Genomic DNA, 121896 nt, shown 5'->3' with positions numbered 1-121896 from the left:
TAGCTTAGCAGAATTGCGAACGAAAGATTAGCAGAACTGCGAATAAAAAATTCCTTGCAGTTTCTGAGTAGCTCCAGACCTACTTCTAGATTGCGATCACCTCAGTCCGTTTAGTTCCTGGTTTGACGTCACAAACACGCCCTGCGTTCGGCCAGCCACTCCCCCGTTTCTCCAGCCACTCCTGCGTTTTTACCTGGCACGCCTGCGTTTTTTAGCACACTCCCTGAAAACGGCCAGTTTCCACCCAGAAACACCCACTTCCTGTCAATCACACTACGATCACTCGAGCGATGAAAAACGTTGCACGAGCTTGTGCAAATATCTAAAGTTTTGTGTTAAATCAGTGAACGCATGCGCGCTGCGTACCATGTGCATGCGCATTTTCCACCTAATCGCTCCGTTGCGAAAAATGGCAATGAGCGAACAACTCGGAATGACCACCTATATGTGTATGAAGTGAACTTTGTGTAGAAAAATATCCCGACTGGAAAAGGTCCGGTCTTGAGAGGCAACGTTTGGGTTTTATTCCAATTTTGGTTTGTGGTCTGGTAGGAGCAAAAGTGTGGTTCGGGAATAAGATCAGGCAGCAGCCCTGGCGCAAGTTATAAACAGACTTTTTATTGTTCTGGAGACAGATGACTGCCTACATCGTACTGACAAATTATAGATTTAAGAACACCCAAGCAATGTCATTTTTTTAATGAAGAGAAAACGGCAAAAATGGTACAGTAAAAAAAAATCTAGACTTTTATAACTGCTTTCCCAATGTTCTCTCCATTAAGCATCCCCATGAATCCAGCTGGCATGTTCTCAAAACCATTAGTGATGTGTTCATGATATTTCAGCTTGCCCTGGAAAACAAGAGTAATGTGTAACTTTTGTTATAATAACACATTAAGGGGCCTAATGATTAATAATTAAGGCACTGCAGTGATTACAAACAAACCGCATAGTGACGGACATTTTCATTTTTAATAAACATATCCCAGCTATGTACTAAGAGTAACTCGCATGGTTAGTGATAGCCTCTGTCCCTTTGAGTTACTTCCCTGGCATTTTGGAAGAGTCTTTCACATTTGTTTGCATGCACATAGTGTCAGATTCAGTGTCACATGTGACACTGTGCGCATGCAGACCCTGTGACACTGTGCGCATGCAGACCCTGCGACCAGGCCCGGCGCATCCCACTCAGCAAAGGGATGCAGTGCAGGTAGGCGCCAGACAGGAGAGGCGCTTCTCCCTGCTCTGCATCCCTGACCCCCTGCTGCTGCCGGCCGCGCCTGTAACACTTTATGTCAGGCAGCAGCGCTGGCAGCTGCGCTGAAAGAGGACCAAACTTCAGCAGGCTCCGCCCGGCCAGTCTTGCTATGCTTCATATTGCTGCGGCCGCTCGCCCTCCCACCCCCCTCTCTCGCGTGGCCGCTGGAAAGACTCCTTACAAAAGGGAACATGGGGGCAGCAGCCTCGGTAACATACAGTATATTAAATGTAAAAAGGAGTGCTGAATGTAGCACTAATACCTGTGAAAATAAAATGAGATTAGTAGAACAATTTTAGCAGAACTTAAGTGCTGCTAAAATTGCAGATTTGTGAGTCCATGAGTGATCAGTTTTATTATGGCTTCTGTATATTTGCCGGTGGTCAGTACCGCATTCAGGTAGTGGTGCAGAGAAAAGTCAGTCAGCGCAATGCAGATGACGTAATGGATTTCCGGATCTGGTCTCTGGCACTTATCCATTACGGGAATCCATTACGTCATCTGCATTGCACCGATGGGCGAGAGAGCAGAAAGACACCAACGGTAACCAGCCGGACGGAGAAGCACCGAGAGAGACATCATACAGGTAGGCAGCAGTAGGGAAAGTTATACCCCTTTTACACCGCCAGCTAGTAACACGGGTTATTGCACATGAACGCGCATAACCCGTGTTGCTGGCTGGTGTAAAAGGGTCGAGTCGGAATAGTCCGGGTCGAGTGACCCGGTATTCCAACTCGGGAAGTTTGCGGGGTTGAACACGTGTTCAACCCGGCAAACTGTTCAGTGTAAACGGGAGCCGGATCGCGCGACCCGGCTTCCCGTTTACACTCTATGTGCGGATGGCACTTGGAGGTTATGTGATTTCCAAGTGCCGCCCCCGTCACTTCACCAACCCAGCAATATGCCGGGCTAGTGAGTCCGGTGTAAAAGGGGGCCGACTCGGGTCGCAGCCGGGTAGCTCCCGTGTCAGGGCTCCCGGCTGCAACCCGCTTTCTTGGTGTAAAAGCGGTATCAGATAGCTTTCCTCTGCACCTCTACCTGAATACAGTACTGACCACAGGCAAATATTCGGAACCCATAATAAAACGGATCACTCATGGACTCACAAAGCTGCACTTAAAAGTACTCTAGCCATTGTTCTACTAATCTTATTTTATTTTCACAGGTATTAGTGCTATTTACATATTCAGTACTCCTTTTTACATTTAATATAACTTTATTCTGTGTCAGCCATTGTCACCCCCCCGTGTTCTGTCCCAATCCTTGTCACCACCCCTGTGTTCTGTCACTATGTCACCCCACTGTGTTCTGTCCCAGCCATTGTCACCCTGCTGTGTTCTGTCCCAGTCATGTCACCCCCTCTCTATTCTGTGTCAGCCATTGTCACACCCCCCTGTGTTCTGTCCCAGTCACTATGTCACCCCCCCCATGTTCTGACCCAGCCATTGTCACCTCGCAGTGTTCTATCCCATTCACTATGTCACCCCCCTTGTGTTCTATTCCAGTCATTGTCACCACACCTGTGTTTTGTCCCAGTCACTGTCACCACCACCCCCTGTGTTCCGTCAGTGTCACAGCCCCCCCCCCCGTATTCTATCCCAGCCATTGTCACCCCCCGTGTTCCGTCCCAGCCATTGTCACCCATTCTGTGTTCTATCACTGTCACCCCCGTGTTCTGTCCCTGCCATTGTCACCGCACATATTATGTCCCAGCTATTGTCACCCACCTTATTCTGTCCCAGAAATTGTAATCCCCCATGTTCTGTCCCAGCCATTGCCACCCCTCCTCTGTGTTCTGTCACTGTGTCACCCTCCCCTGTGTTCTGTCTCACTCATTGTGTCACCCTCCCCCCTTGTTCTGTTCCAGTCATTGTGTCCTCACCCCTGTGTTCTGTCTCAGTCACTGTATAACACCCTGTCACTGTGTCACCCCATGTGTGTTCTGTCCCAGTCACTGTGTCACACACACAACCTTTTTGTTTTGTCCCAGTCACTGGGTCACCTACCCCAGCCATCTTGAAGCTTGTGCACCAGCAGCTCATCAGGAATGGCTGCAGTGGCTCACAACCGGCGCCAGATGTGGCATAATGTGTAAAGGGCATTACTGTGTGTGACAATGTATAAAGGGCATTCCAAAATGTGTAAGGGGCATTACTGTGTGTGGCATAATGTGTAAGAGGCATTACTGTCTGTGACATAAGGTGTAAGGGGTATTACTGTGTGGTATAATGTGTTCAAAGGGGCATTACTGTGTGGCATAATGTGTATAAGGGATGCTACTATGGCATCATTTGAATTGGTGGTACTATTGTGTGGCCACACACCTTCCTTGTGAGACCACACTCCTATTTGCGATGCTGTCCCTTTGTGAAGTATGGGAGGGAGGGCACAAATTTATAGTTTGCAGGAGGGCGCCGAACACCCAAGCACCGGCCCTGCCTGTGACACTGTGCGCATGCAGACCCTGTGACACTGTGCGCATGCAGACCCTGTGACACTGTGCGCATGCAGACCCTGTGACACTGTGCGCATGTTCCCAGAATCAGAGCTGGCACTTGATGGAGGCAGCAGCAGCAGAGCAATTCAAAGTGCTCAATCCCGCTATCATGCCACCATAGGCTTAAAGTGGTTTACATCATCTGAAGATGGCGTAAACTAATGGGGCTAAACTCTGAAAGCATTGCTTTTTGGAGTTTGGTACATAGGGGTCAGATAGTAGTCCCCATTGAAAATAATGGGGACTGATCTGCAGCGCCAGTTAGCCTTCTGCAGGACATTTTTGTGAAATTTCATGCACAAGGCTATTAGAATAAAAATGTGTCCGCATACATCTTGCCTCAATACACCATGTAGCATGAGATGCCTGGCGTGCGTGAGCGGCCAGGTAGCGTGAGAATATTTTAGTGTCGGGCATCTTTTTTGCTTCTTTGGCGAAACATGCAGTTTTTTGTTGTTTGTTTTTAGAAAAAATAAAACTAAGCTTGATAAATAGGCCTCTAAAAGTGCACATTTTATAAATCATTTTGTGATTAAATTACCTATACTGCTACTAAGCGGACCAGGGCCATCTTAACAGCATTGTAGACCCTGGGCAATGCACTGAGGCCTCTACACACCTATTCATGGGAATAATTAAAAAAAAAAAAAAAAAAAATTATATATATATATATATATATATATATATATATATATATATATATATATATATATATATATATATATATATATATATCTATATCTATATCTATATCATAACCAACCCCTCCTTACAGTCCCACGCCAGTTCCACCAATCAGCATGCTGACAGCCATTCACTGGTTGCAGGCTGAGAGGACGGTAGAGAATGTTGCTTAGCTGCTCTGATTGTGTGAAATTCTCAGAGTGTCCGGGTAGCATTCTCTGCCTGCCAAGCTGCTCCGGAGGTAACAGCCCGTCCCTGCTGGAAGTCCCTTAGAATTGTGGAGCTCTGGGCAGCTGCCAAGTGTGCCCATACATTAAAATGGCACTAAAATTAAGTCAATCTCTTCCTTTTCATATTTGCAAAAAATAAAATGTAATTTAATATATTTAACCATTACAGAACCATCAAATTATATCTGCCATATCTGAATCCAGTATGTTCTAACAAGACATATCAAATTCTATCAAATATGGCTCTGCAGCAAAGCCATCTGGTTCTAGCAATGCGCTGGAGAGCCATTCATTCTGGTAACCCAATGGGAAAAGTGACTGAAACACAATTACCTACGTATGCAAATATCACCATCGATCTCTGTTTCCCACCATCTTAAATCCTGCAGCAAGACTGGTCTAGATCTAGATCTCTTGCTGCTCCGCATCTGACCACTGTGTAAATCCCTAAACTGGCTCCTCGTGTCCCCTAGAATTCAGTAAAAATTGCTCACCCTTATGTTCATACTTCTCAAACCTCATCTCATTATGCTTTCCCTCATAGAGATACCTCTGATCTGCGCCTGGTAGTCACTGCTCTCTGTCCTGCATAGAAGACTTCTCACGTGGCACTACTCACCAATAAAATTCACTACCAAATCACACTCGAAAATCCATCTCATTATTCTAACTTATACTGTACTTCCACCTACGCTACTCACAACTATCCCAGTCTCCACCCTGTGCAACACTTGTTCCAGCTGGATCAGCTCCCAAATAGACTATACTGTTAGCAATCTCATAAGCAGAGTCAGAGTAAAGGTGTGTACACACGGTGAGATTTGGGCTAACCCCGATTCTCACTATGTGATAGGGACTAGGTCAGTATCGCAAGCATATAATGACTGTACTTGCGATACTGACTATGTGCGATTTTGGATAAGTGTCAATCTTTTACACGAGATAGTCAAAATTGACTTGCCTGTACAGCCTATCTAGGCTTGCGATACCGACCTCGCGGGACCGCACATAGGTATCGCATCGGGATCGCAAGGTGACTTTCACCTTGCGATCTGCACTAACTTTCCTTACAATTTTGACTACATAGTCAAAATCATAAGGAAAAATCTTACCGTGTGTACACACCTTAACACCAATAATTACAAGGAAAAAACTTTGCAGAAAGTAATAGCTTAAGGTTTTCAACAAATTGTTAATAAGAGAAATGTTAGTTCTTTTTGTTTAAAGACAGAAAAGTAATTTACTATGGCATGTCTAGCCCTAGATTAATGTTACATCAGATTATTAGTAAATATCTTCTAATGTGCATTTAATGCAGTTATAATGACACCATCAACATATAGATTGCAGTTACCTCTGAAACCCACTGCAGGAGTTGCTTCTGTCCCTCCCGAAATTTCTCTTGCCAGCGAGTTACAAGGAACCCTTCCATGCGGAGTTGTTTAAAAACAACATATGTTTGAATATAGGGTCCTATCAGGGAAATATAAAGAAAATTAGATATCAGTATATAACAGTAATGATCACTGCAGCTGTACAATGCAGCATAACAACTGTGTATCCTACTGCATATCAACACAAAAACAATTATCATTCCTGTAGCTGCACCAAGCTATGAAGGGATCTACAGAGAATATATGTCATTTATACTAGTCCCTGCCAAGGAGCAAGAAGCTTACAGTCTACAGGCTTGATTAAGAGATTGATGCAGTTCACATCGCTGCTGCGTCTTTGGATGCAGAAACGTGAAACTATGCTAATGCAGGATGAGGCGTCTGATGGAAAAAGATGCCTCCTGCCAGCATTGCAGATCTGAGTGCTGTGTCCCAAGACGCAGCACCGGACCATCTGCGAGGCCACCCGAGTAATCCTAAAATTACTCAGAATGGCCCTCTGTGTTGGAAGACTCCGACCCTGACCTAGGCACTTCCCAAAAATGGGGGAGACATCCCTGTTTTTGGGAATGCTTCCCAGCACTGCATACTCCCAGCCCCCAAACAGCAATATGAAGCTCCCTGGGCACTTCATATGACAATGTAGGACCTGTTCGACACATGCCCCACCATCGGAGATGTACGCAATCTATCGGGTTTACGTACTTCTCCGAATTAGGCCCTAAACTCACCAACATACAAAAAGACAGAGACAGTTAGACCAGCGCTCAAATGTATATAATAGAAATACTTATTCCAAAAATGGAAACATGTCAGTGATGTTGTGTCCTTGTCTCCTTTTCTCAGTCAAATAGCATGAAAATCGGAAAAGAGAAAAATGTGCATAGTATAATACAGTTTTAATATAAAGCACATACAACATAATAAAAAATGTTAACACACTCAATAAAATGATCCAGCTGATACAATAATTTAAAAATAACGCGCTGGGACCAGAGTCCAAGCAGGAAGTTTATAAACATCGCCAGGAGGACATGGACATACTTATTCTTGGAGGCTTACCCAGAGAAAGACCCCGTGAGGGTTGGAACGCGCGGGTGCTACAACGGGGGAACCAGAGGACCACTGGAGTGGACGCATACAGCAAGCCTGGAGCTGCAGCCCGGGAACTTAATACCTATGCTTGTAAGAACTTGCCAGTTCTTTTCATCTGACTGGTAATTATTTACTCTGCAAGTCTGTCAAGGATACACCAGTACTTGACTATATTGTGAATGCTGTTGCCATATATGGAGTATGGTTTATGCCTAGTTGAGAAGTTTTGAGTAGTTCTCATACAATATTGGTACAGTACTTGCATATTTTCTACCCAGCCTTTACTATAGGCGCTTTTGGTGCAACATTCTGTGAATTTGAAATTATTGTATCAGCTGGATCATTTTATTGTGAGTGTTAACATTTTTTATTATATTGTACAGTATGTGCTTTATATTAAAACAGTATTAAACTACAGGTATGCACATTTTTCTCTTTTCCGATTTTCATCTATTTGACTGAGAAAAGGAGACAAGGACACAACGTCACTGACATGTTTCCATTTTTGGAATAAGTATTTCTATTATATACATTTGAGCGCTGGTGTAACTGTCTCTCTGTCTTTTTGCATTACTCATTGGTGGAGGGTAGGAAAAACCTCTTCTAGAGTTAATGGGGCAAAGGTATTAACCTGGAGAAGGCATAGGGAAGTGATAAACCAGTGATATGTGCAAGGTGATAAAGGCACCAGCCAATCAGATCCTAACTGTTAATTTACATATTGGAGCTGATTGGCTGGTGTGTTTATCACCTTGCACATATCACTGGTTTATCACTTCCTTATGCCTTCTCCAGGTTAATACATCTGCCCCATAGTATCATCAGCTGCTGCTGCGCACAGTTGCTCAGGTGTCTTTTATTTGTATCACCAACATACTAGCACAATAGGGTTAATTTGTCAGATGCCAAGTTATCAGCCTGTATGGAGAAATCCAGAGCACACAGAGGGAGAACATACAAACTACATATTGATATGCCATGACTAGAAAATGAACTCATGGCCTCAGTGCTGTGAGGTACAGATGCTAACAATTAGACCACAATGCACAATACCATAGGCGCGTGACACCCGATATATAGGAGAAGTTTGTCAACACCTATATGCACCATATACGTTTGTTTTACTGATCTCTACTACCAAATGCCATAAGGGTATCGCACTACTGTATTCCCTTCTTTTGGTCATTTTATGTCCATGAACATTGGTTTCTTGGAACACAAAAGACATCTTTGCAAGGGAAGTAATTTCATTTTATTCCTGCACATAACCACCCTTCCTGTAGCACCAAGTGCATTTTTATAGTGAAAACTCTGGAGTAAAAAGTCTATGGCAGGTGAGGCAGTACCTGTCCTGCCTGCCTTTTCCACACATCTCTGATCAAAACTCACCAAATTTCCAGCAGTGTATACTGCTGCACCTGTGTATAATGCCCAGATGCACCCTTTGGCTCATATATAGTGTGTAAATCTGGCTCTGGTACTTGGCAGTGCTTTCTCAACCATTTACCTCACCGCACGTCCCTGTATTACATGTATCATTTTATAGAAAAATTACCTGATGGAATCACTGCATCATTATACAGGGAGATGGCACCGCACACAGAAATTCTTCCAAAGGTCTTCATTTGTGGAATAGCAGCATCAGCAAACTTCCCACCCACCTGCAGAGCAGAGTATGCTGATTAACCCATCATCTGCATTCTTTGTACTCACAAATAACCATTAGAATACAAAAATATTTCAGGTTCTGGTGGTGTATAAGGGACAACCAGTTGACCACCCATACATTGGTTGCGGAGACCGCCAACACTGAAGTTCCAGAGGGGTCGGGCAAATGCCCATCCAGCTGTGATGCGTGGACAGACATATTGAGCAGTCAGTTGGTGGTAAATGTGTGTAGCTCATCTAATAGACTGCTCGGTCAGTGTGATGGAGGAACTGCAGACAAATAGGCTAGGTGTGTACCCAGCCTTAGTCAATATGGGATTGGTTATTTGAATTCCAAGATGTGTGCGCTATTTGTATCATTTTATGAATTAAACCAGTGTGTGGCATAACTAGAAATGTACAGTAATTACATTTTTACTTCAGATTTACACAGCTTCAACTTACATTCTCAAAATAACAGTCATAGCCTTCTGGAGACGCTTTCTTCAGGGCTTCTTCTAAACAGTCCACTGTCTTGTAGTTAAATGCTTCATCGAACCCAATTTCTTTCAAATATGTGACTTTTTCATCTGAGCCAGCAGATCCAACTACTTTGCAGCCCTGATGAGAAAGAGTATGTTATGTTAATATTAAAAATAATAGGATTTTGGTTACCTACCGGTAAATCCTTTTCTTGTAGTCCGTAGAGGATGCTGGGGTCCACATTAGTACCATGGGGTATAGATGGGTCCACCAGGAGCCATTGGCACTTTAAGAGTTTGAGAGTGTGGGCTGGCTCAACCCTCTATGCCCCTCCTAACAGACTCAGTTTAGAAACAGTGCCCGAGGAGACTGACATCGTCGAGAGAAGGATTATTCACAGATAGTGGAGAGATTCATACCAGCTCACACATACCAGGCACGTCAAGCCAACGTAAATTGAACACTCAGCAATCGCTGAAACATTACTTACCAAGTAACAATGCAGTACTCAACTAAAACAAAGTTGTACTGAACCAAACATTTGCATGGAAAACTAAGTGATGGGCGGGAGCCTAGCATCCTCTACGGACTATGAGAAAAGGATTTACTGGTAGGTAACCAAAATCCTATTTTCTCTTACGTCCTAGAGGATGCTGGGGTCCACATTAGTACCATGGGGATGTACCAAAGCTCCCAGGATGGGAGGGAGAGCGCGGAGGTTCCTGCAGAACTGATGGCCTGAACTTCAGATCAGAGGCCAAAGAATCGAACTTGTAAAACTTCGCAAACGTGTTCGACCCAGACCAAGTTGCAGCTCGGCAAAGTTGCACTGCCGAGACACCCCGGGCAGTCGCCCAGGAAGACCCCACCTTATGAGTACAGTGGGCCTTAACATATTTTGGACACGGCAGTCCAGCCGTACAATAAGCGTGCTGGATAGTGAACCTAATCCAGCGAGAAATAGTCTGCTTAGAAGCAGGACACCCAATTTTCTTGGGATCATACAGGACAAACAGAGAGTCCGACTTTCTGTGACGAGAAGTTCTCTTCACATATATCTTCAGAGCCCTTACAACATCCAAGGACTTTGATTTAATTGAGGAGTCAGTAGCCACTGGCACCACAATAGGTTGGTTGATATGAAACGCCGACACAACCTTCGGAAGAAACTGCTGACGTGTCCGGAGCTCAGCTCTATCTTTGTGGAAAATCAAGTAAGGCCTCTTACAGGATAAAGCCCCCAACTCGGACATGCGTCTAGCAGAAGCCAAGGCCAACAACGTGACCGCCTTCCATGTAATAAATTTGACCTGAACCTCCTGTAGATGCTCAAACCAATCCGACTGGAGGAACTGCAACACCATGTTAAGGTCCCAAGGCGCCGTAGGCGATACAAAGGGAGGTTGGATGTGCAGAACTCCCTTCAAAAAAGTCTGAACCTCAGGGAGGGAAGCCAATTGTTTCTGGAAAAAAATGGACAGGGCCGAAATCTGGACTGTCACAGATCCTAACCTCAGGCCCATATCCACACCTGCTTGCAGGAAGAGGAGAAAACGTCAGAGTTGAAACTCCACCATAGGAAACGTCGTGGATTCATACCAAGAGTCATATTTATTCCAAATACGATGGTAATGTTTAGACGTTACCTCTTTCCTAGCCTGTATCAGGGTAGGAATGACCTTCTTTGGAATGCCCTTCCGAGCAAGTATCAGGTGCTCAACTTCCATGCCGTCAAACGTGGCCGTGGTAAGTCTTGATAGGTAAATGGCCCTTGCTGCAGCAGGTCCTTCCGAAGAGGAAGAGGCATCGGATCCTCTTGCAGTAGATTTAGAAGGTCCATGTACCAAGCCCTTCTCAGCCAGTCTGGAGCAATGAGGATCGCTTGAACCCTTGTTCTCCTTATGAGCTTTAGGATTCTTGGGATGAGTGGGAGTGGTGGAAACACATATACTGACTGGAACACCCATGGAGACACCAGGGTGTCCACTGCTTGTGGGTCCCTCGACCTGGAACAATAACGCCGAAGCTTCTTGTTGAGACGAGAGGCCATCATGTCTATTTGGGGTAATCCCCAAAGGTCTGTTATTTCCTTGAACACCTCCGGATGGAGACCCCACTCCCCTGGATGGAGATAGTGTCTGCTGAGGAAGTCTGCTTCCTAGTTGTCTACTCCCGGAATGAATAGTAAACAAATATTTCCAGTTTTGGTGCGCAAGAAGACCTTATATTGCAACAAGTTATGTATATCAGAGTAACGCAACCAAGTTACTCAGAAACAGTAGGTAGAGGAGAAAGTAGATATACACACTCCAGCACTAAAGAAAGTACCACATTCACAATTGTGCTCAAAAGACTCTATACAAAACACTTTTCACCAGTGTGGAGAATAAGTAAAATAATAGTACTTAACGTTAAGGGAATAATCTACAAACGAGCAGATTGTTCTTGGTCCATAAATTTCCACAATTTATCATGTAAAAGACAAGAAATATATAATAGTGCAGACTGTTTAAAGCAAGAATAAAGTATTTATTCAAGAGATCCACTTACAAACACAAAGTTTGGATTGAGCTTGATATTATTTCCGTAGTGGCAAATGCAGCATATAACGGGTGCATCAATTCCAGACGTGCAATGGATTTTTCATGTAGACTCCATGATAGGTAAATGGTACCATAAAAAAGAAATATAGATAGTGCAAGTATGTAAAAACAGACAAAGCTTTAATACAGATATGCACTTACAAACATTAGACAAAATACTGCATGGTAGGTCCCCCACTGGCAGAACAGCATAGGTAGGCTTCTGATGTTCGAGGAGTTTTCAGCGCTTACTTTTCAGCGTGGCTTCAGGAGGGACACCCTGCTTGGCTGGAGATCGTGGGTCTGTTGCAGCACTTACATTCCGGAAGTAAGCGCTGAAAACTCCTCGAACATCAGGAGCCTACCTATGCTGTTCTGCCAGTGGGGGACCTACCATGCTGTATTTTGTCTAATGTTTTTAAGTGCATATCTGTATTAAAGCTTTGTCTGTTTTTACATACTTGCACTATCTATATTTCTTTTTTATGGTACCATTTACCTATCATGGAGTCTACATGAAAAATCCATTGCACGTCTGGAATTGATGCACCCGTTATATGCTGCATTTGCCACTACGGAAATAATATCAAGCTCAATCCAAACTTTGTGTTTGTAAGTGGATCTCTTGAATAAATACTTTATTCTTGCTTTAAACAGTCTGCACTATTATATATTTCTTGTCTTTTACATGATAAATTGTGGAAATTTATGGACCAAGAACAATCTGCTCGTTTGTAGATTATTCCCTTAACGTTAAGTACTATTATTTTACTTATTCTCCACACTGGTGAAAAGTGTTTTGTATAGAGTCTTTTGAGCACAATTGTGAATGTGGTACTTTCTTTAGTGCTGGAGTGTGTATATCTACTTTCTCCTCTACTCCCGGAATGAAGATGGCTGACAGCGCCAACGCGTGTTTTTCTGTCCAGAGGAGTATTCTTGACATTGCCGCTCTGCTCTTCGTTCCGCCCTGTCTGTTTATGTAAGCCACTGTTACATTGTCCGACTGCACATGAATGGCCCGATTTCTTAGAAGAGGGCCGCCTGAAGAAGCCCATTGTAGACGGCTCTTAGTTCCAGGATGTTGATGGGCAGGCCGGCTTCCAGGCGTGACTACCGTCCTTGGAAGGTTACTCCTTGAGTGACTGCTCCCAAGCCCGAAGGCTCGCATCCGTGGTTAGAAGGACCCAGTCCTGAATTCCGAACCTGCGGCCCTCCAGAAGGTGAGGCAATTGGAGCCACAAGAGGAGTGAAATCCTGGCCTTTGGCGACAGACGAATTCTCTGGTACATGTGGAGATGAGATCCCGACCACTTGTCCAGAAGATCCAGTTGGAAGGTCCGAGCGTGGAACCTCCTGTACTGGAGAGCCTCGTAAGAGGCCACCATCTTTCCCAACAGGCGAATGCACTGATGAACCGACACCCGGGCTGGCTTCAGGACATCCCGGACCATAGTTTGTATCAACGACGCCTTTTCCTGCGGAAGAAACACCTTCTGCACTTGTGTGTCCAGGATCATTCCCAAAAAGGAAAACCTCTGGGTTGGTTCCAAATGTGACTTTGGAAGGTTCAGAAGCCAACCATGACTCTTGAGTAGGCGGGTTGTGAGAACAATGGACTGCAGCAGCTTCTCCTTGGACGATGCCTTTACCAGCAGATCGTCCAGATATGGAATGATGTTCACACCCTGTTTGCGGAGGAGAACCATCATTTCTGCCATCACCTTGGTAAACACCCTTGGTGCTGTGGAGAGGCCGAATGGCAGGGCCTGGAACTGGAAATGAAAGTCCAGCAATGCGAAAGTGAGATAAGCCTGATGCGGCAGCCAGATCGGAATGTGAAGGTACGCATCCTTGATATCCAGTGATACCAGGAATTCCCCCTCTTCCAGACCTGATATCACCGCCCTGAGAGACTATATCTTGAACTTGAACTTCTTTAGAAAGGGGTTCAATGATTTTAGGTTCAGAATGGGCCTGACCGAACTATCCGGTTTCGGTACCACGAAAAGGTTTGAATAATAACCTTTGTTCTGCATGTGAGGTGGTACTGGCACAATGACCTGTGCCTCCACCAGTTTTTGGACAGCGTCTTGTAGTACAGTGCTGTCTGCCAACAGAGTTGGTAAGCCTGATTTGAAAAACCGATGAGGAGGGAGACTTTGAAATTCCAGCCTGTATCCCTGGGATACAATATCTATCACCCAGGGATCCAGGCCGGACGATACCCAGACGTGACCGAAGTGTCCGAGTCTCGCTCACACTGGCCCCACCTCCAGACCGCGCGATCCACCGTCATGCGGAGGACTTTTGTGTACCTGAAGCAGGCTTTTGTTCCTGGGAACCTGCAGCGGCAGGTTTCTTGGACTTAAACTCGACCTCCCTTAAAGAAGGTAGTAGACGTTCTGGCCTTTCTAGGCTTAATAGGCCGAAAGGACTGCGTTGCCGATGAAGAGAAGGATTTCTTCGGAGCAGGTGCCGCTGAGGGAAGAAACGGAGACTTACCCGCTGTAGCTGTGGATATCCACGTGTCTAAAGCTTCCCCAAAGAGAGCCTGACCTGTATAGGGTAGGGACTCCACACTTTTTCTGGATTCCGCGTCGGCCGACCACTGGCGCAGCCACAGTCCCCAACGAGCTGAAACAGACATGCAAGATATTCCCGCAGCCATGGAACCCAGGTCTTTCATGGATTCTACCATAAAACCTGCTGAATCATGTATGTTGCGTAAATATAATGCAACGTCATCCCTATCCATCGTATCCAAATCCTCAAGCAAGATAGCCGACCATTTTACTATTGCCTTTGCAATCCATGCAGCAGCAATAGTGGGACGTAATATGACACCTGAAGCAGTGTACATGGATTTAAGCGTGTTATCAATTTTTCTATCAGCCGGCTCCTTTAATGTGGTAGATCCCGGAACAGGCACAGTCTGGACACAGATGCATCAACAATCGGCGGGCTTTCCCATTTTTTCCTATCCTCCTCAGGGAAAGGAAACGCCACCTGGACTCTCTTAGGGACATGGAATTTTTTCTCAGGGTTTACCCATGCTTTTTCTAATATAGCATTCAATTCCTTTGATGCAGGGAAGGTTAGCGAGGCTTTTTTATTCTCAGTGAAAAAAACCTCCTCAACCTGCTCAGGTGTGGTATCATTAACATTCAACACATCCCTGATAGCCTCTATCAACAATTGCACCCCCTTTGCGAGAGATGCGGAGCCCCACAACACATCCCCATCACAGTCTGCGGTGTCAGAATCGGTATCAGTGTCGCCTTGTGTGACATGCACAAGCGCACGCTTATGGGGGTATATAGCGGAGCATCCTGAGGTACCAGAAACCGGCCATACTGCCATAGAACTCTGTAATACCTGGGTTGCAGATTCATTACTTGCAACCCTGCCAGAAATCTGAGAAATCCAAGATTTGATAGAGGAAAACCACTCAGGCTCCCTTGCTGGTATCTGTGCTAAACCAGTGCTATCCTGATTACATGGAATGGGATCATCCTGGGAGGACAAATCCTCTGCAGCATATGACACAGTGTCTTTGGACATAGCTAAAGGAGACCACCAAACACTACACACACACACACACACACACACACACACACACACGTGAGGGCAGACAGAGTTCCCCCCCAAGAATGGCAAGAGAGACACAGAGATTGGAGCCAACCCACACACAGCGCTTTTAGCAAAGGGAGACCCCTTGTCAGCGCTGACTGTGTACCTTAATAGGATACACAGTCGTATTACAGCCTCCCATCCCTTCTACAACCCCCTGGTACCGTATACAGATAGCTGGAGTTGCTGTGGAGGGACCTGTTCTTCCTCTCAGCGCTGTGCAGGCAGGAAAATGGCGCTGAAACGCTGCTGGGTCCGCTCTAGGAGAAGCTCCGCCCCCTTAGTGGCGCTGTCTTCCCGCCCTTCATGGATTATACTGGCCTGAGGATTTAGTGCTGGCTGAGATCCGAGGACCCCGACAGGCTTCTGGACCAGTGTGGGGGGTAAGCGCTGGCCCAGGGCGCCCTTCATAGCGCCGCACCATGTGCCACTGAGCCTTCTCCCTCCCCTTTGCTGCCATATTCACACCGGCCCCCCGCTTGCTAGGGGGCGTCAGTGTCTCAGCACATCTTCAGCTCTGTAAGGGGTTGGCGGCATGCTGCTGGAGCGAGCGGTCCCCTGTGGCGTAGAACTATCAGACCCCTCTGAAGCTCAGTGTCCAGTCATTGGAGACAGTGGCTCAGACCCCGTAGGGCGGACACTGATCCTCCCCTTAGTCCCTCGCTGCAGGGAGGCTGTTGCCAGCAGCCTCCCTGTAAAATAAAAAACTCTAAGTTAAACTTTTCTAGAAAAGCTCTGTAGAGCTCCCCTAGCTGTGACCGGCTCCTCCGGGCACATTTTCTAAACTGAGTCTGGTAGGAGGGGCACAGAGGGAGGAGCCAGCCCACACTCTCAAATTCTTAAAGTGCCAATGGCTCCTGGTGGACCCGTCTATACCCCATGGTACTAATGTGGACCCAAGCATCCTCTAGGATGCAAGAGAAAATACAATTCTCTTACAAGTAACTATGGAAAGAGGAAAGCATGAAAACACATTTATTGAGAAGAGAAAGCTGCATTCATTATAATGCTGACAAAAACCATCAGGGACTCCCTGCAGAATCAACGCCACATGCTAAACACATCTGTACCTTAACTTTCACTCTCAGCTGGCCACACAGAGAAGGGCTCCCTGTTGAGATGGGGCGTTTAAACCACATTTGCTGACTTTTGGCGCTCCCTTCTGATATGTGTGAAGCTGAGGGTGATGGAGACTTAATGGTGCATATGACCTTGCCCATCACAATGTTGCAGAACGGTAGTGGGCACAGCATTTCTCTCTGTGTCCTGCCTTAATGGACATTCTCATGCCCTCATAAGTCAGAGAGATCTCCTAGACAGGAGTTTTGGCAAGTATGGAGGGAGCTGTGCCACAGAGATAGGAAAAGTGCAACAGACTATTAACTTTAGTATGTTTAACACTCCTTTAAGATATTGGGTTTGGCTTTTTTTAATTATATTGTTCATATCTACAAATGTCTTAGTTGAACTGCATCTAAAAATAAATATTATATCTGGAGTTAGATAAATAAAAAAAAAAATATATGTTTTCCACCCTTAACAAGATATTTAAGGTTTTGAGACTATTAAGTACTTTACGCTGCAAAATAAAAATAGATTTTATATTTTTTTTAATTTGTAATGGATCACTAAGTTTACGTACTTTGATCTTTGCGATTTGTCCAACCACTGATCCAACTGCTCCAGCTGCGCCGTTGACAAGAACCACTTCTCCTTCTTTAGGATTGCAGATTTCCAATAAGCCAAAGTATGCCGTTAAACTGATGATTAAAATAACAAAGTCATACACGTGCAGTCAGTTATTTCTAATTATATTTTCTCCTCTAAACTTGTCTAAAGAAGAAAGTAAACTAATTCATAATATAGGTTGAGTCTCATATATACGAAATACTTGGGACCAGAAGCATTTCAGATTTTACTGGTTTTTTAAATAAAAGGCAGATCTGTTACTTGTAGCACCACCATGGTCCGTGTCGGGGTGGAGAAGAGTCCCGGAGAGCTCAACTGGAACACAGGAGGCAATCTGTGGTGCGGGGTCATCGCTGGGATGGATCCGGAGGCCGTTGGGAGCCGCTGATGGTAGGTGGCAGCTTGGCCGGAGGAGCGCAGGCAACGACAGCAGTAGAGGGATCTGGGAACAGACCTAGGCTAGTATCCTGTTCGCTGCAGAAATTTACTGCAACTACTGTAATTACCACCGACCAGGCTATCCAATTAGCTCGGAAGCTAACACTTAGCGCAGATTGTTTGCTTCGTCTGCCTCAGGCTGGCAAAACCAAAATACCCAATAAGCATAATTTTAAAAAAAGTTGTAAAAAAATTGTCAGAACCCCACCCCCGTTTCTCGAGGAAAATTGGATATCCCCCATAGTGGCGAGTAGGGTCTGCTGGGAAGCCGCGTTGCTCCCAGTGAGGAGTCAGGCGGCTTTGTGGAGATGATCCGGTGAGAAAAAGAGCAGGCAAGAATGGCACCCACATAGCAGAACTAGAGAAGGGGGGTCCCAAAAGTTAGATATTGGTGACAAAGTCGGAGCTACAGGTAAGCCACACCTCTCACGTTATGAAAATTAGAGGACGTCACTGACATAGCTCACAAAGAACCTACGATTTTTGGAATATTTCAGTTTTCGGACTATCAACTATGGGAGTCTCAACCTGTAATGTTAACTTAAGAGGGTGTGAATTATTATTATTTTTTTTTTTTTTTAATGCTGGCCACCCACAGGAAGAAAAAACAAGCAAAAATTGTGTCCTTTGATCCCAAGCACTGATTAGCATGATGCATTGGACTGGACCATATATTGATCTGTTATCACAGTAAGTAGGGTACCGCACACACACAGCAGACAGTAGCCATCTACAGTACTTGGTGCAATGGGTTTGATTGGATCATTTTGGAGGCACACTTAGTATTTACAGACATTGTTTGGTCAGTAATCTATATCTGTGCATATGTCTGTTGCTTCCAATGTTATTTTATATGGGCAAAATGGCTGGCTGTGGTACCCTAATCAACATAAAAAGACTGCAGTAAAATGCAAATAAGCAAGTTCATTATAATATTTTCCTCTAGCTCCAGATTCTTCTAGCGAATGCGACTTACCCAGGCATGCCAACAGCTCCAAGTGCCAGAGATTTGGGAAGAGATTCAGGCCAGCTGGAAGGTATTGCCTGTAGTACTTGACCATCTGATATGAAGTGTGTTGTCCAGCCAGAATTTGCAATATAATATCCTCCCACAGGGAATGCAGCATTTTTGCTTTCTATTACCCTATGGAAGACAAAGACATTTCTAAGTTCAAAATATATTAAAGAAGGCACACAAAATAAACAATACATGTGGACAGCTAGAATCTGACCCTAGAAGAATGCTAGCCGTATTAACAAGGCCCAACAAAGTACTAACTAGGGAGGCCATTCCCAGGGATTGCGAGATATACCTGCCCCGTTGCTTTTTCAATGCCGGACAGCATTGAGCGTCCTCAGGAGGCTCAGATGCTGCCCGGCTCCCTCAGGCTCCCCCTTCCCCCAGCAGTGCATACTGCGCAGCGTGACATGTCAGAGGTAGCGCTGCGCAGTCTGACGCCACAAATTATGCAGGGGAACAGCTGGGTAGGGGTAGCAGAGGCACAAGCAACAGAAGGGGGCAGGGGTGTCTTCAGAGAGAAGGAGGCCCGTGTGCAGTCTCCTTCTAGGCCGCTTCCTCTCTAGCCAGCAGCGCTCTTGACTTTGGGCACTAGGGCCACTAGCCTAGGGGTGGCACTTGGATGCTTGTGATGGTACAGTTAGTCCAAAGAGTACCAGTAACTGCAAAATATTTCCACTGTACTGTACCATATGCCATCTTGAATGGAGTGTAAATGGGTAGGACATGCACATACTGCCCCTGTAAGCTGTCATACTTAGTATATATACACATTTTTATACATAATTAAAATGATATAGTTAGTGGCTTTTTTATTCTATTAAATTGGCTATCAAATGAGGGCTTTTATGCAATCCATACAAATATTAAAATTAGGTAGGTGGGGGGCGGCTGCTACTGTTATACCTATGGGCATCCTCACCCCTAAATCTGCCCCAGGTCACTAGGGAACCATAGTGCTGTCCCACAATCTTGTGCACATGCGCAGGTCTTCAGGAAAATGGCACAATTCTCCTAGTGACTGTCCTACTGCGGATGCGGGAAACACCAGGAAAATGGCTGCCACGCCATTTTCTCAGTGATTTCAGCAATACAGGTCTCAGGAGGGTAAGTATTCAAATAAAAAATGGGTGCCTGTGTGTGCACTGCAGACACTGCACCCATTATAAATACGTCAGTGGAGGGTAGGCAGAATACAGATAAGGATTGGGATAAATATGGCCTAATTCAGACCTGATCTCTCATCTGCGAATTTGCAGAGGTTTGCGATCAGATAGTCGCCACCCAGACAGAGTGCGTATGCCTTATGGAAATCTTTGCAAACACCGGTCAGCTGCAAATCCGTTCGCAACTCACCATCGGGAAAAAAAAATCGCGCAGCACAAGACCTACTCCTACAGTGCGATAGAATCAGGCTGATCGGGGCCGGAGCGGACGTCACGCACCTTCCCTGAAAACGCTTGGGCACGCCTGCGTTTTTCCTGACATTCAGAAAACTCCCATTTGCCACCCTTAAATGCCTGCTTCCTGTCAATCAACTTGTGTACGCCTAGCAATCAAAAGAAAAAAAGTTGCTGGATTTTTTCGCAGTTTGGCCTCGCCCATGCGCACTACGATCCATATGCATGCGCAGTCTATTGACATTCGGCCGCCTCGCAAATTCGACCAACAGCGATCAGGTCTGAATTAGGACCATAGTTTCTGGTATGTAATACTAAAATAAGGAGGGTAAGGGTTTTATGATTTAATGGGGTTAATTAGGATGAAAGCTTTTTAGGAGACTGAAGTATGCAATTAGGGGTGTAATGTACAGAAATGTAAGTATTTGCTGATGTGGAGGTTAAGTTATAATGGCGGTTATGAAGGTAGTTATTGTAAAAAAGGCTATTAACTAGGGTAGTTACTATAAATCTGATGTAGTCAATAACTGTGATGCTCTCTGTATTAGATAGAGGTCACCGATTCAACATTATATGACAATCATATAGGTAGAGGGTGGTTACTGTCTATTAGGAGGGGCATTGAGCTTAGTCTTTACTAGTGATGTGCACCGGACATTTTTCGGGTTTTGTGTTTTGGTTTTGGATTCGGTTCCGCGGCATGTGTTTTGGATTCGGACGCGTTTTGGCAAAACCTCCCTGAAAATTTTTGGTCGGATTCGGGTGTGTTTTGGATTCGGGTGTTTTTTTACAAAACCCCCTCAAAAACAGCTTAAATCATAGAATTTGGGGGTCATTTTGATCCCATAGTATTATTAACCTCAATGACCATAATTTCCACTCATTTCCAGTCTATTCTGAACACCTCACACCTCACAATATTATTTTTAGTCCTAAAATTTGCACCGAGGTCGCTGGATGACTAAGCTAAGCGACCCAAGTGGCCGACACAAACACCTGGCCCATCTAGGAGTGGCACTGCAGTTTTCTAGCGAGAGGATGAGTGCTTCCATCCTCATGTGAAGCTGAACCACTAGCCATGAACATAGGCCAGGGCCTCAGCCGTTCCTTGCCACTCCGTGTCGTAAATGGCATATTGGCAAGTTTACGCTTCTCCTCAGACACTTTTAATTTTGATTTTTGGGTCATTTTACTGAACTTTTGTTTTTTGGACTTTACATGCTCTCTACTATGACATTAAGCATCGGCCTTGGCAGACGACGTTGATGGCATTTCATCGTCTCGGCCATGACTAGTGGCAGCAGCTTCAGCATGAGGTGGAAGTGGATCTTGATCTTTCCCTATTTTACCCTCCACATTTTTGTTTCCATTTTTTAATGTGTGGAATTATATGCTAGTATCAATAGCAATGGCCTACTACTATATATACTGCGCACAACTGAAATGCACCACAGGTATGGATGGATAGTATACTTGATGACACAGAGGTAGGTAGAGCAGTGGCCTACTGTACCGTACTGCTATATATTATATACTGGTGGTCAGCAAACTGTGCAAAACTGAAATGCACCACAGGTATGGATGGATAGTATACTTGACGACACAGAGGTAGGTAGAGCAGTGGCCTTCTGTACCGTACTCCTATATATTATATACTGGTGGTCAGCAAAATTATGCACTGTACTCCTACTATATACTACAATGCAGCACAGATATGGAGCGTTTTTCAGGCAGAGAACGTATAATACTGGTGGTCACTGGTCAGCAAAACTCTGCACTGTACTCCTCCTATATAATACTGCTGGTCCCCAGTCCCCACAATAAAGCAGTGTGAGCACAGATATATGCAGCAGACTGAGCACAGATATGGAGCGTTTTTCAGACAGACAACGTATAAAACTGGTGGTCACTGGTCAGCAAAACTCTGCACTGTACTCCTCCTATATAATATACTGCTGGTCCCCAGTACCCACAATAAAGAAGTGTGAGCACAGATATATGCAGCACACTGAGCACAGATATGGAGCGTTTTTCAGGCAGACAACGTATAATACTGGTGGTCACTAGTCAGCAAAACTCTGCACTGTACTCCTCCTATATAATATACTGGTGGTCCCCAGTACCCACAATAAAGCAGTGTGAGCACAGATATATGCAGCACACTGAGCACAGATATGGAGCGTTTTTCAGGCAGACAACGTATAATACTGGTGGTCACTGGTCAGCAAAACTCTGCACTGTACTCCTCCTATATAATATACTGGTGGTCCCCAGTACCCACAATAAAGCAGTGTGAGCAGATATATGCAGCACACTGAGCACAGATATGGAGCGTTTTTCAGGCAGAGAACGTATAATACTGGTGGTCACTGGTCAGCAAAACTCTGCACTGTACTCCTCCTATAATACTGCTGGTCCCCAGAATAAAGATGTGCAGCCCCCTGAAACAAAGTGAGAGGATGCCAGCCACGTCCTCTCACTATCATTTCCAATGCACGAGTGAAAAATGGCGGCGACGCGCGGCTCCTTATATAGAATCCGAATCTCGCGAGAATCCGACAGCGGGATGATGACGTTCGGGCGCGCTCGGGTTAACCGAGCCATACGGGAGAATCCGAGTATGCCTCGGACCCGTGTAAAATGGGTGAAGTTCGGGGGGGTTCGGTTTCCAAGGAACCGAACCCGCTCATCTCTAGTCTTTACCCCCTAGAAAGCCTAGCGTCACTCCTGAATGTATAGACTGTATACATGTTTTACTCATTTAACGTCACCTCTATACATAGTACTACAGGTGTGGCTGTAATCTAGAAAAGGGGCAGGTAACCTATAGCACTTCAGCTGTTGTGGAACTACATTTCCCAGCTTTTCCTGACAGTTTTGCTATTAGGTCTTGCTAAAATGGTGCCTGAGCTTCCTGGGATGTGTATCTATACAGCAGGTGAGGATACCTTGTAAAGTTAATGTAGCCATGCAATTTGAAGGTCTCTCAGGAGAGCACAGTACAGTATGGGGGTCATTCCGAGTTTATCGCTCGCTAGCTACTATTAGCAGCCGTGCAAACGCATAGTCGCCGCCCACAGGGGAGTGTATTTTCTCTTTGCAAGTGTGCGAACGCCTGTGCAGCCCAGCGGGTACAAACATTTTTTGTAGAACAAGACCAGCCCTGTAGTTACTTATTCTGTGCGATGATTGCAGCGATGAAGGTCCCGGAATTGATGTCAGACACCCACCCTGCAAACACCTGGACACGCCTGTGTTTTTCCAAACACTCCCAGAAAACAGTCAGTTGACACCCATGAACTCCCACTTCCTGTCAATCTCCTTGCGATCGGCTGTGCGAATGGAATAGTCACTAAAAGCCGTGCAAAACAACGATGCTCTTTGTACCCGTACGCCACGCGTGTGCATTGCGCCCCATACGCATGCGTACTTTTGCCATTTTTTTAAATGATCGCTACGCAGCGAACATCGGCAGCTAGCGATCAACTCGGAATGACCCCCTATGTCAGAGAGCAGAGTATACTAAGATACAGGAGGTGCAATCTTAAGGTTTACAATGTAGGCAACAGGTCACACATATCAGACACCAATGACTCAGCAAATTCTTAAACTCAATTTAACCCCGTCACACATGGAGTGATTTTGCCCCTTTATGTACAGTAGTTTTAAAAGTTTCTTTGTTTTGTTTACGACTGCATATGCGCCTATCATTTGCAGAAGCCCAAAGTGGGCACAAATACAAGGCAGCAATACTTGTAAGCTGCTTGCAATTAGCTGATTGCGAATGCACTCCTCACGCTGATATATAACATAGTATCTGAGGTTGAAAAAAGACAATTGTCCATCGAGTTCAACCTATTTGTGGTCTCCTATGCATGATGATTTGACTAAAATTTCTGACTGATGCTGCTGTCAGCCGTTGCATTTTATCCCTATTTATAGTAACTATAATGCATGACTATGCACCATACCCCTGGATATCCTTATCCATTAGGAATTTATCTAACCCATTCTTAAAGGTGTTGACAGATTCCGCCATTACAACTCCCTCGGGCAGGGAATTCCAAACACGTATTGTCCTTACCGTGAAAAAGCCTTTACGCCGTATTGTGCGGAATCTCCTCTCCTCTAACCTGAGCGAGTGTCCACGAGTCCTCTGTGTTGATCTAACCAAAAACAGGTCCCGCGCAAGCTCTGTGTATTGTCCCCTTATATATTTGTAGATGTTGATCATATCCCCTCTTAGTCTCCGCTTTTCCAATGTAAACATGCCTAGTCTTTCAAGCCTTTCCTTGTATTCCATCGTCTCCATGCCCTTAATTAGTTTGGTCGCCCTCCTCTGTACCTTTTCAAGCTCCAGGATATCCTTTTTGTAGTACGGTGCCCAGAATTGGTCAAGCAACAAAGCACCTATAGTATTGTATTTTGTGTGCTATTGTTTTTTGGTACACAAATTGTATATGAAGTTTTAGAGAAATTGTCTAAAGGTGCATACACACGGTGTGGTGTATTCTTGCGATTTTGACTATATATTGATTATATAGTCAAAATTGTAAGAAAAGTTAGCACATATCGCACTGTGTGTACACAGCTTGCGATACCGATGCGCGGCCCCACGGGATCTGTATCACAAGAAAAAACAGACTGTGCAGGCAAGTTGACTATATAGTACAAAGTAAGCCATAGTCAAAATCGCTCAGTGTGTACAGTCATTATCGGTGCTCTAGGGCAGTTCAAGGGAAATCACATAGTCAAAATCGGGCATAGACAATTGCTCACCATGTGTATGCACCTTAAGTTTTAGTGAAGCCTAATAGTGAATATGAGATTTTCAAGCAAATCAAATTGTTAGACGTATGGGTGTAAGTGTAAGGGACAGAGGGCTAGTGCATGCCTGCTACTGGTGCCGGCCTGTACACCATGCAGTAGTTGTAAATTTGTGTAGCCAGCAACTCCACACTAGCCCCGTATATACTAAGGGTAGGTTTTTTTTCTTCATTTTACCATTGAAGCTGAAATATTTTAGGCTCTGTGAGACATGCTAGCAGCCTGTTCCACTAGCTGTACATATGAAGGGTACATGCTAACGGGTGTGGTTCATAGAGTCGACCACACTTAAGTCGACAGTGTCTAGGTCGACCACTATTGGTCGACAGTGTCTAAGTCAACACCTAACATGTAGACACAAGCAAGGTCGACATGACAAAAGGTCGACATGAGTTAAAAAAATTGGTGTCGTTTTCTTCGTAGAGTGACCGGGAACCCCAATTAGTGCACAGTGTCCCCTTCGGGCAAGGTGCCTCGCTCCGCTACCGCTGCGCTCGGCACAGGTTACAATCCATGTGGACTGCGATTGGGAACGGTGAAGTAAGAAAAAGTTTTAAAAAATTACAAAAAATTATGAACTCATGTCGACCTTTTGTCATGTCGACCAATAGTGGTCGACCTAATGACTGTCGACCTAGAGACCAGATACCATGCTAACACCTTCCATACTCTTACACATAACTGTTTAGTCAAATGGCGTCTTAAATACAAATCCTTGCCATGTCAGTTGCACATTATAAATCTTTTACCATAGATACAATATGTTACCTGGCAACTTGGGCTCCAATCATAACATCCCCATCTTTCATTAGTATTCTACTGTATGGCCTGTGAGGTAGAAGACATAATGGGTGATCCAAAAATACAACATAGTCACAATGTTTAAGACATACCTATAATCAGGGCCAGTGTTGGGTTGTTCAGCACACCCTAGGGTAGGCATATGCACTGTGAAACCCCATTCGGCATATCACTGTGCATGTGCTGCCCTTGCCAACCCATGCCTGTTTGCTCTCGTAAAATGGTACGGCACACGCCCTGACTGTTTAAAACTGATTGCAGGTGGGCGGTAACCCTTGCCGGCACCCACTCTACCCACGTTCAGGGCACTGTCTCACTGCTTTGCCCCTCTATAAGCAATGAGCAGCTAGACATCCTTACCACCCTTCTCCGTAGTGGCTGAACACATAAAAACACAATGCTACCTAGAGAGAGATTGAGGGCGATAGAGAGAGAATAAGCTAATGTTTGGGTGCTGCATGATCATGGTGATATTAATGGCCATTCCAAGTATGGAGCCTTTTCTGATATAGCACATATATTCTTTTTATTTTATATTTGAATAGTATTTACCTCATGTATGGGTCCACACTCAAAAAGACTGATTCAAGCAACACTTCTGAAACAGATATAAAAACACTTTATCAGACATCAGTGTACTGACTTGTTAAGCTAAACAAGAACATTTCAACATAGTGGGCGGGATGTATTGGAGTACGAGTTTGCCCGACATGCGGGATACCGGCCGAACTCGGCTGTTTTTTTAAAAGGGGCAATCATTTACAAGACATGATTATGCCTTGCAAATGAGTGCTCCTTTAAAAAAAAAAAAAAAAAAAAAAAAAAAAAAAAAGGGCTAATTTCGGCCTGCATCCCGCACATTGGGCGATCTCGGACTCCAATACATCCCGCCCAGTGAGGGATTCAGAGATGGACGCAGAAGAACAGCTGCTGCATCTTTGTATGCAGCAGCTGTGCAATAATATGCTAATGCTGCAGTAGGTGTCTTGTGTAAATAGACTCTTCCTTCCGGCGTATCCCATCCACTGCTGCTTCCGAGGATCCAGCATGAGATAATTTTGCAGGAACATTGCCCATCTGAGTAACCCTCAGGTTACTCAGGATGGTCGGATGTTTTTGGGTGTGGATTATTAGATCTACACTAATAAGGTCTACAGTCAATAGGTCTACCACTATGTCGACAGGGTCAAAAGGTCGACATAGAATAGGCAGAAAGTAGAAAAGGTTGATAGTGTCAAAAGGTCGACACAAAAAAAAGTAGACCGTAAAGTATGAAAAAGTAGCTTTTTTATAAATTGTGTCGACCACTGTCATGTTGATCTTTAGTCCCTGTCGACCTATTGAACCGTCTACCTTTAAATGTAGACCTTTTGACCTAATGCATGTCTACCATTAGTGGTCGACCTATTGACTGTAGACCTTTTTAGTGTAAAGCTATAGCTGGTGTTATCACACAGCTGGTCCAGCCAAGCAGCATCCAAGGATGAAACCCACTGTCCTCAGCACGACCAGAAAACAATAAATGCAAACTATACTTTTTAGTGTTCACAGATGTTTGGGCAGGCTGCTAATCCTGGAGGAGAGCATATTTTAGTTTTGAAGGGCAAAAATCTTGATGCATTGCTGAAGCTGAAATATACATTTACGCTTATAATATAATCAATGCATACCTCCAAACTGTCCCGATTTCGCGGGATAGTCCCGTTGTTTTGGGACTGTTCTGCTGTCCCACCCGCAGGCCGCAGTGTCCCACTGTGGGGGGGGCAGCCTGGAGGCTCCTGTTATCACTGCCCTACTTAACAGAGCAGCGGTGAATAGATGCTATGCACATACGCACAACGTCTATTCACTGGTGACAAAGGGAGAGGGGGCATGCCAGCAGCTCACAGACCGCTGGGCATGCCCCCTCAGTGACGAACGGGGCGTGGCTCGTGATCGTGGCACTCCCACGAAGCCGTGCCCCCTGTTCATAGGCAACGCCCCTTTTTGAAAATCCAGTGCAGCTTTGCCGCGCAAATGTCCCTCCTCACCTATCACTACTGTTGGGAGGTATGTCAATGTGATACATTTATTATATGTAATATTTAAAGTTTCCTATACAACTTTTTGTACAATAACCCCTAAGTACCCACCACCCTTGCACATATGCCAATTTGTGTCCTGATAATACAGAGGACACTGGGAAAATAAACTGCGTTACTTGACTGTTGCTTGAGGTCATGGCTCCATGTACAGAACTAAGATAGTTCATATATTGCATTGACAGCTTTATAGACTGTATAAGGACCTAATTCATATCTCATAAGGTGGATCTATAGCTTGAAAGGGAATACATACGTGATCCCGTCTGTCAGTATACAGACAGCGGCATCCCACCAGCCTGAATCCCAGCAGTGAGCGCAGCAAGTCCCTTTACAGGCTTGCAGTCGGGATTCCGGCGTTGGTATCCTGAACGTCGGGAACCCGACAGCCGGTATATTAAATGCATCCCCTTGAAAGTATTTGTAAAGGCATATGCAGGGGCGGATTAGTACACTGGGACGCCGGACCGGTTTCCATTTGGCTGATCCGGTCGTCCCCTCAGTGGCCACCGTAATCCCCCATGCAGCGTTACCTGAAAGCTAAATGTAAAAATGGCCACCGGGGAAGCTTCTGCGCATGTGCAGCTGCCCCCCCCCCCCATAGGGCTTTGCAGGCCCGGGCCGTCAGTCACCACTGATGGCTCCGCCTCCGGGTCCGCATCCAGCCCTGAGCCTGCCCTGCCTCAGTCCAGCCCCAGAACAGGAGCCAGCAGCCAGCAATTCCGACTGCCTCTCCGTAAGTAACTGCCACAGCCTGTGTGCCTGATTACTGTATTATATTATATATATATATATATATATATATATATATATATATATATATATATATATATATATATACATACACACACACATATATATATATATATATATATATATATATATATATATATATATATATATACATACACATATATATATATATATATATATATACACACATACATACACACACACACACATATACATACTGTATAATATATAAATATATATATACACACACACACACACACACACACACACACACACTGCTCAAAGTGGGCCGGTACCGACACTTCGAGCACTGAGTCTGAAGACTCCCGCCGCCACGCTCTCGCTCCTATGATCGCGGCGCTACTATTTCAAATCTGCCACAGAGCGGTAGCCAGTCATTGGCTGCCGCTCCGTGGCAGATTTGAAATAGTAGCGCCGCGGTCATAGGAGCCGCAGTGCCGCCGACCACAGCCTCCTCCTCCCTGCACCATCGCCACCCTCTGCCTCCTCCTGTAATACACTGCTGCTGCCCTCAGCCATGCTGCCGCCCTCAGTCCTCCTCTGCACCATGCCGACCACAGCCTCCTCCTCCACCGCCGCTGCTAAATAGGTAGTCTTACCCTGCTGCCTCTCTCTCTCCCTAGTCCCTACTGTATGCCCTTGCTGTCCCTCTCTTTGTCACTCTCCCTGTCATTATGTCCCTGCTGTCACTCTCCCTGTCCCTATGTCCCTGCTGTCACTCTCCCTGAATTTTGTCTCATTCTGTGTGCCATAATGTGAATTTCGGCTCATTCCGTGTGCTGTAACGTGAATTTCGGCTCAGTCTGTGTGCTATAATGTGAATTTCGGCTCATACTGTGTGGTATAATGTGAAAGTGGCACCAGTACTAGATAGTATAAGGCAGTGGCGGATTGGAATGCCCGGACGCGGGACCAGATTCTGTTTGGCTGGTTCGGACGTCAGTGATCCCCCACGCCGGCCAGCTGCAGCGAACGGAGCTCAGCTCCGATCGCGGTAGCGTTCACTTAAAGCTAAAGAAAAGATTGCTGCCGGTGGAGCTGCTGCGCATGTGCAGCCGCAGCAGCCCCCCATAAGCCTTTCTAGGGCACGGCCGTCAGTCACCACTGATTGCCCCACCTCCAAGACCGCCTCCAGCCAGCCCCGAGTCTTCCTTTAGCCCCAGCCGCATGGTAGTGTCGCTCTACTACATGGGCTCAGCCAGGCAATTCTGACTGCCATTTTTTAGAGATAATAACACTTGTTATCAAGGGAGCGCAAAAATAAAATCTACAAACTCTTTATTTTTAAAATGTATATAAACAGAAGAAACCCACATTCAATAAATACATTGGAGTCAACATACATAAACACCGCTATCCATATCTATATAAAAACCAATATATCTATTTCATATTGCCCTTTATGACAACGGAAAATATCTATTAAAATGTCCAAGAAATCCTCATGGATAAAGCTGTTGTAAATTTATAATCGTTACTTTCCAGTAGTAGTTGATACTTAGAATTCCTTCTTGTGGATAAACAGCAACAATTGTAACCACCGCCTCTATTTAATGTTACTGTAGTTGAAAGTTCATATATAACTCACGTGAGTATTAGAGGAAAGCAGGGGGAGAACGCCGTGGTAGTTGGTGAATCACAGCGGTATGCTACGACCCCCGCTATTCGTGGCAGGATCTTAATGACACTCGCGGTTGGAATATTTCTCCCTCGGGTGGGGTAGAGACCTCCTTTTGCTCAGCCTCAGATTGCTTTTTCCCCACCGCTGTCTTAGCAATAGACGTCCGCCGCAGTGTAGCTTGTTGTAAACGGGCTTAAAGTATCAGCATTCAGAATGTCCGGTGAAGCACCTTCCTTACGCGTTTCTCCGCTGTTATCCAAGAGCGGTTTCGTCAGAGGATACATCAGCAGCCTGACAGGCTCTTTTTAAACTGGTTTAGAGCTCACCTGCCAACAGACTACTGGCTTTCCTTTCGAAAGGAACATGGCGGTAACAAGCGGATGGTGGCTGGGCTCGCAGTGGGGGGTTCTCACAGCGCCTGGGGGCGGGGGACTGGGGGTCTGAGGTGGTAGATGCAATGTGTCTAAGTGCTCTACCTGGCGTAAAGTGTATAACGTGCTCTACCTGGCACAATGTGTATAACGTGCTCTACATGGTGCAATGTGCAATGGGCACCAAAATGTCTAGTTACTGTACAGCTCTGGTGCAGAGTGTCCTGTATGCTACACAGCCCAGCAACATTGTCACCCACCCCTCCTCCCCCTTGCAACACTTTTTTAGTGTCCAAATCAAGTTTTTGTTTTATTTTCCTGTGGGGGCCAACATGTTTTTTTCTTGTGCAATTTGTTTAGTCTGTGCATGCATACGAGTTGCACCATGCTTGTGTCCCATGTGGTGTTCGCAAAGAGATGCTGTACAGAGTCAGACGCATGCACCAAGATGTGTATTAGACGTTTTGCACATTCCTGGGCCGTTATAGATGGTTGGCTAATCAGATGCAAATGTGGCATAGTAATGGGCGTGTTGGCAGACTTCACCCCCTCAACAGACCCCACCCCTATTAGGGTTGCTTCCATAAATTTCCCGGGCTGGTTTTTGATCCCAATCCGCCCCTGGGCATATGAAACCTTGTTCAGGAGAGTATTGAAAAGGCCATAATATCCACACAGCAGAGACCACAGTGTTTGGTGAATGATACATCTCATCTGCCTTGTATAATGTTACTCTTCTCTATTTTAGGGGCATTTTACCAGGGATTTCATGTAGTTCAGAAACATAATGGACATTTTTCTTTTTCATGTATCAACAGTAACAAGTGTCGACGGCACATAGTAAAAGAAAAGAGGAAAAAAATAATAATAAGTATTATAGACTGCAACAGGTGGGGCCTATATATTAAGCCTTGGAGAGAGAAAGTGGATGGAGATAACGTACCAGCCAACCAGCACCTGTCATTTTTCAAACACAGCCTGTAACATGACGGTAGCGGATTACTGGTATTTTCTCTATCCACTTATCTTCCAAGGCTTAGTACATAGGGCCTAATTCAGACCTGATCGCAAAATCTTCTAATAGGAAAAACCATGTTCACTGCAGGTGGGGCAGATATAACATGTGCAGAGAGAGTTAGATTTGGGTGGGTTATTTTGTTTCTGTGCAGGGTAAATACTGGCTGCTTTATTTTTACACTGCAATTTAGATTTTAGTTTGAACACACCCCACCCAAATTTAACTCTCTCTGCACATGTTATATCTGACCCACCTGCACTGCACATGGTTATGCCCATTAGAGAATAATTTTGATGTTGCGATCAGGTCTGAATTAGGCCTATAGACTCCATAGTATGAAACAATAATAATTCTGGACAGAGTAGAACTAAACACAGTTAAATACAGGGTATGTCTAAAACACAAAGGGGTAAATTTAAATAATAAGGAAGTCCAACAGGAAAACAAGGTGAAATGAACAGAAGGCTGGTTAGCCAGTTCAAATGTCAAAGTTTTAAACATAATATAATAACAACAATGTTTAGAAACATTTGAGAATTTTTGGAACAAGGGAAAAAAAGAACCCGGAAATGGGAAATAAGGCAAGGAGAAGGGGAGGGAAAAGGTATGACTGTAAGCGAACTGAGGGGAAGGGAGAGGGAATAAGGAGGACAAGGCTGTGGAACTGAGTGTCATTCAGGTCCAGGAAGAGTCGCATTGTGGAATGAGTACCATGGGAACTAAACAGATTGAAACATGTCCAACATAGTGGATAACTGGCACACTACCAATGCCCATCCTTAAGGGCCATACACACTAGACGACTATTGTGAACGATATTGCCGATTGTGAACGATATATCGTTCACGTCATCTAGTGTATATGGCCCTAGCGACGGACGATGCGCGCACCCGCACTCGTTGATTGACGGTCGGCGGTTGACCGTGCAGCATGCTCAATGTGAGCAATGTCACTTGTGCATACGGCATGTGTGTACGGAGCCGCGATGAGCACGATGTGACATTGCTCCTCCTCCCGGACCCTCCTCGGCTCCATTTTAGCTGAGCTGCTGACAGGAGCCACACTGCACAATCTCCTGCCGCCTACACGTGTCTCCTCCTAGTACTGTGCAAGTCCACTTGTTTACATTGTACAATATCTAACAAAAAGGGCAGCAAATCAGCGGAAGCTCCTGCAACATGCAGAGCATGCTCCGCGGATTTATCAGAGGAGGAATTACTACATGATGGTCTCTGTACTGCTTGTCATGCACCTCCCAGTCAGTTCGCAGCCACTGCACTTAGTCAGGAGCCTCCATGGGCAGCATTCACTATCCTGCTGGGTACTCTAGTGAAGCGCCTTGTGCCCCCTATGGGGCTGCCTGTGGCATTACCTCCACAAATTGTCCTTATGGTAAACCCGCCTTGGGCAGAAAATATGTCTAACCAACTGCAACAACTAAATCAGTCTCTGGTTAGACAGAAATCTACCTTGGGTCACTCACGTGCCCCTGGTTCCTCTAAGCGGGCTGCTTCCTCTTCTCAATCTACTAACCTCTCTGACGAGGAAGGGGAGCATATGGTCCTATCTGACACCGTCTCCTGTGTTGCAGATGAGGACGCTGCTTTAATGGTAGGTGCCCTTGCCTTGATAATGGCTTTGTAGCATATCCTCCAAAATCACTGATGGAGGGGGATTCCACTACAGTGGCTAAGAAAACTGACAAATTTAATACAGCAGAAAGTGGTTAAAACTGTTTTACCCAATTCTGATCATTTAGTGGAAATCAGACGGAACCCTGGTCTAACCCAGGGCAGTAATTTCCTGGTACTAAAAGGGCTTCAGCTCACTATCCTCTCCCTGCAGAGTTATGTACCAAATGGTAGACTCCACCTCCGGTGGACTCTCATGTCACCCGTCTCGTGGTGTCGTCTACTCTGTCTATCACATCACTGAAGGAACTGACAGATAAGCACATTGAGGGATGCCTAAAATCTATTTACTCCTTTACAGGGGCTATACATAGACCCACTATAGCTGCCTCTTGGGCCGTAAAAGGTATTGAGGCGTGGGTTCAAGTGCTAGAGGAGGAGATACCCGAGGATATTTCTGACAATGTGTATGTTAGCAGCAGAGGCAGAACTCTGGGAGGCAACGGAGTCATCTGCCGCCGGGCTCCTGCTCTGAAGAGGGGCACCTCTCCTCCCATTCTGTAACACCATTGAATTAAGTTAATTGATACAGTAGCTGCCGCTGTCTTTTCAGTGGCTGACTTCCTCACTGGTCCCTGCACCTTACAAATCACAACCTCTTTTTTATACTGAACATACACATTTTACAAGTGTCACACCCAGGATTAGAAACCACGCCCTATTACACTGGAAGCAGACACCTTACTGATGAAGCTGTTTGCTCCTGTATAGGAAATATGAGAATTTTAACTATATGAAGATACTTCTCTGACAATTACACGTAACTTCATAACAAATAGCTCCATCAGTAAAGTGTCTGCTGTCAGTGTAACAGGTCATGGGTTCTAATCCTGGGTATGACTGCTAAGAAATGTGTGATTTAAAATAAAAGACAATGAAATGTATAAATACAGTATATACATTTATTTCAGAACACACACACACATTATATATATATATATATATATATATATATATATATATATATATATATATATATATATATATATATATACACACACATATACACACACACATATATTTATCTTAATATAGGAAATAGGAGGGCACCAATATTTATCTTGCCTCCGGGCAACTGTGACGAACTTACGCCACTGGTTAGCAGGGAAAGGGAGAGGGATACTACTGCACTAGCATATTATAGAAAAGTTCCAAATTAGAACAAAGGAAAGCCCTAGTTATATTCTATATCAGATATTTTAATTATATAGGGGGTGCTGCCACTGAATATATTGTTGCCAATATATAGTTATGCACAAAAAGAAACAGAGAAGGATTGGACTTGTAGTGGCGCACTTAGAGTATATTTGTTAAAAAGACCTGTAGCTGTGAAATATTAAAACCAAAAACATATAAATTGACAAAACAAAGTGTGATATGTGTGAATAAAAACACACACTGTGCTAACTGTGTAGTGCTACATATATATAATATATTATAGGTACTATGACCCTTGAATCAAATTACCGTATATACTCGAGTATAAGCCGACTTTTTCAGCACATTTTTTTATGCTGAAAAAGCCCCCCTCGGCTTATACTCGAGTCAACAGCTGCAGCGGACGCCGTGGGCTGTGTGGGCGTCCGCTGCAGCCGGCTCCAGGGACAGACACTAGAGGTCATTATTGACCTCTAGTGTCTGTGCGGCGTTGCTATGGGAGAGACGTCATGACGTCTCTCCCATAGAGATGATCGGGTGCCGGGAAGCGGGCGCTGGAGCGGGCGGACAGACGGAGCGGGCGGACAGACGGAGCAGCGCAGCAGCAGAAGAAGCGGTCGGGAAGCAGGAGCGGGGCAGTGGTAAGTATTGTTTTTGTGTGTGTTTGTGTGTTTGTAAGCGGTGACGGGGGAACAGCAACAGGGGGCAAAGAAAGACGGGGCACAACTACTGGGGGCAAAGAAAGGGGGCACAACTACTGGGGGCAATGAAAGAGGGGGCACAACTACTGGGGGCAATGAAAGAGGGGGCACAACTACTGGGGGCAAAGAAAGAGAGGGCATAACTACTGGGGGCAATGAAAGAGGGGGCACAACTACTGGGGGCAAAGAAGGGGCATAACTACTGGGGGCAAAGCAACGGGGGCATGTTTTTATCTGGCACTGTGGGGGGATATCTGTCACTGGGGGTATATGTGGCACTGGGGGCACAACCCTAGCAACAAGCATTACCCCCTGGCAACAAGCATAACACCTACCGCATGAAACCCCTGGCAACGAGCATGACACCCTGAGCATGAAAACCCCTGGCACCGTGCATTTCCCACCGTAGGCTTATACTCGAGTCAGTAATTTTTCCCAGTTTTTTGTGGTAAAATTAGGTGCCTCGGCTTATGTTCGGGTCGACTTATACTCGAGTATATACGGTATATGCGTTGTTAGGCTGAGTGCCCAATGGCGCTTTGAAGTCACTGATCAGTTGTACTAGATAGGCTTACTGAGGGTACTGTTAAGTGCAATATTCCAATAGAAAGCTCCCCCTCAGTTTGGGCGCTATGACCCCTCACTTATGTGCAATCATATGCTTGTACAGCTATGAGTCAGTGTTTATCCTCACTAGTGATCTCAATGTAATTAGCTGTTCTCAATCAGTTTACAGCAGGTAATATCCGAAGTCAGTATCACTTTAAGTGAATAATCTGTTTGGGCGCTATGACCCCTCACTTATATGCATTCATATGCTTGTACAGCTATGAGTCAGTGTTTCTCCTCACTAGTGATCTCAATGTAATTGGCTGTTCTTAATCAATTTACAGCAGATAATAACTGAAGTCAGTGTCACTTTAAGTGAATGATAATTGATGTTCACTTATATGCTTATACAGCTATAGATCAGTGCTTCTCCTCACTAGTGATCTCAATATAATTAGCTGTTCTCAGTCGATTTACAGCAGGTAATTAATAAAGTTAATATCACTTTAAGTGAATAATCACAATGTTCATTAGTGATATTGTTAATGAGAGACACTGTAATGTCCAAGAATGCATATAAACTCACAGTTTTCCACAATATTCACTACTATTATAGTGGAATATAGATCATAGCTGTGAGGCACAGGGTTTAGAGAACTCTTTGAGTATTGCACTAATGCCGTACACTGGAACACTCCATCAGCTGTTAATAGCAGTATATCCTAACTGGCTATTTTGTAATTATCTGCTGTGTGATGGAAACCTATATATCAAATAAACAGCATTTAACCTGAGTAGCACATAAACACTGCTAGATAATTGTTCTATACTTGTAAAGTAACAAGCAGTGCTGTAGAGATGTCTCAGCTGCTACATTAAGCAGTGTATCTTAGTCTTGCTACAATGTTGCTGGTACATGCAGCTTGCTGAGTCATATGTGGTTAAATAATCCTCTCAGTGCAGAAAAGCTTGTGAGCTCCATCAGTGTCATGAGGCTTCACAATAGCCCTGAAAAAACTTAACTGTGAAACACGTGTCGGCGAGTCACACTGTGCTGCTGTGTATAATAACAATGTGCTAAATGTATTGTGTTGTTAGGAATAGAGCGAGATCTATACTAAAGCTGAGCTGGCTATTGTGAAGCCTCATGACACTGACGGAGCTCACAAGCTTTCCTGCACTGAGAGGATTATTTAACCACATATGACTCAGCAAGCTCATGTACTAGCAACATTGTAGCAAGACTAAGATACACTGCTTAATGTAGCAGCTGAGACCTCTCTACAGCACTGCTTGTTACTTTAGAAGTATAGAACAATTATCTAGCAGTGTTTATGTGCTACTCAGGTTAAATGCTGTTTATTTGATATATAGGTTTCCATCACACAGCTGATAATTACAAAACAGCTAGTTAGGATATACTGCTATTAACAGATGATGGAGTGTTCCAGTGTACGGCATTAGTGCAATACTCAAACAGCTCACTAAACCCTGTGCCTTACAGCTATGATCTATTTTCCACTATAATAGTAGTGAATATTGTGGAAAACTGTCAGTTTATATGCATTTTTGGACATCACAGTGTCCCTCATTAACAATATCACTAATGAACATTGTGATTACTCACTTAAAGCGATATTGATTTTATTAATTACCTGCTGTAAATCGACTGAGAACAGCTAATTATATTGAGATCACTAGTGAGAAGCACTGATCTATAGCTGTATAAGCATATAAGTGAACACCAATTATCATTCACTTAAAGTGACACTGACTTCAGTTATTATCTGCTGTAAATTGATTAAGAACAGCCAATTACATTGAGATCACTAGTGAGGAGAAACACGGATTCATAGCTGTATAAGCATATGAATGCATATAAGTGAGGGGTCATAGCGTCCAAACAGATTATTCACTTACAGTGATACTGACTTCAGATATTACCTGCTGTAAATTGATTGAGAACAGCTAATTACATTGAGATCACTAGTGAGGATAAACACTGACTCATAGCTGTACAAGCATATGATTGCACATAAGTGAGGGGTTACAGCGCCCAAACTGAGGGGGAGTTTTCTATTGGAATATTGCACTTTACAGTACCCTCAGTAAGCCTATCTAGTACAACTGATCAGTGACTTCAAAGCGCCATTGGGCACTCAGCCTAACAACACATATAATTTGATTCAAGGGTCATAGTACCTATAATATATTATATATGTGTAGCACTACACAGTTAGCACAGTGTGTGTTTTTATTCACACATATCACACTTTGTTTTGTCAATTTATATGTTTTTGGTTTTAATATTTCACAGCTACAGGTCTTTTTAACAAATATACTCTAATAAAAGTTATATTTTATGTATCAATTTAATGTTTAAGTGCGCCACTTCAAGTCCAATCCTTCTCTGTTTCTTTTTGTGTATTTCTGACAATGTCAGACAATACCTGTCTCATATTGCCACCACCTTTTGTTACATTCAAGAGGCGTCCTCTGAGGCGGGAGTGTTGGCGGCCAAGGTATCAGCTACGTCTGTACTGGAAGGTATTTTAAGGTACTGGAAGGTATTCTAAGGGATAGTATTCAGAAGTTCCTTGAAGCCAATAAAATCATTAAAAGGAATCAACATGGATTCGTGCAGGACAGATCCTGTCAAACCAACTTACTTGGTTTTCACGAAACAGTAAGCGTAAACCTCGATCAGGGTAAAGACGTGGATGTAATCTTTTTAGACTTTGCCAAAGCGTTCGACACAGTACCACACATACGACTTATCTGTAAGCTACAAGAATTAGGGCTAGGAAGCACTATATGCACTTGGGTCAAGAATTGGTTAGATAACAGAGAGCAGTGCGTTGTGGTTAATGGATCTCTTTCAAATTGGACTGAAGTGTTAAGTGGCGTGCCACAAGACTCGGTATTAGGACCGCTATTGTTCAACATTTTCATTACCGACCTAACAGAAGGTCTAGAGAGCATGGTGTCAATTTTTGCAGATGATACCAAATTGTGTAAGGCTATAAATACAGGAGGATGCCGAGTCTCTTCAGAACGACTTAGTTAAATTAGAAGCATGGGCAGCCATACCACAGTGCATTACCTTACACAGACAAGTGTAAGGTAATGCACTGTGGTAGCAAGAACAAAAACAACACCTACAAACTGAATGGGGTAACATTAGGGGATACTGTACTGTAAAAAGACTTAGGTGTTCTCATAGATAGCAAACTAAGCAGCAGTTCCCAAAGTAGGATGGCAGCAAAAAGGCTAATAAGATACTAGCATGCATAAAAAGGGGAATTGATGCAAGGGACGAGGGTGTTCTACTCCCATTATATAAATCACTAGTGAGGCCACACTTTGAATACTGTGTACAATTCTGGGCACCTTACTACAAAAAGGATATCCTGGAGCTATAAAAGGTTCAGAGGAGGGCGACTAAACTAATAAAGGGCAATGAGAAGAGGGAATACAAGGAAAGGCTTGAAAGACTAGGCATGTTTACATTGGAAAAGCGGAGACTAAGAGGGGACATGATCAACATCTACAAGTATATAAGGGGACAATACACAGAGCTGTTTTTGGCTAGATCAACACATAGGACTCATGGACACTCGCTCAGGTTAGAGGAGAGGAGATTCCGCACAATACGTCGTAAAGGCTTTTTCACGGTAAGGACAATACGTGTTTGGAATTCCCTGCCTGAGGGAGTTGTAATGGCGGAATCTGTCAACACCTTTAAGAATGGATTAGATAAATTCCTAATGGATAAGGATATCCAGGGTTATGGTGCATAGTCATGCATTATAGTTACTACAAAAAGGGATAAAATGCAACGGCTGACATCAGCATCAGTCAGAAATTTTAGTCAAATCATCATGCATAGGAGACCACAAATAGGTTAAACTCGATGGACAATTGTCTTTTTTCAACCTCAGATACTATGTTACTATGTCTGTACTGGCACGCCGCATTCTGTGGTTGAGGTCGTGGAAAGTGGACTTGCACTCAAAGAAGACTTTGGAAGTTCTCCCCTTCACGGAGGACATTTTGTTTGGGGAAGACCTGCATAAAATTGTGTCTGAACTGGCAGCTGTTAAGACAGCATTTCTCCCCACTACTAACCCTTCTCAGATGGCAAAAAGTACCACTTTTTGGTCCTTTCGACCAAGGGACAGCGAAAGGTCAGTCATACCCTAAACAATCTTGCATTTCCAAAACCTCCAAGCCCAAGGCGAAGCAGTCTTGGGCAGCCTGTCAGCCTGCTGCAAAACATGACAAACCTGCTGCATGATGAGGCGGACCTCCCCCTGGGGGACCCCAGGGTGGGAGGCCTACTTCTACAGTTCACCCAGGTCTGGCTCACGACCACTTCAGACGCTTGGGTACTGGAAGCTCTCTCTCACGGGTACGCTGTCTCTACAAACAGTTGTAAGTTCCCTCCTGAATACAGGAGTGGTTGTGCCGGTTCCTCTGTGGGGCAGAGGTTACTACTCGACTCTGTTTCTGGTTCCAAAACCCAGTGGGTCATTCCCACCTATTCTCAACCTCAAGTCTTTGAACAAGTTTGTGAAAGTATCCAGGTTTCATATGGAAACACTGCGCTCTATAGTTATGGCTATGGAACCCGAAGACTATATGGTATCCCTGGATATACAGGATGCATATCTGCATATTTCTATTGCCATCTTGCATCAGCAGTTCCTACGGTTTGCTATTGGCAACCTTCATTACCAATTCCAGGCTCTGCCATTTGGACTGGCTACGGCTCCTCAGATCTTCACCAAGGTCATGGCCGTTATGACGTCACCTCCGTCGCCAGGGAATCAGAATCTGGTCGATATCATGATTCTGGAAAGTTCACACACAATCCTCCTCAGTCATCTACAACTAACAGTGTCCTTCCTGCAAACCCACCGGTGGCTGATAAATTGGAAAAAGTCCTCCCTGGTCCCAGCTCAGAGCATGGTGCACCTAGAGGATCTAATGGACACTCCCAGTTGGAGACTTTTCTTGGCCCCGGACAAGGTCCTGAACCTTCAGGACAGGATAAGACACTTAATCATCGCCCCAGAGTGTCATTACACTCGGCGATGCAAGTCCTTGGACTGATGTTGTTGTCTTTCGACATGGTAGAGTATGCTCAATTTCATGCTCGTCCTCTGCAACAGTTGATCCTTTCAAGTGCGACGGCCTACCACATCAGATCAGGTGCCAAATGGTCTCTTTGATTCCGGAGGTTCGTCTATCGGGATCAGCAGTTGAGCAGGGGCCGTCCCTTCCGGAGGCCCGCATACCAGCCTCTGCCCAGATTTATTACAGGGTTTGGCATTCTTACTTCACCTGGTGTGCTGATAAGAATTATGATGCCTATCGTTTCAGGACTTCCGGAATTCTGTCTTTTCTACAAAGAGGCTTGGACTTAGGTCTTCGTCTTGACTCCCTTAAGGTTCACATATCTGCCTTGTCTGTGGTGTTTGAGCGCACAATTGCCTCTATTCCTGATGTGCATACGTTAATTCAGGGTGTTCTACATTTTCAGCCTCCCTATGTCTCCCCAGTGGCTCTATGGGACCTGTCTATTGTATTGAAAGCCCTCCAAGAATTTCCCTTCGAACCTCTTGAATCGGTGGACCTCAAATAGCTCACAGCCAAGGTCCTGCTCTTGCTGGCTATTGCCTCTGCAAGAAGGGTCACGGACTTAGGCGCTTTGTCCTGTCGTCCGTCCTTTCTGATTTTTCCACCGTGACAGGGCAGTTCTCCAAACCCGGCCTGGTTACTTCCCTATGGTGGTGTCATCTTTTCGCCTTAACCAAGAGATTGTGGTCCCGGCCTTAGCCTCTTCGGACTTGTCGGCTAAAGAAAGGTCTTTAGATGTGGTACGGGCTCTCCGTATCTATGTGGACAGAACCGCCTCAATAGTATGGTCTGATGCCCTATTTGTCCTGTTTAGATTCCACAAACGTGGCTGGCCTGCGAATAAGCAAACCTTGGCCAGATGGATTAGAATGGTGATTGCAAATGCTTACGCGCAGGCTGGTCTTACAGCTCCTGCTGCGATAAAGGCCCATTTTACCCGGTCTGTTGGACCTTCCTGGGTGGCCCGCCGTGGCGCGTCCGCAGGACAATTGTGCAAGGCGGCTACGTGGTCCTCAGTGAATATGTTTCTTAGGTTCTATGCTTTTGATACCTTCGCCTTCCAGGATGCTTCCTTTGGACGGCGGATTCTCACATCCGCTAAGGCACGTCTCCTCCCTTGAGGAACTGATTTAGGACATCCCTGATGTTTCCCTGTGGAAACTTATGTACCTTTCTGCAGAAAAGGGGTGTTATGGTAGACTTACCATTGTTAACATTCTTTCTGCGAAGTACACAGGGTTCCACAGGGTGCCCATCCTGACGCACCTAGCTTCTTTGGGTTTGTAAAGCCACTGGCACCTTCCCTGTGGAACCGTGTGTACTTCGCAGAAAGAGTGTTAACAATGGTAAGTCTACCATAACACTATAGATAGATAGAGATAGATATATATATATATATATATATATATATAATATTCTCTCTCTCTCTCTCTCTCTCTCTCTCTCTCTCTCTCTTCCATGGGCCGGGTACCTGCACTAAAAGATAGCATAGACTCTGGGATGGTACAGCACTCCTGGCAGCTTATACAAGAGACGTTACTGCAGCATAAATGAGTCACAACCTTTCAATGCCTTTAATGCGGCATTGATGAAAACGCTGTATTGTAGTGAAACGTTGTGACGCATTTATGCTGCAGTAACGTCTGTTGTATAAGCCGCCACTTATATATATATATATATATATATATATATATATATATATATATATATATATATATATATATATATATATACTATGGAAAAGAGGCACTCAATCAATCATGGTATATGAAAAAAAGTCTTATAAATTTTATTTTCACCCAACAACGGGCATTTCAGGTGGAATCACATTGATGGTGGTGGCTCAGCAAAAACTCTTGAATAAAATACAGCTTATGCAGCATCATAAAGTGCTTTAGAGTAAACAAATGTTTTGCTTATAAAGAGGATGTGAAAAAGATCAAACCAGTACGTCCGTCGACCTCGGTCCCATGTGGACCGTTCAAGACTCGCACACCAAGTAACAGTCACCTTCCACCATCCAGAGCCATCTGCAAGCTCTGCATGATGCACTTTATGATGCTGCATAAGCTGTATTTTATTCAAGAGTTTTTGCTGAGCCACCACCATCAATGTGATTCCACCTGAAATGCCCGTTGTTGGGTGAAAATAAAATTTATAAGACTTTTTTTCATATACCATGATTGATTGAGTGCCTCTTTTCCATATTATATTTTTACTGGACCATCAAGGAACAGATTATAGGGAGCACCTGGATATATTATTTTTCAAAAGTGTGCAAATGTATATATAGCTTTTTATATATATATATATATATATATATATATATATATATATATATATATATATATATATATATATATATATATATATATATATATATAATAAATAAATAAATAAATAAATAAATAATCGATGTGGATTGGCACTCCCACAAGTATAGTAAAGAAGCTATGGTGCCCTCTTGTGACCGATGTTATAGAACAAAGCTGGAAATGATGAAGCGCCACTCAGTCTTGAAAATGATGCAATTCTACACCTTGACAAAAGGGCACGTTAGCCTGAAACGTTGGGAACTTATGGAGTCATTTTTCAATACACTGCATCATTTTAAAGATTCTGAGTGCCACTTCATCATTTTTAGCTTTGTTCTATATATATATATATATATATATATATATATATATATATATATATATATATATATACATATACATATACACACACACCTACATACACACACAGTTTGGTGTGACCCGGTACTTCTCACGCTCCCCAGCATCTGCAGTAGCTGCTCCCGTGCCTTCTCCATGTGGAATTAACTCCCTTATACAACAATAGCGAAAAGAGTGGCACTGGGAGACTTGCAATTTCAGTGGAAAAAAAAAAGTGCTTTTTAATGCAGTTTCTACGTTTCGGGGTCGCAGCCGAGTTTTGGTTTTCGTTTTAGATCTGGATGATTTTTGAAGAAAATCAACATAAAAACAGCTAAAATTACATAATTTGGGGGTAATTTTGATCCTATAGTACTATTAACCTCAATAACATTCATTTCCCATCTATTCTGAACACCTCACGCCTCACAATATTGTTTTTATGCCTAAAAGTTGCACAGAGTTTGCTGTATGACTAAGCTAAGCGACACAAGTGTGCGGCACAAACACCTGGCCCATCTAGGAGTGGTACTGCAGTGGCAGACAGGAGGGCAGATATTAAAAAAAGGCCCCAAACAGCACCTTATGGAAAGATGTAGAAGAGGTGCAATGAGGTAGCTGTATGACTAAGCCAAGCGACACAAATATTTCCCACTGGAATTATACAGCAATATCACAGGAATTATATGGCAGTACCACTGGACATATACGGAAGTGTCAGACAGAATGGCAATTTAAAAAAATAGTCCCAAAACAGCAAATGATGCAAAGAAATAAAAAAGAGGTGCAAGATGGAATTGTCCTTGGGCCCTCCCACCCACCCTTATGTTGTATAAACAGGACATGCACACTTTAACAAATCAATCATTTCAGCGACAGGGTCTGTCACACGACTGTGGCTGAAATGACTGGTTTGTTTGGGCCACCACCAAAAAATAATCAATCAATCTCTCCTTGCACAAACTGGCTCTACAGAGGCAAGATGTCGTCCTCATCCTCAGATTCCTCACCCCTTTAACTGTGTATTTCCCCTCCTCACAGAGTATAAATTTGTCCCCACTGGAATCCACCATCACAGGTCCCTGTAATTGCTGGTCAAGGTCTTCCTGGAGGAATTTATAATTCATTTTGATGAACATCATCTTATCCACATTTTGTGGAAGTAACCTCCTATGCAGATCGCTGACAAAGTTACCGGCTGCACTAAACACTCTTTCGGAGTACACACTGGAGGGGGGCAACTTAGGTAAAATAAAGCCAGTTTGTGCAAGGGCCTCCAAATTGCCTCTTTTGCCTGCCAGTATACATACAGACTGTCTGACATGCCTACTTGGATGCTGTCACTCATATAATGCTCCACCATTCTTTCAATGGTGACAGAATCATATACAGTGACAGTAGAAGACATGTCAGTAATCGTTGGCAGGTCCTTCAGTCCGGACCAGATGTCAGCACTTGCTCCTGACTGCCCTGCATCACCGCCAGTGGGTGGTTTTGGAAAGGTTATCCTTTTCCTTGCAGCTCCAATGGCGGTAGAAAATGAAGGAGGAGCTGTTGGTGGGTCACGTTCCGCTTGACTTGACAAGTGTCTCACCAGCAGGTCTTTGAACATCTGCACACTTGTGTCTGCTGGAAAGAGAGATACAACAAAGGCTTTAAACCTAGGATCGAGCACGGTGGCCAAAATGTAGTGCTCTGATTTCAACAGATTGAACACCCGTGAATCCTGGTTAAGCGAATGAAGGGCTCCATCCACAAGTCCCACATGCCTAGCGGAATCGCTCCGTTTTAGCTCCTCCTTCAATCTCTCCAGCTGCTTCTGCAAAAGCCTGATGAGGGGAATGACCTGACTTAGGCTGGCAGTGTCTGAACTGACTTCACGTGTGGCAAGTTCAAAGGGTTGGAGAACCTTGCACAACGTTGAAATCATTCTCCACTGCGCTTGAGTCAGTTGCATTCCCCCTCCTTTGCCTATATCGTAGGCAGATGTATAGGCTTGAATGGCCTTTTGCTGCTCCTCCATCCTCTGAAGCATATAGAGGGTTGAATTCCACCTCGTTACCACCTCTTGCTTCAGCTGATGGCAGGGCATGTTCAGGAGGGTTTGCTGGTGCTCCAGTGTTCGGCACGCGGTGGCTGAATGCCGAACGTGGCCCGCAATTCTTCGGGCCACCGACAGCATCTCTTGCACGCCCCTGTCATTTTGAAAAAAATTCTGCACCACCAAATTCATTGTATGTGCAAAACATGGGACTTGCTAGAATTTGCCCAGATGTAATGCAAGCACAATATTGGTGGCGTTGTCCAATGTTACAAATCCCCAGGAGAGTCCAATTGGGGTAAGTCAATCTGCGATGATGTTCCTCAGTTTTCGTAAGAGGTTGTCAGCTGTGTGCCTCTTATGGAAAGCGGTGATACAAAGCGTAGCCTGCCTAGTAATGAGTTGGTGTTTGCGAGATGTTGCTACTGGTGCCACTGCTGCTGTTGTTGCTGCGGGAGGCAATACATCTACCCAGTGGGCTGTCACAGTCATATAGTCCTTAGTCTGCCCCGCTCCACTTGTCCACATCTCCGTGGTTAAGTGGACAGTGGGTACAACTTCATTTTTTAGGACACTGGTGACTCTTTTTCTGACGTCTGTGTACATTCTCGGTATCGCCTGCCTAGACAAGTGGAACCTAGATGGTATTTGGTACCGGGGGGACACTACCTCAAGCAATTCTCTAAGTCCCTGTGAACTAACGGCGGATACTGGATGCACGTCTAAGACCAACATAGTTGTCAAGGCCTGAGTTATCCGCTTTGCCACAGGATGACTGCTGTGATATTTCATCTTCCTCGCAAAGGACTGTTGGACAGTCAATTGCTTACTGGAAGTAGTACAAGTGGTCTTCCGACTTCCCCTCTGGGATGATGATTGACTCCCAGCAGCAACAACAGCAGCGCCAGCAGCAACAGCAGCAGTAGGCGTTCCACTCAAGGATCCATTGGAGGAATCCCAGTTATGCGAGGACTTGTCAGAATGGCCAGTGACATGGCCTGCAGGACTATTGGCGTTCCTGTCTAAGGAGGAAATTGACATTGAGGAAGTTTGTGGGGTGGTTTGCAGGAGCTTGGGTACAAGAGGAAGAAGGGATTTAGTTGTCAGCGGACTGCTTCCGCTGTCACCCAAAGTTTTTGAACTTGTCAATGACTTCTGATGAATGCGCTCCAGGTGACGTATAAGGGAGGATGTTCCTAGGTGGTTAACGTCCCTACCCCTACTTATTACAGCTTGACAAAGGCAACACACGGCTCGACACCTGTTGTCCGCATTTCTGTTAAAATAATTCCACACCGAAGAGGTGATTTTTTTTTTTTTATTTTGACCAGGCATGTCAATGGCTTTATTCATCCCACGGACAACAGTTGTCTCCCCGGGTGCCTGACTTAAACAAACCACCTCTCCATCAGAATCCTCCTTGTCAATTTCCTCCTCAGCGCCAGCAACACCCATATACTCATCCTGGTGTACTTCAACAGTGACATCTTCAATTTGAATATCAGGAACTGGACTGCGGGTGCTCCTTCCAGCACTTGTAGAGGGCGTGCAAATGGTGGAAGGAGCCACCTCTTGCGGTCCAGTGTTGGGAAGGTCAGGCATCGCAACCGACACAATCGGACTCTCCTTGGGGATTTGTGATTTAGAAGAACGCACAGTTCTTTGCTCTGCTTTTGCCAGCTTAACTCTTTTCATTTTTCTAGCGAGAGGATGAGTGCTTCCATCCTCATGTGAAGCTGAACCAATAGCCATAAACATAGGCCAGGGCCTCAGCCGTTCCTTGCCACTCCGTGTCGTAAATGGCATATTGGCAAGTTTACGCTTCTCCTCAGACACTTTTAATTTAGATTTTTGGGTCATTTTACTGAACTTTTGTTTTTTGGATTTTACTTGCTCTCTACTATAACATTGGGCATCGGCCTTGGCAGACGACGTTGATGGCATTTCATCGTCTCTGCTAGGACTAGTGGCAGCAGCTTCAGCACTAGGTGGAAGTGGATCTTGATCTTTCCCTATTTTACCCTCCAAATTTTTGTTCTCCATTTTTTAATGTGTAGAATTATATGCCAGTAATATATCTGGAATTAGAAGGCAGTAATGTCTGGAATTAGATACCACTAGATAGATACCAGATACCACTGTGACTGGAATGATGATGACCTTTGCACAGTGACCGGACACTACCACAACACCCTACAGCAGCAAAATGCAGCACAAGACACTGGACTTTTAGTAATGTACTGTAGAATACTGGTCGCCACAATGCAGCACAAGACAACAGTGATACTGAGCACTGATGAGGATACTAGAACTGACACTGGGCAGCAAGATGCAGCACTGGACTATTGTACAGTAGTATACTGGTCACCACAATGCAGCACTGACATGAGCACTGATATTGAGCTTTCCACTCAGAGAACGTAGCCACGTCCTCTCGCTCTCTTTACAACGCACAAGTGAAAATGGCGGCGACGCGCGGCTATTTATATGGAATCCGAATCTCGCGAGAATCCGACAGCGGGATGATGACGTTTTGCCTCGTTCGGGTTTTCCGAGTCAGGTGGGAAGAACCGAGGCTGCCTTGGACCCGTGTAAACCACGTGGAGTTCGGGGGGGTTCGGTTCTTGGAGAACCGAACCCGCTCATCTCTACATACAACACAGCCTTATATTTATATAATGCAAGCCTGCCCTAGTGTATGTGAGAGGAGACATAAAAGGGGGGGACCCAGGTGCACCAAGTGCTGCACAGCCCCAGTGAGGCTGTCAGCGTTTATGTAAACACAGTGAGACTGTAATTTGATAAAATCCCTCAGAGGGATTGTTATTGTGCAGTAATATAGCAGCTCTCCCCTTCTGTACCCAATACCAGCGATCCAGGGACTGTTTTGAGGAGCTGTGGAGGCTGCTGCTGCTGCTATGCAGAGGAAGGGGCCAAAATGCCTCTGAGCCCGCTCTCGGGTTGCTCCGCCCCCCCGCCATGGCACCGGAGCTACCTTGTATATTTATACTGGCCATGTCTCCCAAGTAGTAAAAACCTTACATAAATGCGTGGTTTACCTTAAATAGCCAGTCTCACGCAGGGGGGATCCATCGCCACACCTGCGCTTTGAGCCGCACAATAAACCGAGGGACCTCCCTAGCACCGATGATCACCTTCAGGCAGCGTTAGGGGTGTGCGACATGCTGCGGCAGCCAAGACGCCATGGCCCGCTGAACAAACAGCCCCTCAGGACGGTGGTCCTGCAGCGGGGAAGCGAGTCTGCACCTCAAGAGGCCGGTGATCGCCCCACCCCTAACTCCCACGGGGCAGGTATGCTGTTGCCCAAACAGCATACTGAAATAAATAAAAAACTTTAAAAGAAATTGAAGAAAAAGTCTGGAGCTAGCAGAGTGTGCATCCTCTCCTGAGGGCACTTTTTTCTAAACTGAGCTGTAGGAGGAGGCATAGAGGGGAGGAGCCAGCACACCCAGTGGAAGAAATTGAAAGTGCACTGGCTCCTTTGGACCCGTCTACACCCCCATCGTACTAATCTGTCCCCAATATTATATATATATATATATATATATATATATATATATATATATATATATATATATATATATATATATATATATATATATATAATAAGAATTTACTTACCGATAATTCTATTTCTCGGAGTCCGTAGTGGATGCTGGGGTTCCTGAAAGGACCATGGGGAATAGCGGCTCCGCAGGAGACAGGGCACAAAAAAGTAAAGCTTTTACCAGATCAGGTGGTGTGCACTGGCTCCTCCCCCTATGACCCTCCTCCAGACTCCAGTTAGGTACTGTGCCCGGACGAGCGTACACAATAAGGGAGGCAATTTGAATCCCGGGTAAGACTCATACCAGCCACACCAATCACACCGTACAACTTGTGATCTAAACCCAGTTAACAGTATGATAACAGAAAGAGCCTCTTAAAGATGGCTCCTTAACAATATAACCCGAATTTGTTAACAATAACTATGTACAGTATTGCAGATAATCCGCACTTGGGATGGGCGCCCAGCATCCACTACGGACTCCGAGAAATAGAATTATCGGTAAGTAAATTCTTATTTTCTCTATCGTCCTAAGTGGATGCTGGGGTTCCTGAAAGGACCATGGGGATTATACCAAAGCTCCCAAACGGGCGGGAGAGTGCGGATGACTCTGCAGCACCGAATGAGAGAATTCCAAGTCCTCTTTTGCCAGGGTATCAAATTTGTAGAATTTTACAAACGTGTTTTCCCCCGACCACGTAGCTGCTCGACAGAATTGTAATGCCGAGACCCCTCGGGCAGCCGCCCAAGATGAGCCCACCTTCCTTGTGGAATGGGCCTTAACAGATTTAGGCTGTGGCAGGCCTGCCACAGAATGAGCAAGTTGAATTGTGTTACAAATCCAACGAGCAATCGTCTGCTTAGAAGCAGGGGCACCCAACTTGTTGGGTGCATATAGTATCAACAGCGAGTCAGATTTTCTGACTTCAGCCGTCCTTGAAATGTATATTTTTAAGGCTCTGACAACGTCCAACAACTTGGAGTCCTCCAAGTCGCCAGTGGCCGCAGGCACCACAATAGGTTGGTTCAGGTGAAACGCTGATACCACCTTAGGGAGAAAATGCGGACGAGTCCTCAGTTCTGCCCTATCCGAATGGAAGATTAGATAAGGGCTTTTATAAGATAAAGCCGCCAATTTAGATACTCTCCTGGCGGAAGCCAGGGCCAGTAACATAGTCACTTTCCATGTGAGATATTTAAAATCCACCTTTTTCAATGGTTCAAACCAATGGGATTTGAGGAAATCTAAAACTACATTTAGATCCCACGGTGCCACCGGAGGCACCACAGGAGGCTGTATATGCAGTACTCCTTTAACAAAAGTCTGTACCTCAGGAACTGAGGCCAATTCTTTTTGGAAGAATATTGACAGGGCCGAAATTTGAACCTTAATAGATCTCAATTTGAGACCCATAGACAATCCTGATTGTAGGAAATGTAGGAAACGACCCAGTTGAAATTCCTCCGTCGGAACACTCCGATCCTCGCACCACGCGACATATTTTCGCCAAATGCGGTGATAATGTTTCGCGGTGACTTCCTTCCTTGCCTTAATCAAGGTAGGAATGACTTCTTCTGGAATGCCTTTCCCTTTTAGGATCTGGCGTTCAACCGCCATGCCGTCAAACGCAGCCGCGGTAAGTCTTGAAAGAGACAGGGACCCTGTTGTAGCAGGTCCCTTCTCAGAAGTAGAGGGCACGGGTCGTCCGTGACCAACTCTTGAAGTTCCGGGTACCAAGTCCTTCTTGGCCAATCCGGAGCCACTAGTATTGTTCTTACTCCTCCTCACCGTATAATCTTCAATACCTTTGGTATGAGAGGCAGAGGAGGAAACACATATACTGATTTGTACACCCAAGGTGTTACCAGTGCGTCCACAGCTATTGCCTGTGGATCTCTTGACCTGGCGCAATACTTGTCCAGTTTCTTGTTGAGGCGAGACGCCATCATGTCTACCATTGGTCTTTCCCAACAGTTTATTAGCATGTGGAAGACTTCTGGATGAAGACCCCCCTCTCCCGGGTGAATATCGTGTCTGCTGAGGAAGTCTGCTTCCCAGTTGTCCACGCCCGGGAAGAACACTGCTGACAGTGCTATTACGTGATTCTCCGCCCAGCGAAGAATCTTGGCAGCTTCTGCCATTGCACTCCTGCTTCTTGTGCCGCCCTGTCTGTTTACATGGGCGACCGCCGTGATGTTGTCCGACTGAATCAACACCGGTTTTCCTTGCAGGAGTGGTTCCGCCTGGCTTAGAGCATTTTAGATTGCTCTTAGTACCAGAATGTTTATGTGAAGAGACTTTTCCAGGTTCGTCCATACCCCCTGGAAGTTTCTTCCTTGTGTGACTGCTCCCCAACCTCTCAGGCTGGCGTCCGTGGTCACCAGGATCAAATCCTGTATGCCGAATCTGCGGCCCTCCAATAGATGAGCCTTTTGCAACCACCACAGAAGATATACCCTTGTCCTTGGCGACAGGGTTATTCGCAGGTGCATCTGAGGATGCGACCCTGACCATTTGTCCAACAGATCCCTTTGGAAAATTCTTGCATGGAATCTGCCGAATGGAATTGCTTCGTAAAAAGCCACCATTTTTCCCAGGACTCTTGTGCATTGATGTACAGACACCTTTCCTGGTTTTAGGAGGTTCCTGACAGGTCGGATAACTCCTTGGCTTTTTCCTCGGGAAGAAAAACCTTTTTCTGAACCGTGTCCAGAATCATCCCTAGGAACAGCAGACGTATCGTCGGAAAACAGCTGCGATTCTTGGAATATTTAGAATCCAGTCGTGCCGTCGAAGAACTACTTTAGATAGTGCTCTTCCGACCTCCAACTGTTCTCTGGAACTTGCCCTTTTTAGGTCGTGCAAGTAAGGGATAATTTAGATGCCTTTTTTCTTTGAAGAAACATCTTTTCGGCCATTACCTTGGTAAAAAGGCCCGGGGTGCCGTGGATAATTCAAACGGCATCGTCTGAAACTGATATTGACAGTTCTGTACCACGAACCAGAGGTACCCTTGATGAGAAGGACAAAATTTGGACATGGAGGTAATCCTTGATGTCCAGGGACACCATATAGTCCCCTTTTTTCCGGTTCGCTATCACTGCTCTGAGTGACTTTATCTCGATTTGAACCTTTTATGTAAGTGTTCAAAACATTTTAGATTTAGACTATGTGTCACCAAGCCGTCTGGCTTCAGTACCACAATATAGTGTGGAAAAATAATACCCTTTTCCTTGTCGTAGGAGGGGTACTTTGATTATCACCTGCTGGATATACAGCTTGTGAATTGTTTCCAATGCTGCCTCCCTGTCGGAGGGAGCCGTTGGTAAAGCAGACTTCAGGAACCTGCGAGGAGAAGATGTCTCGACTCTCCAATCTTTACCCCTGGGATAATACTCGTACGATCTAGGGGTCAACTTGCGAGTGATCCCACTGCGCCCTGAGACTCTTGAGACTACCCCCCCACCTTGAGTCCGCTTGCACGGCCCCAGCGTCATGCTGAGGACTTGGCAGACGCGGTGGAGGGCTTCTTTTCCTGGGAAAGGGCTGCCTGCTGCAGTCTACTTCCCTTACCTCTATGTCTGGGCAGATATGACTGGCCTTTTGCCTGCATGCCCTCATGGGAAAGGAAAGATTGAGGCTGAAAAGACGGTGTCTTTTTTAGCTGAGATGTAACTTGGGGTAAAAAAGGTTGGATTTCCCAGCTGTTGCTGTGGTCCCCAGGTCCGATGGACCGACCCCCAAATAACTCCTTCCCTTTATACAGCAATACTTCCATCTGCCGTATGGGATCTGTATCACCTGACGACTGTCGTGTCCCTGACATCTTCTGGGAGATATGGACAACGCACTTATCTTGATGCCAGAGAGCAAATATCCCTCTGTGCATCTCACATACATATATATAGAATGCATCCTATTAAATGCTCTACATGAATAAAATATTTTCAGTCAGGGAATCCGACCAAGCCAACCCAGCACTGCATCTCCAGGCTGATGGCGATCGCTGGTCGCAGTATAACCACCGTATGTGTGTATATACTTTTTAGGATATTTTTCCAGCTTCCTATCAGCTGGCTCCTTGAGGGCGGCCGTATCTGGAGACGGTAACGCCACTTGATAAGCGTGTGAGCGCCTTATCACCCTAAGGGGTGTTTCCCAACGTACCCTAATTTCTGGCGGGAAAGGGTATAACGCCAATATTTGCTATCGGGGTAACCCTACGCATCATCACACACTTCATTTTATTTTATCCGATTCAGGAAAAACTACAGGTAGTTTTTTTAAAACCCCTGACGGTGTTTCTGAGACGCCTGGACCGGTCCTAATAGATTGTCGGCCGTCTCATGTCGTCAACCGACCTTGCAGCGTGTTGACATTCTCACGTAATTCTCTAAATAAGCCATCCATTCCGGTGTCGACTCCCTAGAGAGTGACATCACCATTACAGGCAATTTCTCCGCCTCCTCACCAACATCGTCCTCATACATGTCGACACACACGTGCCGACACACAGCACACACACCGGGAATGCTCTGACAGAGGACAGGACCCACTAGCCCTTTGGGGAGACAGAGGGAGAGTCTGCCAGCACACACCAAAAACGCTATAATTATATAGGGACAACCTTATATAAGTGTTTCTCCCTTATAGCATCTTTTATATATATACAATATCGCCAAAATCAGTGCCCCCCCTCTCTGTTTTAACCCTGTTTCTGTAGTGCAGTGCAGGGGAGAGCCTGGGAGCCTTCTCTCCAGCTTTTCTGTGAGAGAAAATGGCGCTGTGTGCTGAGGAGATAGGCCCCGCCCCTTTTACGGCGGGCTCGTCTCCCGCTATTTTTGAAGTTAGGCAGGGGTTAAATATCTCCATATAGCCTCTGTGGGCTATATGTGAGGTATTTTTTGCCTCTAATAAGGTTTTTATTTGCCTCTCAGAGCGCCCCCCCCAGCGCTCTGCACCCTCAGTGACTGTTGTGTGAAGTGTGCTGAGAGGAAAATGGCGCACAGCTGCAGTGCTGTGCGCTACCTTTATGAAGACTCAGGAGTCTTCAGCCGCCGATTTTGGACCTCTTCTCTCTTCAGCGTCTGCAAGGGGGCCGGCGGCGCGGCTCCGGTGACCATCCAGGCTGTACCTGTGATCGTCCCTCTGGAGCTAGTGTCCAGTAGCCAAGCAGCAAATCCACTCTGCACGCAGGTGAGTTCACTACTTCTCCCCTAAGTCCCTCGTTGCAGTGATCCTGTTGCCAGCAGGACTCACTGTAAAGTAAAAAACCTAAGCTAAACTTTCTCTAAGCAGCTCTTTAGGAGAGCCACCTAGATTGCACCCTTCTCGTTCGGGCACAAAATCTAACTGGAGTCTGGAGGAGGGTCATAGGGGGAGGAGCCAGTGCACACCACCTGATCTGGTAAAAGCTTTACTTTTTTGTGCCCTGTCTCCTGCGGAGCCGCTATTCCCCATGGTCCTTTCAGGAACCCCAGCATCCACTTAGGACGATAGAGAAATATATATATATATATATATATATATACATACATACATACATACATACATACATACACACACACACACACACACACACACACACACACACATATACATATACACACACACATTTTTGTTAACATTTATCATCTCTACCCTGAGATACATATAGTATGCCCATTATCCCTCTGGACCAGTAATATATACTCAGTATCAGGCCTATAAGTGTAACCAACTATATGGCCCACAGTACCCCTTGCCCATGAATTACACATTCAAAACAGTACTTCATACATTTAATGGACTCACATTTGATAATTTAGTTTTTTTCTTTAAACACAAAAAAACGCAGAAATAATAGACAATATACATGTTAATTCAGTCCCACAGCAGTACATTATTTAATGCTTTCCTCCTGCAATGACACTGCCCCCAAACCACACCAAACTAGCCACAGAGCACAAATGCAAAGAGCAAAAATGGCTGATAGGCATTAATCCCCATTCTACAGCCCTGCCCACACACCCAGAAATGCCTCCCCAATATTAAAATCTGTAAATAAGGTGCCAATTCCAAAGATATCTTTCATCATTCAAATTGTCTGAAAAATCGCTTATGGGCCCTACACACTTGCCGATACCACTAAACGATATGAACGTTCTCGTTCATTAATGAACAAGAACTCGTTCATATCGTTCAGTGTGTAGGCACCAACGATGAACGATGCACAGCCCCGCGCTCGCTCATCATTAGTGCCGGGTCGCTTATGCATGCAGGCCAATATGGACAATCTTGTCCATATTAGCATGCACTGCTATGGAGACGGGTGACGTGGATAGCGAAGAAACTTCACTCCCACCGTCACCTCCCCCCCCCCTCGCCGTTGAGTTACCTGTATCGGCCGTCGGGCAGCTCGGCTGATGTGTAGGGGCCATATGTGTGTACACTCAATTTCGTTTGTCAGGGCTCTGGGAAGTTCAAGGCAAATTGCTCATCTTTCACATTGGTCTTGTCTTCTAGTGTGTATGAGCCTTCACAGTCACCACATAATGCATTAAATTCACAGAGAGCAGCTATAGAATGTAGATGCTTTTTACAGGGCTGCCCCTGCACAGCTTGAAACATTAACATAATACGCACGATGGGCAAAAAGTGATGTGAACAGGGCCGGACTGCCTATCTGGCACTGCTGGCAAATGCCAAAAGGGCTGGTGGGCCGGTCCTCCGGCTCACTGCTGTAGAAGCTCCGCCGCCCCCATTGCCCATCTCCATGGGAATGGAGGCGTGCCGCGAGTCCACGCCCCCTGACTCGGGGCACTTCCCGCCCGTTTCCATAGATGTGAATGTGTCAAAAGGACAGAACTACTGTATGTTTCGCCCATATTTAGCAAACATAAGAGCAAGGGATATCAGATATCTCCTGCCTTGTGAGCAACCACGCCTACTGGAGATATCCCCATAGTTATGTGGATGGGTTAATGAGCTATTTAATATGCTCTGAAAAAGCTTAGAATGGCAGAGCTTGCCTTGTGTTAGCTAAAGTCATCTTCAGATTCCTTATGGGAATGGCTGCGCATGTTACACAGCTTGCTCTAAACCCAGAAATACATTTCTAGCATTAGTTATCACTTTTATTTATTCTTACAGCCCTGAAGGGTGGTCATGGCTAGGGCTAACACCCCATTGTGCCTAACCCTAACCCCACCGAGTGCCTAACCCCCACCCCCTAACCCTAAAGCAAACCCTGATACTTACCTTCAGTGTTCCAGCGCTGGTCTCCTGAGTGGTATGAGGATTCTGGCATTTATCACATGACCACCATCATCCCAACCGCCGTCATGAGAACACATCCCTTTGGGTCTAGACACCGAACATTAATACATCACCCTGAAAACAGATTCCAAGTCGCTAAGCTATGAGGTTATAAGGAACGTTACTTTTGGGAGCATTGCATGGAACGACCCCTTACTCACAAACGTGGCAGTGGATTCTTGACAGACGCTGAATAAAACATAACATACTATTTACTTTATTGTTAATAATGCTATACTATATTTCTCATATCTTTAGGTCTTAAATGTGACTTCAACACAAAATATTCATATTCTATCTAAGCAGTTACTACTCTGGAAAAGCCTTCAAATCACTTCAAATGCTGGCACACGAGTCCATACAGGAGACTGCAGTGCTAGGGCAGTTCCACAGCATTTCTTCGTATTTTCTGGTATACAGGGGGCATTACAGGCATATGAATTCCCACTACACCTGCTTGTTGTCCCTTACCTCCATTTTTCAGGGGCGGCAGCTCTTTCTCTATTAGCTTGAAATCCTCAGGTTTTGGTGCACCATCAAAGTGCTTCACCATAATCCATGACTTAGATATAACCATCTTTATTCACCTGTGAATGGGAGAGCGAAATTACTGTAACACCCAAAAACAGGAGACAGAAAATAGGGGGCACCAGTCTTGTCAGCAGTGGTAAACTATTTGCGGCAATAAGAAATTCCATAGCGCCCAGTTGTATGAAGAAACATATCCAGTGACAGGTGCACCGATAGGTGCCTGTCCCTGCAATGTGTAATGTAAAGTGATCAGCAATCACTTTACTTGGTGCTGCAGGACTGTGGGTGGCCTACTGTTTACTGCGGTCACCAGATGGCCACTGACGCATGCGCTGTTACCCATAAAATACCCATGTGACATATCTCATAGGCTACAATGGCTAACATTCACTTAAAATGGCATTAGCTAATGGGTGGATCTATGCGGGCTGGTATTCCGATAGGATCTGCTGCTGAACCCTTTTGATGTGGAATGTAGTCACGATCCCGGTGGCCGGGATCCTAGCCACCAGGATGACGGCAGGGGGCCGAGGGCTATTCCCACTCGTGGGTGTCCACGACATCCATAGAGTGGAACTAGAACCTGTGGCGAACGCAGCAAACCATCAATCCCACAAGGGACTTTGTTGCACTTGCTCCCCTGCCAGCCGGGATCCCGGCATCGGCATGCTGACCGCTGGTATCCTGAACCCAACCCTTTCATATATCCAGGAGATAAATATATTTTATCTGTTTTGCGGGGGGAACCTGCAAAATATAAGTAATAAATATGCCCTTTAGAAATGAATCAGCAATTAGCCAGTTATAAGAGATTATTTAGTATTTTGGATATCAGATTTTTCCATATTTTGAATTATTTGCATTCCTTAATGAGATATCTTGGGGTTAGGACCCAAGTCTAAACACAGAATACATTTATGTTTCATGTACACCTGATACACACAGCTTGAAGATCATTTTATACAATATTTTTGTAATAATTTTGTACATGAAGCAAAGTTTGTGCACACTAGACCATTAGAAAGCAAAGTTTGGAGTCTCAGTCTGTACTGGTATGATAATGATAATAACCAGCATGTACATTATCTGTACCAGTGATGTCATCCCAAGTATGGCTACTGACTGACTCCATACTGTCCTGGAGAAGCTGTACATTCTCTCTTACCACTGCCGCCCAGCATCACTGAGGAGCTGAGCAAACTTCTTGATAAATTGTGATAAGACATTTTAGAATATGATTGCCAATGCTTGCTATGTAGACCACTTAGCGCTTGGTACTGCATGTTTAACCTTTATAAGTTGCTTTAAAATAATATAGCATTACGTTAACTCTATTATTTTTTTTAAAGATGTTTATTGAGTAAGAAAGAAATACACACACATTTCCACAACAATTGTAAGATATTGACAATAGAAAAATATAGGGATAGCAATAATCATAATGACATGTAGGAATGTACATCATAACAGTCGTTCATCACAGATCATATAAGAAAGCAAAGGAATAAATAGAGTAGCTCAAAGTGTAAAAAATGGGGAGTGATTATCTCCTGGTGATATTAAGAAGTCTAAAGGGGGGTACTCATGGAGCGATCGCTGCTTAAAATCTAAGCAATCTGACTAGATTGCTTAGATTTTAAGCACGAGTACTGGCCTTAACAATGTGGTCAAGAGATTATGAGAGCTGAGGCTAAAAGGGCGGTGATCCCCTTGTGAGAACCTCAGTATTGTACCATGTAGTATATTTAACTACTTTGCGTATGTTGTCACGGGTTGGCTGTGATAGGGTTACTATATAGGGCAACCATATTGCGAAGAATTTGGAAGAGTTGGATTCTGCTCTGAGAGAGCATTCTATCCAGTCCATTTGATAAAGATATGTCAATCTAGGGAACAGAAGAGATATGGGTATAGGGGTTCTATGTATCCATTGTGGCAGTATGGTCTTTTTGGTAGCTGCCGCAATCCGCGCTAATAACAGTTTGTTACCCGAAGACAGTGAAAGACAGTCAGGATCATACTGGTTCCAGAAAGCCCAAATTAAAGTAGCTGTGAAAGAAATATTCAGAGTCGTTGTAATATAATTACAAACATCTTTCCAGAACAATTGTATTACAGGGCACGACCAGAGGCAATGGATAATATCGGCATCAGGTGAAGAACGTTTAAAAACATTGAGAGTTATCAGAGATGCCCGTAAGAAATCTAAGGCGAGGAGTGTAGTATGCTCTAAGCAAAATTTTTAATAGCAATTCTGGATAGGAAGAAGAAACTAAACATTTATTAAGTAATAAGTGCCAGCGTATTATAGTATGAAGATCAGTTCCCGGCAAGGTATCTGTCCATTTAGCTAGGCCCGTAGTTTGACAAGTTAGATCTATCTTACGTCTGGTGTATGCATTACTCACTCTATTTTAAGTAAAATTACCATATTCATTTTCCACTATTATTCAGCAACAATTATTTATTCTGCACAAAACACCTTTCTAACTAACTTATTTGTATTTATTATGTATTGCAATATTTGCAGAGACTGATGTTAATGGCCAAATATTCTCTGTAAAGCTCTGTGGAATATGTGTGCTATATAAAGAATTGGTAATAAATATATGGAGGGGAGGAACTTTTATTATAGATAGCAAAAACAAACACTTGCACACTGGCAATAGATACAGATTTTAAGCAACATGGACTATATTTATATTTGCAACTAAGGGGGTCATTCCGACCAGTTTGCTCGCTGCGTTTTAACGCAGCAGAGTGAACGGGTCCCTGCTGCGCATGCGCCGGCGCCGTAGTGCGCCTGCGGGACGGCCGAAGGCCGTTACAGGACAGCGATCGCCTCTGCCTGACTGACCGGCAGAGGCGATCGATGGGCGGGAGGGTGCAAAACGGCGGCGTTTGACCGCCGTTTCATAGGCGCGGTCCAGCCAACGCAGGCGTGGCCGGACCGAATGGGGGCGGGCCGCAGCAGCTGCGTGACATCAAACGCAGCCGCTATGGGCCAGGGAGCGAGGAGTAGCTCCCGGCCAGCACGCTAAAGCTGCGCTAGCCGAGAGTTACTCCTGAAGTGCAAAGGCATTGCCGCTGTGCGATGCCTATGCACTTCTGCGAGGGTGGCCGGACTGACATGCGGGGCGGACTAGCCCCGTGCTGGGCGTCCTCCCGCATGTCAGGAAAGATGATCGTAGCTGTGCTAAATATAGAACAGCTACGATCAACTCGGAATGACCCCCTAAGAGCAGTCATAAGTCTCTCTTTTTCAGAGGAAAAACAATATTTTCTGATAATTTAGGTCTGATTTAGAGTTGGGAGCAAATCAAGGAAAGAAATCTATATATCTTGCAATGCTAGGGGAGCAAATACATTTATTTCTCTGCATGCAGGGTAAATACTGGCTGCTTTTGCATGTAGCCCACACATACTGTACTGGACAGCTTGACTTTTACACTGCAGTTTTATAATTGAGTTTTTAGACATCCCACTTAAATCTCTCCTTTTAAATCTGCCCCACCTGCAGTGCAACAAAAGGGTTTGCCCAGATACAAAATTTAGTTTTATTTTTTTTATGTTTTGCTCTCAACTCAGAATCGATCCCTATGGGGTCGGGGGAATTCAATTAGCCACTTTCCACGGTAAAAACAAGGCTTTTATCATGACCCCAGATAAGCCACTATTCAATTGTCCAAAAAGACAGATGATAATTCTCTATAGGTGTACCGCAAATTTCAGTGCATCATCTCTGAGCAGGCAATAGGCTTGGGGAAAATCCCTATTTTAAGGTAAACATGTTGTGATTTGGTTTAGAATCCCTGGGACAGCGCTTGAATGACTAATTAGGCACTTAGAAATATTTATTTTTAATTTGTCAAAAATGACATGCCATTTTTTAAGTAAAAAAAATAAAATAAAGGAAATCATGGAAATTGGGGTATTACTGTAGGTATGGGACAGGTATATTGGGGTGCTTTATGAATGGGACAAGTGTTTTTAGGCTTGCAGTTGGGAATAATGAAGAGGGGGGGGGGGGGGTGTTTTTGGAAGTTTTTTTTAAAAGTGGCTTGAAATGACCCAAATACAATCTTATGCAAATGTTGTACCCCAAATTTAATTTTAACACTTATTTTGTGAAACACTTGCTTTATATAATTTTTTCTCTTACGTCCTACAGGATACTGGGAATCCATTTAGTACCATGGGGTATAGATGGGTCCACTAGGAGCCATGGGCACTATAAGAAGTTGATAGTCTGCGCTGGCTCCTCCTTCTATGCCCCTCCTACCAGACTCAGTTTAGAAAATGTGCCCGGAGGAGTCGGTCACGCTTATGGAAGCTCCTGAAGAGTTTTCTGCATTTATTTTATCCGTTTGTTATTTTCAGGCAGGACTGTTTGGCATCAGCCTGCCTGCTTTGTGGGACTTAGGGGGGGGGGGGGGGGGGGGGGAAGACGGGTCAACCTCTTGAAGGGTTAATGCTCCTGTGGGAACTATTCGCAAGCCTCATCACGGCGAGCGTACATTCTCGCAGCACGCAGCCACCCCTAACAGAGCCAGAAGAGTGAAGAGTGGTGAGTACTAAGCCGGCGTCCCGTTTAGCGGGTCGCCGGCCATTATGGCGGCATGAGGGTACAGAGATGCATGGCTTCTAAACGGGGGTGTAATGCGTCTCCAGACTCTTAAGACCCACAAAGATCCCTTCCAGGGAGAAACAGAGATATTATGGAGCCAGCACACAGCGCCCTTATCGCTAATGCCAAGCTTAGCCGGGTCGCAGACTAAGTACCCAGATTGGGGACATGTACTAAGCAGTAATAAAAGTGGAGAAGTGAGTCAGTGGAGAAGTTGCCCATGGCAACCAATCAGCATTGATGTATCATTTATGATTTGCATACTATACAATTGTGCGGAGCAGCCGATTGGTTGCCATGGGCAAAGTCACCACTGGCTCACTTCTCCACTTTTATCACTGCTTAGTACATGTCCCCCCTAAGTCCCCAATCTGGGTACTTAGTCTGCGACCTGGCTAAGCTTGGCATTAGCGATAAGGGCGCTGTGTGCTGGCCCCATAATATCTCTGTCTCCCTGGAAGGGATCTTTGTGGGTTAATTGTGCTTTTAACCTTTTCCTGTGTGTGTGTTGTCACATTTACATTATGTCAGGCAAACTTTGTGTTTCATGTACGGTAGTATGTTCCTCTTCCCCATGGGGCTCACTACTGTGTACTCAGTGTAGTGCACCTTCCCAGGCTAGCGGGGCCCAACCAGCTTGGCTGGATTCCATTAAGGGAATTATTTCCAATATTTATACTAAATTGTCCTGCAATGAGAAAGAGAAGCAATACTTAAGACAGTCTGTGGATGAGTTTATGAACAGAGACTCAGTCCCCAAACCAACGTCTCAGACCCCTACCAATTGTCCGTAAAAACGTACTCTGGCCCAGGTCCTGCAGTCTGACTCTGATGATGAAGGGTCTGACATGGAGGAGGGTGAGGTCTCAGGGGGCGGGGGGGGGGGGGGGGGGGGTAGGGGGGGATGCTGCTCTGTCACAGGGAATAGAGGCTCTTGTAGAAGCTATCAGAAACGTTCTGCAAATTCCTGATAAGGTGACAGGAGTGTGAGGGATCTTATTTTAATGTAAAAAAGAAATCCTCAGTCACTTATCCTGTGTCACAGGATCTGAATACCCTGTTTGAAGAACCGTGGGTTAATCCCTATAGGAAATTTTAAATCCCTGAGGAGGTTGCATTCATCTTTTCCTTTTCCTCCTGAGGATAGGATAAATAAAAAAAAAATAAAAAAAGGGGAAAATCCACAGATAGTGGTTGCATCAGTATCCAGGCCTTCACGAAAAAAAGAGTATTGCCTGTCCCTGGTGCAGAAAGTGGAGAATAACGCCTAGGACAATCCAAATTAGGACACACTGGTGGATATATTTGAAAGAATAAATCTATCTAAAATAAACAACACACCCCATCTGTCAATGGGAGGCAGCTCATGCCCAATAAATGGGTATAATATGGAGAAAATGGAGTGCAAGAGAGCACCTACTAGTGTTTAACATAAAATAATTTGTGTGTGACAACTCACCCTGTGAGGCGTGAGAAGTTAAAAAAAGAAATAACTTAGCTCTTTTAATGTCTTCAGTTTGATGACACTTTGGAGCATGTAAACTTAAAAAAACAAACAAACATAGTGTGTACTGTCTCTTAAATGTTTACAATAAGCTCTTAATTAGGAACCTAGCTGGTCCTAAGAATCGTAAGAGAGCATATTTATATAAAAAGATAAACAAATTTAATACATGGTCCTGAAGCAAATGCAGGTAACAGACGTACAAGATAAAAACGGCTTATCTGTCCGCTATGGGAAGTTAGGGGTAAGGGGTGAGCAGCAAGTCCCTGTACCAATGCGTTTCGTCCTAGTGCAGAGGACTTCATCAAGGGGATACACGATGGGAGCAGTGCAGGATATTTATAGCACCAATAAGTGATCACATGGGAAACAGGAAGTTTGACATCACTTCCTGTGACAATTAGGATATATGGTTAAAGGCTTAAAACAAACATTACAGTCAGTGTGGGTATTATATTAAGGTGCAACAGAATATAAATTCATTTATGCGAGTTACAGAAAATAAGAAAAATAAGAATCCGAGTTCAGTCTTGGAAACGGCGGTGAACCGCATAATGAAACGCATTTGCGCCACTTCCGCCGGATAGCAGTTAATGAATACACTCGAAAAAGGAGTTGATACACTAGAAAAGAGGAACATAGAAAGGACCTATTTAGGTCTAAAAGAATACTAATAGATGCTGGTGATATTTAAATAAATATATATAAAAGTGTGTATATATATATATATATATATATATATATATATATATATATAATCAATTTTTTTTATCTTTTAAGATATAAGTGAGAATAAGTGGGTGATCTCATACTAATTATAATAGGTGAGAATTTAGGAATAATGGAATATTATGTGCAGAAAGGTAATAATGCTGGGATATTTATGGTGTTAAGACTGGGAATTTCAGTATTATAAAATTATATTTTTATAAAATTATAAAAAGGGGGCAATCTCAAATTCTTCGTTGAATCCAAGGGGTGCAAGTGTCTTTAATTAAAAAATCCAGAACATTTCTCTCTTGGATAATTTGTTGAGAATGTCTCCACCTCTTTTTCGGAGGTTAACAATTTCAATGCCTTTAAAAGTAATTTCTTCAGGGTTTGAACTATGGACTTCATGGAAATGTCTATAGATTGCGTGTGTGGTTATCTTGAAATTTTGGCTCCAAGCTTACTGAAGTCCACCACATCTAACCAGACAAAAATATGCCAAGGCTGTTTTAAATGCGGGAGCTGCAATATCTGCAAACTGGTGCACCGCGACCGCAAGAAGTTCTTCAACAATGACAATTCCCGGGAGTATACTATTAAGCACTTTATAAACTGCAATTCCACAATGGTTATTTATCTTTTAGGATGTTCATGCGGACTGAAATATGTCGGTAAGACAAAAAAGAGTACTTAAATTGCGCATTCAAGAGCATGTGAGGAACATTAAAAACAAGATAACCACACATGCAATCTATAGACATTTCCATGAAGTCCATAGTTCAAACCCTGAGACTTTTAAAGGCACTGAAATTCTTAACCTCAGAAAAAGAGGTGGAGACATTCTCAACAAATTGTCCAAGAGAGAAATGTTCTGGATTTTTGAGTTAAAGACACTTGCACCCCTTGGATTCAACGAAGAATTTGAGATTGCCCCCTTTTTATAATTTTATAAAAATATAATTTTATAATACTGAAATTCCCAGTCTTAACACCATAAATATCCCACCATTATCACCTTTCTGCATATAATATTCCATTATTCCTAAATTCTCACCTATTATAATTAGTATGAGATCATCCACTTACATCTTAAAAGATTCAATTTTTTATATTCTCTATAGATTTTTTATATACATTTTTATATATATTTATTATCTTTAAATATCACCAGCATCTATTAGTATTCTTTTAGACCTACATAGGTCCTTTCTATGTTCCTCTTTTCTAGTGTATCAACTTTCCTTTTTCGAGTGTATTAATTCACTGCTATAGATTACTCTCATGATAGATATTTCTTAAAATGGCCGTGCGTTCCAGCAAGCAGGAAAATGCCACGGGTGGTATGAGAAATATGGGCGTGAGTCAAAATTCCAGAAATAACCTCAGACACCGTCTATTTGGCATCTAACTTAGCCAGTAAGCTGGACCGGAACTGACGTTCCCTACATCACTCGTCACAGCGGAAGTGACGCAGTGCGTTCCACCGCTGTAAGAGATACCAGTGCCTTCTCCAACATCCGTATCCGGCGGAAGTGACGCGAATGTGTTTCACTATGCGGTTTCCAAGACTGAACTCAGATTCTTATTTTCTGTTACTCACATAAATGAATTTATATTCTGTTGCACCTTAAAATAATACCCACACTGATGGTAATGTTTATTTAAGCCTTTAACCATATATCCTAATTGTCACAGGAAGTTTGACATCACTTCCTATTTCCCATGTGATCACTTATTGGTGCTATAAATATCCTGCACTGCTCCCATCATGTATCCCCTTGATGAAGTCCTCTGCACAAGGACGAAACGCGTTGGAGCAGGGACTTGCTGCTCACCCCTAACTTCTCATAGCGGACAGAAAAGCCGTTTTTTATCTTGTACATTTGTTACCTGCATTTGCTTCAGGACCATGTATTAAATTTGTTTATCTTTTATATAAATATGCTCTCTTACGATTCTTGGGACCAGCTAGGTTCCTAATTACAATAAGGTCTTAAACATTTAAGAGACAGTACGCACTATGTTTGTTTCTTTTTTAATTTTACATGCTCCAAAGTGTCATCAAACTGAAGACTTTTAAAAGAGCTAAGTTATTTCTTTTTTAAAACTTCTCACGCCTCACAGGGTGAATTGTCACACACAAATTATTTTATGTTAAACACTTGCAGGTGCCCTCTTGCACTCCATTTTCATATATATATATATATATATAATATATATATATATATATATATATTAATATATATATATATATATATTATATATATATATATATATATATATATATACACACATACACACACACACACATACATACATACATACTTCCCTCACAGTCTACCCATTGTTTCCAGAGCCGGATTTATGGGTCAGGCCGCTCCTCTCCCCCCCAAAGCACAATGATATCGGCCGCTGAACACCCCCTCCCCCCATCTTATACACATTAAGACAAGTTGAGATCGTTCTACACATTGCGCCAGGTCGCCCCTTATACGCGTCGCACCAGGTAGCCCCTTATACATGTCGCACAGTGACGCGCGGTGAGGTCAGTGGCTGGGGAGGCACTGACAGCTAACCAGCCGACCCCCCCACCCTAAATAGAAGAGAAAAAAAAAGTGTAGTCCCCCTTAAATCACTAAAGCCAGCACCAGGCTGAACCAGCCAGGGGAAATAATGCCATAGCAGGGGGAGACACTCCGTGTGGGGTCCCCCTGCCATAACATTAAACAGACCCCCTAGCCAGTCAGCCCAGGGCTGGAATTCCTCAGAAAGTGGGGACCCCAAAAAAATAAGATGGGGTCCTCCCTGCCGAGCAATAACTAGCACTGGGCTGATAGCCCAGTGCTATGCCCCGTACCCCTGGTGGCGGAGGGTGCGGAGTTCATGGCATGCTAATATTGTTATTTGCAGGCGGCTTACAGGTCCCAGAAAGCCTGCCCCAGCATGTCGGCACTTGGAAAACCACAAGTGCCAGCATGCCCGGGCATTGAGGGGCCCGCTGACACCTGTAGTCCTCCTGCAAAGAACAGTAATATTGTTCTTTACAGGTGGCCTACAGGTTCCAGCAAGCCTGCCTAAGCATGCCAGCACTTGGAGACCGACAAGTGCCAGCATGCCCGGACACAGAGCCGGCCCTAACCAATATGATGCCCTAGGCAAGATTTTGGCTGGTGCCCCCTAGCACCGCCGCTAGTTCTGCAGGAGATGCCTGGCATGAGTCAGCTGGCAGCTCTGCTAACGTCGTGCGCCTTTAGTTTATGAAAATGCATCTTATTTACATTACTATGTGGCTAGGCTGCACAAGCAGCTTCTGCTGATTAAAATGATATACAGCATGCCTATATTCTGTGTGCGACTGTGGCTGTATCTGCATACGAAATGCTACATTACAATGATTTATAGGAATACACTGCAACGTAGCATTTCGTATGCAGATACAGCTGCAGTCACACACAGAATATAGGCATGCCGCATATCATTTTAATCAGCAGAAGCTGCTGGTGCCCCTAAGCATACCAAATGCCCTAGGCATTTGCCTAGTTTGCCTATGCCTAAGGCCGGCTCTGCCCGGACATTAAGTGCCCGCTGGCACCTGTAGTTCGCCTGTAAAGAAAATATCAAAATAAATACAAAACACAGTTTTAACAAAAAAAAAATTATTATACTGGGTCCTCACCTGGGAGGCGGCGGCTTTAAGCTCTTTCACGACCGCCGCCTTCCCAGGGCTTCCGGAGTCTTTACCTGGTGGGCGGCGGCCTTTAAGCTCTTTTTCATAGCCACCGCCCATCCAGGACTTCGATTGGCTCTTCTCTCTTCAGGAGGTCTTCACCCCTCCTCCTCCACTGTCCTATAAGTCAGCCTGAGGGGGCAAGGCGAAGATGCGGCGAGCCGTGTTTGGCTCGCAGCGGCCATTTTTAATTTAAAAAATGATGCTGAGGTGCCATTTTTTTAAATGGGTACCGCTCCACTGCCAAACTCTGCAGAATGGCAGGCAGGGATATCGGATCCATGCCTGCCACCACTGACGCCCACACCGCCACATCTCAGGCCGCGTCCCCACGCATTCACCCGCATCTAGTGAGTGCTGGCAACGGATCCAGTGATGGCTCCGGTGGCCAATCACATCTGGATCACTGACAGGAGCATGCTTTCATGGGTTGAAACATGTCCCTGTATGAAAGCGGCACTTTAGTAGGTGCAGCTTTCCATTATATTTTCAATGGGCAGTTAATGCCAGTGGCTTGGCCGCTCCCCGCCCCCCCCCCCCCCCCCCACCCCCCTGCTCCCACACCTTTCCCTTTCTTAAAGTAATATAAAGGAGATACTTATGACACAGAATATGCCTGACGTCGCACCAGGCAGCCCATTATACGCGTCACACCTGGTAGTCCCTATACATTTCCACACAAAAAAATAGCTGCAGTCTTACTTTTTCCTCTTCTGGGAGAAAAGCCTGATCACCTGCGTGGCTGCACACTGCAGTGTCTGTAGCATGCACCCCTCCTGTCAGAATCCCTCTATGTTATCTGCAGGAGCTTAGCTCTGATCCCTGAGAGCACTGTGTGTAAGGCCGGGTATACATCAATAATGTGTTCCCGGACGATCCACCTGCCGACGGGCTGACATATCACACCGTGTATACACAGTTGCGTGATGCAGTGATACGACGGCATGGTGTACCATGCAGCATTGTACATGTTTTTTTTTTAATCATTAAGTCTTTATTTAAATTTTTCACAATAATAACAAGGGAGTAAAGAAAAAAAAAATAGGAAAGGAAAAACAAAAAGAGGGGAGGGTTGGGGGGACTGGTCATGCAGAGGCATCAGTTGATTGAATTAACAGAACAAAAAGTAAGACCAACAAACTACATTAAACATCGGAAGCCTCCGATGGGGACTCGTTCAAATTAAGGGGAGAAGACCGAGTCTGTGATATAGTACATGGGGGCAGGGCCCCTTTTCCTCCATAAATATAGAGATGCCATGGGAGCCATTTCATTATAGGAGAGGGAGGGTATAGTGGAGTAGTAGACATCCCTGGTCTCCATTTAAAAATGGAATTGGGTCTTAGTAATAACTTTATCAAATGGGGGATAGAGGATATGACCTAAAATATAGCGGGCAGACTGGGGTACTGAGCTAGGGTTGCAATGTAGTAGAGGCACAGAGGGGTCTGGGGGGTAGTGTAATATCTAAGACATCATGAATAAGGACAAACACTTTACGACAGAAAGGCTGTATAATTGGGCAGTCCCAGAAAACATGAAAAATAGTACCTTCATAGCTGCAGAGGCGCCAGCAAAGTTTGGAGGTAGCAGGCCATATTTTATGAAGCTTAGATGGGGTAAAATATAGTCTATGGAGTAGTTTAACATGCATTTCAATATGATTGGTGCATTTGGATAAGCTAAAAGTAGATTGATGGATAGTTTCCCATTGTTTGAGAGAAAATGTGTGGTGGAGGTCCTTCTCCCAGTTCAATTGGGCAGGGGGTTTAACTAGTAAATCTGGAGGAGATAGTAAACCATACCAAAAGGATATGGCTCCACGTGAGAAGCCTTATTCAGTGTACTCAAAAGATGGTCAGGGAGTGTACGGAAAGAATTGGGATAGTTGCCCACTCTTTGCACCCAATGTCTAAGTTGGGAATAATAGAACCAGGCTGAAGGACTCAAGGTAAACCTTTCACTAAGTTCGGAAATTGAGAAAAGTGAGGATGGCGAAAAAAGTTCCCTGAGGGATTCAATACCCAGGCTTTCCCAATAAGAGGTGTGGAGGTGAGGGAATAGGATATCTAAAGCCTTGAGGGATAGAGTCCTGGTAGGAACTTAGGGTACATTCAAAATGACTAGTGTGTCTAAGGTCCATACTTTCAAGGTGTCAAGAATAGAAGAGGGGGATAGAGGAGCATGGGGTTGGAGTTGTTTAGGTAGCCACAAAAGGTCAGCAAGAGGAAAATTGTGAAAAAGGGTACGTTCCAGGTCAACCCAGGGTTTAGGGTGGGGGAGAGGGGGGGGGGGGGGGGGGGAACAGGTCACATAGCTGAGAGAGCAAAGCAGCTTCATGATACCGTTTCAGATCAGGGAGGGAAAGTCCTCCTTGTGATCGAGATCGGGTCATGAGAGTATAGGCTAATCAAGGGGGTTTACGCTTCCACACATAAGACAGCATCATTCTTCTCATTTGAGACAGTAGCTTACTGGGGATAGTATAGGGGATTGCCCGGAATAGATACATTCATTTCGGTAGTAACATTTTTTTTTTTTTTAAACAGTTTATTTTGAAGATTTTAACTTTATAATACAGCAAAAACATTTCAGAACATATGCATAATAAGCAATAACAGCACAGATACAAAGAGATAAGGAAAGAAATAGAAAAGAGAAAAAGAAAAAACTGTGTTGGGCAGAAGAGATGGGGGGGGGGGGGGGGGGGAGGGGAGAGCCACAACACTCCAGTATAAAGCAAAGGAAGCTGGAATATGCATATTAGGGACCTCAGAACATTAGAAATAAGAACACTGTCAGGACGATTTCCAAGCCAGGAGACATCACCTCTGTCTACTATACACCCAATTGATGAGTAATAAAGAAGAACCTACTTGACCACCAATCACTACAAACTGCAGGCAAAGGGGTGGGGGGGAGGGCATCATGGAAACGTAACCAAGGAGCCCACGTTTTAGAAGTGGAGGATCTACTCTTCGCCACACTGGCCAGGGATTCCATCTGACAAGTATTCCAAATGGCCATTGTAATGGCGGCCATAGATGGAATAGTATCAGATTTCCACTGAAAGGCAATCCTGCACTTCACTGCACTTGTGATGTGCCAGATTAGTCTCTGGTCCGCTCTCTCCATGCCCCGGATCTCCCGCGGAAGAAGGAAATAGGAGGGAGAGAATGGGACCCTAGCATTAGTGATAATAAAGATCAGCCTTTTAACCACGAGCCATAACGAGGAGATTTTGGGCATTCTCAAAATATATGTAGCAGGGTTCCTTCCATCCCACAACCCCTCCAACAGAGGCCCGAAGAGTCTGGGAATATACGTTTTAGACGAGAGGGGACCAAGTACCATCTCGTATAAATTTTATAAGAGTTTTCTCTATGCTTGATTGCCATTGCGGAGGTTACCATATCTCGTCTAATTTGGGTCCATGAGTCAGGATCCAGCTGCTCACGGAAGTCTGATTCCCATGCTACCTCATGCTTAGCCAAAGGAGGTTGTTTATGAGAAACCTAATATATAATGTGGAAATAAGGCCCCTACTCGGCGGCTGCCGGAGGCAGAGCTGCTCCAGGGGAGACCCAGACCACACTCCAACTCTTTGAGACCAGGCAGAGTGAAAGCTACGCATCTGCAAGTATTGGAAAAAACACTGTTGTGACAATTGGAATCTATCGCGCAAGGCGGTAAAATCTGGTAAGCCTCGCAAGGGAGCTAAATCATTAAGAAACAGCAAGTTGTGAGACTTCCAGTTACTGAAGCTATTGCGGCCACGGCCCTCGGGGAATGCGGGGTTATCCCATAATGGGCAGAGTGACAGGGGGGGGGGGGGAAGGAGGACATCAACGAATAAGTCTTGCAGAGCCTATCCCATATGGTGAGGGTCAAAGCAATAGGTGGGAAAAGGGACAACGTGGAAGGTCGTTCAGCTCGGGGGTTCCAGAGCAGGGTAGAGACCGAAGTCAGCTGCATACCCAACGTCTAGAGAAGTCCCCAACATGCCACTGAGTGGCCTGTGATAGCTGCGCAGCGTAATAGTAGCGTAATAGTAGAGTTTCAGATTGGGGACCCCCAAACCTCCTTCCTTAGCCCTGTTAAACAGAATCTTAAGACGGACTCTAGGTCTTTTACCGGCCCATAGGAACAAGGATACCTTTTTCTGCAACGTAGTGAATACATGAGAGGGTATTGCAATTGGAAGGGCCTGAAAGAGATAAAGTAAGCGGGGCAGAACATTCATTTTTAAAGCGTTCGCTCTTCCAGTCCAAGAGATAAACTGACTAGACCACCTCGTGAGATCTGCTGATATTGAATTGAGAAGCCTGCGGAGGTTGGAAGAAAAAAGTTGAGAGTAGTTTTTGGTCAGGTAAATTCCGAGGTATTTCATATGTAAGTGTTTCCACTTGAAGGAGAAGTTCGAAGTCAGGGACTGTCTGAGCGGTTTGGAGAGGAAGAAGTCTAAGACTTCCGATTTTGAATCATTAATTTTGAAGTTGGAAAGGTCGCTAAAATTTTGTAGGATTCGGAATAAATTAGGGAGGGAGATAAGCGGGATAGAGACAGTAAGGAGGACATCGTCCGCATAAAGGGAAATTTTATAGTCATCAGAGCCAATAGTGATGCCCGATACATCAGGGCAACTACGTATTTTGGAGGCCAGGGGCTCAATCATGAGGGCGAAAATAAGGGGGAACAAGGGGCATCCCTGCCTGGTGCCATTATGTACTGTAAAAGGTTGCGACGCACAACCATTAACTAGGACATAGGCCGTGGGGGAGTTGTACAGTGTGTTTATGCCCAATAGGAAGTTATCCTTAAAGCCAAAGTGGGCCAGAGTCCTATGCATATATAGCCAGGAGACGCGGTCAAAGGCCTTTTCTGCATCTAAGCCCATGACCAGCGAGGGGGTTTTAGAGGTATTAATAAATTGAATAGTATCTATTGCTCTTCTAATATTGTCATAGGCCTGCCTACCCGGCATGAATCCCACCTGATCAGGATGAACCAAATGGGATATCACTCCAGCGAGGCGGTTGGCTAAGATTTTGGCAAACATTTTCAGATTAGAATTTAACAGCGAAATGGGCCTATAATTGCTGCAACTAGTAGGATCTCGATCGGGTTTTGGAATAACTATTATTTCTGCAGCAGTGATGGCATTATCGAAAGAGGATCCGGCCAGTATATTATTGAAGAAGTCTCTCAGGAAGGGAGTAAGGGACTGTCTGAATTTCTTGTAGTATAAGGCGGGGAGCCCGTCTGGGCCTGGGGCAGAAGAGTTTTTGAGCGATTTAATTACAGAGTCAATTTCTTCGGCAGTTATTTCCACATTAAGAGAGTAAAGTTGTGTTACCGACAGTTTTGGCAGCGAGCAGCTAGAGAGAAATGCATCCGTGCGGCTTTGCATATCCGCAGTATCGACAGGGGTGGGTAAATTATATAGGGACTGATAGAATTCCCGGAAATTATTTGCTATTTTTTGGGGGTCATCGATCGGCCTGTTCTGAGCATCATTAAGACAAAGTATTCTGCTCCTTTGTTTCTGAGAGCGTAAACGGGCGGCCAGGAGAGAGTCCGCCTTATCGCCCTAAGCATAAAATTTGTGCTGCAGCCATCTCATCGTCTTGGCGGCTTTAGCAGAGAGAATCTGATGTAATTGTACTTTAAGGGCTAAGAGTTTGCTATAGATTGACCGTTTAGGATTCAGCTGATGCTTTCGCGTGAGAGCTTTAATCTGAAAAGGTCGTCTGTCTTGTGTTTCAGAGCATCCGTACGGGAACCCAAAGAGGAGAGGTCCGACCTCAGATCCTGGATAGCCGCCCTTAGTTCCACCCTGAAGGTAGCTGCTATACGTTGGACAAGAGAGTCACATTGGTCAGAGTCAGCAGCAATGAGATCGTCCGACCTTAAGGGAGTTGACCTTTGGCGAGGTGGGCTGTTGCGAGGAATTTTTGCCTCGTTTGGGGCCAAAGAATGAGGAAGAAGCCCCCGCAGAGGGCCGGCGTGTTCTATTGGCCATTCTGAAGCGGTCTGCTGAAGAAGTGATTCACTGTGGAGAGTTTAGACAAAGGGCCAGGAGTAGCCCGCAAAACTGGAAGAGTGTATATGACTACATAAATAAGCGGACCAAGATGATAACAACAAGTAGGGCACCCAGCCGTTCCGTGTGCATTAGACTGTCATACGTGGATCTTCATGTGAGGTTAGAGAGAAAACATCAGTAATCACTGGTGGCCGTCCGGGGTAGCCCATGGTGCAGACGTCACAACCCAAAATAAGCAGGAAGTCCCGACCAGCAGCGACCTCGAACTCAGGACCGGGCGTCTACGTGAGGTCCACCCTGTCTGAGGGAGAATCTCGTTGGCGCCACGCGTGACACTTATTGTAGAAATCTATGAGGCTCCAATAGTCAAGGTCTGAGATAGGAGAGTGAAAGAAACATATACTGGGGGAGCCCTGTAGCGCCTGAGTGTCAGGTTCCCATTATACAGAAAGGGGGGCAAGACAATTCCCAGCCAGTGGCTAATAGCGCAGTGTCACAGGGGTTCTGCAGCCCAGATCCCACAGGGAGGTCACTTACTGTGGTCGTGTTGCTGCACACTGGCTAGTGGGTCCCTGAGGAGTCCAGAGCATGGGCGAGTTCTCATCCGAGGGAACAGCAGGAAGGAGAGGTCGTGTGGAGCTCCCACGCCGGAGGGTTCCCTGCAGAGGATCTATGTCCCCCACCCAGGGTGCGGCCTCTGCGTTCCACTTAGGTCCCAAAATGCGGGAGTTCACAGAGTGCCGCTGTGCAGGGGGCGCCTAAGCGGCTGGAGGATCCTGGGGCGCCACTGTCGTCAGGGAGAGCAACATCTGTTGCCAGGGCCGGGTGCCGCAAAATGGCCGCCATCAGTCTGGGTGCCAGGCCAGGAGATTACTGCAGCCGCTCCCGATGACACGGAGCTGGGGTCCGGGGCCTGCCGCCACCTCCTCTGCTCCAGATCAGGAATGAGGCGGGGGGAACCAGACGAGGGGCTGACAGAGGCCTCCGTAGCTCCCTCGGTCCCCGCGGGCCGGTCACGGAGCTTGCGTCCGGGCCGTCTCCGAACTCGAGGCCCCGGCTTCAGCACCGGCCGTAGGCCCTGAAGCAGAAATACTGCGGCCGAGGCTCCAGGGGACTCCCCGCACTCCGGGCAGTCTGGAAGGGGCAATGGGGGCGGGGGGGGAGGGTAGGACAGGTGAAAGGGAGATATATATATATATATATATATATATATAAGACGGGCCAGCGGGAGCTCACACTGGGCACGTCTGTGTAGCTAGCTAGCCAGACCATGCCCTGGTAGTAACATCATTTTATATGCCGCTGCAAGACCCAACCAGGAGATCTCGTGATTCATCCATGACGAAGCTAAAAAAAAGTCAGTTGAGTCAACAGAGGGACATAATTAACTGTATGAACGTTGCGGATATTGGAGGGAATAGAGATGCCCAAATAGAGTAGAGAGGCATCCTTCCAATTAAAGGGAAAATGTGATTTCAAGGACTGTACGGTCCGTGGAGAGATGTTAATAGGAAGAGCATCAGATTTGGTAGCATTCAATTTATAGAACGAAGCAGCACTATAGCTATCCAATATGTTATGGAGTGCATTCAGTGAGGTCTCCGGGTCGGTTACAAACAATAAAACATCGTCTGCAAATAAGCACAGTTTATGAAGAGTATTACCAATCGATAAACCGGGGAATTCAGAGGACAGACGAATCATTTGAGCAAGGGGCTCAATAGCCATAACAAACATTAACGGAGAAAGAGGGCACCCCTGTCTAGTTCCATTGGAATTTTGAAAGGGAGAGGAAAGAAAGCCATTACTATAAACATTTGCGGAAGGACCGGTATAGAGAGCATAAATAGATCGAAGGATGTCTCCCTGGAGGCCGAACTTGCATAACAGCTGACGCATGTAGTCCCAATGTAGGCGATCACACGCCTTCTCGGCGTTGAGAGAGAGCAGGAGGAATTGTGATTTAGTGTGAGAGGCCCATTCAACCAAGTCCAAGACCCTACGGGTGTTATCAGGTGCCTGGCGACCAACTACAAAACCGACCTGATCTGGGTGAATTAAGCGAGGGAGTAGAGGGTTTAAACGGTTGGCAAAGATCTTCAGATTGGTATTTAAAAGGGCTATGGGTCTATAGTTCCTACAGTCAGACGGGTCTTTACCAGGCTTCAGGATAGTCACAATCTGCGCCTCAACCATCTCTGCAGGGAAAGAGCGAGAGAGCGAGAGAGATAGAGAGAGCGCGAGAGAGACCCAATATAATCGGGCCACAGTAGTTGCCAATAAAAAAACAAAAAACAGCAACATGGTTAACTGGTGGAGGCGGGCTAAACATGTGTCCCACCCATGAGACCACAAAACAAGAAAAGAAAAAAAAAAATACAAATATGCGCAATTAAAATACAGTGAAATGCCCAGAACACATCATTGACAAAACCAGGAAATATCGGAGGATAAAGGCATAGCGTAATGATATGAGAAGATTTATATTTTAGTCAAATCATCATGCATAGGAGACCACAAATAGGTTGAACTCGATGGACATTGTCTTTTTTCAACCTCAGATACTATGTTACTATGTAAGATACAGAAAAACACACACACACACACACACACACACACACACCCCAACATACTACTACCTGAAAGTGAGCAAACGAAATAATATTATCCATATTGGAGGAACCATAATGATAACAGTGGAGATACTAAATTGGGATCTGAAAATATGAAGGGATCAGGAAAAAAATAAACAATACTTGCAGGCCAAACGTTAGAGTCCAGTAACCAGTTATTTATGGAAGTAGAAGGACCTTGAGAGGCACCAAAAAACAGCAAGGCAAACTGGTCCATTTTAACCGTAGACAAGGATGGACAGAGTCAATCACTATCCCCTCAATAACCTTTCTATCTGGAGTATTCAATGTAATCATCCCACATGGGTCCAGTCGGATTGAAGCGGAGGACGTTGGGATGTCGAGATAACAGATACAGAAATGTTCCAGTCTTGTAAAAGTTTAACACCGGCATCTAGAGATGAGATGATGAAGGTAGAGCAGTCTTTTCGCACTAGTAGTTTAACTGGGAAACCCCATCAGTATGGAATATCCTGGTCACGAAGTGCTTTTGTAATAGGTTGAAAAGATCGACGCTTGTTTATGGTGTGAATTGAAAAATCCGGGAAAAGTTGTAGATTGTCCAAAATATCTGTATCTTCCGCTTGACGAGAGGCTTTGAGGATATCTTCCTTGATGTGGAAGAAATGTAGACGTAGGAGGGTATCTCGGGGGGGAGCTACTAGGAGCAGAGCGAGGTTTGGGCAGGCGGTGTATACGGTCAATACGTGAAACTAGGTTACCCTGGGTACTCAGGCGCCTTAAGTATGTGATGCTCCAACAAGCTGCGGCCTCAAAAACGGGGAAGTCACCCCCACAAAGATAAACAAAAAACAAAAGTAGAGGCTGCGCGGGATTTTAAAAATATAACAATGATCTAAATGTAATAACAATTTTTAATAAAGAGTATTAATCTAAAATAGTGTGGTGATTACACCATATACATGCAACATGATAAAATTTAAAAGCATACAGTTTGATGAACTATGCGTTAATAGGGTTACCCAAGTTGTCAGGAATTGAAGAGGGTTGGCAGTTTGATGAACTATGCGTTAATAGGGTTACCCAAGTTGTCAGGAATTGAAGAGGGTTGGAGAATGGAAAGTCCGTTCCTTAGTAGTCCCCCAATGATAGTGTCCAGTACCAGCAGATTTAGGAGATAAGCAATGTCCGATGTATTAGCAGATTACCGTTAGAGGTTATGATGCTCCAGAGTTATAAATGGTGAGCTCCTCATGCATTACGGTGGAAAGATGTCATCAGTTCAGTTTGCTATTTGAGTCCTCCGTAGGCAAATAGTGATCTGGATTTGGATGGGGGTGGTTCGGTCTTTCAGCAGTAAGTTCCTGGCTTGGTCCCCGTGCACCTGACGCGTTTCGCTGCTGTCAACTAGCAGCTTTTTCAAAGGTGTATACGGTCAATCAATAAATCCTTATCAGCTGAGGGAAGTAATTTCTTGAATAGTGAAATAGTAAAGCCCCGAAGGGCATCAGCAGAGATGGACTCAGGGATGCCTCTTATCTTTACATTATTCCGGCGAGATCTATCTTCTAAATCCACCAATTAATTTTTTGCCCACTGAGAGTTCATCCAGTACCGAGTTATGGGAAGAGAGGAGGTCATTATGAGAAACCAGTTCCTGCATCTTAGTCTCCAGATTGTTGGTACGGTCTCCAATAACCGATACCTCTCCACTGAGTTGAGTGATGGAGGATTGTAGGTCAGTGGCAAGATCCGTACGGAGTGCTTGAAGCATCTGATGGAGTGTGCGGACTGTTAACGGGGAATCTACCGGAGGTGTAGAGGTCGGTAAGGAAGCAGGCGAGGTTTTACTACCGGCACTGCGTCAGGGGTGCGTTGGGGGGCAAGGCTAGGGCAGAGATCTTGCCTCTTTTAACAGGCATGGTAGAAGCCTGCGGGATGATACAGTAAATAATGGTGCCAATCAGTAGAGGTACGTATGGTTCCAGCTCAGGTAGGTTAAAAAAAAAAAAAAAAAAAAAAAAAAAAAAAAGGGTTTCATGGGTGTAGAGGGGAGTTCTCACAGTAGCATTATTGGCAAATTATAATATGACCACCAGTGATAAGAGGCCACCAGGTGGAGCTCCAGGCTGTAGTGTATGCTTAGGACACTATAAAAAATTTTTTTTTTTTTTATTGGTTTATTTTTTAACTATATGTACTGTATATGGAAATGTAGTCCCACTGTAAATTTTGTTAGGCAGACCCCAGTCCACTGACAGTGTCAAACACAAACAGTGGGGTATCTGTTGAATAGTGGGGGGAGAAATAGTCAGGGGGAGCGTGTGCACATAAGAGCAGTAAAGACTGCTCATTAATAGATTCCCTGAGAGCGCCCGGTCAGAGGACACAGCACACTACTTCTCAGGAGCCGGCCGGGGCTGGGAGGCAGCAGCCTCCGCAGGCAGAGACCCGCCGGAGGAGAGAGGGGACAGCTTACCCCGGCCGCGGCACTTCCAGTCGTGGGAGCCGGGACCCAGCGCCAGAGTCAGCGGTCGAGGCAACGGCATGCCAGAGGACACGGCGCGCTACTCCCCAGGGGCAAGCCGGGAGGCGGCAGCCGCCGCAGGCAGAGACCCGCCCGAGGAGAGAGGGGACAGCTAACCCCGGCCGCGGCACTTCCGGTCGCGGGAGCCGGGACCCAGCGCCAGAGTCAGCGGTCGAGGCAGCGGCACGCCAGAGGACACGGCGCGCTACTCTTCAGGAGCCCCGGGACTCAGCGCCGCACCACCGCAGCAGGAGGCAGCCTCACCTATAAGTCAGCGGCTGAGGCAGCAGGTGAGAGGGGGCAGCGGCAGGTCCTCAGTGTAGGGGGAGGTCCAGACTCCCGGGATTAAAGGGTTTAGGCGTCACCTCCGGGCTCCAGTACAAATCTAGCCCCCGCCTTCAGTGGAGTGTACAGGCCTCAACCCACAGAGATGCAGGAGGCACCTCCCGGCTCCAAGGTCTGAAACACCAAATGTGGGCAGGCTTCTGTGGGAGTGTATCTAAGCGGGCCACGGTCCGCAGCAACTCAGGACTAGTGTCAAAAAAGCACGTTTATATGAACGTCGGTCAGGAGCTCTGCAAAAGCATGACTTCTCCAGTTTCCAGTCAGGGCACGCCCGACTACATGATATCTTTTGAGTGACCGGGCAGCGCAACCAACCAGGAGAGAGCACAATTGAGGGTACACACTGAACGATCTGCAGGATTTGTCATTCCAATTAGCCTGGAAACGACAAATCATGCCGGTGTCTTTCTAGTGTGCCCCTGGACTTAGGCTGTTTGACTCCCAGCAGCAAGGACTGTTTTGGAGCTGTAGTTTATTTTGATCACTGCAGTATGGTGCCAGTACCATCGCAGATTCTGCAGCATCATCGGGCCGGAACCAATTGCCTTGCGAGACACATGCGGCTCATGAGCCATATTTACCCACCCCGGCTCTAGGGTTAACTTTATTTACTGAAATAGTTTAACTGTACTGAGCAGAACTCCTTTTACACTGCCTGAAATATACAGGGATTTTGCATGGAGGCGAGCAAAATTTCTGGACAGCAGGTGGCGTAAAAGGGTCCTTCTCCAAAACCTCGGGTCCATTTTCCCGGGAATCCAACTCGGCTAAGACCCGGGGTAGGAGGCAGTGTAAATGGTTAAGCTGGGTCATCCGACCCGACACCTATTTACAGCATGGCAGACCACCTGTACCGCAGTGTCCGGCAGGCGGTAGGCTGGGGGTCACGGCGCACGCCGTCTGTGCAGACAGCAGCTCTGTGCAGATTGCCATGCTGAGGCTGGGAACACGGCAGACGCTGTCTATGCAGACAGCAGCGCCATGTGTGGTGCCCGGAAGCGCCAGAGGATGGGGGCAGCACAACATCTTCCAGATTGCTGGGCTAGCCCCCAGCGTGATGCTCGGGAGTCCCAAACTGCCGGGTCCCCCAGCGCTTGGAGATTATGTAATCTCTAAGCGCCGGCCCACAAGACACTGCACTCGGGTGCAGTGTAAAAACAGTGCAGATCCGTGATCACTGGGATGTAAAAAGGGAGGAGTCTCGGGTCTGACCCGGCTTGGAACCGTGTTCTGAATCCTGAGTCAGAACCGGGAATTTGGTGTAAAAGGGGAATAAATTATGCAATGGATTATATATTTACATATTATAAATGCCATAATAATACTACGTGGCATATTTATTAAAATAGGATTTTAATCCCTACCGGTAAATCCTTTTCTCCTAGTCCGTAGAGGATGCTGGGGACGCTTCAAGAATCATGGGGTATAGACAGGATCCGCAGGAGACATGGGCACGTTAAGACTTTGAATGGGTGTGAACTGGCTCCTCCCTCTATGCCCTTCCTCCAGACTCCAGTTATAGGAACTGTGCCCAGGGAGACGGACATTTTGAGGATAAGGATTTATTGTTAAACTAAGGGTGAGATACGTATCAGCTCACACCAAACATGCTGTACAACCTGGCATTAAACAGAATTCCAGTCAACAGCATGAACAAAATCACCAACAGGCTGACGATAACCAAAACACAACCTTTGTGTAACACAAGCAATAACTATTAAACAAGTACTGCAGATAGAGTCCGCACTGGGACGGGCGCCCAGCATACTCTACGGACTAGGAGAAAAGGATTTACCGGTAGGTATTAAAATCCTATTTTCTCATACGTCCTAGAGGATGCTGGGGACGCTTCAAGAACCATGGGGTTTATATCAAAGCTCCAGAACAGGCGGAAGAGTGCGGATCACTCTGCAGCACAGATTGACCAAACATGGAGGTCCTCCTCAGCCAGGGTATCAAACTTGTAGAACTTAGCAAAAGTGTTTGAAGCCGACCAAGTAGCCGCTCGGCAAAGCTGTAACGCCGAGACCCCTCGGGCAGCCGCCCAAGATGAGCCCACCTTTCTCGTAGAATGGGCCTTCACCGATTTCGGTAACGGCAATCCTGCCGTAGAATGAGCATGCTGAATCGTATTACAGATCCAGCGTGCAATAGTCTGCTTGGAAGCAGGAGCCCCAATCTTGTTGGGAGCATACAGGACAAACAGAGCCTCCATTTTCCTAATCTGAGCCGTTCTGTCGACATAGATTTTTAAAGCTCTGACCGCATCGAGAGACTTCGATTCCGCCAAGGCTTCAGTAGCCGCTGGCACCACAATAGGTTGGTTCATGTGAAACCACCTTTGGTAGAAATTGCTGACGAGTTCTCAACTCCGCTCTAGCTACATGGAAGATCAAATAGGAGCTCTAATTCAGACACCCGCCTTGTGGACGCCAAGGCCAACAGCATGACCACTTTCCAAATGAGGAATTTGAGCTCAACCTTATGCAAAGGTTCAAACCAATGAGATTGCAGGAAAAGCAACACCATGTTAAGATCCCACGGTGCCACTGGGGGCACAAAGGGAGGTTGAATGCCCAGCACTCCTTTCACGAAGGTCTGAACTTCTGGAAGGGAGGCCAATTCTTTCTGAAAGAAAATGGATAGGCTCCATTAAAGTACAAATTTCAGCCTTAACTTTAGGCCCGCATTCACACCTGCTTGCAAAAAAAAAATAAAAATGGAGAAAACGCCCCAGCTGAAATTCTTCCGTAGGAGCCTTCTTGGATTCACGCCAAGACACATATTTTTTCCAAATACGGTGGTAATATCTCGCCGTTACTTCTTTTCTAGCCTGAAGCAGTGTGGGAATGACTTCACTGGGAATACCCTTTCGGGCTAGGATTTGGCGTTCAACCGCCATGCCGTCAAACGCAGCTGCGGTAAGTCTTGATACACGCACGGTCCTTGCTGTAACAGGTCCTCTCGTAGAGGAAGAGGCCAGGGATCTCCTATGATTAATTCCTGAAGATCCGGATACCAGGCCCTCCTTGGCCAGTCTGGAATAATGAGAATCGCCTGAACCCTTGTTCTTCTTATGATCTTTATCACCTTTAGAATGAGTGGAAGTGGAGGGAGCACATAGACCGACTTAAACACCCACGGTGTCACTAGGGCATCCACCGCTATTGCCTGAGGGTCCCTCGACATGGAACAATATCTCTGAAGTTTCTTGAGGCGAGATGCCATCATGTCTATTTGAGGAATTCCCCAACGACTTGTCACTTCTGTAAACACCTCTTGATGAAGACCCCACTCTCCTGGATGGAGATCGTGTCTGCTGAGGAAGTCTGCTTCCCAGTTGTCCACACCTGGAATGAAGACTGCTGACAGAGCGCTTGCATGTCTTTCCGCCCAGCGAAGAACTTTTTTGGCCTCCGCCATTGCCGCTCTGCTCTTTGTTCCGCTCTGGCGGTTTATGTACGCCACTGCTGTTATGTTGTCTGACTGAATCAAGACGGGCAGACCTCGAAGAAGATGTTCCGCATGCAGAAGGCCGTTGTAAATGGCCCTTAATTCCAGAATGTTTATGTGCAGACAAGCTTCCTGGCTTGACCATTTTCCCCCTGTGTGACTGATCCCCAGCCTCGGAGACTTGCATCCGTGGTCACCAGGATCCAATCCTGAATCCCAAACCTGCGTCCCTCTAGGAGGTGAGAACTGTGCAGCCACCACGGAAGAGAGATTCTGGTCCTGGAAGATAGGATTATTTTCCGGTACATGTGCAGGTGAGACCCGGACCACTTGTCCAACAGGTCCCACTGAAACACCCTGGCATGGAACCTGCCAAACTGAATGGCCTCGTAGGCCGCCACCATCTTCCCCAGCAACCGAGTGCATTGATGAATCGACACTCTTGCCGGTTTCAGAATCTGTTTGACCATGTTCTGGATTTTCACTGGAAGAAAAACTCTGTAATTCTGTGTCCAGAATCATACCCAAGAATGAAACCCGTGTTGTCAGAACCAACTGTGATTTTGGCAAGTTTAGGAACCAACCATGCTGTTGCAGGATCGCCAGGGAGAGCGTAACGTTCTTCAGTAATTGCTCCTTGGATCTCGCCTTTATCAGGAGATCGTCCAAGTACGGGATAATTGTGATTCCTTGCTTGCGCAGGAGAACCATCATTTCCGCCATTACTTTGGTGAAAATCCTCGGAGCCGTGGACAGACCAAACGGCAATGTCTGAAATTGGTAATGACAATCCTGAACAACAAACCTCAGGTAAGCCTGATGCAGAGGACATATGGGGACGTGTAAGTAGGCATCCTTTATGTCGACCGACACCATAAAATCCTCCTCCTCCAGACTGGAGATCACTGCTCGGAGAGATTCCATCTTGAATTTGAAATTTTCTTTAGATAGAAATTGAGGGATTTTAGCTTCAGAATTGGTCTGACCGAGCCGTCCGGCTTCAGAACCACGAACAGGCTTGAATAAAAGCCTTCTCCCTGCTGTGGCAGGGTACCGTGACAATGACTTTTGACACAGCTCTTGTATTGCAACGCATACTACCTCCCTTTCCGGAAGAGAAGCTGGTAAGGCCGATTTGAAAAATTGGTGAGGGGGCACGTCTTGAAACTCCAATTTGTACCCTTGGGCTACTATTTCCAATACTCAAGGATCCAGGGCCGAGAGAACCCAGACCTGACTGAAGAGTTGGAGACGTGCTCCCACCGGTGCGGACTCCCACAGAGGGGTCCCAGCGTCATGATGTAGATTTGGCAGAAGCCGGGGAGGACTTCTGTTCTTGGGAACCTGCCACAGCCGGTGACTTTTTTCCCCTTCCTCTAGTAGCAAGGAAAGAAGAAAGACCCTCGTCCTTTTTTGTATTTATTGGGCCGAAAGAACTGCATCTGATAGCGTTTTCTTTTGTGGTGCAGGGACGTAAGGTAGAAATGATGACTTGCCCGCGGTAGCCGTAGATACCAGGTCAGCGAGGCCGTCACCAAACAATACACCACCTTTATACGGCAGAGACTCCATCGCCTTCTTAGAGTCAGCATCAGCATTCCATTGATGAATCCACAATGCCCTCCTAGCCGAGACTGCCATGGCATTGGCACTTGATCCCAAAAGTCCAATATCCCTCGCAGCTTCCTTTAGGTAGGCTGCAGCATCCCTGATATAACCCAGTGTCAGGGAATCCATATCAGATGACAAGTTATCTGCCCACTTTTCAATAGCGCTACTCACCCATGCCGATGCAACGGCAGGTCTGAGTAGCATACCCGCAGTGACATAAATGGATTTCAATGTATTTTCCTGCTTACTATCCGCAGGATCCTTCAGGGCTGCCGTGTCAGGAGACGGAAGCGCCACCTTTTTGGACAGACGCGATAGAGCTTTGTCCACAGTGGGGGTTGACTCCCACCTGTCCCAAGAGGGGAACGGATATGCCACTGCAATTCTCTTGGGAATCAATCTTTTTGTCAGGATTTTCCCAAGCCTTTTCAAAAAGCGAGTTCAGTTCATGAGAGGGAGGGAATGTTACCCCAGGTTTCTTTCCTTTAAACATACAGACCCTTGTGTCAGGAACAGCAGGGTCTTCCGTGATATGTAAAATGTCTTTTATCGCCACAATCATGTACTGAATGCTCTTAGCCAGTTTAGGATTCAATCTGGCATCACTATAGTCGACACTGGAGTCAGAGTCCGTGTCGGTATCTGTATCCGCTATCTGGGTAAATGAACGCTTCTGTGACCCCGAGGGGGTCTGTACTTGTGAGAATGCATCCTCCATGGATTTTCTCCATGCCTGGTTCTGAGACTCTGATTTATCTAATCTCTTATTCAATCGAGCCACATTTGCATTCACACCACTCAACACATTTACCCAATCAGCAGTCGGCGGTGCCGACAGGGTCACTCCCACAGTCTTTTCTGTCCCCACTCCAGCCTCCTCCTGGGAAGAGCACTCAGCCTCAGACATGTCGACACATGCGTACCGACACCCACACTGGGGCTATAGGGGACAGACCCACAGCAAGGCCTGTTAGAGAAACACAGAGGGAGTTGTGCCAGCTCACAACCCAGCGCCTATCCCGGTACTGAAACGTTTAGAATAATGCCTCAGACCTGTTAGCGCTATTAATATTAAGAAAACAGCACCAAATTACTGTGCCCCCCCCCGTTTTTGCATCCTGTTACTTGTACAGCAGTGTAGGAGGCCAGGACCAGCGTCTCTGCACCTCTGTGAAGAGAAAATGGTGCTGATTAGAGCTATGAGGGCTAAGCCACGCCCCCTTAATGGCGCGCTTCAGCCCCGCTATTTTTACACATATTTATACTGGCGGGGGTCTGGTTTTAGTGCCCAGGCACTGTATACCTCTTTTGCCAGTCCATTTAGTGAGGTTTTATACTGCCCAGGGCGCCCCCCCCTGCGCCCTGCACCCTGTAGTGCCGCTGTGTGTGTGGGAGCATGGCCGCTACGCTGTACCTCAAAGCCGTCACTGAAGTCTTCTGATCTTCTTCTACTCACCCGTCTTCTGACTTCTGGCTCTGCAAGGGGGTTGACGGCGCAGCTCCGGGAACGAACATCTAGGCGTACCTAGCGATCAGACCCTCTGGAGCTAATGGTGTCCAGTAGCCTTAAGGTGTGTACACACGGTAAGATATTTTCTTCCGATTCTGACTATATAGTCAGAATCGGAAGAAAATATAGTGCAGATCGCAAGGTGACAGTCACCTTGCGATCCCGATCCGATGCCGATGCGCGGCCCCGCGCGGTCGGCATCGGAAGAAAAAATAGGCTGTGCAGGCAAGTCAATCCTGACTATCTCTATAGAAGAGATAGTCAGGATTGAAATCGCACATAGCCAGCATCGCAAGCACAGTTATTATGTGCTTGCGATACTGGCTAAGTGCCGACCCGGCCCCCTGTCGCACGGTGAGAATCGGATAAGTCCGAATCTCACCGTGTGTATGCACCCTTAGAAGCAGAGCCTTGAAACTCACAGAAGTAGGTCTGCTTCCCTCCCCTCAGTCCCACGAAGCAGGGAGCCTGTTGCCAGCAGGTCTCCCTGAAAATAAAAAAACCTAACAAAGTCTTTTTCTGAGAAACTCTGGAGAGCTCCTCAGTGTGCATCCAGTCTCACTGGGCACAGAATCTAACTGGAGTCTGGAGGAGGGGCATAGAAGGAGGAGCCAGTTCACACCCAATCAAAGTCTTAAAGTGCCCATGTCTCCTGCAGATCCCATCTATACCCCATGGTTCTTGAAGCGTCCCCAGCATCCTTATGAGAAGATAATTTTGTGAGAAGTCACAGAAAATGTTTTTGGTGGATAACAGCAAAAATTAAGTATCCCCAGAATGTATGTAAGGGGGACGCAGTAGATATCAACGATGCCTGCTGCGGTTTCTCCATTGCTATCATAAAATCCATAATATTGCTAAAAATGCCTCTGTATGTTATATTATTTATCATTCCAATTGTAGAGCGCACCGGTTTTGCTGTGCTATATAAGAAACTGTTAATTATACCTATGCAGTGTAAATTGTATTTATACTACCAGTTTTAAAATGCATACAGCATTCATAGATTACATTGAAGGGTTATTTAATCCACTAGCTATATTAGCAACGGTTACTAAAACGCAATACTAATTTCAATGCATTAGAGGTTATTTAACTCCAAGTGCAAATATCTGTATATTGAGTAAACCAGTGCAAGTTAAATACAGTAGGTCAAAAAGAAATATTGATAATGAGTTACTTAGTATATAGTTTGCTGTGCACATACAGTATTTCATTAGAAAAGCCAGTGTAAGTACTGTAATTAATGCATGACAGTAATATTATACATCTATCAGTAAATGATACTATGCTGTACAAACACAAATTCTCTTATGTCAAAGCTTACTAGTAATCCTTTCATCCATGGACTTACCTGCAGGGAGTGATCACAGCTGTTTGTTGCCCTTGTTATGTGGTGAGGTAGTTAATGTATTTCTTGTGACCCTGTAGTGTATAATTCCGAATGCTGAGACTTTGCCCTTATATACTGTCTAGTAAAACTGAGAGGCCTTTCCCCTCACTCCGACCCGTCCCCATTTATGGCCCCTCCTCTGGTATGTATACATTCCTCGCTGTATAACAGAATACTGAATGGGCAAGTGAGCTTTTTGAGTAAAGTGCATCACAATCCCTGATCTACAGCAGAGTCTAATAATGCCAGTGATTTAGGAAGCGTTACCACTTCACTTTTGACACCTCCTCGTAATGTGGCAATTCCTATCTGTATAGCAGAATGTGAGATTTCCCTGTCATCATTACAGTATTTGTGTGCTTTTTTCCTTTGCTTACAAACCTAAATTAGGATAACGGAGGGAAAGGGGGGCAGGGTGAGAACAGTCAACTAGCACAGGACTTACACGAAACATGAAAAACGTGTATGACATAGGATCATTCTACACAAAACGTAAATCATGACTTCCTTTCCAGGCTTGGTCAACAATAAAGGGTGGAGGTGCTCCCTGAGAGTAAATAGTACTGATGCAAGAGAGAAAAATAGAAGGGAAACTGTCTCTTTTGGGGGCAGAGTCTATGTCTAAAATATAACTTTTAATATGTATATGTTAAAATAAGTAATTTTTAAGGGCATATAGGAAAAGCTATTTGTGGTTGTATATTATAAAAGTTCTCAGTGAAATATGAGGGATACCAATTAGAGTACTATGACTCACACCTGATTAGGCTCAATGTCAGCTGCCTTCAGTTTTTAAACACCTGTTACTGATAAGTAATGTGCATCATGATTCCTGATCTATAGCGGGGTGTAATAAATAATGCCTGTGTGTCAGGATGATGTAGCGTTATGTTACACTTTTTTGTCTAATCAGAATCTAATATTGAAAGCATGAAAGGCATTCTTGAATGGTATTCTTAAATGAACATTTTTTTTCCTCATACGTCCTAGAGGATGCTGGGGTCACCATTAGAACCATGGGGTATAGACGGGATCCGCAGGAGACATGGGCACTTTAAGACTTAGAAAGGGTGTGAACTGGCTCCTCCCTCTATGCCCCTCCTCCAGACTCCAGTTTTAGAATTGTGCCCAGTGAGACTGGACGTACTACAGGGAGTTCTACTGAGTTTCTCTGAAAAAGACTTTTGTTAGTTTTTTATGTTCAGGGAGGCTGCTGGCAACAGTCTCCCTGCTTCGTGGGACTTAGGGGAGAGAAGTATGACCCACTTTCAGTGAGTTCATGGGCTCTGCTTCTGGCTACAGGACATCATTAGCTCCTGAGGTTGCTGATCGCTGGGTACGCCTAGATGCTCACTCCCGCAGCCGGCCGTCATCCCCTTACAGAGCCAGAAGTCAGAAGACAGGTGAGTAACAGAAGAAAAGAAGACTTCTTCTTCAGTGATGGCATTTTCTGAGGTACCGCGCAGCTAAAAAACATCCTCATTATTCCACTGGCAAGAGGGGACATTAGTGCCATGGCACTGTCCTAACCCCTGCCAGTATAAATATTAGAAAAAGTGGGACAGAAGCGCGCCATTAAGGGGGCGGAGCGTCTTCCTCACAGCTCATAGAGCCATTTCCTCTCCGCAAGCTGCAGAGATGCTGGTCCTCCTCACACTGACAAGTACCAGGGGTGCAAAATGGGGGGAGGCATGTAAATTGGTGCAATATATGTGATACAAAAAGCGCTATAGGTCTGAGGCAATTTCTTGGTGATTTCAGACCCGTTGATTTAGCGCTGGGTTGTGAGCTGGCAAATCCCCTCTGTGTCTCTCTGACAGACTTTACTGTGGGTCTGTCCCCTATATGCCCGGTGTGTCTGTGGGTGTTTGGTGCACAAGTGTTGACATGTCTGAGGCTGAAGGCTCTTCCCAGGAGGAGGCTGTATTAGGGACACAAACGGCTGCGGCGGTGACCCTGTCGGCACCGCCGACGCCTGATTGGGTTAACGTGTTGAATGCCTTGAATGCTAATGTGGCTCTTATTAGTAAGAGGCTAAATAAGTCTGAGTCTCAGACCCAGGCATGGAAGAAATATGTGGAAGATATGTTATTGCAAAGTCAGGTCCCCTCAGGGTCACAAAAACGTATGTTGGTCCAGTTGGAAGACACTGCTACTGACACGGACTCTGATTCCAGTGTCGACTATAGCGATTCCAGATTAGATCCAAAATTGGCAAAAAGCATTCAGTACATGATTGTGGCGGTTAAAGAGGTATTACATATCACTGAGGACCCGGCTGTCCCTGATAAAAGGAAAGGAAACCTGAGATAACGTTTCCTCCCTCTCATGAACTGAACACGCTATTTGAAAAAGTCTGGGAAGGTCCTGACAGAAAGTTTCAGATTCCCAAAAGAATTACGGTATCTTATCCGTTTCCCTCGGAGGATATGGAAAAGTGGGAGTCACCCCCCACTGTGGACAACGCCCTGTCACGTTTGTCAAAAAAGGTGGCTCTCCCGTCACCTGACACAGCGGCCCTTAAGGATCCTGTGGATCGTAAACAAGAAACTACGTTAAAGTCCATTTATGCGACCACAGGTACGCTACTCAGACCTGTCATTGCGTCTGCGTGGGTAAGTAGTGCTATCGAAAAGTGGGCAGATAACTTGTCTTCTAAAATAGATACCCTAGCTATGGATAGCATTCTCTTGACGCTGGGGTTATATCAAGGACGCTGCAGCATACCTTAAGGAAGCTGCAAGAGAGATTGGTCTTTTGGGATCAAAGGACAATGCCATGGCAGTCTCAGCTAGGCGAGCATTGTGGATTCACCAATGGAATGATGATGCTGATTCCAAGAAAAGTATGGAATCTCTACCATATAAAGGTAAGGCCTTATTTGGCGACGGCCTTGATGATTTGGTATCTATAGCTACCGCGGGTAAGTCATCCTTTTTGCCTTATGTTCCTCCACAACAAAAGAAAACGCACCACTATCAGATGCAGTCCTTACTGCCCAATAAATACAGAAAGGGCCGAGGTTCTTCCTTCCTTGCTACTAGAGGAAGGGGAAGAGGTAAACGATCACCAGCCTTGTCAGGCTCCCAGGAGCAGAAGTCCTCCAGGCTTCTGCCAATTCCACTGCATGACGTTGGGGCTCCTATGCGGGAGTCCGCACCGGTGGGGGCACGTCTCAAACTCTTCAGTCAGTTTTGGGTTCATTCAGACCTAGACCCATGGGTTTTACAAATAGTATCCCAAGGGTACAAGCTGGAGTTTCAAGACGTTCCCCCTCGCCGTTTTTTCAAATCGGCCTTACCAGCTTCTCTTCTGGACAGAGAGGTAGTTTGCGACGCAATACAAAAGTTGTGTCAAAATCAATTTATCGTCAGGGTTCCCCAGTCACAACAGGGAGAAGGTTTTTATTCGAGCCTGTTTGTGGTCCCGAAGCCGGATGGCTCGGTCAGACCAATCCTAAACCTGAAATCCCTAAATTTCTACCTAAAGAAATTAAAATTCAAGATTGAGTCTCTCCAAGCAGTGATCTCCAGTCTGGAGGAAGGGGATTTTATGGTGTCGGTGGACATAAAGGATGCCTACTTACATGTTCCCATGTATCCTCCGCATCAGGCTTACCTGAGGTTTGCAATTCAGGATTGTCATTACCAATTTCAAACGTTGCCGTTTGGTCTATCCCCGGCTCAGAGGATTTTCACCAAAGTGATGGTGGAGATGATGGTTCTCCTTCGCAAGCAAGGAGTCACGATTATCCCATACTTGGACGATCTCCTAATAAAGGCGAGATCCAGGGACCAGTTGGTGCGAAACGTTGCACTCTCCCTGACAGTTCTTCAACAACATGGTTGGCTCCTAAACTTGCCAAAATCACAGTTGATTCCGACGACACGATTGTCGTTTTTGGGAATGATATTGGACACAGAACTACAGAGAGTCTTTCTTCCAGTGGAAAAGGCTCTGGAACTTCAGAGTCTGGTCAAACAAATTCTGAGACCAGCAAGAGTGTCAATCCATCAATGCATTCGGTTGCTGGGGAAGATGGCTGCGGCCTACGAGGCCATTCAGTTTGGCAGGTTCCATGCCAGAGTGTTCCAGTGGGACCTGTTGGACAAGTGGTCCGGGTCCCACCTACACATGCACCGGAGGATAATCCTGTCTTCCAAGACCAGGGTATCACTCCTGTGGTGGCTGCACAGCTCTCACCTCCTAGAGGGGCGCAGGTTCGGGATACAGGACTGGATCCTAGTGACCACGGATGCAAGCCTCCGAGGCTGGGGGGCAGTCACAATGGGAGAAAACTTCCAAGGAAGATTGGCAAGTCAGGAAACTTGTCTCCACATAAATGTTCTGGAGTTAAGGGCCATTTACAACGGCCTTCTGCAAGTGGAACATCTTCTTCGAGATCTGCCTGTACTGATCCAGTCGGACAATGTAACAGCAGTAGCGTACATAAACCGTCAGGGCGGAATGAAAAGCAGAGCGGCAATGGCAGAAACCACAAGGATTTTCCGCTGGGCGGAAAAGCATACAAGCGCTCTGTCAGCGATCTTCATTCCAGGAGTGGACAACTGGGAAGCAGGATTCCTCAGCAGACACGATCTCCATCCACGAGAGAGGGGCCTCCACCAAGAAGTCTTCGCAGAGGTGACAGGTCGTTGGGGAGTTCCTCAAGTAGACATGATGGCATCTCGTCTCAACAAGAAGCTTCAGAGATATTGTTCCAGGTCAAGGGACCCTCAAGCAATTGCAGTGGATGCTCTGGTGACATCGTGGGCATTTCAGTCGGTGTATGTATTCCCTCCACTTCCTCTCATTCCAAAAGTTCTAAAGTTCATAAGAAGAACAAGGATCTGGGCAATCCTCATTGTCCCAGACTGGCCAAGGAGGGCTTGGTATCCAGATCTTCAGGAATTACTCATAGGAGATCCCTGGCCTCTTCCTCTGCGCGAGGACCTGTTACAACAGGGGCTGTGCGTGTATCAGGACTTACCGCGGCTACGTATGACGGCGTGGCAGTTGAGCGTAAAATCCTAGCCCGTAAGGGTATTCCCAGTGAAGTCATTCCCACACTTATTCAGGCCAGGAAAGGGGTAACGTCTAAACATTACCACCGTATTTGGAGGAAATATGTTTCTTGGTGTGAATCCAAGGGAGCTCCTATGGAAGAATTTCGGCTAGGACGTTTTCTCCATTTTCTACAAGCAGGTGTGAATGCGGGCCTAAAATTGGGCTCAATTAAGGTACAGATTTCAGCCTTATCAGTTTTATTTCAGAAACAATTGGCCTCTCTTCCAGAAGTTCAGACTTTCGTGAAAGGCGTGTTGCACATCCAACCTCCATTTGTGCCTCCATTGGCACCATGGGATCTTACTGTGGTGTTGCAGTTCCTTCAATCACATTGGTTTGAACCTTTACGGAAGGTGGAGTTGAAATTCCTCACTTGGAAAGTGGTCATCCTGTTGGCCTTGGCGTCTGCAAGGCGGGTGTCTGAGTTAGCGGCCTTGTCTCACAAGAGCCCTTATTTGATCTTCCATGAAGATAGAGCTGAATTGAGGACACGTCAGCAATTTCTACCGAAGGTGGTTTCCTCTTTCCACATGAACCAACCTATTGAGGTGCCTGTGGCTACTGACGCCTTCGCTGAGTCAAAATCTCTGGATGTGGTCAGAGCTTTGAAGATTTATGTCTCCAGAATGGCTCAGATTAGGAAAACAGAGGCTCTGTTTGTCCTGTATGCTCCCAACAAGGTTGGGTGTCCTGCTTCCAAGCACACCTTTGCACGCTGGATCTGTAACACGATTCAGCATGCTCATTCCACGGCTGGATTGCCATTACCGGAATCGGTGAAGGCCCATTCTATTAGAAAGGTGGGCTCATCTTGGGCGGCTGCCCGGGGGGTCTCGGCATTGCAACTTTGTCGAGCAGCTACTTGGTCGGGGTCAAACACTTTTGCAAAGTTCTACAAGTTTGACACCTTGGCCGATGAGGACCTTAAGTTCGGTCAATCGGTGCTGCAGAGTCATCCGCCTGCTCCTGCCCATTCTAGAGCTATGGTATAACCCCATGGTTCTAATGGTGACCCCAGCATCCTCTAGGACGTATGAGAAAATAGGATTTTAATACCTACCGGTAAATCCTTTTCTCTTAGTCCGTAGAGGATGCTGGGCGCCCGTCCCAGTGCGTACTGTATCTGCAGTTATTAGTTGTGGTTACACACATGTTGTGTTACGGTTATTGTCAGCATGTTGCTGCAATTGTTCATGCCGTTGGGTTGTGTTCTGTTGAATGCCACGTTGTGCGGCATGCTTGAGGTGTGAGCTGGTATAATTCTCACCTTAGTTTAACAATAAATCCTATCTTCGAAATGTCCGTCTCCCTGGGCACAGTTCCTATAACTGGAGTCTGGAGGAGGGTGATAATGTTGATATTATCTTAAACCATAAAGCTATACCTTTAAACACACTTTTACCATGGAGTCGCTGCAGCCGCTAGACTTAATATGCACTCTAAGTACTTTGTACGCTACTTGTGTAGAGTCCCGTACCGTGTACGGACTTAGCGTACAAACGCCGCGCTGGGGGTACAAAGTACACACAGCGCGCACACACTCTTTTATATACTTTAAACCTTATTAGTAATGCAACGCAATGATATTATTACACTCTAAACCTTATGCAGCAAAGCACTGCAATGATGTTACACCTAAAACCTTATGCAACGCTGACGGTACAAAGTACCCGCAGAGCGTACACACCTTATCAATACACTTTTAAACCTTATACAGTTAGGTAATGTAATATGCTTTAAACCCTAGCAAGGAAAAGAGGACACAACACTGATTTGTAGTTAAACACTGGGCTTTGACACCTCAGCGTATATATCTGGAAGGGGATAACAATACAATTTATACACTACAATACAACAGAGTAAATGGCTACAGTCAATGTACATACGTGAGAATATTTGCATGCGCTTCCTGGTCCAGTCCTCCGCTAATCAGGTAGATAGCGTTAAGAGTCTTCTGACCGGCCAGGCCGCAACAGGCTTTTTATACACTACTTCCAAAAGCAATACAATGGATACTGTAATCCCTTTGTCCATTGGACACAGAGATGCATCTTTACATTACAGGAGAGGTCATAGGTTGATTTGAAAAGGTGGGCGATGTCTTTCTCAACTGCTCTTGTGGGTGGTCTCCTCTGGATTATCGCCGCATACATATTATACAGTAAATACAGTTTATATCTATATTCTACTTCTGCACATAACTATACGCAGGAACATGCGATCTTCCTCTAACCAACACCGGAATGTTACCCTTAAAATACCCTACAGCTGGATACTAGACATCACCTTATAACCTTAGTCTGTCCTTTGCTATCATGCAAAGGCGAATCCCTTAGTCCTGGAATCATTTAAACTGTTGATACTTGCTGATGTGGTGCAGGGGGGCTATGTGTACAATGTGCACTATTTGGATTAAATATGTAATGTTTTGATAACCCTCTATGCGCTCACAAACTCCGCCGTAAATACCCACACCACGCGCAGGTCCTCGGGAGCGATCATACGCAAATTGCAGATATGTGCACGCACGGCTGAACAAGTGCACGCGCAGCGGGCATGTGTGTGTTGTTAGTACATAATGTGTGTGCTGGAATATTTTTCAACTTTGACAGTCCACCCTTTGGCAGTCAACAATAACTGCCACTATCTAAACACTAAACAGAAAAATATACAATACAATATCTACAGATGGTTGGATGGTAGGAGGAGAGGTGTAGGCGGGAAATGTATGACCTAGTGAGATAGTAAAAGCATGTATGTATGAATCCATGTCTGAGGGGCATGTATCATCGTGCCGTATATGTTCTAGATAAGCTTCGAGGTATTGCGAAGTATACATTAAATCCTTCTTATCCCGTATTAAGGGTCTGTAAGTGGGCCAACAAACACTACCAAGCTCTTTTCGGCTTCTGGTTCCAACAAATGGGGTGCACATTTAGTTGATGATACATGGAGGGGGAACATATGTGAGTGCTAATATATGTGGATATCACCTGTCGACTATGTGTGTCACTAAATGAAGGTTGTAGAGATGAAGATAAGACACATATCTAAAATACATTCACATAAAATTTTTCGTAATCATTCTTGGGTGTAGTCGATGTCTTTTGGGGCGAACCTGGTGTCCTTCGTTAGATATATAGACGACATTTTTTTCATTTGGAGGGGAGACAGACAGAATTTAGATATATTCTGTGCCTCCCTCAACATTAATGAATATAATATCAATCTGTCGTTTGAAATTAATGAGAAAGTTATTCATTTTTTGGATATCACTGTATATATAGAGGAAAATCGTCTTTGTACAAAAAATTATTGCAAACCAACGGATTCTGGCTCCTACATAAATGCCAATAGCTGTCATCACCGGAATTGGCTTGAATCAATTCCGTGTGGACAGCTAAAAAGACTGAAGAGAAATTGCACTGATACGGAGGTATTTTCAACTCAAGCCATTGAAATGTGTGAGAAATTCCGAGTCAGTGGCTATGATATGAAAAAGATTGATAAAACTTATAGAGAAATAAAGGAAATTGATAGAACCACCCTCCTTAACTCTCAACCCGATGATAAAAGCAACCAGAAAGGAAATCGGTTCGAGTGGGCTTTTGTAACCAATTATAATTGCCAGCACCGGGGTATAGAAAAAATTCTAAATAAACATTGGGGACTATTAACTAAAGACCCCACTATTGGCACTTTAATTCCTAAGAAACCAGTCTGTATATATAGGAAGGCGTCGAATTTGAAAAATCAGTTGGTCACGAGTAGATTACGAGGACCAGAAAGAAAGGGCAAGATTATGTCCAAAGGTTTCTTTAGATGTGGCCTTTGTCAGGGATGCAAAAATATTAAAAGTGATGGCCATAATAAAATCGATAAGGTAGATTTAAATGGAAAAGAGTTCACTATTAACCAATTCATCACTTGTAATAGCAAGAATGTGATTTATGCGGTGAAATGTTCATGCCAAAAAATTTACATAGGGAGAACATCCAGACCATTAAAAGTAAGAATAGGGGAACATGTAAGAAATGTTAAAAATGGTCTGGAGACTCATGCCTTATCCCTTCATTTCAAACAAAGTCACCAATGTGCAAGTTCACATATTTTAGGTTTTTATGGCCTGGCTATGGTTGAATATGATGTGAGAAATAAAGATACAGCTGGAAAATTAGCTAGAAAAGAAATGTCTTTTATTTATAATTATAAAACACTCTTACCGAATGGTTTAAATAGCGATTTTGAAACCAAATGGTTTCTTTAGATGCTGTTTTGTGTTTTTAATTGTTGTTTTTTCTTCTTTTCTGGCGGAACATCAATTAGGACTTTTTATGGACTATATGTATGGACTCTCTTCTCTATATATATGGACTTTCTTCGACACAAATAGAAGGATCTATAAGAAAACAAAGAAATGGATATGTTGATATAATTATGATGACTTTGTTTTATTGTATATGGATTATATGCATGCAGTTGGAAATGATATAAATTCATTTATTTAATCGTGGTACCAAAGTATTGACCTTTTAGGATGGGGAATATATGCGGTGCACAGATGGAGACTTCCGCTTTCCCCTACCTCATTGCATGAGCCGCGGACCACGTGACCGGTGGAACGCATGCGTTCCACGGGAGTTCACTTCCGATCCCGACTCAAGACGGCTCTGCACTAGTGTTGTCGGAGCGGGTGAATCCATTCGACTTGAACAACACATGAGCCGCCGTGTTGTCGGAGCGGGTGAATCCATTCGACTTGAACAACACATGAGCCGCCGATCACGTGAGCCGCCGATCACGTGATCATGCGTTCCACGGTTATTCACTTCCGGTTTCGGCGTTTGAGTTTTCTATTAAGGTTTACTAATCCTGCTGTCTGGATAGAGCAGAATCGCTCCACTTGATCATTTCCAACTGGATAATAGTATTAAAAAACTGTGAAAACAAATGTATATAGAAATTAATATTGTATGAAAATGTTATCATGGTGTGACCTCACTTCCTGTTTAACAATTTACTATGGGTATAAATACCGGTACATGGGCCCCTGGTCTGCAGGCCTTGAGGAAGATCTCTTGCAGAGATTGAAACGCGTTGGCAGCAGACAGGAGCTTTTTTTCTTCATTTTGATGCACTTTCTTCCCACCTGAACTTTGGACCCTGGATGCACCAATAAGAACTCCGGAACTTGCATGCTCAGGTGATATACTCCAGGTGTCCAAACCTGGGTGGTATGATCGTACATCTATGCTCCTTTTTAGTTGACTTTTATTAGTTAATTGTGTATTCCTGCGTGAATATTTTTATTGAATTTTATGGAATAAACCTTTTTGCACCGACTTTTCATCTGGTATTTGAAGAGTGAAAGAAACCGTAATATGATTACAAACGTCTTTTTAATCGTGAGTTGGGGTACGCTGTAATCTGAAGTCCTCACTAAAAGAAACCTTTATGGGTTTCATTTCTCTCTAGTCACTGTGAGTTGGGGTACGCCCTCTAGACTATCTTCCGTGATTTCACATAAAGATACCTTTACACGATTATCATATCCATTCCTACTGTGAGTTTGGGTACGCTTTTTCTGTTCTCTGTTCCCTGAAAAAATTGGTGGAGGCTTAACACCTATCAACTCCTTGAACTAAAGTCACTGGGGTGAAGTGTGATCCGGCTAAGACATACTACACCATTGTATTATATGTTCTTTTTCATGTCACGATCCTGAATGTGGATTGAGGATTGAAGTGGTCCCCACAAGAAGTGGAATAGAGGAAGAGGGGGTAGCAACACACCCTCAATACAACCATCCATAAAGGGAAGGTTTGAATTTTTATTCCCAGCGCTTGATACTATATGTTTGCCCATTTTGTATTTGATGTCTTTTCCGGATCGGTGTATCTGGGCAAAGGGGGAGACAAATGAAAAACGGGTGAAAGAAACGGGCCATGGAATTCATTTGCAATCCTTATCATAACATTGTCTCTATGGATGGGTCGTAAATTAAATCTGCTGCTGTAACAATGCCCCCGCTTCTTAAACTCATCAAATTTGTGCCGTGCTTGCGCCGCATTAGAATTCGTACACACCTAAAAATCAAGCCAATAATTATGACGACTCCCAGGATACAAAGGAGAAACTTTCCTACACTCATAATAACATTTTGAGCCCACTCTCCTAAACCTGAGAACCAATTTTGTGGGTTCAACCATGAGACCCAGCCGGTCAGCTCATTACCCACAGCCGTAAGGGTAAGGTTGTGTCTCCTCCGGAACTCCCACTTCAACTGCAAGATATCGTCCATCTTTTGATCGATGATCTCGGTTGGGTCATCAGTGCTGTTTGTAATATACGTGCAGCACTTCACACCATATTGAGTTGCCAAAGTGACACAGTACCCACCCGTCACAGCTGTGATATAATTAAGGACCATCCTGTGCTGGATCAGTTCCGTTTTGTAAGCTTGCAACTCCCTACCCGTATACCTGAAGGTGTCGTCATACATCTCAGTGATATTATCTATCAAGTTCGCTAGCGCATGGATATACCTATAATTTATAATTCCTCTGGCAGTACGGGTGATGTCTAACGCAAGTAGGAATTGAATCCCGGTGGATTCGTAGATCAAATCAGAGGCTACGTGCTCTGTCCTATCTATGAGGTGTCTCTTGACGATGTGTTCATAGTGAGTATGAGTATAAGGAGCCTGAGCACTGCGGTGAACGTCTTTCATCTTATCATGGGTTATGGTCATGACCTCTAGCAACACTCTTCCAACATAACACAATCCCTCTGAGTTTGGGGCAAGCCACTTGTACGCCTTCCTCCCACATATGAAATAGGCATCATCAGGGAGAACATATGGGACAGAATATGACATTACCATATTACAAACTTTCCAAGTGAAAAACCCAATCCCTAGTTCTCTCATCTGTTCAGTACAAGTATCAGGCTGTATGACATGAGATACCGAAAATACCTTCCACTGTTGGCTATTTGGCGTACAAGTTCAGAGTCTATGGGTATCCTATCAGCTCTATGCGAAAAGGCCATGGTCTGGTTATTCCATGTCACCTCCCAATTTCCTGGTTTTCGGAAATTGGAAATGTTGAAGCATAATAAGGATCTATCTACATGACACTGGTGGAGCTTCAAACTAGGGGGCCTAGAAATATAAATTTTCTTGTCCACCGGTCTCCCACCCCATAATTCGAGTACCTCATCTAATGCTAAAGGGTACGGTACTAATCCTGACTTGCTCTGACCTTAAGGCACTTGTGAGCACACCCAGCATTCTGTTTGGTTTAAAACCTTACCCACTAGTGAGTGGTAATCACTCAATGGATGACGGTCCATGTTGATATTAAGGCTGGACTGACATCTCTGGATGCACCCATCCTCAACTATGTTCTCACAATTCCTACAAATGCAATTTTCCTCAGCCAATAACCCTTCATAGTGCCTCCGAGCTCCCTGACTACCAGATCGTTTTCTGATACTCGCCTTTGCTCGAGTGATGTGTTGCTCTTGGAATTCTACAAATCCGTCCTCGCCATCAGAACCCATTCCAGATCCTTTCTCGACCTCTCTGGGACTCTCACCGAAACAGACTGTTCTGGTCAACAACAGGGTTAACAGGAAAACCCGGAACGCAGTCTCTTGGGGTAAGTCCATCTTGTTAAGGGAAGAGAAAGGAAACAAGAATGGGGAGGAAAAGGGAAGGAGAGAAGGAGGGTAGTGGGAGATGGAGAAAATAATAAAAAAAAAACTGGTGCGACAACCGCCTCTTGGTTTTGTTGTTCTCCGCGCTCAGGTGCCGTGACAACAGTCCTGCCTCTCAACTTTCCCGGAACAGACACTCCAGTGATACGATGTTCTCTACACTCTGCTCTTTGTCACGGGTTCTCTCTGGGTCAGCGACCTTGTTACAGTGGGACGAGTGGACCCAAGTCTCTCTTTCGGGAACCTTTAATGCTGTTGTGCTGGATAGTAAGATTTGGTACGGTCCTTCCCACCTGTCAATAAGGCAACCTGAGCATAGAAAATTTTGAATCATTACATATTCCCCAGGTTCAATGTCATGACAATTACTGTTTCGCAGGTCAGGAATCACCAGCTTTAGATTTTTGTTTTGATTCCTCAGCTGTTGGCTCATCTTAACCAAATATTTTACAGCCACTTCGTTATTGTATTTCGAATCATCCTGGGGGTCTATCATTACACGGGATTGTCGACCAAAAAGAATCTCAAAGGGTGATAGGTTAAGGGGGGACCTGGGAGTGGTTCTGATGCTGTACAATACTAGTGGCAAAGCTTCTGGCCACAACAATCCAGTTTCAGACATCACTTTCTCAGCTTATTCTTAATAGTGCTGTTTACTCTCTCCACCTTCGCACTCGCCTGTGGGCGGTACGGAGTGTGCAGCTTGCTATTAATTCCCATCAGTTTGCACATAACCTGAAAGACTTCACCTGTAAAATGGGTACCCCTATCGCTTTCAATTATTCTAGGGATACCATATCTACACACAAATTCCTGCACAATTTTCTTTGCAGTGAACGTGGCAGTATTTGTGGCAGCAGGGAACGATTCTACCCAATTGGAAAACACATCAATACAGACTAACACATATTTTAAATTCCTACAGGGTGGTAACTGTATGAAATCAGTCTGTATTACCTGAAAAGGGCCGTCTGTCGGCGGGATATGGGATGGTTCTGTTGGTATTGACTTTCCAATATTCTTCCTCAAGCAATAAGACATGTCATTGCTCTCTTACCCGCATGAGAAGAGAATCCTGGCGCACACCAGTAGGCTCTCACCAGCTTACACATACCCTCTTTACCCAGATGAGTCAGACCGTGTGCCACCTCAGCTAAGCTTGGAAGATATGCTCTGGGGGCCACTGGCTTACCCTGTCCACCTGTCCAGAGTCCTGAGGACTCCTGGCCATATCCCTTTGACCTTCAGACTGCCTTTTCCTGTGGGGAACACAAATTTTGCATTTCACTTAATTTTTGTGTGTTGATGGTGTTGAATATCATCAGTGATGTGATATCTGTTTGTATGGGGGTGCTGGCTGCTGATTTAGCAGCTTTGTCTGCCCGGCTGTTACCAAGTGAGATTGGATCTTGGTTGTAAGTATGTGCTTTGCACTTGATAACAGCCACTCTGTCTGGTTCTTGTATCGCTGTTAGAAGCCTTTTTATGTGGGATGCATGCGCTACAGGTGTGCCAGCTGCCGTCATGAAATTTCTGAGGCACCATAGGGCCCCAAAATCATGCACTACTCCAAAGGCATACCTAGAATCTGTATATATATTGGCTGACTTACCCTTGGCCAATTCACAAGCTCTGGTTAAGGCGACCAGCTCAGCAACTTGTGCTGAGTGCGGTGGGCCCAGGGGTTCAGCTTCTATGATACCTCTGTCATCTACGACTGCGTATCCAGTACACAAGTCTCCCGAGTCCATCTGTCTGTGGCAACTACCGTCAGTGTAAAAGGTAAAATCTACGCCTTCCAGTGGGTTGTCACTAATGTCGGGTCTTGCAGTGAAAGTCTGGTTCAGATATTCCATACAATCATGCGTGTCAGTATCTGCACTAAATCCTCCTTCACCATCATTCTCATCCTCCACCCTTTGTGCCCGGCACTGCATCTCTTTATGGTGATGTTTACAGGGGCCATTAGTGCTAATTCCCACTTTGTAAACCGCGCTGATGAGACATGTCTGGTTTGAGCGGAGTTCAGTAAGGCTGACACTGCATGAGGCATATGGACTGTCAGGTTGTGTCCTAACACTACGTCTTCGCTTTTACTCACTAGCAAAGCTATTGCTGCAACACTTCGCAAGCATGTGGGGAGAGACCGCGCTACGGTGTCCAACTGTGCACTGTAGTAAGCTACCGGCCTGCTGGCATCACCATGTCTCTGGGTTAGGACACCTGCCGCACACCCAGCACTTTCTGTGCCGTACAATTCAAAGGGTTTCCCATAATCTGGCATGCCTAATGCAGGTGCTTGTGTTAGGCACTGTTTGAGTCTCTCAAATGCCAGTTCGGACTCATCTGTGTGCGAGATCCGATCTGGTTTGTTTAAAGAGACCATTTCTTGCAAAGGTAAAGCCAGTATGGAGAACCGTGGGATCCAGTTTCGGCAGTACCCACACATTCCAAGAAAAGTGCGGACCTGTTGCTGGGTTTGTGGCAGAGTCATGTCGCGAATCGCCTGTATTCTATCAGCGGTAAGGTGTCTAAGGCCTTGCGTCAAGCAATGTCCCAAATATTTTACCCTGGTCTGGCACAACTGCAACTTATCCTTTGAAACCTTGTGTCCCGTATTAGAAAGGTGAAACAGAAGCTGTTTCATGTCTTTCAAGGACGATTCGAGTGAATCAGAACACAGCAGTAAGTCATCTACATACTGTATTAATACTGATCCGCTCTCAGGTTAAAAGGATTGTAAACAGTCATGCAGAGCCTGGGAGAAAATACTTGGGCTGTCAATGAAACCTTGGGGTAGGCGAGTCCAGGTGTACTGTACTCCCCTGTATGTGAATGCAAACAGGTATTGGCTGTCAGGGTGCAGAGGGACAGAAAAGAAAGCAGAACAGAGGTCAATGACAGTGAAAAATTTTGCAGTAGGGGGAATTTGCATGAGGATGACAGCTGGATTTGGCACTACTGGGAATTGGCTCTCAACTATTTTGTTTATCCCTCTTAGATCCTGCACTAGCCTGTAACCCCTCCCCACACTCTTTTTCACAGGGAAGTTGGGACTATTGGCAGTGCTGGATGTCCTAACTAGGATGCCCTGTTGTAGCAAGCGCTCTATGGCTGGGTACACTCCTAATTCCACCTCTGGCTTCAGAGGATACTGTGGGATTTTTTGAGCTATCCTACCATCTTTTATTTGCACTACTACGGGAGCTACATTCGCCATCAATCCAGTGTCTTTTCCATCTTTGGTCCAGAGGGATCCCGGTATTTGTGAAATCATTTCCTCCACCTTGGATGGGCACCTGTCTATACCAGCAGAGTGTGACATTAGCCTTTGTGGGGTGTCTAACATATCCTGCACTTCCTGAACGTGATTCTCGGGTATATCCAAGAAGACACCCTCAGGAGTACAATATATGACACACCCCATTTTACACAACAGATCTCTCCCCAGTAGATTGGTCGGAGCCGATGCAGCTAACAAAAAGGAATGCTTGGTCTGCAAAGGCCCTATCGTAATCTCCGCAGGTCTACTCAAAGGGTAGTGTTACTGTTACTCCCATTGCCAAAATTGTTTTACCCGTGGTTTTTATACCTACAGTTGAATTTAACACTGACCTGGCCGCCCCTGTATCTACAAGAAAAGGTAGTGATCTACCAGCTACATCAACTGTGACCTCAGGTTCACTACCAAGGCTAGCAATCAACTTCACTGGCTGCAGACTACAGTTGTGGCCCAACCCCTATTGTATATTGTGACCCTCCAGCAGCGCGCTGGCAGCTACAATATGTGAGGGGGGTAGCTGAGAATTTTCAGAGGTCTGCCAGTCCCTCCTAGGTGGGTACCTCCTTGTTTCCACTGCATGCGGCTCATAACTTCTCCTATGCGATCCCTGATCCCTATCATGTGTATTATAATGTGGTTCATATCCTGGTCTAGGGGGTCGATATACCTTATGTGTGGCTTTATAACTGCAGTTCCGTGCAAAATGTCCTTCCTTCCGGCAGTTATAGCATACTACTACATGCATAGCAATGTTCCTGATGGGAGTGACTCCCTGAGCGTCAGTCTTCCCATTGTGGACTGCGATCACCCTGACAGTATTTAATTCAATTACATCATTCTGAGTTGACTCCACAATCTGAGGTGCTATTGTCTCTGCATAATGTATGGTACCGTACTTACCTGTGGACACGACCTCACTTATCCCTCCGCTAGGGGGCCTTACAGCTGATCTTACTGGTTGGGCCGTGCCCACCTGAGTGTTCTGTATGGTGGCTGCTAGAGAGAGTGCCGATATCGTGCTAGGCTCATCTTCTTGCTCACAGTCCTGAGGAAAGTTTAAAATGGGATACAGCTTGCACGGGTTAGCATTAGTACATTTATCAACTATACTCTTATCAGGTACCAATATGCCATTGTCTGTAGCCACTTTCTCCCCTACAATATACAGTGGTGGTGGTGCGGTTGCCATCATTTTCCTGCTAGGTTTGGAACCTGCTGCGTAAGCTAGTTCCCTTTGCATATCGCCCTCTTGCTGCCATAAGTTTAAACAATCTGTATGTCTAATCCTTTGTTTTCTTGATTTTATTAGACATATCCTACTCCTTAAATTCTGCAATACCTCTGGTTCAAAACTACCTATCCCAGAAAATGATGCTTTATCCCCCACAGTCATTCGTGTCCATTCATCACAAAAGGTCTCAGTGTGGGGACCATACTTCCCCCACATTACCAACCGAGCTGACCCCCTGGGTCTCAATTCTGCTGTCTGAACCCTGACTGAGGAACGTCCCTGTGTTGTGCACTTGGCTCCCATTGTGGACCCTTTTAACACGGGAAAATTTCCTAAAATGCTCCTAACAGTAGTCTAACGGTGGAAGTCCTCAAAGTTCTTCCACTAACTTCTTCTGCTCTGATACCACGGATCCGCCCTATTTAGCAGACACGTGTAGCCAATGCAGGCCCTACTTCGGCCTATATCCCCTGGGCCTTTAGGAGTAACTTACCGTACCCTGTGAATATCTGCCTAAAGACAATTTTTACACAAATCACGCTTGCATGTGCTTTACACAACGCATATGATGACAAGATTTACGCACAAATATGCAAAACTTCGTATCACGTTGCACCACGTATTGCTCACACAACCGTGCGGTCCAATCGTACCGCTTATAGACACTTGCTATCAATAAGTTGTAGGTTCACTGGAGTCTTCACACTGTGCTCCAAAACAGTCGGAGTGTAATACCAAGAAAACAACAACTTCACAAAACTTTATCACACTCCGTTGCATGTATTCATCTAGACCGTGCTCACCAAGTTCACAGAGTTTCACCGAGTTCACCGAGTTCACCAAGCCGGGTTCAATACAGTCACACCTTTTTCAGCCCACACTAACACTCTATAGTTTTCTGATCAGAAAAATATCCTTTCCTGTTAACTGATAGCTTTCCCCAGAGGTAATACAGTAGAAAAGGTTTTATTTAAACTAAATTTTGGAAACCGAGCAATTTGTGCTTTTGTAGCGTGGCTACTGTTCCGCCCCGAAACTAAACAATGCTATTGTGTAATTTGTACTTAGCGGTCGTACCCTTACGCACGTTGCGTAAACACGCGACCATGCGTATGTCTTTACGTTGCGTACGCAGTCCCGTACTTTGTCCGAGACACGTGTACAAAAACCGTACGTCCGCAATAGTACAAATCCTACACTTCTATAAATGTAAGCGATATTACCTATAATCGTTTACTTAACACAACACAGTTTCTTTCTGTATAAACCTGTTTAACTAGGCCAGACTGTATTTGTGTTTTACGTTTACTTCCTTAATATTTATTCTATATTTTAACTAAATAGCAACAAATTTCTCCGTACAGGTCTAAATGAATCTAGTAATCAGTATTTATGGCAACAATATGAGCAGGTATACAAATACAAAGTACAGGTGTATGCTTGTGTTGTGTGTGCATTTGGCGCCAAAATAGAAATTCACAAACCTTTAAAAAAAATGAATAGCTTTGCGTATTTACTTTACGGGTCCCACCAGCATCCCTACAAACCATGCAGAGCAGATGCCATCTAATCAGCAATAACTTAGGGTTTCCAGTGTATTCTGCGGCCAGGAAAAGGTTCACGTAGGATACCCTTCCGCCCGTTGCTGATAGATAAAGTCTGCTTTAACCTGCTAGGCTGCGGGTATGAGGAAAAACCGGACGATGCCCCCAATTGATAATGTTGATATTATCTTAAACCATAAAGCTATACCTTTAAACACACTTTTACCATGGAGTCGCTGCGGCCGCTAGACTTAATATGCACTGTAAGTACTTTGTACGCTATTTGCGTACAGAGTCCCGTGCCGTGTACGGACTTAGCGTACAAACGCCGCGCTGGGGGTACAAAGTACACACAGTGCGTACACACTCTTTTATATACTTTAAACCTTATTAGTAATGCAACGCAATGATATTATTACACTCTAAACCTTATGCAGCAAAGCACTGCAATGATGTTACACCTAAAACCTTATGCAGTGCTGATGATACAAAGTACCCGCAGAGCGTACACACCTTATCAGTACACTTTTAAACCTTATACAGTTAGGTAATGTAATACGCTTTAAACCCTAGCAGGGAAAAGAGGACACAACACCGATTTGTAGTTAAACACTGGGCTCCGACACCTCAGCGTATATATCTGGAAGGGGATAACAATACAATTTATACACTACAATACAACAGAGTAAATGGCTACAGTCAATGTACATACGTGAGAATATTCGCATGCGCTTCCTGGTCCAGTCCTCCGCTAATCAGGTAGATAGCGTTAAGAGTCTTCTGACCGGCCAGGCCGCAACAGGCTTTTTATACACTACTTCCAAAAGCAATACAATGGATACTGTAATCCCTTTGTCTATTGGACACAGAGATGTATCTTTACATTACAGGAGAGGTCATAGGTTGATTTGAAAAGGTGTGCGATGTCTTTCTCAACTGCTCTTGTGGGTGGTCTCCTCTGGATTCCCACCGCATACATAATAAACAGTAAATACAGTTTATATCTATATTCTACTTCTGCACATAACTATACGCAGGAACATGCGATCTTCCTCTAACCAACACCGGAATGTTACCCTTAAAATACCCTACAGCTGGATACTAGACATCACCTTATAACCTTAGTCTGTCCCTTCCTATCATGCAAAGGCGAATCCCCTAGTCCTGGAATCATTTAAACTGTTGATACTTGCTGATGTGGTGCAGGGGGCTATGTGTACATTGTGCACTATTTGGATTAAATATGTAATGTTTTGATAACCCTCTATGCGCTCACAAACTCCGCCGTAAATACCCACACCACGCGCAGGACCTCGGGAGCGATCATACGCAAATTGCGGATATGTGCACGCACGGCGGAACAAGTGCACGCGCAGCGGGCATGTGTGTGTTGTTAGTACGTAATGTGTGTGCTGGAATATTTTTCGACTTTGACAAGCGGCATAGAGGGAGGAGCCAGTTCACACCATTTCAAAGTCTTAAAGTGCCCATGTCTTCTGCGGATCCTGTCTATGCCCCATGGTTCTAATGGTGACCCCAGCATCCTCTACGGACTAAGAGAAAAGGATTTACCGGTAGGTATTAAAATTAGTGATGAGCGGGTTCGGTTTCTTGGAAACCGAAGCCCCCCGAACTTCACCTTTTTTACACGGGTCCGAGGCAGGATAGAACCTTCCCACCTTGCTCGGCTAACCCGAGCGCACCCGAACGTCATCATCCCGCTGTCGGATTCTCGTGAGATTCGGATTCTATATAAGCAGCCGCGCGTCGCCGCCATTTTCACTCGTGCTTTGGAGATGATAGTGGCTGGCGTCCTCTCCGTTTATTGTAGAAGTTGATTGGTTTATTGCTTAATTGTGGGGAGGATTGGGGAGCAGCTGTTAGGAGGAGTACAGTGCAGAGTTTTGCCGATAAGTGACCACCAGTTTTTATCCGTTCTCTGCCTGAAAAAAACGCTCCATACCATATCTGTGCTCAGTGTGCTGCATAATATATCTGTGCTGAGTGCTCACACTGCTTAATTGTGGGGATTGGGGAGCAGCTATAGCAGGAGTACAGTGCAGAGTTTTGCTGACAGCGACCACCAGTATACGTTGTCTGCCTGAAAAACACTCCATATCTGTGCTCAGTGTGCTGCTTTATTGTGGGGACTAGGGACCACCAGTATAATTAATATTATATAGGAGGAGTACAGTGCAGAGTGCACTGCTGTACCTACCTCTGTGTCGTCATCCATTAAGAATACTATCCATCTACATTCTATACCTGTGGTGCATTTTAGTTTTGCAGTTTGCTGACACAGTGTCCACCAGTATACTATATATAGCAGTACGGTAGGCCACTGCTGTACCTACCTCTGTGTCGTCACTCGTCATCCATTAAGTATACTATCCATCTACATTCTATACCTGTGGTGCATTTTAGTTTTGCAGTTTGCTGACACAGTGTCCACCAGTATACTATATATAGCAGTACGGTAGGCCACTGCTGTACCTACCTCTGTGTCATCACTCGTTATCCATTAAGTATACTATCCATCTACATTCTATACCTGTGGTGCATTTTAGTTTTGCAGTTTGCTGACAGTGTCCACCAGTATACTATATATACTTACAGCAGTACGGTAGGCCACTGCTGTACCTACCTCTGTGTCACCATCCATTAAGTATACTATCCATCTACATTCTATACCTGTGGTGCATTTTAGTTTTGCAGTTTGCTGACAGTGTCCACCAGTATACTATATATAGCAGTACGGTAGGCCACTGCTATACCTACCTCTGTGTCGTCACTCGTCATCCATTAAGTATACTAACCATCTACATTCTATACCTGTGGTGCATTTCAGTTTTGCAGTTTGCTGACAGTGTCCACCAGTATACTATATATAGCAGTACGGTAGGCCACTGCTGTACCTACCTCTGTGTCATCACTCGTCATCCATTAAGTATACTATCCATCTACATTCTATACCTGTGGTGCATTTTAGTTTTGCAGTTTGCTGACACAGTGTCCACCAGTATACTATATATAGCAGTACGGTAGGCCACTGCTGTACCTACCTCTGTGTCGTCACTCGTCATCCGTTAAGTATACTATCCATCTACATTCTATACCTGTGGTGCACTTTAGTTTTGCAGTTTGCTGACACAGTGTCCACCAGTATACTATATATAGCAGTATGGTAGGCCACTGCTGTACCTACCTCTGTGTCGTCACTCGTCATCCATTAAGTATACTATCCATCTACATACTATACCTGTGGTGCATTTTAGTTTTGCAGTTTGCTGACACAGTGTCCACCAGTATACTATATATAGCAGTACGGTAGGCCACTGCTGTACCTACCTCTGTGTCGTCATCCATTAAGTATACTATCCATCTACATTCTATACTTGTGGTGCATTTTAGTTTGGCAGCTTGCGGACAGTGTCCACCAGTATACTATATATAGCAGTACGGTAGGCCACTGCTGTACCTACCTCTGTGTCGTCACTCGTCAACCATTAAGTATACAATCCATCCACATTCTATACCTGTGGTGCATTTTAGTTTTGCAGTTTGCTGACACAGTGTCCACCAGTATACTATATATAGCAGTACGGTAGGCCACTGCTGTACCTACCTCTGTGTCGTCATCCATTAAGTATACTATCCTTCTACATTCTATACCTGTGGTGCATTTTAGTTTTGCATTTTGCTGACAGTGTCCACCAGTATACTATATATAGCAGTACGGTAGGCCACTGCTGTACCTACCTCTGTGTCGTCACTCGTCATCCATTGAGTATACTATCCATCTACATTCTATACCTGTGGTGCATTTTAGTTTTGCAGTTTGCTGACAGTGTCCACCAGTATACTATATATAGCAGTACGGAAGGCCACTGCTGTACCTACGTCTGTGTCGTCACTCGTCATCCATTAAGTATACTATCCATCTACATTCTATACCTGTGGTGCATTTTAGTTTTGCGCAGTAAATATAGTAGTAGGCCATTGCTATTGATACTGGCATATAATTCCACACATTAAAAAATAGAGAACAAAAATGTGGAGGTTAAAGGGAAAGATCAAGATCCACTTCCACCTCGTGCTGAAGCTGCTGCCACTAGTCATGGCCGAGACGATGAAATGCCATCAACGTCGTCTGCCAAGGCCGATGCCCAATGTCATAGTAGAGAGCATGTAAAATCCAAAACACAAAAGTTCAGTAAAATGACACAAAAATCTAAATTAAATGCGTCTGAGGAGAAGCGTAAACTTGCCAATATGCCATTTACGACACGGAGTGGCAAGGAACGGCTGAGGCCCTGGCCTATGTTCATGGCTAGTGGTTCAGCTTCACATGAGGATGGAAGCACTCAGTCTCTCGCTAGAAATAAGAAAAGACTTAAGCTGGCAAAAGCACAGCAAAGAACTGTGCGTTCTTCTAAATCACAAATCCCCAAGGAGAGTCCAATTGTGTCGGTTGCGATGCCTGACCTTCCCAACACTGGACGGGAAGAGCTTGCGCCTTCCACCATTTGCACGCCCCCTGCAAGTGCTGGAAGGAGCACCCGCAGTCCAGTTCCTGATAGTCAAATTGAAGTTGTCACTGTTGAAGTACACCAGGATGAGGATATGGGTGTTGCTGGCGCTGGGGAGGAAATTGACAAGGAGGATTCTGATGGTGAGGTGGTTTGTTTAAGTCAGGCACCCGGGGAGACACCTGTTGTCCGTGGGAGGAATATGGCCATTGACATGCCTGGTCAAAATACAAAAAAAATCAGCTCTTCGGTGTGGAATTATTTCAACACAAATGCGGACAACAGGTCTCAAGCCGTGTGTTGCCTTTGTCAAGCTGTAATAAGTAGGGGTAAGGACGTTAACTACCTCGGAACATCCTCCCTTATACGTCACCTGGAGCGCATTCATCATAAGTCAGTGACAAGTTCAAAAATGTTGGGTGACAGCGGAAGCAGTCCACTGACCACTAAATCCCTTCCTCTTGTAACCAAGCTCCTGCAAACCACACCACCAACTCCCTCAGTGTCAATTTCCTCCTTACCCAGGAAAGCCAATAGTCCTGCAGGCCATGTCACTGTCAAGTCTGACGAGTCCTCTCCTGCCTGGGATTCCTCAGATGCATCCTTGAGTGTAACGCCTACTGCTGCTGGCACTGCTGTTGTTGCTGCTGGGAGTCGATCGTCATCCAAGAGGGGAAGTCGGAAGACCACTTGTACTACTTCCAGTAAGCAATTGACTGTCCAACAGTCCTTTGCGAGGAAGATGAAAGATCACAGCAGTCATCCTGCTGCAAAGCAGATAACTCAGGCCTTGGCAGCCTGGGTGGTGAGAAACGTGGTTCCGGTATCCATCGTTAATTCAGAGGCAACTATAGACTTGATTGAGGTACTGTGTCCCCGGTACCAAATACCATCTAGGTTCCATTTCTCTAGGCAGGCGATACAGAAAATGTACACAGACCTCAGAAAAAGACTCACCAGTGTCCTAAAAAATGCAGTTATACCCAATGTCCACTTAACCACGGACATGGGGACAAGTGGAGCAGGGCAGACTCAGGACTATATGACTGTGACAGCCCACTGGGTAGATGTATTGCCTCCCGCAGCAAGAACAGCAGCGGCGGCACCAGTAGCAGCATCTCGCAAACGCCAACTCGTTCCTAGGCAGGCTACGCTTTGTATCACCGCTTTCCAGAAGAGGCACACAGCTGACAACCTCTTACGGAAACTGAGGAAGATCATCGCAGAATGGCTTACCCCAATTGGACTCTCCTGGGGATTTGTGACATCGGACAACGCCAGCAATATTGTGCGTGCATTACATCTGGGCAAATTCCAGCACGTCCTATGTTTTGCACATACATTGAATTTGGTGGTGCAGAATTATTTAAAAAACGACAGGGGCGTGCAAGAGATGCTGTCGGTGGCCCAAAGAATTGTGGGCCACTTTCGGCATTCAGGCACCGCGTACAGAAGACTGGAGCACCACCAAACATTCCTGAACCTGCCCTGCCATCATCTGAAGCAAGAGGTGGTAACGAGGTGGAATTCGACCCTCTATATGCTTCAGAGGATGGAGGAGCAGCAAAAGGCCATTCAAGCCTATACATCTGCCCATGATATAGGCAAAGGAGGGGGAATGCACCTGACTCAAGCGCAGTGGAGAATGATTTCAACGTTGTGCAAGGTTCTGCAACCCTTTGAACTTGCCACACGTGAAGTCAGTTCAGACACTGCCAGCCTGAGTCAGCTCATTCCCCTCATCAGGCTTTTGCAGAAGAAGCTGGAGACATTGAAGGAGGAGCTAAAACAGAGCGATTCCGCTAGGCATGTGGGACTTGTGGATGGAGCCCTTAATTCGCTTAACCAGGATTCACGGGTGGTCAATCTGTTGAAATCAGAGCACTACATTTTGGCCACCGTGCTCGATCCTAGATTTAAAACCTACGTTGTATCTCTCTTTCCGGCAGACACAAGTGTGCAGAGGTTCAAAGACCTGCTGGTGAGAAAATTGTCAAGTCAAGCGGTACGTGACCCGTCAACATCTCCTCCTTCACATTCTCCCGCAACTGGGGGTGCGAGGAAAAAGCTAAGAATTCCTAGCCCACCCGCTGGCGGTGATGCAGGGCAGTCTGGAGCGAGTGCTGACATCTGGTCCGGACTGAAGGACCTGCCAATGATTACTGACATGTCGTCTACTGTCACTGCATATGATTCTCTCACCATGGAAAGAATGGTGGAGGATTATATGAGTGACCGCATCCAAGTAGGCACGTCAGACAGTCCGTACGTATACTGGCAGGAAAAAGAGGCAATTTGGAGGCCCTTGCACAAACTGTCTTTATTCTACCTAAGTTGCCCTCCCTCCAGTGTGTACTCCGAAAGAGTGTTTAGTGCAGCCGCTCACCTTGTCAGCAATCGGCGTACGAGGTTACTTCCAGAAAATGTGGAGAAGATGATGTTCATCAAAATGAATTATAATCAATTCCTCCGTGGAGACATTCACCAGCAGCAATTGCCTCCAGAAAGTACACGGGGACCTGAGATGGTGGATTCCAGTGGGGACGAATTAATAATCTGTGAGGAGGGGGATGTACACAGTGAAAGGGGTGAGGAATCGGAGGATGATGATGAGGTGGACATCTTGCCACTGTAGAGCCAGTTTGTGCAAGGAGAGATTGATTGCTTCTTTTTTGGTGGGGGCACAAACCAACCAGTCATTTCAGTCACAGTCGTGTGGCAGACCCTGTCGCTGAAATGATGGGTTCGTTAAAGTGTGCATGTCCTGTTTATACAACATAAGGGTGAGTGGGAGGGCCCAAGGACAATTCCATCTTGCACCTCTTTTTTTTTCATTTTTCTTTGCATCATGTGCTGTTTGGGGACAATTTTTTGGAAGTGCCATCCTGCCTGACACTGCAGTGCCACTCCTAGATGGGCCAGGTGTTTGTGTCAGCCACTTGTGCCGCTTAGCTTAGTCACACAGCCACCTTGGTGCGCCTCTTTTTTTATTTGCATCATGTGCTGTTTGGGGACAATTTTTTGGAAGTACCATCTTGCCTGACACTGCAGTGCCACTCCTAGATGGGCCAGGTGTTTGTGTCGGCCACTTGTGTCGCTTAGCTTAGTCACACAGCGACCTTGGTGCGCCTCTTTTTTTCTTTGCATCATGTGCTGTTTGGGGACAATTTTTTGGAAGTGCCATCCTGTCTTGATTGACACTGCAGTGCCACTCCTAGATGGGCCAGGTGTTTGTGTCGGCCACTTGTGTCGCTTAGCTTAGTCACACAGCCACCTTGGTGCGCCTCTTTTTTTATTTGCATCATGTGCTGTTTGGGGACAATTTTTTGGAAGTGCCATCCTGTCTTGATTGACACTGCAGTGCCACTCCTAGATGGGCCAGGTGTTTGTGTCGGACACTTGTGTCGCTTAGCTTAGTCAAACAGCCACGTTGGTGCGCCTCTTTTTTTCTGTGCATCATGTGCTGTTTGGGGACAATTTTTTGGAAGTGCCATCCTGTCTTGATTGACACTGCAGTGCCACTCCTAGATGGGCCAGGTGTTTGTGTCGGCCACTTGTGTCGCTTAGCTTAGTCACACAGCGACCTTGGTGCGCCTCTTTTTTTCTTTGCATCATGTGCTGTTTGGGGACAATTTTTTGGAAGTGCCATCCTGTCTTGATTGACACTGCAGTGCCACTCCTAGATGGGCCAGGTGTTTGTGTCGGACACTTGTGTCGCTTAGCTTAGTCAAACAGCCACGTTGGTGCGCCTCTTTTTTTCTTTGCATCATGTGCTGTTTGGGGACAATTTTTTGGAAGTGCCATCCTGTCTTGATTGACACTGCAGTGTCAATCACTCCTAGATGGGCCTAGATGGGCCAGGTGTTTGTGTCACTTAGCTTAGTCAAACAGCCACCTTGGTGCGCCTCTTTTTTTCTTTGCATCATGTGCTGTTTGGGGACTATTTTTTAAATTGGCCATCCTGTCTGACACTGCAGTGCCACTCCTAGATGGGCCAGGTGTTTGTGTCAGCCACTTGGGTCGCTTAGCTTAGTCATCCAGCGACCTTGGTGCAAATTGTAGGACTAAAAATAATATTGTGAGGTGTTCAGAATGGACTGGAAATGAGTGGAAATTATGGTAGTTGAGGTTAATTATACTATGGGATCAAAATGACCCCCGAATTCTATGATTTAAGCTGTTTTTTAGGGGTTTTTGAAAAAAACACCCGAATCCAAAACACACCCGAATCCGCCAAAAAAGTTTTGGTGAGGTTTTGCCAAAACGCTTCCGAATCCAAAACACGGCCGCGGAACCGAATCCAAAACCAAAACACAAAACCCGAAAAATGTCCGGTGCACATCACTAATTAAAATCCTATTTTTTACATTATAGTTTTATTATGTGTGTTTTTAATCATGCCTAGAGTTATTTATACATAGGCTTACCATACTATCCCTTTAAGCTGGGACACTCATAACTTACACACGTTCTCATACCTCTCAAAATGACCCTCTCCATGAGGGACAAAATGCTCTACCTCTGGACTTTTCTCTTCATGTATGATTGCCGGCACCTGTGTTGAACAGGTTAATGGATGAGAAAGGCGTTTCAGCACAGGTGACGGCAATAATAAATGAAGAGGAAAGTCCAGGAGCAGAGCATTCTGTCCTTCCTGGAGAGGGTCATGTTGGGAGGTATGCGTTCTGTGGCTGGCTTAATTCAAGGCTGCATTTCTCCTGGTTGTAATCAGCCATAGAACCTGTGTAATTCATGATTGTCCAGGTTTAAAGGGATAGTATGGTAAGCCTACAGTATGTATACAGATCTTTTTTCAAACATGGGGGTATATTTACTAAAATTCGTATTTGTCCCGATTTGGAGAGAGATTCATCACGAATGACATCGAAAGTGTAATTTTGCAACTTTTTGAATTTGTTACGCCTCATTTACTAAGCTGTCGTATTTTTTTTTTCCTGTTGTCCGATGTCGATGTCATTCGTATTTTTGTAAGGTATAATGCGGCCGATTTAGTGGTTTGTCGGCCGCGTTCTGAGGTTTTTGTTACGACTGCGTCACATTTCGGTTACGGCAGTGTTTATCCGTTCCCGGCCGCGTTTTTTTTTCTAAGTTTCGATTTTGTCACTCGTCCGTGGTTGGTTTGATTCGTGATGGAGGAGTGTCTGTGCTCATTACTATAAAAACGCCCCAAACCGGCCGCACCTCGTGGGTTTAGCTAGTGGAGAGGAGAGAGGAAGGTGTGTTAGGAGTTGGTGAGTTTTGTGGAGTTTGTGGAGGATTTGAGGCGGAGTTTTGCGATTGTTGAGTGCTGTACTGTGTGTGTAAGTAGTCTTGTCATACTAGTTGTGTAGTTATTTAAAAGTCTGTCTAGTTTTTTGTCTTTGTTTTTTTTTTACATCTATTGTCATTGTTTGTGAGTGAGTGAGTGAGTGAGTGTGTGTTTGGTGTGTGGTGTGTAGTGGTAGTGGAGGAGTGTGTTAATTGTTTTTTTTCTCAGTGTTATTTGTTGTTTGTCCAGATTATGTCCCAGTCAGAGGTGAGTGTGGTGGAGGAGGTGAGTGAGAGGGAGGAGGTGAGTGAGGTGGAGGAGGTGAGTGAGAGGGAGGAGGTGAGTGAGGTGGAGGAGGTGAGTGAGAGGGAGGAGGTTAGTGAGGAGGAGGGGGATGTTGCTGCAGCGGCTTCCACTAATAGTGATAGTGATGGTGTTGTGGCTCCGCAGCCACGCACCACTACAAAGACGGGCCGCAATGTTAAGTTCAGTTACGCTGAAAATATGGCTCTGGTGCGGGAGCTGATGAGGCATCATCGCCAGTTGTTTGGGCATGATGCTGCAAAGGTGTCGACACGCAGGAAGACTGTTCTGTGGGGGAAGGTCGTTGCGGCTGTGAATAGTGAGGGTGTGGTGAGGCGGACCGAGGACACCTGTCGTAAGCGCTTCTACGACATCAAGCGCCGTGTGAAGGCGAAGATGGCGAAGGAGGCTAAATCAGACCGCCAAACCGGGGGTGGACACCCCTTCCGAGCGTCTTATCGAGATTGGGAGGAGCCTGTTCGTACGCTGATTCCGCCTGAAGTGGTTGGTGCAACTCATGTCCGGGATTCGGATCGGCCAAGGCAGGATGGTGAGTTTGTTTAATTTTTTTATGTAATTTAAACATCTGTGCTTTGTCCTTAGTTGTGTGAAATGTCTTTGCGCTAATTGTGATTGTTATTTGGTTCTTTCTTCTAATGTGTTGGTGATGTAGTGCAGGCCTGGGCAACCTGTGGCTCTCCAGCTGTTGTAAAACGACAAGTCCCATCATGCCTTGCCACAGTTTTGCTATTAGTGAATGCAAAATGTGTTGCCGGGCATGCTGGGATGTGTAGTTTCACTACATCTGGAGAGACACAGGTTGGCGAGGGCTGATGTAGTCAGGGCTGTCTTAACAGCAGTGTAGGCCCCTGGGAACAGCAATGCACTGGCCCCCCTACCCATCATCCAACGGTAGGGGTGGGGGGTGCTATCAGTGGCAGCTTTCATGTCCCGCGGGTGGTAGGGGGTGTTCTATTTTTCGCTCAGCATGTAGGACCTGGAGCAGTAATTTCTGCTATTTACTCCTCTACTACGCAGATGGGGCGGGAGGGAGAACACTAAACTGTAGAAGGTGGCTTTGGGCTGAATAAATGGGCCCTGGTACTTGACTTCCAGTGTGGTAGGGGGAGTTTAATATGTAGAGGAGTGGTGGATAGTGGAGTGGGCTTCTTATTCATCATTTTCCGGTGGCAGGGCAGCCTGCTTGACAGCAGATATCTCAAGTTCCTGAAAATAAATTTCTTAGCTGTGAATGGGATAAAAAACTAGAGAGTCCCACCTTTCAGGAGGTACTGGGGACACCTTTCAGGAGGTACTGGGGACTTGGGGATCAGAGTTCAGGAGCCAGAGCAATCCACAGACGAATATATAAAACTGCATTTTAGGCGTGTGGAGCTGGAGCAGGGACCAGCTGCTGGAAGGCTGATATCTCTGGTTCTGGGCATAATAGAGACAAGCTGTCAGTGTCCACTAAAAGGGGAGAGTCACAGCTTTTGGATTATACCCTCAGAAAAACTCAAGTCAGACAGAACCCTAGATATCTGGCTGGGAAGAGCAATTAACAGGCTTGGATGTGGACCACTGCTTTGAAGTCAGATATCTCCGGTTCCCCATGGCCGATTTTAAAAAATCTGGTACCCCTGGAAAGAGGTGACCCTCAGCTATCAGTCTAGGGCCCTTGTAATCCTGGGGCCCTTGGGCAAGAGCCCACTAAGCCCATACGAAAAGACGGCCCTGGATGTAGTGTTACTCTCAATTCTGGGTTTTTTTGCCTTATGTATTGTCAATGTTTCTGGTTTGGTTGGCCTTTTTCTGGTGTCTGTTTTTCCAAGTATATGTTAGTCGGTGTATTTTAATGAAGTGTGATTACTGTGTTTTATGCATATGTTTATATTTTAACATTTTCAATGGACGTATGTTTATTTTGTCTTGTTATGGGTTGTCATTTGTGTTGATTATGTGTATTTTCATGCATTTGTTGTTTTGATGTTTTCAATTTTGTGCAGATATTTGTGGCTACTGTTTTCTTGTTAGCGTCTAAAATTGGTAACTAAGCGTGCAATATTGTGGCTGTGTAAAGCTACGACGTTTGGGTTTTAAGTAGTATAATATTGTGCATTATGCGCCTTGGTGTATGTATTGTTTGGTGAAATTGTTTAGCATTTAAAGTATACACACCCAATGAAGTCATGCATTCAAGGCTAAGCATCGTTTAGTTTAATTCTCAGCAGGTACCACATATGTTTACAACCCAATAAGTAATTGGCATAAACATATCAACCAAAGAGTATGTTCATATCGACATTCTTCATATTTCTACAGTACGCCGGAGAAGCAGCACAGCCAGGCCACATCCAACATTGCCTAGAGATGCAGATGGTGGCAATGCAGGTAAGATTTAACTGTAACCACATATTCTGCAAACACATAGAAACACAAAATGTTAATGATTATCTTATCACATAGGTTCTTCGGCTAATCCACCTCCACTAAGGCACCCATCACAGGGCTCGGTTACTGTGGCTACGAGGCCACCCAAGAGGCCCCGTCTTGAGGCTCAAGCTCCAGCACCAGCATCACCACCCCAACGGCGCATCTCCGCAGTGTCGGCCGTGCCACCACTCGCTCTTTTGGCCAGCCCCCAAAGTGAGGATCCACAATCCCCTCAGTTGTCTGGTGAGTAAACCTAAAAATTACGTGTGAATAAGTTAAAAAACAGTGGTGTAGATTTATTAACCTGGAGAAGGCATAAGGAAGTGAAAAAACACTGATATGTGCCAGATGATAAAGGCAGCAGTACAAAATAAACACAACTCTTAATGTACATATTGGAGCTGTTTGCCTTGTGCCCTTAGCACCTTGCACATATCACTGGTTTCTCACTTCCTTATGCCTTCTCCAGGTTTATACAGTACATCGGCACCACTGTTAGTACTGAAAAAACAAAAAAACAAATGACCAGTCATACTTGCAATAATAAACAACAACAAGCAGATGGTGTTAAGGTATTTTTAGACGGTTAATTGTCATATGTGATGTTGGCCATATCAACACATTTTTGCAATTGTTTTTTTGGCCAAAAAAACAAAAACATAAATGTTAAGTCTCATCCAATTATTTTGCATGGCCAAAAACAACACTCCTAAACATAGGGCACCTTAAAACTTTTTCACCCATTGTTAATGTGTGCATTTTAGACCACTATATTAGTTAACGTTTTGGCCAGACCACTGACTGCCTTGAACAATGTATGAGTGTATTGGTCAACACATTTATTGTTTTGTGTGTGTTGTTCCAAAGGAAGCTTCATACTAGAGATGAGCGGGTTCGGTTCCTCGGAACTTCATGTTTTTTTTCACGGGTCCGAGCGACTCGGATCTTCCCGCCTTGCTCGGTTAACCCGAGCGCGCCCGAACGTCATCATGACGCTGTCGGATTCTCGCGAGACTCGGATTCTATATAAGGAGCCGCGCGTCGCCGCCATTTTCACACGTGCATTGAGATTGATAGGGAGAGGACGTGGCTGGCGTCCTCTCCATTTAGATTAGAAGAGAGAGAGTGAGATTGATTTGAGACAGAGACACTTGATTTACTGGAGCTTAGGAGTACTGTAGAGAGTGCAGAGTTTAGTAGTGACTGACCACAGTGACCACCAGACAGTGCAGTTTTATTTAATATAATCCGTTCTCTGCCTGAAAAAAACGATACACAGTGACTCAGTCACATACCATATCTGTGTGCACTGCTCAGCCCAGTGTGCTGCATCATCTATGTATATATCTGACTGTGCTCACACAGCTTATAATTGTGGGGGAGACTGGGGAGCAGTGCCAGTTATAGGTTATAGCAGGAGCCAGGAGTACATATTATTAAAATTAAACAGTGCACACTTTTGCTGCAGGAGTGCCACTGCCAGTGTGACTGACCAGTGACCTGACCACACTGACCACCAGTATAGTTAGTAGTATACTATATTGTGATTGCCTGAAAAAGTTAAACACTCGTCGTGTGACTTGTGTGGTGTTTTTTTTTTTATTCTATAAAAAACTCATTCTGCTGACAGACAGTGTCCAGCAGGTCCGTCATTATATAATATATACCTGTCCGGCTGCAGTAGTGATATATATATATTTTTTATATCATTATTTATCATCCAGTCGCAGCAGACACAGTACGGTAGTTCACGGCTGTAGCTACCTCTGTGTCGGCACTCGGCAGTCCATCCATAATTGTATACCACCTACCCGTGGTTTTTTTTTCTTTCTTCTTTATACATACATACTACATCTCTTTATCAACCAGTCTATATTAGCAGCAGACACAGTACAGTAGTCCACGGCTGTAGCTACCTCTGTGTCGGCACTCGGCAGTCCATCCATAATTGTATACCACCTACCCGTGGTTTTTTTTTCTTTCTTCTTTATACATACATACTACATCTCTTTATCAACCAGTCTATATTAGCAGCAGACACAGTACAGTACGGTAGTCCACGGCTGTAGCTACCTCTGTGTCGGCACTCGGCAGTCCGTCCATAATTGTATACCACCTACCCGTGGTTTTTTTTTCTTTCTTCTTTATACATACATACTACATCTCTTTATCAACCAGTCTATATTAGCAGCAGACACAGTACAGTAGTCCACGGCTGTAGCTACCTCTGTGTCGGCACTCGGCAGTCCATCCATAATTGTATACCACCTACCCGTGTTTTTTTTTTCTTTCTTCTTTATACATACATACTACATCTCTTTATCAACCAGTCTATATTAGCAGCAGACACAGTACAGTACGGTAGTCCACGGCTGTAGCTACCTCTGTGTCGGCACTCAGCAGTCCGTCCATAATTGTATACCACCTACCCGTGGTTTTTTTTTCTTTCTTCTTTATACATACTACATCTCATTATCATCCAGTCTATATTAGCAGCAGACACAGTACAGTACGGTAGTCCACGGCTGTAGCTACCTCTGTGTCGGCACTCGGCAGTCCGTCCATAATTGTATACCACCTACCCGTGGTTTTTTTTTTCTTTCTTCTTTATACATACTACATCTCATTATCAACCAGTCTATATTAGCAGCAGACACAGTACGGTAGTCCACGGCTGTAGCTACCTCTGTGTCGGCACTCGGCAGTCCGTCCATAATTGTATACCACCTACCCGTGTTTTTTTTTTCTTTCTTCTTTATACATACTACATCTCATTATCAACCAGTCTATATTAGCAGCAGACACAGTACGGTAGTCCACGGCTGTAGCTACCTCTGTGTCGGCACTCGGCAGTCCATCCATAATTGTATACCACCTACCCGTGGTTTTTTTTTCTTTCTTCTTTATACATACATACTACATCTCATTATCATCCAGTCTATATTAGCAGCAGACACAGTACAGTACAATAGTCCACGGCTGTAGCTACCTCTGTGTCGGCACTCGGCAGTCCATCCATAATTGTATACTAGTATCCATCCATCTCCATTGTTTACCTGAGGTGCCTTTTAGTTGTGCCTATTAAAATATGGAGAACAAAAATGTTGAGGTTCCAAAATTAGGGAAAGATCAAGATCCACTTCCACCTCGTGCTGAAGCTGCTGCCACTAGTCATGGCCGAGACGATGAAATGCCAGCAACGTCGTCTGCCAAGGCCGATGCCCAATGTCATAGTACAGAGCATGTCAAATCCAAAACACCAAATATCAGTAAAAAAAGGACTCCAAAACCTAAAATAAAATTGTCGGAGGAGAAGCGTAAACTTGCCAATATGCCATTTACCACACGGAGTGGCAAGGAACGGCTGAGGCCCTGGCCTATGTTCATGGCTAGTGGTTCAGCTTCACATGAGGATGGAAGCACTCAGCCTCTCGCTAGAAAACTGAAAAGACTCAAGCTGGCAAAAGCACCGCAAAGAACTGTGCGTTCTTCGAAATCCCAAATCCACAAGGAGAGTCCAATTGTGTCAGTTGCGATGCCTGACCTTCCCAACACTGGACGTGAAGAGCATGCGCCTTCCACCATTTGCACGCCCCC

At 45.3% G+C, this 121896-nt stretch overlaps 1 protein-coding gene across 2 annotated transcripts; it reads right to left on the bottom strand.

The window, feature by feature from the left end:
- Positions 1–598: 598 nt before the first annotated feature.
- Positions 599–87087, bottom strand: LOC134899860 (prostaglandin reductase 1-like). 2 transcript variants are annotated; one of them, XM_063914203.1, is made up of 10 exons: positions 86883–87085; positions 56814–56929; positions 26229–26274; positions 25644–25703; positions 18607–18774; positions 17146–17263; positions 9271–9426; positions 8714–8819; positions 6024–6142; positions 599–851 (listed from the first exon to the last, which is right to left on the bottom strand). In XM_063914203.1, exons 2-10 carry the CDS (start codon positions 56917–56919, stop codon positions 741–743), a joined length of 990 nt encoding a protein of 329 aa, XP_063770273.1. In that variant the 5' UTR covers positions 56920–56929; positions 86883–87085; the 3' UTR covers positions 599–740. The 2 variants fall into 2 exon arrangements, with proteins under 2 accessions (XP_063770273.1, XP_063770274.1); XM_063914204.1 differs by lacking the exon at positions 56814–56929 and having other exon boundaries at positions 86883–87087.
- Between the last annotated feature and the right edge of the window lie 34809 nt (positions 87088–121896).

The sequence above is a fragment of the Pseudophryne corroboree genome, chromosome 1 (genome assembly GCF_028390025.1).
Source record: "Pseudophryne corroboree isolate aPseCor3 chromosome 1, aPseCor3.hap2, whole genome shotgun sequence".
NCBI lineage: Eukaryota > Metazoa > Chordata > Amphibia > Anura > Myobatrachidae > Pseudophryne > Pseudophryne corroboree.
The sequence above is the reverse complement of the archived record's forward strand: the minus strand, read 5'-3'. Positions and strand labels throughout refer to the sequence as shown.

What these genes read in the sequence shown, in the direction of transcription:
- LOC134899860 (XM_063914203.1), bottom strand. Translation starts at nt 56,919, where the DNA reads ATGGTTATATCTAAGTCATGGATTATGGTGAAGCACTTTGATGGTGCA. An exon ending in GGAGCTGTTGGCATGCCTGG is followed by an intron (nt 17,264 to 18,606) that starts GTAAGTCGCATT and finishes TTTAATCATCAG; the next exon opens with TTTAACGGCATACTTTGGCT. An exon ending in TCCTGCAGTGGGTTTCAGAG is followed by an intron (nt 852 to 6,023) that starts GTAACTGCAATC and finishes CTTGTTTTCCAG; the next exon opens with GGCAAGCTGAAATATCATGA.